Raw genomic sequence first — 138,908 nt, 5'->3', positions numbered from 1 at the left:
CACTGTAAAGTAGTTATATTCGAAAAAAATTTTTAATAAATACACAGAGGGGAGAAAAAAAGCTGATGCTTAGGGTTCAGGCTTCTAATTTAGCACTCCTGTAGGGGTGACTGGGATCCTCTTCAGAGACTAGGAAAACCAACAGACACATCTAGCTTGCTTCAAGTGACCACTATATCTCTGAGACGAGATCATACACGTGTCTGATGCCCGAGCTTTTATGGCTGCTGCCTGAGGGAAGGACCCTTGATCAGCTAATTCTGATAACCAACAGGATTCACAAGCTGACATTCAAACCACAGGACTGTAGCAAGCAGCAAAGGAATTAACCGACTCAGGAGTGCATGTGCACACAGAGCCAGGCCCAAATCAGAGGGAGCAGACAAAATGCCCACCTGGAAGGTGCCTAGATACACATTTTACCAGCCAGTTAACTTACAACCAAGGAGCCAAGAATATACAATTGGGAAATGACGGTCTCTTCAAAAATGGTATTGGGAAAACAACCACCACGTACAAAAGAATGAGGCTGGAAATTACAGAATTTACTATAAATCAAGTAAAGTTTGAAAGATGTAAAGCCATAAAATTCCTGTAAGAAAACGTGATAAGTTCCTTGAAATCAGTCTCAACTAAGATTTTTTTGGATCTGACCGTAGAAAGCAACAAGACTACCAAGTAGGACTATATCAAACCAAAAAGCGTTTGCACAGCAAAGGAAACTGCCAGAAAACTGAAAACAAAATTGGAGAAAACATTTACATTATATATCTGATAAGAGATTAATAGGTAAAACTTGAAGAAATCATACAACTCAATAGCAAAACAATCATTTTAAAATGGGGAGAGTGTCAAACATTTTTCCAAAAAGTATAGCCAACAAGTACATGAAAAAAATATTTCTAATAATCAGGGAAATGGAAATCAAAACCACAGTGAGATAGCATGTCACACCTGTCAGAATGGCTATTATCAGAAAGACAAGAAATTAAAGTGTTGGTGAAGATGTGGAGAAAAGGGAATACTTGGTATGCTGTTAGACTGAATAGGTGCAGCCACTATGGAAAACAGTATGGAGGGTCCTTTAAAAATTAAAAATAGAGTTGACGTATGATCTAGCATATCTGCTTCTGGGTATTTATAGGAAGAAATAAAAAACACTAACTGAAGAAGACACAAATTTATTGCATCATTATTTATAATAGCCAACATATAGAAGCAACTTAAGTGTCTATGATGGATGAATAGATAAAAACTGTGTGTCTTGAATACACACACACACACACACACAATGGAATATTCTTCAGCCATAGAAAATGACATGAAACCTCACCATTTGCAAAAATGGATAGAACTGCAGAACAGTATGCTAAATGACATGTCGGAGAAAACCCAAGACCATGTGATATCACTTATATGTGGAATCTAAAACAACAAAAACTCCCAAATTCACAGATGCAGGGAGCAGATTAGTGGTTGCCAAAGGTACGTGGGGAAGGAGGGATTGGTGAAATGGGGGAAGGAGGTCAAAATGTATAAACTTCAACTTATAAAATAAGTCATAGGGATGTCATATATAGCATAACTGTGACTCCAGTTGTTAGTACTGTTCTGCATAAGTGAAAGTTGCTAACAGTATATCTTAAAAGTTCTCACAAGAAAAAATTTGTAATTACATATGGTGATGGATGTTCACCTGTGATCATTTTGCAATATATACAAAGATCATTATGTTGTGCACTTGAAAACTAATGATATATTCACCTCAAGAAGGCAAAGTGGTCGTCTGAGGAGGCCTTACGAATAGCTGAGAAGAGAGAAACAAAGGGCAAAGGAGAAAGGCAAAGATAAACCCAAGTGAATGCAGAATTCTGAAGAAAAGCAAGGAGAGAGAAAGTCTTCTGAGTGAACAATGCAAAGAAATAGAGGGAAACAACAGAATGAGAAAAGACTAGAGATCTCTTCAAGAAAACGGGAGATACCAAGGAATGTTTCATGCAAAGATGGGCACCATCAAGGACAGAAACAGCAAGGACCTAACAGAAGCAGAAGCAATTAAGAAAAGGTGGCAAGAATACACAGAACTATACAGGAAAGGTCTTAATGAACCAGATGACCATCATCACTCTAGATGTGGTCACTCACCTAGAGCCAAACATCAGGGAGTGTGAAGTCAAGTGGGCCTTAGGAAGTATTACTATGAACAAAGCTAGTGGAGGTGATGGAATTCATGTGGAGCTATTTCAAATCCTAAAAGATGGTGCTGTTAAAGTGTTGCACTCACTATGCCAGCAAATTTGGAAAACTCAGCAGTGCCCACAGGACTGGAAAAGGTCAGTCTTCATTCCAATACAAAAGAAAGGCAAGCCAAAGAATGTTCCAATGACCGTACAACTGCACTCATTTCACATACTAGCAAGGTAATGCTCAAAATCCTTCAAGCTAGGCTTCAACTGTATGTGAACTAAGAACTTCCAGATGTACAAGCTGGATTCAAAAAAAGCAGAGGAACCAGAGATCAAACTGCAAATATCCGTTAGATCATAGAAAAAGCAAGGGATTTTTTTTTTTTAATCAATTTCTTCTTCACTGACTATGACTATGTGGATCACAACAAACTGGAAAATTCTTAAAGAGATGGGAATACTAGACCACCTGACCTGTCTCCTGAGAAACCTGTATGCAGGCCAAGAAGCAACAGTTAAAAACAGACATGGAAAAATGGACTGGCTCAAAATTGGGAAAGGAGTACATCAAGGCTGCATACTGTCACCCTGCTTATTTAACTTATATTCAGAGTACATCATGTGAAATGCTGGACTGGATGAAGCATTAGTTGGAATCAAGATTGCTGGGAGGAATATCAACAACCTCAGACATGCAGATGATACCACCTTAATGGCAGAAAGTGAAGAGGAACCAAAGAGCCTCTTGATGAGAAGTGAAAGAGAAGAGTGAAAAAGCTGGCTTAAATCTCAACATTCAAAAAATGAAGATCATGGCATCCAGTCCCATCACTTCATGGCAAACAGATGGAAAAAAAGTAAAAATGGTGACATTTTATTTTCTTGGGCTCCAGAATCACTGCAGATGGCGACCAGCCACAAAATTAAAAGACGTTTGCTTCTTGGAAGGAAAGCTATGACAATCCTAGACAGTGTATTAAAAAGAAGAGATACCACTTTGCCAACAAAGGTCCATATAGTCAAAGCTATGGTTTTTCCAGTAGTCATGTATGGATATGAGAATGGGACTATAAAGAAGGCTGAGAGCCAAAGAATTGAGGCTTCCGAACTGTGGAGCTGGAGAAGACTCTTGAGAGTCCCTTGGACAGCAAGAAGATCAAACCAGTTAATCCTAAAGGAAATAACCCTGAATATTCATTGGAAGGACTGAAGCTGAAGCTCCAATACTTTGGCAAAGAGCCGACTCACTGGAAAAGACCCTGATGCTGGGAAAGATTGAGGGCAAGATGAAAAGGGGGTGACAGAGAATCAGATGGCTGGATGGCATCACCAACTCAATGGCCATGAGTTTGAGCAAACTCCAGGAGATGGTGAAGGACAGGGCAGCCTGGGGTGCTGCAGTCCATGGGGTTGCAGAGATAACAACACCTCAATTTAAAACAAATAATAGCTGAGAACTTTCCAAGTCTGGGTAGAGAATTATATATCCAAGTATACAAAGCTAATATAACCCTATTAACTCAGTGCAAATAAAACCATATCTAAGACACATTATAATGACCCTGTCAAAAATCAAAAATAAAGAGATAATCCTAACAGCAGCCAAGGGAAAAAGATAATAACCTATAAAGAAATTTCCATCAGGCTCTAAGCAGATTTCTCAACTAAAAGTCTAGGTCAGGAGAGATACAATGACATATTCAAAGTTGAAAGAAAAATAATTGCCAGCCCAAAATTTTCTAGAGCAGAAAAAAAATCTGGCGGAGCTCATCAGCCCTGGATCTGCTTTGCAAGAAATGCTAAAAGTAGTTTTTCCAGCTGAAATGAAATAATGTCAATCAGTAACATGAAAATGTACAAAAGTATACAGCATATGGGTAAAAGTAAACATTCAAACTTAGAAAACTAATTCTGTAGTACGACGATGTGTTAGACACTTAACTACAGTATAAATATCAAAAGAGTATTAAAAATAATTATAGCTATTATAATTTGTTAATGAACACACTATATAAAAAGTAAATAATGCATCAAAAATTTGAAGGCAGAAGATCAAAAAGGTGAAGCTCTTGTAGACAATTAAAGTTTCTATCATCTTAAAATAGACTGTTTTATTTATCAGATGTCTTATGTAACCATCTTAGTAACCACAAGGCAACAGCCTATAGTAAAAGCGTAAAAGATAAAGAAAGGGGAAACAGAATATATGATCATAAAAAATCACCAATTTACAAAAGTAGCCAGAAATGAGGTAAAAACAAACAATGGAGACGTAAAACAAACTGATAATTATTAATAAAACTGCATTAGTTAAGTCCTTACATATCAATAATAACTCTAGATATGTGTGAGTTGAATTCACCAATGAAAACACCCAGAATGGCTGAAGGGATTAAAATCTAGACCCAAATATATACTAGCTACAACAGACTCACTTCAGAGTGAAGGGATGGGAAAAGATATTCCTTACAAGTAGAAACAAAAAGCATGTGGAGGCAACTAATCTTGTACCAAACACAACAGACTTTAAGCCAAAAACACTAATAAGAGACAAAGAAGGTCAATGCATAATGATAAAGGGGCTCAATTCACCAAGATATAGCAGTTATAAATATTCACATAGCCTACATCAAGGCACCCAAATATACACATTATGTGTCCTCAGTTGCTTCAGTCGTGTCCAACTCTGTGCGACGCCATGGAGTGTAGCCCTCTAGGCTGCTCCATGAGGATTCTCCAGGCAAGAATACTGGAGTGGATTGCCATGCCCTCCTCCAGGGAAACTTCCCAACCCAGGGATCGAACCCAAGTCTCTTATGTCCTTTGCATTAGCAGGTGGGCTCCTTACCACTAGCACCACCTGGGAAGCCCTTGCTTTACAGCAAATAATAAATATCTCTGCAGGGAGAAAGAGGCAGTAATAATAGTAGGGAGTTTAGTACCCCACATTCAACACTGGATAGATCACCTAGACCAAAATTCAAAAATGAAATGTTGGACTTAGTGATACATTAGACAAGATGGATTTAGACATTTAGAGAACATTCCATCCAAAACCAGCAGAATACACATTCTTCTCAAGTACACATGGAACATTATTCAAGAATAGCTATATATTAGACCATCAAACAAGTCACCAAATTAAAGAAAACAAATAATATCAAACATCTTTTCTGACAACAATGGTATGAAATTAGAAATCTACTGCAAGAGGAAAACTAGAATATTCACAAATATGTGGAGATAAAACAAAATACCCTTGAGCAACGAATGGGTTGAAGAAGAAATTGAAAAAGAAATAAAAAATAAATTCGAACAAATAAAAATTGGAAATAGATAAAACCAAAACTTACGGGATGCAACAGAAGCAGTTGTAAAAGGGAAGGTTATAGCAGTAAATAAAAGTACCTATAAAAGAAAAAGATTTCAAATAGCCAACCTAACTTTACATCTTAATAAACTATAAAAAAGAAAAAATGAAGTCTCAGGTTAATAAAATGAAGGAAATAATAAATTCAAGTGGAAATCAATGAAATAGAGACTAAAAAAATATTAGGGAAAAAAATGAAACTAAGAGCTTTCTTTTGAAAAGATAAACAAAATAGACAAATGTCTAGGTAGACTACTAATAAAGAAGAGAGGACTCAAAATTAGAAATGAAACGGGAGACAAATTTATAATAGAAATACAAAGTATTATATGGGAATATTATAAACAATACATGGCAACTTAGAGTAGTGGATAAATTTCTAGAAGACTGAATTAGGAATAGAAAATCTGAATAGAAAAATCACAGGTGGTGAGATTGAATCAGTAATCAAAAACAATCCACTATTAAAAGAAAAAAAAAAAAAAAAGCCCAGGAGGAAATGGATTCACCGGTGAATTCCATCAATTGTTTGAAGAATTAACACCAAACTTTCTCAACCTTTCCAAAACACAGAAGAGAAGGAACACATGCAAACTCATCTTATCAGGCCAGCATTACCCTGATACCAAAAACAAACAAGGGCACTACAAGAAAAGAAAACTATAGGCCAATAACCCTGTGGAATATAAAGTCAAAAATAGCAAAATATTAGCAAACTGATTATAACAGTATATTAAGAGGATCATACACCACAACCAAATCAGATTTTTTTCCAGGGATGTAAGGATGGATCCATATCTGCCGATCAGTCAATGTGATACACTTCAGTAACAAAAAGGTAAAAATCCACAGAGGTACAGAAAGCATTTGACAAAATTCAACATCTTTCATTATCAAAACTCACAACAAAATGGCTATAGAGGCAATGTACCTCAACATAGTAAAAGCCATATAGGACAGGCCCACAGCTAGCATCATACTAAAAGGTGAAAGGCTGAAAGCTTTTTCTCTAAGATGAAAAACAAGGCAAGAACGCCCACTCTTTGAACTTTTTATTAAAAACAGTACTGGAAGTCCTAGTCAGAGCAATTAGGCAAAATAAATAAATAAAAGGCATCCAAATCAGAAAATTAAAACTAAAGCTGTATCTACTTACACATGATAGTATATATCAGTTCAGTTCAGTTCAGCGGCTCAGTTGTGTCCGACTCTTTGCGACCCCATGAATCGCAGCACTCCAGGCCTCCCTGTCCATCACCAACTCCCGGAGTTCACTCAGACTCATATGCATCGAGTCAGTGATGTCACCCAGCCATCTGATCCTCTGTCGTCCCCTTCTCCTCCTGCCCCCAATCCCTCCCAGCATCAGGGTATTTTCCAATGAGTCAACTCTTTGCATGAGGTGGCCAAAGTATTGGAGTTTCAGCCTCAGCATCAGTCCTTCCAATGAACACCCAGGACTGGTCTCCTTTAGGATGGACTGGTTGGATCTTCTTGCAGCCCAAGGGACTCGCAAGAGTCTTCTCCAGCACCACAGTTCAAAAGCATCAATTCTTCAGCACTCAGCTTTCTTCACAGTCCAACTCTCACATCCATACATGACCACTGGTAAAACCATAGCCTTGAATAGACGGACCTTTGTTGGCAAAGTAATGTCTCTGATTTTGAATATGCTATCTAGGTTGGTGATAACTTTCTTTCCAAGGAGTAAGCGTCTTTTAATTTCATGGCTGCAGTCACCATCTGCAGTAATCTTGGAGCCCCCCAAAATAAAGTCTGACACTGTTTCCACTGTTTCCCCATCTATTCCCATGAAGTGATGGGACCAGATGCCATGATCTTCGTTTTCTGAATGTTGAGTTTTAAGCCAACTTTTTCACTCTCCTCTTTCACTTTCGTCAAGAGGCTTTTTAGTTCCTCTTCACTTTCTGCCATAAGGGTGGTGTCATCTGCATATCTGAGGTTATTGATATTTCTCTCAGCAATCTTGATTCCAGCTTGTGCTTCCTCCAGCCCAGCGTTTCTCATGATGTACTCTGCATATAAGTTAAATAAGCAAAGTATATATAGATAACCCTAAAGACTCTCCCCCTCAAGAAAAATGTTGTAATAAACAGATTTAGTAAAGTTGTAGGATACAAAATCAGTACACAAAAATCAGTTTCATTTCAACACACTAACAATAAATTATTAGAATGAGAAATTAAGAAAATTATCTGATTTACAATTATATCACAAAGGATACAATACCTAGGGATAAATTTCATTAAGGAAGTGAAAGAGTATACATTGAAAACTATACAATATTGAGAAAAACTGAAGACATGAATAGATGGAAAGATACTCTGTGCTTATGTATTAGAAAAATTATTATTATTAAATATCCATACTACCTAATGCAATAAACAGATTCAATGTAATCCCTAACAAAATTCCAACAGAAATAAAATAATCAGAGGAAAACGACAGGGAAAGCCTAGAGATCTCTTCAAGAAAATTAGATATACCAAGGGAACTTTTCATGCAAAGATGGGCACAATAAAGGACAGAATGGCATGGACCTAACAGAAGCAGAAGATATTAAGAAGAGGTGACAAGAATACACAGAAGAACTGTACAAAAAAGATCTTGATGAGCCAGATCATCATGATGGAGTGATCACTCACCTAGTGCCAGACATCCTGGAATGTGAAGTCAAGTGGGCCTAAGGAAGCATCACTATGAACAAAGCTAGTGGAGGTGATGGAATTCCAGTTGAGTTATTTCAAATCCTAAAAAATGATGCTGTGAAAGTGCTACACTTAATATGCCAGCAAATTTGGAAAACTCAGCAGTGGCCACAGGACTGGAAAAGGTCAGTTTTCATTCCAATCCCAAAGAAAGGCAATGCCAAAGAACGCTCAAACTACCGCACAATTGCACTCATCTCACACGCTAGCAAAGTAATGTTCAAAATTTTCCAAGAAAGGCTTCAACAGTATGTGAACCATGAACTTCCAGGTGTTCAAGCTGGTTTTAGAAAAGGGAGGAACCAGAAATCAAATTGCCAACATCTGTTGGATCATCAAAAAAGCAAGCGAGTTTCAGAAAAACATCTATTTCTGCTTTATTGACTACACCAAAGCCTTTGACTGTGTGGATCACAACAAACTGTGGAAAATTCTTCAAGAAATGGTAATACTAGATCACCTGACCTGCCTCTTGAGAAATCTGTATGCAGGTCAAGAAGCAAAAGTTAGAACTGGACATGGAACAACAGACTGGTTCCAAATAGGAAAAGGAGTACATCAAGGCTGTATATTGTCACCCTGATTATTGAACTTATAATGAGAGATGCTGGAGAAATGCTGGACTGGATGAAGCACAAGCTGGAATCAAGACTACTGGGAGAAATATCAATAACCTCAGATATGCAGATGATACCACCCTTATGGCAGAAAGCGAAGAAGAACTAAAGAGCCTCTTGATGAAAGTGAAAGAGGAGAGTGAAAAAGTTGGCTTAAAACTCAACATTCAGAAGACTAAGATCATGGCATCCAGTCCCATCACTTCATGGCAAACAGATGGAGAAAAAGTAAAAATGGTGACAGATTTTATTTTCTTGAGCTCCAAAATCACTGCGGATGGTGACAGCAGCCGTGAAATTAAAAGACGTTTGCTCCTTGGAAGGAAAGCTATGACAATCCTAGACAGTGTATTAAAAAGAAGAGACACCACTTTGCTGACAAAGGTCCACATAGTCAAAGCTATGGTTTTTCCAATAGTCATGTACGGATATGAGAGTGGAACCATAAAGAAGGCTGAGCGCCAAAGAATTGAGGCTTCTTAACTGTGGTGCTGGAGAAGACTTTTGAGAGTCCCTTAGACGTCAAGGAGATTCAACCAGTCCATCCTAAAGGAAATAACCCTGAATATTCATTGGAAGGACTGAAGCTGAAGCTCCAACACTCTAGCAAAGAGCCAACTCATTAGAAAAGACCTTGATGCTGGGAAAGATTGAAGGCAGGAGGAGAAGAGGGCAACAGATGATGAGATGGTCGGATGGCATCACCGAATCAATGGACATGAGTTTGAGCAAACTCCAGGAGCTGGTGAAGGACAGGGGAGCCTGGCGTGCTGCACTTCCTGGGGCACAAAGAGTTGGACATAACTAAGTGACTGAACCGAAATGAACTGAAAATTTTGTATGGAATGACAAATGGCAGAGTAGAAGGATATGCGCTCATCTTCTGTGAACTCCAAAATTACAACTCACTGCTGAACAACCATCGACAGAAGAATGTTGGATCCCACCAAAAAAAGATAGCCCACATTCAGGGGCAAAGGAGAAGCCCCAGCAAGATGGTAGGAGGGGAGAAATCACATTTAGAATCAAATCCCATACACACCAAAGACGCTTGGAGGGCTCAAACAAAACCTTGTGGACACCAGGAGACCCCACAAAAACTGAGCCAGACGTCCCTTTGAGTATTTGAATGTCTCCTGTAGAGGTACGCGTCAGCAGTGGCCTGCCGTAAGGGCAGGGGCTCTGGATGCAGCAGTCCTGAGTGTGGCATAAGTCCTCTTGGAGGAGGTCGCCATTAACCCTACCACAGAGCCACCAAGCAGATGACCCATAAACTGAAGAACAGTTATACCAAATAAATTCTCATACTGTTAAGAAAGTTCTAGGACCCACAACAGATTTCCCAACTTGAGGATCTGGCAAAGGGACTGAGAACCCCCAGGGAAATTGACTTTGAAGACCCCGAATAGCTAAAGAAATTTTGAGGAACAGCAAAGCTGGAGGACTCATACTTCCTGATTTCAAATTATATTTCAGAGCTATAGTAATTAAAACAATACAGTATTGGCAATAAAAACAAACAGATCAAAGAACTAGAATACAGAGCTCACAGATAAATTCACTCATATGTAAATCATTTTATTTACAACAAAGGCACCAAATAAATAACATTGGGATATCTGGGTTGTTGTTGTTTTAGTTTCTAAGTCATGTCCAACTCTTTGCAATCCCATAGACTGCAATCCACCAGGGTCCTCTGTCCATAAGATTTCCCAAGAAATCTGCAAAAGAATGAAAACGGGCCCCTATCCTATACCACACAGACAAATCAACTCAAAATGGATTAAAGACTTGAACTTAAGACCTCAAACTGTAAAACTCTTAGACAAAAACATAGGGTGTAGAGTCCTTGACATTGGTCTTGGCAATTTTTTGGATTTGACTCCAAAAGCAAAGGCAACAAAAGCAAAAATAAGTAGGATTACAAAGTAAAAAGCTTCTGCACAAAGGAAACCATCAAAAAAATGAAACGGTAACCTACAGAATTGGAGAAAATATTTGTAAATCATCTGTTTGATAAGAAGTTAATATTCAAATTATACAAAGAAGTCATACAACTTCAAAGCAAAAAAGAAAAAATAGAAACCACAATGAAATATCACCTCGCACTAGCTAGAATGGCTATCACCAAAGAATAAGCCAAGATATGGATTGCAGCCATGAAATTGAAAGATCCTTACTCCTTGGAAGGAAAATTATGAGCAACCTAGACAGCGACTCGATGGACATGAGTTTGAGTGAACTCTGGGAGTTGGTGATGGACAGGGAGGCCTGGTGTACTGCAATTCATGGGGTCGCAAAGAGCCGGACATGACTGAGCGGCTGAACTGAACTGAGACAGCATATTAAAAAGCAGAGACATTACTTTGTCAGCAAAGATCCATCTAGTCAAGGCTATGGTTTTTCTAGTAGTCATGTATGGATGTGAGAGTTGGACTATAAAGAAAGCTGAGCACAGAAGAATTGATACTTTGAACTGTGGTGTTGGAGAAGACTCTTTAGAGTCCCTTGGACTGCAAGTAGATCCAACCAGTCCATCCTAAAGCAGATCAGTCCTGGGTGTTCATTGGAAGGACTGATGTTGAAGCTGAAACTCCAATACTTTGGCCACCTGATGCAAAGAGCTGACTCATTTGAAAAGACCCTGATTCTGGGAAAGATTGAGGGCAGGAGGAGAAGGGGATGACAGAGGATGAGATGGCTGGATGGAATCACCTACTCAATGGACATGAGTTTGGCTAGGCTCCAGGAGTTGGTGATGGACAGGGAGGTCTGGTGTGCTGCAGTTCATGGGGTCACAGAGTCAGACATGACTGAGCAACTGAACTGAACTGAACTGATGGAAACCTCTTCAGTGTTTTTCAACAATAACAAAAAAAACGGGGGAAAAAAATGTGAATATACAAAGTAAATACAAATGTATGTAAATATACATCACACACAATGAAATATTATTCAATCATAACGAGGAAATCCTGCTATTTACTACAACATAGATGGACCTTGAGGACATTATACTAAGTGAAGTAAGTCAGAGAAAGACACATACTGTATGATATCACTGACATGTGGAATCTAGGAAAGCTGAACTCATAGAAGCAGAGTAGAATGGTAGGACCACAGGCTGAGAGGTGGGGGAAAAGGGGAGTTGTTGATCAGAGAATAAACCAGTTATGAGATGAGTCTGGGAATCTAATGTATATGATGGTGATTATCATTAATAATATTTTATTATATCCTTGAAAGTTGCTGAGAGTATAGATATTAAATATCCTCCCTACAAAAAAAGAAATGGTAACTACGTGAAGAGAGAGCGGAACTAGTGAATACCATATTGGTAATAATTTTGTAATAGATAGGTGTATTGATCAACATGCTGTGCTTTTTGTACAATGTTAAGTGAAAGTGAAGTGAAGTCGCTCAGTCGTGTCCGACTCTTAGCGACCTCATGGACTCCAGCCTACCAGGCTCCTCCATCCATGGGATTTTCCAGGCAAGAGTATTGGAGTGGGGTGCCATTACCTTCTCCTCTGTACAATGTTATATATCAATATAATCTCAATAAATTTAGAGGAAAAAATGAATGAAATGAAAGAATGATCACTATAGTTAATTGGCAAAACTTTCCCACTTTCTTGAAAGAAATTGCAGATTTTAATACACTTTCTTTTAAGGATCTTTTCCCAAAAATATTAAACCATACAATGCTAAATAATTGAAAAATAATTATAAATTCTTAGAAGTTAGAATAAGTCACCTGTGATCATCCTAACCTAAAAGCAAGTAAACATTCCTATCATTTAGAAAAATGCTGTTAAATTTCTAAGGTGGCATGACCTACTGGTTAGTATAACACAATTCAATAAATACCATTATATATGTCTTCAACCATAACATGTCTCTTGAAACCATGAAAAAAAATGAGAAAACATAACATTAGACTCCCTGGTAGAAAAACTACTGACTTCACAATCAGACACAGTTGAATTTAAAACCCCAGCTCTGTCACTTTACCTTTCTACACAGAAGAACTGTACGAAAAAGATCTCAGTGCCTGTATGAAAAAGATCTCAATGACTGGGATAATCATGACGATGTAATCTCTCACTCAGAGCCAGACGTTCTGAAGTGTGAAGTCAAGTGGACCTTAGGAAGCACTGCTGCCCATAAAGCTAGTGTAGGTGATGAATTCCAGCAGAGCTATTTAAAAATTCCTAAAAGATGATGCTATTAAAGTGCTACACTCAATTGTCAGCAAATTTGAAAAACCCAGCAGAGGACACAAGATTGGAAAAGGTCAATCCTCATCCCAGTTCCCAAGAAGGGAGTACTAAAGAATGTTCAATTCTTTAGTACAATTGCACTTCTCTCCCATGTGAGTAAGGTTATGCTCAAAATGCGCCAAGCTAGGCTTCAGCACTACAGGAACCGAGAACTTCCAGATGTTCAAGATGGATTTAGAAAAGGCAGAGGAACCAGAGATCAAATTGCTAGAGATCAAATTTCTCACTGGATCATAGAGAAAGCAAGGGAATTCCAGAAAAACATTTACCTCTGTTTCATTGACTATGCTAAAGCCTTTGACTGTGTAGATTGTAACAAACTGTGGAAAACTCTTAAAGAGATGGGAATACCAGACCACCTTACCTGTCTCCTGAGAAACCTGTATGCAGGTCAAGAAGCAACAGTTAGAACCCTGTATGGAACAACTGACTCATTCAGGACTGAGAAGGGGGTAAGACAAGGCTGTTCATTGTCACTCTGTTTATTTAACTGAAATGCAGAGCGCATTATGTGAAGTGCCAGACTGGATGAGTTACAAGCTGGAATCAAGACTGCCAGGAGAAATATCAGCAACCTCAGCTATGTGGGTGATACCACCCTGACTGCAGAAAAAGAAGAAGAGCTAAAGAGCCTCTTGATGAGGGTGAAAGAGGAGAGTGAAAAAGCCGGCTTGAAACTCAATATTAAAAAACTAAGATCATGGCATCCGGTCCCATCACTTTATGGCAAATGGAAGGGGAAAAGGTGGAAGCAGTGACGGATTTCCTCTTCTTGGGCACTAAAATCATTGTGGATGGTGACTGCAGCCATGAAATTAGAAGACAATTACTTCTTGCCAGGAAAGCTATGATAAACCTAGACAGTGTGTTAAAAACAAAGATATCACTTTGCTGACAAAGGTCCATATAGTTAAGGCTATGGTCTTTCCAGTAGTCATGTACAGATGTGAGAGCTGGACAATAAGGAAAGCAGAGTGCCGAAGAATTGAAGCTTTCAAACTATGGTGCTATAGAAGACATTTCCGAGTCCCTTGGAAAGCAAGGAAATCAAACCAATCTTAAGGGAAACCAACCCTGAATATTCTTTGGAAGGACTGATGCTGAAAGCTTTGCCGATACTTTGGCCACATAATGCAAAGAGCCAACTCATTGGAAAAGACCCTGATGCTGGGAAAGATTGAAGGAAGAAGGAGAAGAGGGCAACAGAAGATGAGAAGGTTGGATGGCATCATTGATGCAATGGACATGAACTTGAGCAGACTCCAGGAGATGGTGAGGGACAGGGAAACCTGGCGTGCTGCTGTCCATGGAGTCGAGAAGAATAGGACACAACTTGGCGACTGAACAACTGTCACTTACTGCTAATATGCCTTAAGCAAACCTCTTCTTTTCTCTGAACCTCAGTTTCCTCATCTTTAAGGTTGGGTAGCAAGATCCACCTCATGGGGTTTGTGAGAATCAAATAACATACTCTATGAACACAATAAGCATCAAGCCAGACCAACAGCTGGTACCTAGAAAGTATCGGGAAGTATGTAACTACCTGCGTCAAAACATTTTTCTTTTTTCACTATATACACATTATCACACCCACACAAAAAATTCATTTCTACAAGTCTCTAAGTCTCTTCTATAAAAGTAATTTATGGCTTCCCTGGTGGTAAAGAATCTGCCTGCAATGCGTGAGACTCTGGTTTGATCCCTGGGTCTGGAAGATCCCCTGGAGAAGAAAATGGCAACCACTCCAGTATTCTTGTCTGGAGAATTCCTTGGACAGAGGAGCCTAGTGGGCTACAGTCTGTGGGGTCGCAAAGAGTTGGACACGACTGAGCAACTCACACTTTCACTTTCATAAATGTAATTTAAGAATTTATCACTTCAGGAAAACAAATACTGTATTGCCGGGGTCCAGCCCCGGCTGATCCAGGGTATTCGAAGCGGGGACGGCGTCGGCGACCTATTTATTTATAAATATTTATCAAAGATTTAAAGAGTAATAGAATGAGGATAGCTCAGTGAGGAAATTCAGTGGAGAAAAGAGGCTGAATAAAATTCCAAAGCAGAGTATAACGTCACCTACGAAGGCCGCAGGTGTCCTCCCGTTCTCCCGTAGGAGAGGAGACACTAAGGCCTCCCCGGTCAGATCTTAGAAGCCCAGGCAAAATTAGTAGGCTTGACGAGCTTCCCCGCCTCAGAGGAAAAATTCAGCCAGAAGGTGAAAGAAAGAATGACATGGGGAGACCAAATTTCAGTGAACAAGGCCCGCACTTTATTTTTCAAAGTAGTTTTTATACCTTAAGTTATGCATAGAGGATAATGGGGGAAGGGGTAGAGTCATGCAGCAAGCCAGGCTTTTTTCCTGTAAACTTATCATATGCAAAAGTTCAGGTGATAGACATCATCTTCTGGCCAGGAGGCCTGTTAACATTTTAAGAAACTTATCTTTCTCTAAAGGTGATTATTCCAAAGTCAGGCGCCAGCCTTCCAAAAAGCATTGGACAAAGCTGCATTTTACATTTCTATACACCCATTATATCAATCAATACACTGCCAAGGACACAGTAGGTAAGGAGTATGGAGACTTAGCAGCAAACATTGGCCCAACAAGTGAAAAACCCTTCACCAATACAATTTCTAATCAATCTTTTAACTACTCAAAGGAATCTGTGTTTAGGCAGTTTAGAACATCTCCTGCCTCTCACAGTTGGGAGGCTCTGAACAATCACATGTGGCCGGAAAAACCCATTCAGGCAGGCTAGAGGATTTCCAAAGGAGTTTGTAGGTTGAAACACTGTCACACCCAGGAATTATTAACTGGAGCTGTAAGCTAACTCTCTTTTCAGAGAGAGGTAGTGGGGGACAGCCCCCCGTAAAGTCAGAGGTGTAGGTGAAAGCACAAAGCAGAAAGTAGGCAGACTCTGGTTTTCGGGGTAGATGCTCGAGAATTTCCAGGGGGACTCCTGAGGCTCGATCCCGCCTTTGCGTATGCCGAGCCTCCTTCCTCATGACCTTTGTCATGGGCGGAATTCCTCACGCTGGCTCCCGGCAGTGATAGAATTCCAGTTGAGCTATTTCAGATCCTGAAAGATGATGCTGTGGAAAGTGCTGCACTCAATATGCAATATGCACTCAATATGCAATATGCCGGCTCCCGGCACTGTATATTAATGCATATATGTGGAATCTAGAAAAATGACATAGACGATCTTATTTGCAAAGCAGGAAGAGACACAGATGTAGAGAACAAATATGGACACCAAGGGTGTGGGGGATGAACTGGGAGACTGGAATTGACATATATACACTTACCACATATAAAATAGATAACCAATAAGAATCTACTGTATAGCACAGGGAACTCTACTCAGTGCTTGGTGGGGTCTAAATGGGAAGGAAATCCAAAAAAGAGGAAATAAATATTTATGTATGGCTGATTCATACTATACTTTGCTGTACAGCAGAAACTGACACAGCAGTGTAAAGCAACTATGTGTGTGTGTTCGTCACTCAGTCGTGTCCAACCCTCTGCAACCTCATGAACTGTAGTTTGCCAGGCTCCTCTGTCCATGGAATTCTCCAGGCAAGAACACTGGAGTGGGGAGCCATTCCCTTCTCCAGGGGATCTTCTCAACCTAGGGGTTGAACCCAGGTCTCCCACATTGCAGGCAGATTCTTTACCAACTGAGCCACCAGGGAAGCCCAAAAAGCAACTATACTCCAATTTAAAAAAGACGAAGAAGAAGAATTTATCATTTATAAAACCTGGAGGACAAAGACATACATAGACAACCAGCCTTGCTCCATAAATACGGGAAGCGACCCCTGGATGTGACCTCCCAGGTGGAGCTGAGGGCCCTGGGCATTTGGAGGTGACTGGAGCCACTTACTTTGACTACCTTCTGGTCCTGCCTTGTCGTCTTGCTTTCATGCTGTTTCCTCTAAACATTTACATTTTTTTTCAACTAGTGAGTCAACATAGGAATTTAAAATGGTGGGGGGCTCTTATTCCAAGAACACGCTTCCAGGAGCCTCTGCTTCCTGTTCAGCATTCTTCCCAGTTTTCTCCCAGCCATGCATTGTCAGGAGGGTACGTGCTTAGGCACGTCCGGCAGGTAATGGAAACGAGTGACAAGGTCGGGTGTGCAGCAAGACAGCAGGGGGAGGATCGTGGTGAACTGGACAAAGAGAAGTGGGAGGGGTGGGTGGTGTCTGTTAAAATCTCATCAACTGCTGGTTCAGAAAACAGGACCCAGTGATGCCACATTTAGAGGTTTATCAAGAGAGGCCATGAATCCAGATTTTCTTGAACACTGATTTTTAAATGTGATATATGATTCAAAATTGCTTCCAACATCATGCAGATCCAGCCCCAGCTGTGTGGCTTCTGTTGCGTGGAGTATAAAAGCTGGAAGGAAAGCAAGGCTTCCAGGATTGTTTTCTCTGCCACCGCTTCAAAGACCACAGGCTGGCTGCTTCCTCTTTAAATAACACTGTCTTCATTTCTCCCAGGGCCTTTATTTGATTCTCCAAGCCCAGCAGGAGAATTCTTACTTGACTTTATGCTTCAGCTCAGGGCCTCTACGACCTTGTATGATAACCACTGTATAACCATTTTATAAGCATAAACCTAACAGAAACATCTTCTTAGAAGCAGGGCTAGAAAAAAATTACACACAGAGACAAAAGTCTCACCCTCTCAAATTTCCAAAAGCCTAACAATGCAGTGTTCCTCAGATGTTATGAATGCAAGAGGCATGTGGGAGATTGTGAATCTATAGGCTTGAAATCTGGCCCAGGAATCTGCATTTTTAACAAGCATTCCTGTGGTTCTAAGGCAGGCAATTCCCAGATGATATTTTCAGATACCACAAGTTAGCCCCAGCCTTAGAGCTGCCATGTCAAACACCCGGCCAGCATCTGGAGCCCCAACTGGAAGGAGGAAGAGCCCTCCCGGTGGTCAGTTATTATTTATGCTCTAGGACTAATTAGTTCTCAAATGGCCAACAGCTGTGCAGTGGGAAATTCCCACACAATTCAGAGATGGAATGAGGCTGTCCAAGTTGAGCAGACTGATACAGTGTTATTTCCACAGGGCATCTGGCCAAAGGGGTTCTCAAGTCCCACTCTAATTATCCCAGTTGCTGGCAGTCTCCTACACAGTAGGAAAATAAACAAGAGAACCAACTCATGGATGGATAATAATCATGTAAATAGCAATCATCTGAACATTGATAGGTGTACTAAGTCAAGTCAGAAACACAAATGTCATATGATGTAATTCATACAAAGCACCTAATTTAATGATATAAATGAACTTATTTACAAAACAGAAATAGACTCACAAATTTCAAATTTATAATTACCAAAGGGGAAACACTTTGAGGAAGGAGGAATAAATTAGGAGCTTGGAATAAACATACACTACTATATGTAAAATAGATAACCAACAAGAACAGGGATCTCAAGGCAATATTCTGTAATAAACTATTAGGGGAAAAGGATCTAAAAAAGAATAAATATATGTATCTGTATAACTGAATCACTCTGCTGTACACCTGAAACTAATACAATATTGTAAATCAACTATACTCCAACACGTTTTTTTAATTGATAGTTTCTCTTTATTGAGAGAGTTTGGTTGAGCTGAGGGTATGAGATTGGAATAAGAGAAAGGTGAATTGAGTAACAGCTCTGTCTCTAACTAGAAACCAACCATGGGACTGCCTTCACTTCTCTACATCTTGGTTCTCTACTGCAAAAACTAGTCAAGGATCCTATGAGGATTAAATAATACAATGCAAGCAAAGCATTTACAGTGCTTGGCCTGCGGTCACTGCTCTTTATCTATCAGCTATTATGCAGGGTACATCATGAAAAACGCTGGGCTGGATGAAGCACAAGCTGGAATCAAGATCACTGGGAGAAATATCAATAACCCCAGATATGCAGATGATACCACCCTTATGGCAGAAAGTGAAGGAGAACTAAAGAGCCTCTTAATGAAAGTGAAAGAGGAGAGTGAAAAAGCTGGCTTAAAGCTCAACATTCAGAAAACTAAGATTATGGCATCCAGTCCCATCACTTCATGGAAAATAGAGGGGGAAACAGTGGCTGACTTTATTTGGGGGAGCTCCAAAATCACCACAGATGGTGATTGCAGCCATGAAATTAAAAGATGCTTACTCCTTGGAAGGAAAGTTATGACCAACCTAGAAAGCATATTAAAAAGCAGAGACATTACTTTGTCAACAAAGGTCCATCTAGTCAAGGCTATGGTTTTTCCAGTAGTCATGTATGGATGTGAGAGTTGGACTATAACGAAAGCTGAGCACAGAAGAACTGTTACTTTCAAACTGTGGTGCTGGAGAAGACTCTTGAGAGTTCCTTGAACTGCAAGGAGATCCAACCAGTCCATCCTAAAGGAGATCAATCCTGGGTGTTCACTGGAAGGACTGATGTTGAAGCTGAAACTCCAATACTTTGGCCATCTGATGTGAAGAGCTGACTCATTTGAAAAGACCCTGATGCTGGGAAAGATTGAGGGCGGGAGAAGGGGACGACAGAGGATGAGATGGTTGGATGGCATCACTGACTAAATGGACATGAGTTTGGGTAAACTCCCAGAGTTGGTGATGGACAGGGAGGCCTGGCATGCTGCAGTCCATGGGGTCACAAAGAGTCAGACATGACTGAGCAACTGAACTAAGTTGAACTGAAGGTTAAACCTTGATCTACAAGTCAATTTCACAGAAGGTAAGGGAATACCATGTAGTTAGGGATGATGTCTGGGAGTAACTATTTCGAGTTTAATAAACTTGAAAGTTTGGGGGAATTTCAACATTTAATGTTTTTCCTGATGAGATTCTGGGGCAAAAACAACTTTCCACAAACCCTGACATAGTCAATGGCTTCCAAAAACATAAACTAAAGGATAAAATTAACGAAGAGGGAGGTTTTCAACTTGACACACATTTATTAAACACCGGACACTGTTAATACCACAAAAACATAGTCCTTGCGATGACATCTTCAAAGATTTCAAGGAGGCAGTGAGCAGCATTTGAACCAGACCTTGAAGAATGAGTGTGATTTCATTTGGCAGGTAGAATACAGATGATAAATAGAAGGGCAGGGCAAGGAATTCCCTGATGGTCCAGTGGCTAAGACTCCACATTCCCAATGCAGAAGGCCCAGGTTTGATCCCTGGTCAGGCAACTAGACCTCACATGCCACAACTAAGAGTTTTGCATGCTGTGACTAAAGGTCCTACGTGGCTCAACTGAGACCTGGCCTAGATAGATAGATTTTAAAATATAGACAGATACCTATTGCACACATAATACATAATTGCATAAAAAAGAAGGGGAACATCCTAGATGAGCCAATGACAAATAATCTGCCTGCCAACACAGGGAAAACAGGTTCAATTCCTAGTCCAGGAAGATCCCACGTGTCGTGGGGCAACTAAGCCCATGCACCACAACTACTGAAGCCCGCGCCCTAGAGCCCACGCTTCCCCCCAAAAAGAAGCCACTGCATGAGAAGCCTGTGCACTGCAACTGGAGAGTAGCCCCCGCTCGCTGCATCTAGAGCAAGCCTATGGGCAGCAACAAAGAGCCAGCACAGCCAAAAATAAATGCAATTTTTTAAAAAGAAGAAGGGCGTGGAGGTAAAAAAGCAGGATTGATTTCAAGGTCAAATGTAAGGAAGCAAAGTCTCGGTAGCAGACAGTGGGCAGGATTAACTCTCGGGCTACTCAATCTTGCTGGACTTTGTAGAGAGTCTAGGCTCAAAGGACCACCTGGCATTTCTCCTTCCTTCAGTACTGCTGCTGCTGCTGCTGCTAAGTCGCTTCAGTCGTGTCCGACTCTGTGCAACCCCATAGACGGCAGCCCACCAGGCTCCCCCGTCCCTGGGATTCTCCAGGCAAGAACACTGGAGTGGGTTGCCATTTCCTTCTCCGATGCATGAAAGTGAAAAGTGAAAGGGAAGTCGCTCAGTCATGTCTGATTCTTAGTGACCCCATGGACTGCAGCCCACCAGGCTCCTCTGTCCATGGGATTTTCCAGGCAAGAGTACTGGAGTGGGGTGCCATTGCCTTCTCCATCCTTCAGTACAGTCTTCTCCATATCCCTATATTTAACAACAAATAGGGCTTCTCAACAGACCTTTCTGCTTCTAAATCAGGTCATGTGGGATCTTCATACCTCGACAAACCAGATAGAAAAGAGAAAGTTGAAAAACATTTCCAGACAAGAGTAAGTCTGCTTGTCGAGTACGACCATTTTTTTAAGTCCACCTCATTCCATTGTTTACAAGGGAACCCGACTGCCAGGAAAACTGAGCCGCCCCTGCAGCCTCCCGTGTCTCACACTCTGAGAGCCTGGACATGTAAGAAGTGCTCTGGACCCTGGGAAATCACTTAGGAGGAGAAAGAGCTAAATGCTTCCAGTATCTTCAGACTTCTTCCTGGGTTGCTGACAGAGGCATTTGTGGCCAGGAATACTGGCAAAAAGGGTAGGCCAAGGGAAGAAGGTAAAGAGAAGCCATCTTCGATTCCAGTTTTCCTGGAATGTTTTTGTCAATGGCCCTTGTCTTGATCCTAAGCCAAACTTCAGGGCAGAATGACTTTACAATGGCCCAAAAGTCACAAATGTTTAAGGCCTTAGGCAAAATCAGTTTTGCTCTTAAGAGAATCACAAAATGATGATGATAATAATAACAAAAGAACAATTTATTGCCCGCTTTATAATAAAAATAAGTCATATCCGACTCTTGCGATCCCACAGACTGTAGCCCACCAGCCTCCTCTGTCCTTGAGATTTCCCAGGCAAGAACACTGGAGTGGGTTGCCATTTCCTTCTCCAGGGGATCTTCTCAACCCAGAGATTAAACCCAGGTCTCCTGTGCTGCAGGCAGTCTTCTGCTTTGCAGGTGGCTTCTTTACCAATTGAACCACCAGGAAAGCCCTATTAATAATAATAATAATACATTTATCATGTGTAGAACTTGTCCAACATTTGTTAGGAGTCAGGCTCTATATTAAGCATGTCCCCTGCATTATCTCACTTAATCCTAACATCTGAGATAAATAATAGTATTATGAGATAAATAATCATCTCCATGATAATAACAACAGTATTGCTATTAATTGTAAGAACAGATATAGAAACTTAGCGTGACCTAGACTACAATGGTCAGTGAAGATTTCATTTGTTTCTTTACGCTTCATGACTTGACGATAGTTAGGTGAGGTCACAAAACAAGCTTTCACCCATGGGCTTTGTGCAGAAATGAAGCATAGTTCTTCAGAACTGAGGAAGTGAAAAACTCATTTGCACTTTCTTCTCCCAGTCCTGTTCCTCTCTTCCCCTGAGCTAAGGGATGAAGGGGGGTGGGAGTGTGTTACAGAAGCTACTAGCTGGTGGAACCTCCATCAAGCTGGTCCCTGAGTTACTAGGGAGAGTAGAGGCTGCTCATACACTTGGGATAAATATACACCAGGAGCAAGGGATAAGCCTTTGTTGTGTTAAGCCACTGAGATTTTACTGCTAATTTATTAACAGCTGTATAATCTAACCTTTCCTGATAATACACTAAGAAATTTAGTAACTTACCCTAAATACCAGATCTAAGTAAGTGATGGAGTTAGCACTAGAAACAAAATCTTCTGGTTCCCAAGCAAGTTTCTGCTGTACAAATTCCAATCTGACTGTCATAGTTTCTACTGCTCCATTCACCATGTGTGTGGCAATGACTCCAAAAACCTATCCATAAAAGACCCAGCCCAGATGGGATATCTCATAAAGCAGCTAATAGATTAGCTCTGACAGGGCAGGCTAGTTAGAGGCACATGTGAAGACTGAATTCCCAGGCAGGCCCTGCACGTGACAAAGCCAAACTATCATTAAAAGCAGATACAAACAGAGGGATTGCCAAATAGCCTCACAAGGTCACACGAATTTATTATAGTCCAAGGTCTGACCCTCATATTACCCAATTTGGTCAACAGACCCAAAGCAGTTTCATTGCTCTAGGTTCAACTTGGAGTATCCAACTCATAGAAGATTTGAACCAGAAATCCAGTTTGTCATTTTATACTCAGTAATATGATTATCACATGGTCAATTATGATTTTGCTGGCCTGACAACAATGATTTTGTTGGCACATTTGCTCTTTTGACCACTTGGTTCATCTTTGAAATATATTCCTGACCTGGCTTCTGGGGTATTTCACATTCACTCTCTTGCTGTTTATTTTTTCCACTTCACTAGAAGCTCATTCCCAGATTTCTTTGTTAATTCTTCCTCATCTCCCTGTCCTTAGCATTGGAATACCTCATGGCTCAGTCCTTGAAAGTCTTTTTCATTTGTGCACATTCCCTTGGTAATTTTTTCCAGTCTCATGGCTTTAAATAGCACCCACATGCTGATGATGCTGAACCCTATACCTCTAGCTGACTTCAATCTTTAGCTCTTGGCTGCCCGCTTGACCTCTCCCCTGAGATATCTACTGAACATCTCATATTTAACATGTCCAGAGCTGGCCTTCTGAGCTTCACCTACAAACAAGTTCCTCCTGCAACTTCACCATCCAAGTCAATGGAACTACCATTTCCTCAAACCCGCAACCTTGGGGTCCCTCCTTGACTCCTTAATCTCTCATACATCCTCCATCATACTCTCCAACAAATCCTGCTCTTTTGTTTTCAAAATATAGCCAGAATTCAACCACTTTTACCACCTTTATGGCTATCCTCCAAGTGTCCATTTTCTCTTCCCCTGGATCATCCCTCCCAACTGGTTTCCCTTGCACCTTAGCCAACTCCCCCACATCAAACTGTCCTCAAGGCAGAAGCCAGAGTGATCCTGTTAAAACCTCCACCAGATGGATGACGACTCGGTTCGATACCTTCCAATGGCTTCCTATGTCACTCAGAGTAAACGCCAGTCACCATAGGCACTGGTCCCAGGTAACTTCACTCTCATCCATTACCTCCCTGATCATATTTCCTACTTCCTTTCTCCTTGTTCACTGCACTCCAGTCAGTCAGGCTTCCTTGTTACGCCTGGACCGAGTCAGGCCCATCATACTCCAGGAATATTATGCTGGTAACTTTCTTTGTCTGGAATGGCTTCCCCTCAGATGACCACATGGTTTGCTGCCTCACTGTCCTCAGAAATGAAGGCTTGATTCAGTAGGGATGGATCACTTCTGCTCCACGTGGTATCATCTTTGTTCACTCCTGTTTTCATGCTCAACTGGTGGTCAATGACCTCAATGGTTCACTGTTTGTAGAGAAATGGGTATAACCAGGCCATGCCATTCATAATCTAGCACATTAACCAGGCTTAACAGGGTTCTCAAGAGCAGTAGGTGAAGGTAAGCCCCAATGCCCACATGTTTCAAGCTTCTGTTTTGTATTATTGTCCAACTGGCCAGAACAAATCAAACCACCAAGCCCAGAGTCAGTGCAGGAGGGAACTACTTAACCAGTATGGATTACTGGTGCTAGTGGTGAAGAGATGTGGGTTCAATCCCTGGGTCAGGAAGATCCCCTGAAGGAGAGCATAACAACCCACCCCAGTATTCTTGCCTGGAGAATCCCATGGACAGAGAAGCCTGGCGGGTTAATCCAGATGGTCACAGAGTCAGACATGACTGAAGTGACTTAGCATGCATGCATGCTAGACTTTTTTAAAAGAATCTAACATGGTGTTAGATTAAAACAAAAAGCCCTGTAGTTGGGAACACCTGTACTATAAATCTTTTCTTCAAAGTAATTTTTTAATTATAAGGGTTACTACAGAGGAAGGGACTTCTTTCCTGTATAATTCTGTAGGGAAAAATTTATTAAAAGTTGCTTTAATTCTATAGCGCTTATATACTATTTTTATTGTCCTAGAATCCCAAGAACCATTCTTTTCTTCTCCCTGTCGATGGTTCTGGTGAGGTTGTTAGTGCCATATCCTAATCCCTTCCCCCAACCCCATGACCAATCAAATGCCTTCCCTGGGAATGATATATGGATCTGCAGTTGGAGGGGGTGGGCAGGAGAGAGAAAGCCCTTTGTCTGCTGGAGGATGTGAATCTGGAGCTTAAAGTCAGTAGCCATATTTCCCAGCACATAAGGGAAACCCATCTATAGAATGAAACATCAAAAAAAAAAAAAAATTCATTGAATTCTGGTTCTAGTTTGTGAGTCCAGGTTCCGACAGTAATCCCTCCTATCCTGCTTTACCCTTTCTGATACATGAACCAATAAATTCCCTTTTTCATAAGCTATGTGCATGCATGCTCAGTCATGTCCGACTCTTTGCGATCCTATGGACTGTAACCCATCAGGCTCCTCTGTCCATGGAATTTTCCAGGCAAGACTACTGGAACAGGTTGCCATACCCTCCTCCAGGGGATCTTCCTGACTCAGGGATCAAACCCACGTCTCTTGTGTCTCCTGCACTGGCATACAAAGTCTTTACTACTGGGAATTCCTTCCTTAAGCTGAGTTGATTTTCCATCATTTGCCACCAAGAGCTCTAATGTGAAACCCTGGGATGACTTTTCAATAAGCTCATCTTCTCATTCAGCCCCATCACCGTCTTCAGCTGTCAACTCTTGAAATGCTTCAAAACTTCACTAGAGAAAGTGCTGTCAGGAAGTGGGGCATGGAGGAGGAAGGAAAGGGAGCCTGAAGGAAATGAATGGACCACTGGGATAAGGAAATAGACAGGATGAAAAATTACCACTCAGAATGGCCTGACACAAGAAAAAGGAGACAGATAAATGGAAGACGCTTGGCAGCCAAGAAAGCAAATGACGGGATAAGAAAGATGACATTGAATACGAGGAACAGTATTACCTGAGAGGCTCATAGGAGTCAGAGCCCTGAACAATGGCTTTAGGGTTGTCAGTGGTTGCTTTTTGGAAAAATATACTTAGGATCGTTAAGAGAAAGAAAAAAAGAGTGATGAGCAAGTCACTGTACAGAACATTAAAATAAAAAATGAGTTAAGAGGAGAATTACTTCTTGATAGCAGCACAGCCTTGTTACTTTAAAATTTTGGTATTCTATCAAAAATCCATTAAGATGATACAGGCTTATCCTTACACAGAAGTTATATTATAAACAGCCAGCCCAGAGGATCATATTGTAAAGTATAATCTAGGGCAATTACGTTCCAACCCTCTGTTCCCTTTGGCATATAACTAAATTCCTTTTCAAGCTGCCTATCTTGTTTTCTAACACCACCCTAATTTTTTTCTCCACAACATTTACATTTGTTTGACCAAGTTTCCCATAATCTCACTAGCCTCTCACTCATCAACCAACCAGGTTCAGACCAAATTTTTACTTTTAACACAACAGGCTTCATGCCACCCCAAGCCACTTTTATGATGATGCTCACATAATGTTAATACTCTGCCAAACTTATCTTCAGTATGAATACTATTAACTGATTTTTTTAAATATTATTTTTTATTCCATCATTCCTCTCTTTTAAAATTTTATTTGTTTTTAAATACTTTTGATCACTCCATGTAGCATGCAGGATCTCAGTTCCCCAACCAGGGGTCAAATCCACGCCCCCTGCAGTAGAAGTGAAGAACCCTTTTTTATAATTTTTATTTATTTTTGGCTGCACTGGGTCTTCACTGCTGCATGGGCTTTTCTCTAGTTGTGGTGAGCAGGGGTTACTCTCTAGTTGCGGTGCAAGGGCTTCTCACTGTGGTGGCTTCTCTTGTGGAACACAGGCTCTAGGGCACAGGCTCAGTAGTTGCAGCGTGTGGGCTCAGAAGTCGTGGCACACAGGCTTAGTTACTCCGAGGCACGTGGGATCATACCAGACCAGGGATCGAACCCATGTCTCCTGCATTGGCAGGTGGACTGTCTACAGCTGAGCCACCAGGGAAGCCCTGAAGTGCGGAGTCTTAAGCACTGGACTGCCAGAGAAGTCCCTATTAAGTGACCTTTTTTTTTAAACAATGTTTTAGTAGAGAGGAAGGGGTCTTGACAGTCTATGGGGAACATAACACACAGCAGCTATTAACAACCCCTGACCCACTTTAAGTACAGAATCTCTGCTTAGGCTATCTGTAGTATACACACCTGAGCATGAAATAAAACCACATACACAAAATTGCTTTGGAAAGTAACTCCAAATGAAATGTCATAATTATTCATTATATTCCCTACTTTTATTTGTTTACTAGGCATAGCTTGTTCCCAGAAGCCTCCATATGGCAGTTCCCGGCAGGTACCCCCAGAAGCTGGAGCTAGGTCCCTCCACCCTACTCGCCTGGTATTAACCCCACCCTATATGCTGGTTCAAGCCTCAGGAGACCTGACCAGACCAAAGTCTTCATTCAATGAAACATTAACAAAATTGACCATTGTTGTTCATTCGCCAAGTTGTATCTGACTCTTCGTAACTCAATGGATTGCAGCATGCCAGGCTTCCCTGTCCCTCACCATCTTCTGGAGTTTGCCCAAGTTCATGTCCATTGAATCAGCGACACCATCCAACCATCTCATCCTCTGTCACCCTCTTCTCCTTCTGCCTTCAATCTTTCCCAATCCTGGGGCCCACACCTGAAGATTCTGACTCAATGGGTCTGTCTGTGGCACAGCCCAGAGTCATGTATTTTTAAAAATCTTCCAGAATGTTTACAATGGGCATCCAGATTTGGGAACAACTGTCTCCATAAGGAATCACACACTCAAATTCCTACATGACTCAGGCAATTAAGGCTAAAAGTAAACAAATTTCTCTAGGCCTAGATTTCACTTTCCCACTTTTGAGATATGAGTTTAAGAGTTGTTTTCCATTTCTCTTTTAATTCTACTATAAGAAAAATAGAACAAAGAGAATAATAAATGACAACTGATATTCAGCCTCAATGTCAGGATTCTACAGGGAGTGGTGGGGGCTGTGGCAATCTAGGTAATTCACATACCATCTAAAAGAAACCTCACTACTCAGCTGTAGTTCATTATTGCCTTGCAGTATTGTATACCCTACATACAAACCTTTTAGTTCATCCAGAGAGGGAAAAATTCAGGAACCTGGATTTTGATGTGAAATTTACAAATTTCTAAATGTTAGGAATGCATATGAATTCTTTTAAAACGTTGTCTGAAAGAAACAAAACCTCAGTGCAGAACACAAACAGCCAACAAATCACAAGCCTGAGCATTTACTTCTTCCTACAGTAGAAAGCTTCCCAGGTGGCGCAGTTGGTAAAGAATCTGCCTGCCAATGCAGGAGACATGGGTTTGATCCCTGGATCAGGAAGATCCCCTGGAGGAGGAAATGGCAATCCACTCCAAGTATTCTTGCCTGGGAAGTCCCAAGGACAGAGGAGTCTGGTGGGCTGCAGTCCATGGGGTGGCAAAGAATCAGACAGGACTGAGCATGCACATACATTGACAGCAGAAAGTACAGGGCAGTGAAACTGGCATTGCCTCTGGAGTCAGAAGTCCAAGGTTACCTTCCAGCCAGTGCTTTTATAGAGATAGTCTTAAACCTATCAGGGCTCAGACATCTCCTCTGTCATATGGGAGCAAGAAAACTTGATGGACACAATTGCTCTGAGGGCAAATAAAATCATAATTAAGAAAGCACTTCAGGACTTCCCTGGTGGTGCAGTGGGTAGGAATCCACCTGCCAATGCAGGGGACACAAGTTCAATCCTTGGTCCTGGAAGATTCCACATCCCATGGAGCAACTAAGTCCATGTGCCACGACTACTGAAGCCTGCTCTCTAGAGCCTGCATGTTGCAACTATTGAAGTCTGCACACCTAAAGCCTGTGTTCCGCAATGAGAGAAGCCACCGCAATGAGAAGCCCATGTACCACACTGAAGAGTAGCCCTCACGCACTGCAACTAGAGAAAGCCTGCATGCAGCAATGAGGACCCAGCACAGCCAAAAAAATAAATAAATAATTTTTTTAAAAAAGCACTTCAGACATTATAAAATGTTAGTTCTCATTACTACAGTTAAAACAGAAGATCGAGTTGCATGCGGTAAAACGTTCTTTGGTAGCAGAGACTGGAAAGTCTTAATATCGGGTTGATCTTTAAGTAAGGGGGTTCTGGATCAGACAGTTTTGTGTTTAAAAAAAAAAAATGACAAGACCAGAGACTTCAGCTCAGCACAGCCTTTGCTTTCGGCCTGCTTTTGATTCCATTCTCTTCTTCTCGGACGGTGAAAGCTGATAGCTGGGCCTGGCGGAGCCTGCAAGTCTTGGATGCTGGAATCCTCCAGCCCCTTGGCACCATCACCCCTTGCCACAGCTGGAGGGGATGTGGACAGAGAAGAAGCCATTTGGGAGGGCAGAAGCGAGTCAGACGATAGAGGCCTTGGGCCCTGAATGCAGTGGATTCAGACAGGATGGAATTGGTGCTGGTGAAATGAGAAGAGGCCCTAAGCCCAGAATGTCAGCTTTAAAGATATTTCACTGATATGAGAAGTCATCTTGGCACCAGCTCATAAGTTAAGAAGAGAGGCAAATTTGTCAACAGCCAAGGCTTGCAGAGCAGTTTCAGGCCCTCAGACCTAGTAAACGCCGCTCCTGGTGGAAGCTGTCAAGTCAGACAGATAAACTGCTGGACTCCTGTAGTTTATTGAGCCTGAAATGACTGTACAAGGTCAGATCCTCTCAGAGTTAAGTTACATCCTCAAATCTTCTGGCTGAGGAGGAGCTGGAAAAGAAAAGCTAGGAGCTGCCTTATTGCTATCTTGTCTCTTCTTGGGGTGGGTGACTCCAGCCTGGAATTTAACCAAACAGGCACTCCTAAATTGTATTATGCCAAGAACATATTTTACTATCTACTGAAGCCTATGGGCCATTTTTCAGGATAATGTCTGCAAATGCTCAAGACAAAACATATGAACACAAAGAAAACAAATTATGTTCAAATATAAATTACCAAAATATTTAAAATATTTGTGATATAGTAATAGTGCTTACTTGTTAAATAAATAAGAACATCTAGCAATAAATCTATAAACTACCACAATATGGGGCTTCCCTGGTGGCTCAGTGGTAAAGAATCCACCTGCCATTGCAGGAGATGAGGTTTCGATTCCTGAGTTGGGAAGATCCCCTGGAGAAGGACATGGCAACCTGCTCCAGTGTTCTTGCCTGGGAAATCCCATGAACAGAGAAGCCTGGCATGCTGCAATCCATGGGGTCACAAAGAGTCAGATACTACTCAGCAACTAAACAACAAGTAGTAAAGAGCATGTTGATACACCTGTAGTAACTGTATTATGAGATGAAAATCTGTGTGAGGTCTATTGTTGATGAAATGATAAATATTGCTAACACTTCTAAGGTTTGTTGCCAACATTTATAATAGAAAAAAATTCTATATTTCAATTAGAAGTTATTGAAGATGTAATCTTTTTGCCTTCCAATTTCCTAGTGATCTGAGGGATCACTTAGGGATCTAAGCATTCAAATTAAAAGCCCTGTGATAAGGTGACAGAAACATTCAGTTGAGCCACCCACCTTCTCAGCAGACAAGCAAATGAATGTATCTCTTCAAATCCCTTACTTGGGAAACTACAAGTTTATGTTAACCATTGCTCATAATATTTGAAAAAAATAAAAAAAGTAGATCTCATCTAAATGTATACACCATATTTATTTTTCTATAAACTAAACTTCAAAATCAAGACTCTATACAACCAAGTTGGTAAGAAACCGCATATCATTCTTGGTGTTTCTACCCAACCAGCTTGGGAATCTTTCGTGATTCCAAGTTCTTCCTCAGTCTCACATCATTCAGGAGGGGCTCTCTGTGTTGATCATCTGTCCACACAAGCTACCCATATGATATCCACTGTTCCTCTCTGATGGCTTCTTCAGGTTCAGTGGTTCTCTGTTGCTTGAGACATAGAAACTTTTCTTTATAAGTCTGCTGAAGCTTTTTCTTGCTAAAAGGTATCATTAGCTATTTCTCTCTAGAGCCATCAACCTTCCCATGGTTGGTCATAGCCGATTTCCTCCAAGGCTGTAAAGTCCAGAATAGACTCCATTTTTTTTGGTCACGCCACATGACATGCAGGATCTTAGTTCCTTGACCAGCGATTGAACCTGTGCTCCCTGCAATGGAAGCATGAAGTCTTAACCACGGGACTGTCCCCAGACTCCCTTCTTAAGTGGGAAAAAGGAAGGAAGGAACTACAGTAGAAGGGAAAGTTAATATTTAAAAATATTATCCAGCTACATATTTCTAAAATTCCACTTTGGAATCAACTTCAGAAAAATGTATGCATTTGATATAAAAGCCAATCTCTTAACTACACAAAAACATTGTGATTTAATCAAAATTGTCATTATTCAATTTGCTGTCCTACCTTATTCATCAGATTTTATTCCAAATAATTTTAGGCTATTGGCAAATATAACATCCATTCTCAGTAGGCAAAGAATTTCAACTCTGAGGATATTAAAAATATGCATGAGGACCAGAAGTCCTTTCTAATATGACTCAAAATCCCAATGTAATAAAAGAAAACATGAGTAAATTTTACCTCATAAAAATGAAAACCATATGCATGGGATTAAAAAAAACACCATAAACAAAGTGAAAATATACACAAGATACTGGAACAGGTTTACAACAAGAGGGGGCTGATCACCATGTCTAAAAAACTCGAAGAATTGAAGACAGGAAAATGCCAACTCCTCAATGGGGAAAAAAAGTCAAATAACAGGAACATACAGAAAGGCAAATGACCCTTAAATATAATACAAGATTTTCAATCTCACACATAAGAAGAAGAAAGCAAATGAAAACCCCACTGAGGGATATCACCTTCTAGCCAATAAGGAACACTGGAGTGTACAGCCATTCCCTTCCCCAGAGGGTCTTCCTGACCCAGGGATCAAACCCAGATCTCCTGCATTGCAGGCACATTCTTTACTGTCTGAGCCACTAGGGAAGTCCATATTTATAATGGAATATTACTCAGCCATAAACAGAACAAAATTTTGCCATTTGCAACAACATGGATGGACCTGGTAGATATTATGCTTGATGAAATAAGTCAGAGAAGCACAAATACTTTATGTTATCACTTATATGTGGAATCCAAAAAGACGAAAGGAATGAATATAACAAAACAGAAACGGATTTGCAAATACAGAGAACTAACCAGTGGCTACTGATGGGGAGAGGAAAGGGGTGAAAATAGAAAAGGAAATAATTAGGAGCAGAAAATCATGAACTACTCCAGAGAAAAATAAGAGAGAAAACATTAACAACAAAAATATAGACCAATATCTCTCATAATCATACATGCAAAAATTCTCAATGAAATGTTAGCAAATTAAATCTAGTAGCATATAAAAAACTATAGCACACAATTACCAAGTGGGGTTTAATCTCAGAAACTCAAGGTTGTTTCAATATTTGAAAAATCAATGTCATTCACCATTTTAACAGACTAAAATCAAAATGTCATATCATTTCAGTAACTACTGAAAAGGCTTTTATTTAACAAAATCCAAAATCTATTCCTGATAAAAATTCTCAGCAAACTAAGAACAGAAGAAAATGTCCTCCACCTAATAAAGGGCATGTATAAAAAATTTATAGCTACATTCATAGGGGATGACTGTGTAAAAAAGTCCCCAAAATACATATTAAAATGCTTTGATAAAGTTATAGGAAACAACATCAATACACAAAAATTATTTATATTTTTATGTGTGAGCAACATATAATCAGAAAATTTAAATTTTTAAATATCTTTGACAATAGCATTTAAAAATATGAAAAATTAGTGACATATTTGGCAAAAGGTAGGTAATACCTGTGTGCTGAAAACTATAAAACATTGCTAAGAGAATTTTTTATTTTTTAAAAATTTGTATTGGAGTATAAATTTAAAGAAGACATAACAAATGGAGAAATATACTGTGTTCTTGCATCAGAAGACTTCTCATTGTTAAAATATCAATTCTTTCCCAAATTGATATATAAGTTCCATGTACTCCCAATCAAAAGACCAACAGGATATGGAAATACAAAGAATTGAGTATGGCTGAAACAAGTTTGCAAATGAATTAAAATGTTAAAGAATATACACTTTTTAATTTCAAAAATGTGTGTGTTCAGTCCTCAGTCGTGTCTGACTCTTTGCAGCCCCATGGACTATAGCCTGCCAGGCTCCTCTGACCATGGGATTTTTCAGGCAAGGATACTGGAATGGGGTGCCTTTTCCTTCGCCAGGGGATCGTCCCAACCCAGAGATCAAAACCCTGAGTCTTGTGTCTCCTGCATTGGCAGATAGATTCTGAGAATCCCTCAAAGATATTGCAAAGCTACAGTAATCATTACAATGTTATACTGGATCCAGTTAGACAAATCAAGAGAATGGAACACAGAATACAGAAATAGACCAACAAACACATATAAGTTTAGATTTTTGAAAAAAGTACAAGAACAGTGCAATGGGAAATGGATAATCTTTTTAATAAATGGTGTTGGAGTAATTGGGAAGCCATTTGAGGAAAAAAATGAACCTCAACACCATAACAAAAATTAACTTGAAATGAATCCTAGACCTCAATACAACTGAAACTATGAAACCATAAAAAGAAAACACAGGAGAAAACTGTAATGATCTTGGGTTTGGCAAAGGTATCTTAAAAACAAAAAGCATGAATTATAAAATAAAAAAATCAACAAACAACTTCATCAATATCATAAACTTTTGCTCTTCAAGACTTGTTAAAGTGAAAAGTCAAATCATAGACTAGGAGAAGATACTTTATATATACACACATAGAAATCGATTTGTAAACAGAATATACAAGAAGCACAACTCTACAGTAAGACAAGAAATCCAGTTAAAAAGAGACAAAAGACTTAAATAGTAATCTACCAGAGAAGAGAGATTTGGAGAACAAATAATGCCATGAAAAACTGCTCAAGATAATTCCTCACTAGGAAAGCACAAATGAAAACCACAATGACATGTTGCAACATATAACTTCTGCTGCTGTTTAGTTGCTCAGTCATGTCCAACTCCTTGTGACCCCTTGAACTGTAGCCCGCCAGGCTCCTTTGTCCATGGGATTTCCCAGGCAAGAATACTGGAGTAGGCTGTCATTTCCTTTTCCAGATCAGGGATTGAACCCATGTCTCCTGCACTGAAGATTTTTTACCACTGAGCCACCAGGGAAACCTCTGAAAGTTTGGCAGTTTCTTAAAAACTTGGATATTTACCTACTATATAACCAAGTTCAATCCCAGGTGTTTACCCAAGAAAAATAAAAGTATAGGTCAATCTATAGACTTATACACAAATGCCCATAAAAGTTAATTAACAATGAAAAAAACTCTAATGTCCATTAGCAGGTGACTGGATCAACAAATTGTGTTATATCTATGCAGCATAACACTATTCAACAGTTAAGAAGGTTCAACTATAAATACACATGATGACATCAATGAATCTAAAAGCATTCAGTTCAGTTCAGTCGCTCAGTCGTGTCTGACTCTTTGCGACCCCATGAATCACAGCACGTCAGGCCTCCCTGTCCATCACCAACTCCCGGAATTCACTCAGACTCACGTCCATCGAGTCAGTGATGCCATCCAGCCATCTCATCCTCTGTTGTCCCCTTCTCCTCCTGCCCCCAATCCCTCCCAGCATCAGAGTCTTTTCCAAGGAGTCAACTCTTCGCATGAGGTGGCCAAAGTATTGGAGTTTCAGCTTTAGCATCATTCCTTCCAAAGAAATCCCAGGGCTGATCTCCTTCAGAATGGACTGGTTGGATCTCCTTGCAGTCCAAGGGACTCTCAAGAGTCTTCTCCAACACCACAGTTCAAAAGCATCAATTCTTTGGCGCTCAGCCTTCTTCACAGTCCAACTCTCACATCCATACATGACCACAGGAAAAACCATAGCCTTGACTAGACGGACCTTTGTTGGCAAAGTAATGTCTCTGCTTTTGAATATGCTCTCTAGGTTGGTCATAACTTTCCTTTCAAGGAGTAAGTGTCTTTTAATTTCATGGCTGCAGTCACCATCTGCAGTGATTTTGGAGCCCAGAAAAATAAAGTCTGACACTGTTTCCACTGTTTCCCCATCTATTTCCCATGAAGTGATGGGACCAGATGCCATGATCTTCGTTTCTGAATGTTGAGTTTTAAGCCAACTTTTTCACTCTCTGCTTTCACCTTCAAGAGGCCTTTTAGTTCCTCTTCACTTAGGTGAAGTGAAAGGCACAAAACGGAACGCACTACGTAAGTTAGTTTCTATAAAACTTGAAAAAAAAAAAGGTAAACAACTTGCAGTGACAAAAAAGCAGGAAAGCGGCCGCCTCACCTGACTGGGGGATAGGCAAGGATAGATTGCAAAGGTCCACAGGACAATTTTTGTTGTGATGGAAATTTTTTGTATCTTTATTTTGGCAATAGTTTCACAGGTGTGCATATTTGTCATAATTCATCAAAATGTATAAATTTGATTTATTGTATGTAAATTATACCTTAATAAAGTTAATTCTAAAAAAGAAGAGATGTAGCAAACAAAGAAAAATCATTTTAAAACTGAAAAGCAAAAGTTGAAAAACACTGAGCTCTTTTTATCAAAATATAAACTTGCTGAATACAACTGTCAAAATGCCAATATATTTTAGATAAATCATAACATTGTGATTTGGAGGAGAAAAGATTCCCCAAGGTGACTATTTTGAGGACAAAACTATTGGAACATTTTTAAACTATGTGGACACATTTATAGTCTACTCACTTTTTTAGGCATGTGCTTCTGTGAGTGGGTGAGTTCAAACACAATAATCAACCATCAGATCCACCACAGAATCAGACCTTAGAATCTTAATACCTGATCTTATCCATTGAAGTTCAAGGGTAATAAAGAGTCTGACTCCGTTTTTGATATTTGACTGCTGACAGTTTTCAAGCCCTACCACTTCCTTTTCCCCTCCTGCTGTACATCTGGGAAAACTGATAAGAAAGCCCACATGTGGCATCCTTTGCTGCCAGCAGGCAGTTCAAACCACACAAGCCTTGACCCACACACAGGGACCCTCATCCCACTCACCCCCTAACCACCATGAAACTACATATCAGTCTCTTCTCTTTGCTCTTTCAAGTCTTTTTTTTTTCTCCTTTACTGGACCAGCTTGGGAACCAGTCCTGATCTCCCTAGAAAGCATCATTATGTGAGCAATAAATCATTTCATATTCTCCTGGTGCATGTGCAGTGGCCTCAGTTTCAACATCTGAACCAAATTTAGTGGGGTGAAGGTTGGGAGAGTATAGCTTGTCTATGCAGAGTGATGACAACAATGAGCTATAGCTGATTTACTATTGCTAGTTGCAAGGGGTTAGCGGGGAGACACCAGTGTGACTGGCAGGCAGTTCCAAGAATGGTCCCCAGAGATCCTCACCTCTTTTGATTATTATTTATTTATTTGGCTGTGCTGGGTCTTAGTTGAGACATGCAGGATATTTAGCTGCAGCATGTGGGATCTAGTTACCTGATCAGTGTTCAAACCTGGGCCCCCAGTGTAGAGAGTATGAAGTCTTAGCCACTGGACCCCCAGGGAAGCCCCACTCACCTCTTGATATTCAAGTTTCTCCCTCTACTTGAATGTGGGATGTACCTAGTGACTTATTTCTAATGAATAGAATATGGCAAAAGTGATGAGATGTCACTTCTAAGATTAAGTTACAAAAAGACTGACTTCTTTCTTGCCTCTCTTGCTGAGGAAGCCAGCTACCAGGTTTGAGCTGCCCCATGGAGGACTCAATATGGAAGTTGATGCTCCTCCAGGAGAGCTTTCAGATGAGACTGCAGCTCAAGCCAGGACTCCTTTGCAGCCTTGTGAGAAGCCTTAAGCCAAAGCCACCAACTAATCTGTTCCCAGACTCTTGACACAGTAACTATGAGATAATAAATGTTTGTTACTTTAAGCATCTAAATTTGGGGGTAATTTTGATATTCAGCAATAACTAATACAAAGAGTGAGTTCCTGAGTAGGAGAATTCCTGAAAAACAGAAATGATTGCCAATAAGAAAAGAATGAGAAAAAATTAGTGTCTCAGAGAATATTGGGAAGACAAAGAAAGTGTGCAAAAGCAAATTTTGAGTAATAAATTAGAAGCAGATGTTAGACTGACTAGAACAATATAGTTGGTGATGTTAGTTAGAGCAGCATCTGATTGCCACAAGTAACCAGGAATCACAAGTGACTTCCTGGTCTAAGAAAGTCAGTGACTACATACATCACTTTGGGAGGGAAGATGTCCTTTTTTTCCAACTGTCTTGAACCTTTGGTTGATCCTATAGGAACATGAAGGCATGAAGCAATTGCTTTGTTCCAATAAAAGTAGTCAATGAAAACAGCCTACGTCAGTGCTCTTTTATCAAACAAGACCTCCTTTTCCTGACAGTGTCACAGAGAGAAATTTCACACTAATTATATCCCAGTCTTGACTACCTGTCATTGTTACTGACTGCCTACAAGAAATGAATGTGCTAAATGAGGTGAAGTTTGGTCCCCTGTTCCCTGTTTCAGTAGTGGCAAACCATCATTTTATCTGACATCATTTTTTAAATCAGAGTTTTCTTAAGTATCATCTGTAGAGACCTTCATCCTGCTATTATCCTGAGAAAATCAAGGGAGGGCATGCAATAGGGTCTTTGTCAATTTCTCTGTACTTCAAATCTCTCTGCATTATTACCAGCCATCACCTCCTCTTGCCTTTTTCAGAAGCAGTGGCAGTCTTCCACCTTCTCAGAGGTTGGCCCCTTCACTGGCTCTCTGAACCAGTTCCTGTCTCCCTTTGCTGAGTCATCAATCACCTCCACTCACATCTTCCTTCCTCTTGGTCTGTAAATCTTTCCACCCACAGACACCTTCTTCTACCACTGATACCCCTTCCAGCTACCATTCTGTATCTACTTCTTGACTTCTTTTTTTTTTTAAGACAAGTATATAGTTTGCAATTAATACAAGTTCCAGAACGTAAAAGTCTTAATAAACTGTAAATTTTCTATGGCTATAACAAAAGGAAGTGGGACACAGGCCTGTATAAAATATGACTGATTATAGCGAAAGAAAGAGTTACTATGACCACGACTGGTCCCTATGAAATGTCTGGTCCAAGTTTTAAGTTCTTCGGTGTTCTGGTATTCGCAGCAAGTTTCCAAATGTCCCATTGTTCAGGCCCACTCTGTTTATCGAAGACGATCCTAGGATGAGGTAGGGCTAATCCACCGTCAAGCCACTCAAGAAGTCCTTTGTCATAGTAATGTTCCATCGTAGTGTCAGTGACTTCCATATCACACACAGTGTTGTTAATATCATCTGAGCCATCAGATAACCACATACCATGGAGTCCCCAATCAACAATTGTATGATTAGCCACAAACATTGATTTTTTTGATTTGGCTTGACATTTGTCCCAATGAACAGGAGTATAAGTAAAGTTTTTATAAGTAAACCCTTTGTATAATATTTTTTTATTTTTTCCTAACTCTTTCCCTAAAGTCTCAGTAGTATAAACATGGTTTACAGACAAAGAAAGGGCAGTAAATAATCCAAGCAATGTCCGAAATTCTTCTTTTGGAGGCAGGCCGAAAGCCCAAGTTTGTCGGTTGGTGTTTATGCATAATTTCTCTGGGCCCAGGCACAACGGAAAGACTTCATAGCCTAAAGAAATGTTAATTAGTTTTCCTTCCTCCCCAGGGTGTGAAGGGAGGGGGCATATGTATAGAGTCATTAGTTGAAACGATTGGTCCTCTCTCTGTCCATTCGACCACCTGTAACAGAGGGGGTTTGGGTATTAGTCCGAGCTCTAGCAGGGGTGGGTGGGGGGGAGGTACAGGCCAAAAGACTGAGCATTGCCAGGAGAATGTATTCAGGACTCCGAGGCAATCCCTGTTGAGAGACCAAATTTTCAGCTCGATTAGTAAGGGTTCTTATTTGTCCCCAAGTGGGGAGATCATAGGGGTGATGCTGCCGAGGGTGGTGCTTTCTGGAGATCTTTAGAGTGGACATAGCCCATACTGGAATTTCTTCTTCCTGGGGTTCTTGTTGTTTCATCTCCATTTTGAATGTCGGGGGGCCCCTTGGGTCGAATTGGCCTCAATAGGCCCTGGGGTCACTCTGTCCGAATCTGCCTATGTGTACCAAGCCCCACACTGGGCGCCACCTGTTGAGGTCCTTTAATGGACCAGAACCTGGTGGTCCGGAGTCGACCAATAAGAAGGTAAAGGAGAGAGAAAGAGGCTGATATTCCTTGGCTTATGCAGAAAGCCAATAAAGCCCCTGCACAGGGCTTGCTCTGTTCACAAAGGCCTCAGGAGTCCTTTCGATGGGGTGAAGGCGCAGAGCGCCTTCTAGAGAGGGTCTTAGAAGCCCGGGCAGGAAAGTGAACACAGAGGACCTCTGTGCTCCAAAGAAATAGCCTGAGAGAGAGAGACAGAGAGAAAGAGAAAGAAAGCAAGACATGGGGACCAAAGTTCTGATGAAGCAAAGGGTGACTTCTTATGCATTCTTTAGCCTAGAGAAATCTGTTTTATATACCTACCATTTACTATACTGTATTCAAAAGCACCACTGCAAGCAGAATTACAGCAGGATGGATCCTGAAGAGTGGCCAGTTCCGATGAACTTACAGACATGCCCATGATTCAGTCATTTTCATTCAGTGCAGAGTTATTCGCTGCCTACTGTGTGCCAGGCACTGTTCCATATTTACTAGTAATTCATAAATGTGTCAGGAATAAGTGTCAGGGACACAGCAGTAAAGAAAGAAGATAGAAACCTCTGCCCTCTTGGAGCTTATGTTTCTAATGTAGGAGGATAAACCAAAAAGGAAAACAAACTAACAATTAAACAAGTATAAAGTACGGCAGCATTGAGAAATGCTATGGTAAAAATAAAACAGGGAGGGGCCTACTCATTGCAATGGAAGTGGGAGAAATAGTGAGGCAGGATTTTATAGAGATGCTTTAGGGCACAATAGTTAGGGGAGAAGATTCTGGAGCCAAAGGACATAAGCTATTATTCTCCTTCTCCCATTTTCTAGCTGTGTTCTTGGCGAAGTCATTCAACCTCTTGGTACCTTAGTTTCCTCATCTGTGAAATGGGAAGGATGTTAGAGCCTACCACAAAGAGCTGTTATAAGGACTAAATGAGTGTGTGTGTGTGTGTGTGTGTGTGTGTATGTGTTAGTTGCTCAGTCGTGTCCAGCTCTTTGAGACCTCATGGACTATAGCCCACCACACTCCTCAGTCCATGGGATTTCTCCAGGCAAGAATACTGGAGTGGGTTGCCATTTCCTTCCCCAGGGAATCTTCTCAGCCCAGGGATTAAACCTGGGTCTCCTGCATTGCAGGCAGATTCTTTACCATCTGAGCCACCAGGGAAGCCCCTAAATGAGCTCACCATATATTGAATATTTAGAACACTGCCTGAGTTCCCTGTAAGGGCTCAAAAAAATTTTAACTACTAACCCTATTATTCATTCAATAAATGTTTACTTAGCACTCATTAACCTGCTAGATGCTATGAAGTATATTAAAATAATGAGATGCATTCCTGATCTCTCAAGAAATAATGTATGTGGACATACACAAAAGCACAATACAGGGTGGTTTAAACCCTCCACTCTTTCAGAGGGAGACGCCAGCTCATATCGCCACTCTTTACATAATATCAAGGTACTCTGAAAGTATCTTCTCATCCAGGATGTCTCCTGTCCTTCACCACAATCACGACAGATACCACTGCCCTCATTACACCTGCTGGGGAATAGCAACACATAGGTATCCATTGAATCTTTATCTGACAACACAATGACTCAGCCTGGAGATAGAGTTGAGGTCAAGTGGAAAGTGCACTGGCTCATAGTATGACCTTTTACGCAGCACAAGACTGCAGTTAAATCAAGAACTATAAAGTTAACTGTGTGACCTTGGACCAATTATTTCACCTAGAAGAGCCTCAGTTTTCTCATAGGCAAGATGAAGACAATCAATTCTAGCCTCATCAATCTCATGCAAGGATGAAATGAGATGTATATGAAGCACTCTGCAAATCCTTCAGTCCTTAACAAGCACCCAGAAGAATGGTAGCTTTAAAAGAAAACAAGACAAAACCACACATTTCTCTCTTGATTCTGTGAGCTTGTACTGTATGAAGCCTCAAGTCACCTTCAAATTCATAAGATGACACCATGAATATGTCAATGTGTTCAAAAATGAAATACAGGAACTATACATGAGTCCATGAGAATTCACTTCCTCTCAAACCAAAAATTTTGTGGACCTGTCTGCTTGTAATATGGAGTACCAAAGGACCATATTTTAAAATATGGATGTAAGGGATCTTTTTTTTTTTTTCAGATCTGCATTTAAACTATGCTAACCAATGATTTTGAACATAAATAATAGCATTTTACTCAAAATATGTTTTCCAAATGGTACTAGTGACCAAGAACCTGCCTTCCAATGCAGAGATGTAAGAGACATGGGTTCGATCCCTGGGTCAGGAAGATCCCCTGGAGGAGGGCACAGCTACGGACTCCAGTATTCTTGCCTGGAAAATCCCATGAACAGAGGAGCCTGGCGGGTACAGTCCATAGGGTCGCACAATTGTGTCCCACTGTGTCCAACTGAGTTGGACACAATTGCAGCAACTTAGCACACACTGAAAATATAAATTCTTGAAAAGTTTTGTGTAAATTGGGTTTTCTAGATCACCTTAAAGCTTCAAGAAAAGCTTTTAATGTAAAGAATCTCTGGAGTGAATCCTTTCAGAAAAGCCATGGATTGCTGCTAGATTGACTCAGTTTATCTGTTTTGTCTCTCTCTTTTTTTTTTTTTTTTTTTTTTGCTGTGTAGATTTTCAAATATCCAGGAGTAAGACAGCACACGTGAGACTTGGGTGGATACCAGGTTTCTTTATCTGGAGAAAATGACATGAGAGACTGCTAAAGGTTGGGTATGTCTTCATGAGAAAAACATGTGTTTCGATGCTAAGCTTAGAGAACTCAACTTCCACAAACTTAGGAAAGCTGTTCATAGCAGACTTTTGGGCTGGAATAGGTCCCAAGTCTGCTTTGAGATGATAAACAATGATCTGGGATGGCACAAATTTCTGACTTCAGCGCCCTAGAAATAAGCTATATCAATAACTTGCTCCTAAGTTCCTTCAAGAGTCCTAGCTTGCAATCAAAAAAGACAGTGTGATTAGTAATATTTCACACTTGTATCAAACAGCCTGTGATCTTTGTGCTTCAGAGAAAGCTTTGTGAAAGATGGCAACATCCATCTTAACACTCAGCAGCATGTGCAGAACTTAACTGAAAGCCACAATGAAAAATGAGACCTGATATTTACCAAGTTCCTGCAGGACATGAAGGTGATGATGTGGAAATGGATAAGCTGAACACACACAGGCCATGTGTATTCAAAGTATATTCTCCTCTAAGAGGCTTACACGGTTCAGCTAAACATGGTTGAGGCAATTGCCATTTGAAACCTTTTCTAGATCATAGTCTTATAATGTTTTGCAACCTGCTAAATTGGATCTTTTGTGTCAAGGCTTCTACAAGCAGGTTTAAATCCCTGAAAGAAGAGGATGAGGAGGAGAGACAACATGATGGACAGGACGGCTGGGAGAAGAGCTAAAGGGAGAAGTGGGATCATTCTCCTGCACACTGAGGGAAGGACACCTGCTAGGTCCCAGCGCATCCTCCTGTGTGGCACTGGACTAAGGCTCTCAGAAATCCAAGGCAGCTCTTGCTGTTGGAATAATGAGACCCTTCCAGCCAGTGTCCTACTAGAAATGACTGGCCGCTCTGGTCACTGGCTGCCTGAGCAACAGCCTGGATTATATCCATGGGCATTAGAGCTAGGTAGTCCTGGTTCCCCTACTCACTAGCTGTGGGACATGGGGCAGGTTGCTCACCATCTCTCACCTCTGTGTCTTTATACTTAACACTGGATCATGACACTGTCTAAACTCAGGGCCTCGAGACTCTGCTGTGCAACTGAAGGATGGAATGCATGCACAGCTGTGGCACAGAGCATGGGCTCTGCATGTCAGCAACAGGCACACACGCCGTTCAAGCAGCATCAGGGACTCTGAGAGGAGCTGCTTCATGGAGCTGTTCTTGGCACGATAATAAAATGCAAGTCATAGAGTACTTACTATGTACCAGGCAGGCCATCATGTTCTAAGTGAATTACCAGAGGTTTTTCACAATACCACTACGAAGCAACTATAGTTGTGATAATCATTTAATAGAGGCAGGGAGATTCGGGGATGAAGTAGTTCTATTCGTTGCCCCAGGTCAGCCTGCAAGTGAGGCATGGAGACAGGGTCTGTGCCCAGGTGGTGTGGTTCCAGATCCTAGGAACATAACTTCACACCGTACTGCTGGAGTAACATGTCATTAAAAATAAAGTGATATTGGCTACCCTGGTGGTAAAGAATCTGCCTGCCAATGCAGGAGACACAGGTTCAGTCCCTGATCGGGGAAGATCCCACATGCTGCGGAGCAACTAACCCCGTGTGCCACAACCACTGAAGCCTGCATGCCCTGGAACCCGTGCCCTGAAACGAGAGCCGTCACTGCAGAAAGAAGCCTGTGCATCACAACCAGAGAGAAGCCCCAGCAGCAAGGAAGACCCAGCAGAGCCAAAAATAAACAAATAAATAAAGTTATTTTAGAAAAGTAAACAAAGTGATATCTCACAGGAAAGGATTTCAAAAGTAGTGGCTGGCACTAACTGGGCAGGGGCTTTAGCTCAGTGTAGAAGGAGTTTAAAGACCAGGTGTCTGGGTTAGACCTGTTTCTAAGTTAAATTTGGGAATAGTTTAAAGTGAGTACATAGAATATCAAATGTAAAACTAGATTATTAAACGGTAGGAAACCCCATGAAGTAATGCAATTTCAATTTTAAGAAGCAACGTTTAAGTGTTTACCTACCTGTAATTTTGTACATTATCTGTATTTTCATGGAAAAAATCTGGAAATCTTAATGTGGTTATCTCTGTATGGTGCTGTGTTGATTCTTTGTTATGCTTCTCTGAAATTTCCTTTTTTTGTTGTTAATAATGAACATGTATTACTTTTGAAATTAGAAAGCCACAACAAATATTTTTAAATGAGAAAAAATAAAGTGGTATCTATAAACACATGCAGTGGTCACTTAAACAAGCGGGGTCAGTATTGGTTAGGTCATATATATACATACAGGTATATATACTTGAAAAAAAGTGAAAGTTGTGTCTGACTCTTTGCAACCCATGGACTGTAGCCCACCAGGCTCCTTTGTCCATGGGATTCTCCTGGCAAGAATACCGGAGTGGGGAGCCATTCCCTTCTCCAGTGGATATTCCCAACCCAGGTCTTCTATGTCAAAACTATCTTCTGAGCCTAAAAGGACTTGCACAAGTCAACTAGGTGTCTGCCCGCACCATGGACAGTGATGACTTCTTCAAACAACAACCTGAAAATTAGCAAAGGCACATACAGGGTAATTTCCTATGGTCTCTTTATGATACCATCAAGTATCCACAACTTAAGTCACTGAAACCAGACACCTAGGGTTCACTAAATTCGCCCCTAATACTCCTGAATGAAGTCTCCAGCAAACATTCTAAGGTCTACAGATTTTACAGCCAAGATTTCTCTTGAATCCATCCCTTATTCTCTGTTCTTAACCCCACTGTTTTTAGTTCAAGCACTTATCCAATTTCCATTTGGATAACTAACCTAACCTTTCTTTGTGACAACATTCTTGCCCACTTCAGTCCCAAAGAAATCCATTTTTCTCGTTGCTACTGAAAAATCATTCTAACGTATAAGTCTCACAATGTTGAGCCTCTACATCTAAAGAATGAAGTCTAAACTCCTTTTTAAGGTACATAAATCCCTTTCTGATCTGATCTTTTCATCTCTTCCCACTCCCCTCAGATGTAACCACACATGCATTGACAGATGCTGCTTCCTCTGATTGGAAAGCCCTCTCTCTCCCATCCACCCTCTCCCATAGCTTCTACCTCCATAGCCTTCATTTGCAAAGACCCTCCTCAATCATTGCTGTTTAGTCATTCAGTCATATCTGATTCTTTGCGACCCCATGGACTGTAGCCCGCCAGGCTCCTCTGTCCGTGGAATTTCCCAGGCAAGAATACTGGAGTGGGTTGCCATTTCCTTTCCAGGGGATCTTCCTGACTCATGGATCAAATCTGAGTCTCCTGCATTGCAGGTGGATTCTTTACCACCAAACCACCCAGGAAGCCCTACTCAACCATTAAGGCTTAGCTTAAACATCACCTGCTCTAGGAAGTCTTCCATGATTTCCCCAAGGAAAGTTAGCTGCCATCACCTCTATGACTGTAACTGCCAAAACATAATTCTTCCCCTAACACTAGCGTATGAGCTCTCAATGGCAAGCGCTCTGTGTACACAATATAGTCTCAGCTCTACAACTGTCTCTGGCATGTTGGAAGAGCTCAACAAGTAGTTACCATGTTATTACAGGCCTGTCATATTAGAGTCGAGTTGTCGGTTGACGAGTCAGCCTCCTCCACAGAAATGTGAGCTCCCAGGGTCAAAGACCATCCTTACTACCTCAACTCCAGCACCTCTGGCAGCATCAGTGTCTGGCAAAAATAAGTGAGTACTTAATGTTTATTGAACAAATCAATGCACAGGCCAATAGATGAATAAACCACACAGGCCTCCAGGATCCCCTTTCCTGTCAGCATAACCTAAAATTATGTTAAGTGGTATGTCTAGAGGCCTAGCGGTTTCTCTAGTATATCTACTAGTGTTTAGGGGGGGTTCTCACCAGAAACAAATCAAGTTCTGTCGGAAGATGCTGTCACAAAACAAACCAGACTCCGAGAGACCAAAAGGTACATTGGTTGTCTTTGTCATGAATATAAATAAAAATGTTTATAAGTGAAATCTAAATTTTAACTTGAAAAAAAATACAGCTCCTTTAGGATGTCTACCCAGGTGTACTTATTCATCAAAAGGAACTTGAAAACGCTGTGATTTGAAGTATGGTCTACAAAGGACAAAAGTCCCATTCAGGTGAGGGTTTATAGAAAAAACTAATTTCACAACAGCTCTTGAGAATGTTCAAGACGTGCAAGAGCGTTCATTTGTTCCATCATCTCCCTGTGATGTGGATGTTAGGATCGTCATCACTGCAGACGAAAAAATGAAGACTCAGAGTTTCAGGTTACAGAATAAATTCCTGGTATAGCAGAGCTTGGGTTCTATAATATATAGGGTGTCAGTGGACCAAATAAATTCAGCTATGTCATCCAAACTCCAGAGTTACAGGTTGTTGGATAGGAAAGTTGCCCTAAGCTGGGACCTCATTTCCTGAAAGAGGTCTTAGAACATCTTGCCTTAACATCTGAGCTCACTGTGGGGACAAGTGAGTTGTTCAATGCCTGTTACTTCATTGAGCACCTACTGTGTACATGAAGCACCTACAGTGCCCACCCCATGGTATGATTTCTATAATCCGAGGAGGGCATAAATGGCCCTGAAAGGCATGGATGCTGCACCAAAGAATGTGAAAAATTCCTGGTAACAGATTGCTTGTCAGGCAAAGACAAACCTGAGGGAGTATTTAAGGATAAAGGAGATTTTAAAAATTAGAAAAACAAGGGTATGTTGATGGTATATTATTAAATGTAAAACTTGGTAACAAATCTGTGAGTATAATCTTCTTATATACACATATACTATACAAACACAGACATGTACACATGCATAATGACAGGAATGGAAATGTGCACACCAAAACATAACCACTGCTTTCTCTGTATAGTGAGACAACATCATTTCATGGGCAGACGAACCCATAATACCATTTTTGAAACAGTGAGCTATGAGATCAGTTTAGTAGGTCTCCACCAGTATTTCTTAAATAAAATGCAATGAAAAACAAACAAACAAAAAAAAAAAAACAAGATAAATGTATAGAAGCTTTGTTTTGCTAATGCACATATGGGTGTATGTCGCATATTACACTGTGATAAAGATTGTTTTTTACTCCAGGCTGCTGTCAAAATATTTGAAAACCACCACTTGAAGGGATAGTTATCAAGGACCTACTATATAACACATGGAACTCTGCGCAGTGTTATGTGGCAGCCTGGATGGGAGCGGAGTTTGGGGAGAATGGATACATGTATATGTGTGGCTAAGTCCCTTTGCTGTTCACCTGTACCCGTCACAACATTGTTAATCAGCCACGTGAAAGTGTGTTAGTTGTTTCAGTCATGTCCGACTCTTTGCAATCCCCCAATACAAAATAAAAAGGTTTTAAAATAACAAAAAATTACAGTTATTGTGAAATTCAATTTATAGAGGTTCAGAGATCTTAAGTAATCCACCCAAAGCCACATGGTTAGTAAGTGGCAGAATCCATTTTTATCAATACACACAACATACCTTAATTTCTTGGAGAGGGCAAGCCTCATGATGAATAAATAAAAGATGCCTGCAGAAAGATGATATAAATGTTTTAATAATTACTACTTTTTAATAACACTAGTCGAATGAAAGTATTGCTTCCTAATTTTATTGTTGAGACTGAACATTTTCCAGATGCACTGATTTATTAACTGTCATAACCCTAGCCACAGTTTGAACTCCAGCTAAAATTTTCTTTTCACTTTCATCACTTCTAAGCTTGGTTGGAACTCCTATGCTGCGGGTTTGTTTTGTTTTGATTTCTTTCTTTTGTTATTCCAGGCACATCCTTTCTCCACGAGGAACCACAGGCCCCCCTCCCAGGCTCCCCCCACCTTCCTGCGAGGTGCAAGGTGCAACCCACCCCCCACCCCCAGGCTAAGCCCACCAGCCCAGGGCACAGCTGCCTGTCTTGGCAGACCCTAGTGGCAGAGCGGCTGAGTGCACACATTTGCACACAAGTGCTGCACCTGGACAAACAGGACTCAAACCCTTCAAGTCCAAGGGCAATATTTCTCCACTGGATCATCTTACTGACTACAACCTCAGCACTCTCACTGAGAAATTCTTTCCCAATCCAGGGTCTGTAAAACCCCAGGAATGCTTCTCCTTAGCAAGTGACACTTCAGAGTGGTTTTGACAACTTGGAAATACCACTAAAGTGATAGTTTAATGATTTTATGGGTTTTTCTTCCTGAACCTCCTCTGTTTCTTCAAGACCCACAGATTCTCTCTTTTTTTAAACTGTGGCAAAGTAGAGCCCTGGTCTTGTCCAAAAAACTCTTCCGCCTAATAAAAAATTGATCAAGCACAAGTACCTAAACCCACAAATTTGGAGGAAAACCCTCTACAGACGACCCCACCCATACTCATGAAACCAAGGAGGTTTCCACTTAAGGGTCGGCATTACTTGTGGGGGTGGGCTGGGAAAGTATCTTTGAATGAGGAGATATGGGGCCACGGGAGACCAAGTCTGGGAGGAGAACTCCCTCTACTTGAGTTGAACCTACTTCCCAGGGCTACTGGGGAAAAGCAAGGGAGGAGGCAGAGACTGGTCCATCTTACCTTCTCCAAGGGGACATGGGCTTTGATTAAGGAGGGATAGGTCTGGCTACATACATTTTGGGGACACTGCAAAAAAATGGGTTCCTTGTTAAAAAAATTAATAAGAACTTCAAGATGGTGACCATAGCACATTAAACCAAACAGGGGACCCGGGGGGAACTGTCCATACAGGTCACATGCCCTGAGGAGGAGGTTTACATTTTTAGTGCTCATGGCGCTTGGACACTGAGGCACTAAATAAAATGAATCTTCCATCTAATCTACTCCCTGCTACCGTGTATGCACATTTTTTACATGGATGCGCTGGTTACCGTGTTACAATAGGTTGTATAACTAACATTTAAATAGAATTTACATCTACTGTATAGCTCAGGGAATCTATGCTGTGGTGACCTAAATGGGAAGGAAATCCAAAAAAGAGGGGATATGTGTATACATGTAGCTGATTCATTTTGTTGTACAGTAGAAACTAATACAACATTGTAATTATACCACAACAAAAAAATTTTAATAAAACAAATAGAATTTGCTATATACTAGGCCTTGGATTAGTTATTTATATGCATTATCTTGCTTAAAGTTGACAAAAACCCTGCTGCTGCTAAGTTGCTTCAGTAGTGTCCAACTCTGTGCGACCCTAGAGACGGCAGCCCACCAGGCTCCACCGTCCCTAGGATTCTCCCTCAGTCAGTCAGTTCAGTTCAGTCACTTAGTCGTGTCCGACTCTTTGCGACCCCATGAATCGCAGCACGCCAGGCCTCCCTGTCCATTACCAACTCCCGGAGTTCACCCAGACTCACATACATCGAGTCAGTGATGCCATCCAGCCATCTCATCCTCTGTCATCCCCTTTTCCTCCTGCCCCCAATCCCTTCCAGCATCAGAGTCTTCTCCAATGAGTCAACTCTTCTCATGAGGTGGCCAAAATACTGGAGTTTCAGCTTTAGCATCATTCCTTCCAAAGAAATCCCAGGACTGATCTCCTTCAGAATGGACTGGTTGGATCTCCTTACAGTCCAAGGGACTCTCAAGAGTCTTCTCCAACACCACAGTTCAAAAGCTTCAATTCTTCGGCGCTCAGCCTTCTTCACAGTCCAACCCTCACATCCATACATGACCACAGGAAAAACCATAGCCTTGACTAGACGGATCTTTGTTGGCAAAGTAATATCTCTGCTTTTGAATATGCTCTCTAGGTTGGTCATAACTTTCCTTCCAAGGAGTAAGCGTCTTTTAATTTCATGGCTGCAGTCACCATCTGCAGTGATTTTGGAGCCCAAAAAAATAAAGTCTGACACTGTTTTCACTGTTTACCCATCTATTTCCCATGAAGTGATGGGACCAGATGCCATGATCTTTGTTTTCTGAATGTTGAGCTTTAAGCCAACTTTTTCACTCTCCACTCTCACTTTCATCAAGAGGCTTTTTAGTTCCTCTTCACTTTCTGCCATAAGGGTGGTATCATCTGCATATCTGAGGTTATTGATATTTCTCCCAGCAATCTTGATTCCAGCTTGTGCTTCTTCCAGCCCAGCGTTTCTCATGATGTACTCTGCATATAAGTTAAATAAGCAGGGTGACAATATACAGCCTTGACGTACTCCTTTTCCTATTTGAAACCAGTTTGTTGTTCCATGTCCAGTTCTAACTGTTGCTTCCTGACCTGCATACAGATTTCTCAATAGGCAGGTCAGGTGGTCTGGTATTCCCATCTCTTGAAGAATTTTCCACAGTTTATTGTGATCTGCACAATCAAAGGCTTTGGCATAGTCAATAAAGCAGAAATAGATGTTTTTCTGGAACTCTCTTGCTTTTTCCATGATCCCGCGGATGTTGGCAATTTGATCTCTGGTTCCTCTGCCTTTTCTAAAACCCATGGAAAAGAAATGCAAAAAACCAAAATGGCTGTCTGGGGAGGCCTTACAAATAGCTGTGAAAAGAAGAGAAGCAAAAAGCAAAGGAGAAAAGGAAAGATATAAACATCTGAATGCAGGGTTCCAAAGAATAGCAAGGAGAGATAAGAAAGCCTTCCTCAGCAATTAATGCAAAGAAATAGAGGAAAACAACAGAATGGGAAGACTAGAGATCTCTTCAAGAAAATTAGAGATACCAAGGGAACTTTTAATGCAAAGATGGGCACAATAAAGGACAGAAATGGTATGGACCTAACAGAAGCAGAAGATATTAAGAAGAGATGGCAAGAATACACAGAAGAACTGTACAAAAAAGATCTTTACGACCCAGATAATCACAATGGTGTGATCACTGACCTAGAGCCAGACATCCTGGAATGTGAAGTCAAATGGGCCTTAGAAAGCATCACTATGAACAAAGCTAGTGGAGGTGATGGAATTCCAGTTGAGCTATTTCAAATCCTGAAAGATGATGCTGTCAAAGTGCTGCATTCAATATGCCAGCAAATTTGGAAAACTCAGCAGTGGCCCCAGAACTGGAAAAGGTCAGTTTTCATTCCAATCCCAAAGAAAGGCAATGCCAAAGAATGCTCAAACTACCGCACAATTGCACTCATCTCACACGCTAGTAAAATAATGCTCAAAATTCTCCAAGCCAGGCTTCAACAATATGTGAACCGTGAACTTCCTGATGTTCAAGCTGGTTTTAGAAAAGGCAGAGGGGATTCTCCCTAGGAGGTAACAATTACGGTCATTCCCATTTTGCAGATAAGGAAACTTAGGCTTAGGGGACAATCATTTGTTTGCTGAAGATTATGTACTAGAAAGTGGCGTTTAGTTTGTATGCCTTTGGTGTGGGAGAGGCAAGAGAGGCACTTGCCAAGGGAGAAAAATTCAAGGGGATGTGAAAAAAACTCAAAAAACTCAAGATAACTACTACTTTAATACAATCTTTTAAAATTCTGATTTTCAGATCCCTATAGATTGATATGCAATCATAAGAAATAACATTCTTGGTACTCTTTGTCTAGTTTTTTCCAATGGTAACATCTTACAAAACTATGGAAAATATAATTAGGTGATAGATATTAAAACAGTAAAGACACCATTTTCTTTCACACAAGGATCCCTCATGTTGCCCCATATTTCCTCCTCTTGCCCCACCTCCAGTCCCATCCCACCTGTGATCTAAAACATCCCCATGCTTCATCTCCTGTTGGGAGAATTAGAATGAAAATAGGGCGGAATCCACTGAGCATCCTATGTTGCTAGAAAGGCTGGTCTCATCGTCAAGTCCATTCAGTATGTCTTTGTTTGTCTAAGCCAATCATGAGGACCTGTTTTCTTTGCTACTGGTGTAGACATGACACATGATGACATTTGGACCAGTAGAATGTAAGAACTGATGTCTGGAACAAGTGGCCATCTTGTTGTTACTCTGAAAGTTGCTCAATCGTGTCTGACTCTTTGGGACCCCATGGACTATACAGTCCAGGGAATTCTCCAGGCCTGAATACTAAAGTGGATAGCCATTCCCTTCTCCAGGGGGATCTTCCCAACCCAGGGATAGAAACCAGGTCTCCTGCATTGCAGGCAGATTCTTTACCAGCTGAGCCACCAGGGAAGCCCAAGAATACTGGAGTGGGTAGCCTATTCCTTCTCCAGCAAATCTTCCCGACCCAGGAATCAAAACAGGGTGTCCTACATTGCAGGCAGACTCTTTACCAGTAGAGCCACCAGGGAAGCCCAAGAATACTGGAGTGGGTAGCCTATCGCTTCTCCAGCAGATCTTCCCAACCCAGGAATCGAACCTAGGTCTGCATTACTCTAAATACAAAGCCAACACAAAGGAAGGCAGAATGAAAAAAACAGAGACAAAGCCCAGACATGCAGTGGCTAGAGCAGCCCTCCCTCTGAACAGCTGTTAAGGTTAGAGGCTCAAGGCCCCTATTACTTAATCTGGTTGGACTGTGAGTTTTCTGTTACCTTATCTCCAGAGCTCCAGTGCTAAATCGCTTCAGTTGTGTTCAACTCTTTGCAACCCTGTGGACTATAGCCTGCCAGGCTCCTCTGTCCTTGGAATTCTCCAGGCCAGAATACTGGAGTGGGTTGCCATGCCCTTCTCCAGGGAATCTTCCAAACCCAGGGATCAAACCTGTATCTCTTACATCTACCTGTATTGGCAAGCAAGTTCTTTACCACTAGTGCCACCTGGGAAGCCCTGTTACCTTATCTGATAGATCCTAATATCCTCTCTAGGCTTTGGACCCAGGCACAGAAGGTTCTGTATCTTGACTCTGTGACAATACAGCTTTACCAGATGCCAAAGTCCACATTGCCCCACTAACCCATGTATGTGTTACCAAATTTTTTTGTGTGACTGTGCCATGAAACATGGGATCTTAGTTCCCCAACCAGGGATCAAACCTGTACCTCCTGCATCACTGCATTGGGAGCATGGGGTTTTAATACTGGAGTACCAGGGAAGTCCCATGTTACCAATTATTTATTATATTTTGGGATCATTTTTAAATCATTCTGCAAATTCCTGTAGTTTTCTTTTTTAGGTATTATTCAAAACTGGACATTTCCTGGCTAGCAAGAGTTTGTAAACACACTTCTTAACAGGAGAAGAGTCACAGCAGTCCCAGATGCCGGTGTCCGTAGGTGGTGTGTGTAGAATAGGAAAAAGCTCATGGGTAATCCATAAAATGATACTACATCACCCTTGACTACCCATTGTTTTTACTTTAGTAACAAACATACAGGAGGATGACTTGGCTGATGCTCTGGGGTAAGCCAGGCAGGGGCAGAGCCCAGACCAGAAGGACCCAAGATTTACTTGACAAGGCCATATTTTCCAGGGGTGCTTTAGACAAATTTTGGATGCCACAGCTGCAGATCTTGGCTGTTCTAGTTTAGTTTCCCGTGAGGTCAGAAACCATTGTGCAGCGGTAATGACCAGTTGGTATAAGTGTGATTCCCAATGCCTGTGGGGCTGCTTGTTTTCATTGTCTCTCTGGTCCATCCTCACAGCTACAAAACTTGATTGCCAGGCAGTCAACACAGGCTTTGTCAACATCCACCAAAACAGAAGCACAGAAATAAGTTATGATAACAGTGCTTCTCAAATATCCATGGGCATGCAAACCACCTGGACTATTGTTAAAAGGCAGATTATAAGGCTGGTCTCATCTCATAATCTATAACCAGCCTTTCTAGAAACATAGGACGCTCATTATGTCCTGAGTGGGGCCTGAGTTCTGAATTTCTAACAAGCACCCAAACGATACTGATGCTATTGGTCCATAAGCCATTCTAAATAGCAAGGACCTCTACTACCAGGACCTGCAGTTGAATTCCCTGAGATTAAATTCAGACTTTAATGAGACTGGGAGTTTGCTTTCTGTTAGGGAATTTGCACTGGCCAGGCTAGACAGAGGGCTTGTGGTAATCCAGCCCCCCTCTAGTGGATGAAATCATGACATGGGAAAAATAGCAGGCTTCAATGAAAGAGCATTTAAGGGCTTCTGAAGCCCTGCTGAAACCCACAGAGCCTGGTTGTTCAACCCTTCACACTTCAGACTGCCAGAGTCAACTTTGTCTCTTTGTTTCCACCAACTAGAGTTGGCTTTCTATTACTTACAATCAAAGTTCCTAACAAAAATTATAATATAATGGCTAAAAAAAATTATGACATAACCCCATGGAAGAATAATGCTGCTATCAAAAATCATTCTTTCAAAAAACTATATTAAGATGAATAATATAAGATTAAGTGAAAAAGCATAAAACTGAGGGAGTTCCCTGGTGGGCCAGTGGTTAAGACTTTGCCTTCCAATGCAGGGGGTGCAGGTTCAATCCCTGGTTGGGGAGCCAAGACTCCACATGCCTCCCAGCCAAATAACCAGAAAATAAAAAAACAGAAGCAACAGTGTAACAAATGCAGTAAAAACTTTAAAAAATGATTTAAAAAAAAAAAACATAATACCAATGTAGATATACAGAATAATCTGAACTGTATAAATTTTTGAAGAATACTAAAAGTCAATCTGGAAACACATAAACAGCAGTTATGGTAGGCTGAATAATGGGGTTCCTGAATATGACCTAATTCCCAGAACTAGTGAATGTTACCTTATTTGGCAAAGCGGGCTTGCCAATGTGATCAAAGATCATGAAGGGAAAAGACTATCCTGGAGTGCTGGAGTCAGCTTAATATAACCACACTGGTCCTTGTAAGAGGGAGGCAGGGTCAGGGTCAGAGGAGACGACACGACGACAGAAGCAAAATCAGAGTGATGTACTTTCAAGAGAGAGGAAAAAAATTACAAGCCAAGGAAACTGGTCACAGAAATTGGAAAAAGCGAGGAAATATGTTGCCTTCAGAACCCCTAAGATGGAACCACTCCTGCCAACACCTTAACTTAAGCCCAATGAAAGTGATTTCAGATGTCTGACCTCCAAAACTGTAAGATATCATCCATGTGATCATGTTACAGCAGCAATAGAAAACAAATATAGTGGTTGTCTCTGTACTTTCCTTTGATCAATATCTTACTTAAAAAAAAAACAAATTAATTTTAGAGAAGGATTAAGTACAACTTGCTATAAGAGGTGATATTAATCATTATTTTTACATTTTAACATAGCTTGGTTCCTGTTGTTTTCTAGGACTGTAGAATGTAATCAGATTGAAGTCTTATTTCAATATATATTTCAGGAGAATCTTCTCTGCACTAACAGAATCCTGACCCCATCATCTCCTAGAAGAATTCCTGACTTCTGTTAATATCCAACAAGTGACTTAAAATGCATTCACAAGGGGCTTCCCTGGTGATCTAGTGTTTAAGACTCTGCCTGTCAATGAAGGGGACATGGGTTCAATCCCTGGTCCAGGAAGATCCCACATGCCACAAAGCAACTAAGTCCGTGCCACAGCTACTAAGCCTGTGCATTAGAAACCATGCTTCACAACAAGAGAAGCCACCGCAACGAGAAGCCCTTGCACCATAACAAAGAGCAGCCCTGACTGGTGATAAGTAGAGAAAGCCCAGGTGCAGCAATGAATATCCAGAGCAGTCAAAAAATAAATACATCTTTTAGCAGTGGCTCAGACGGTAAAGCATCTTACTTACAATGCGGGAGACCTGGGTTCAATCCCTGGATCCGGAAGATCCCCTGGAGAAGGAAATGGCAACCCACTCCAGCACTCTTGCCTGGAAAATCCCATGGACAGAGGAGCGTGGTGGACTACAGTTCACGGGGTCGAAAAGAATCGGACATGACTGAGCGACTTCCCTTTCACTTTCACTTTTTAAAATATGCACTCACAAGACTGACACCTGATAAAACCCAAAAGGCCCACTGACATATTCAAATCACAAAGCACATCAAAGGCAAACTCATAATGCCATATGGAATTCTCCACTCTCCTCTCAGTGACTCTGGGTTCACATATAGGACCACCACCATCACCACCAATGTGGCATGACTGCTACATGCCTGGAAGCATCTAGTATAATTGACCAAAGACATATCAATACATTTTTAGAGAGTGATATAATTAACAGCACCGTGCAAAGTCATTAGAGCTTAAAATTGATCAAGGGTTCATCATATAACTTATGATTTTGTTATCATTCACATTTTGCTCCATTAGGTTTTTGTTCCAACTCTGTGTATCATAATACACACACAATTTTCAAAAATCACACATCGCAAAATTTTGAGTGAGGAAGAATTTTTCAGTGAATTTCATGCAGACACTTTCTGATTGTCTGAGTGACATATACTAGTGTCTCAGAAGATGATAGTTCTTCAGAATATAGCTCTGATTCAGATGAAGTGAATATGAGACCAACAAAAAAACCTTAGTGATTGATTCTGGTATGGAAAGTGAAAATTAAACTCATGCTGTTGGAGAGTGCTCCTCTGCTTCTAGAGATGAGTGGATTGAAGACAACGTTTCACAAAAAATTGGAAGACTTTACAGGTGTGTCACGTGTAACTATTGAATATAATAACCTACAAAGTGTTAGTGAAATAACAATTAATTTGGGGCCAACCAAAATTAAAATTGCCAGCCATCAGCATTAATTTCTGCAAAAATACCCCAGTCAATAATAAGTTAAAGGTCTTGAAACTCTGCACACGGCTCTTGAAACCAGCTGAAGAGTCCTGGTCTAACATTCTCAACCTCAGGCCAGGATCACTTGCCCCTCTTTTGAACCCTCATAGTCTTCTGTGCATATGTTCTGTTGTACTTAATCTGCTGCTAAGTCACTTCAGTCATGTCCAACTCTGTGCGACCCCATGGACATCAGCCCACCAGGCTCCCCCGTCCCTGGGATTCTCCAGGGAAGAACACTGGAGTGGGTTGCCATTTCCTTCTCCAGTGCATGAAAGTGAAAAGTGAAAGTGAAGTCGCTCAGTCGTGTGCGACTCTCAGCAGCCCCGTGGACTGCAGCCCACCAGGCTCCTCCATCCATGGGATTTTCCAGGCAAGAGTACTGGAATGGAGTGCCATTGCCTTCTCCTGTACTTAATCTACCTTATCATAATTATCTGTTTATCCATCCACCTCCCCAGTTGGACTTTGATTTCCTCTAGGGTGTGGTCTATGTCTTACACCTTTTTGATTTCCCAACCTAAGTGCCTGGTGTAGATAGAGCATTGAATCAGCATTGAATAGCAAAGAGTCGGACACAACTGAAGCGATTTAGCAGCAGCAGCAATAATGTCTATTGAATTAAATTAAATTAAATCCTAGCCTTAACAACTGAGGCTCTGAACTCTTAACCAAGATGATAAGAATTCAATTTTCTTGATTCTATTAACATAGAATAGAAAGAACTTGCTAAAGTGGAACTACATGACATCCTGACCAACTCTCCTCCAGGCCTTGGATAAACATGAGATGCCTTCTAGAGGAAACCTGACAGTCTGTCTAAGGTGAGTTTAGATTTCAAAGGGTAAAATCCAGACCGTGCCCTGGATGTCCAAATGAACTCATGATGAATGAGAGCTCCATCAAGTCCCTTAGTCTGTCTTTTCCAGGACTGATTCAAGCCAGGCCAATACTGGTTATGCATGAAAACTTCCTCCTCAAGATGCTTTGCAGAATTTGGGTACCAAAAAACATCCCAAATTCTTAGTCCCTTAGTATCTTCTCCAGAGGAAACTAAAGTAGCCGGCTAGAGTTCCTTCAGCATGCCATAGTATATAAGCATTTTGGCTTTGGGATAATACTGATTTGGATTTAAATCCCAGCTATAACTTTCAGTACCCAAGAGACATGGGTCATTTTATTTATCTGAACTTCGATTCCTTCATTTAGAAAATGATGATAAAATACCTATCCACAGAGATTGTTGTGTATTTACATAAATTGTGTCAGTTCAGTTCAGTCGATCAGTAGTGTCTGACTCTTTGTGATCCCATGGACTGCAGCACGCCAGGCTTCCCTGTCCATCACCAACTCCCGGAGCCTACTCAAACTCATGTTCATCCCGTCGGTGATGCCATCCAACCATCTCAGGAATTCCTGCACATAGCAAGTACTCAAGAAGTAATAGTTGCTATTGTCATGAATAATGACTATTATCCCACACAAGAGGCTCGAGAGAAAGGTCTGATCCAACATATACCCAACGGCCCCTAATTTTTATGAAGGGTACATAGAGGTTTATTACTTCTTCTACATTTTTTTTCTTATTTTTCTTACATTGAAGTACAGTTAATTTACAATGCTGTGTTAGTTTCTGGTGTACACCAAAGCAATTCAGATATATATAAATATGCATGAGTATATCTATATATGCTTTTTCATGTTTTTCCATTATAGTATATTATAGGATATTGAATATAGTTCCCTGTGCTATACAGTATGACCTTGCTTTTATCTATTTTATTTTTAACTTTATTTTATATTGAAGATTCAAGTATAGCCAATTAACAATGCTGTGATAGTTTCAAGTGCACAGCAAAGCAACTCAGCCACACAAACACATGTATCCATTCTTCCCCAATTCCCCTTCCATCTAGGCTGCCACATAACATTCAGCAGAGTTCCCTGTGCTATACAGTAGGTCATTGTTAGTTATCCATTTTGAATTCTCCAGAGGATCTTTCCGACCCAGGGATCGAACCCAAGTCTCCTGCACTGCAGGTGAATTCTTTACTGTCTGAACCACCGGGAAGCCCCTTGAATACAGAGAACTGCTCCCAAATTTGGAAGACCCATCTCCCCAGGTATTTTTTTCTCCCACATAGCCCCATCTAGTGGTGAGACCTTAAGTAAAAATGATTTCATCTTGGTCCATAGAATGTCCACCATCAAAAAGAGAAGACTCATTCCTAATAGTCCAATAATCCTAATATTCACATTTGGATTCACCTTACGCATATCCACGCATTTCCTCCCCTTCTTTGGAAACTAAACCATGATTGACCTCTTTCCTCTAGCTATTCCTTTCCAAAGTTTACTAACATTTTAGGAATAACGTCTCAAAAACACTACACTCGAGAAACTTCTATTTCTCTACTCAGCCATAAAAAAGAATGAAACAATGCCATCTGTGGCCACATGGATGCAACGAGATTTTATCATGCGAACTGAAATAAGTTAGAAAGAAAAAGACAAATAGCACATGATATCACCTATATGTGGAATCTAAAATATGACACAAATGAACCTATCTACAAGATAGCAACAGACTCACAGACATACAGAAGTAACTTGTGGTTGTTGTGGGGAAGGTGAAAGGGAGAGGTTTGGACTGGCAGCTGGAGTTGGTAGACGCAAACTATTACATTTAGAATGAATAAACAACGTCCTACTGTATAGCACAGGGAACTCTACCAATCTCCTGGGATAAACCATAATGGAAAAGAACACAAAAAGAATGTATGTATAAAAATAAAATTAGAAAAATTTTAAGTAACTTATATTTCTAACCAAGATAAAATAACAGCAACTAGTACTCTTTCATCTGAAATAACTGAAAAACAGGATAATATATATGAAACAATTGCTTTCAAGTCATTGTACATTGGCAACAAAGGACTATGTTCCCTGAGAGCTGGAAGAAAAAATTTCCTATAACTGCCATGGCTTTCTGTCTGGAGACACTTTCTAGGCTCCAGGGTATAAAAAAGGAACCTAGGAAGAACTCAGCAAACCTTCTGGAAGGAGGAGATGAATTAGGGAGTCCAGAGACTAGAATTCAGAGGACAGAGAACCAGAGATGAATGAGAAGCAGAGAACAAGCTTCAGAGATCGGCAGAAGACGTTCCTTGAGTCTTCAACTAACGATCAGCACGTGTATGTAAATAAACTACCAAGGGCAGGAAAAGAACCATCTGAAAGCATTACAGGGAAGAACACTTGGAATTCAAACAGGGCTAAAATATAGTTCCTACCAGCCAGAACAGAGAATATAATAATTTACAGGGTACTGTGCTGATACTTAAAACAGATCTGTCTCAATAGTGGGACAGAATTCGCCTTAGACTAAATATTGCTCTGGTCTTACCTAACAATGCTTAAAAAACATACTTAAAAGGATTAAATTTCTTCCAAGGAACTCAACTGTATTTTAAAAATACTTCTAGCAATACAAAAATATCTAGTCATTCAACAAGATCTAACAGTCAGTATATGGAATCCAATTTAAAAAATTCTAAGCCTGCAAAGCAGCAGGAAATACAACCCATGACAAGAAGAAAAAGAAATCAATGGAAACAGGCCCCAAAGGACACAGATATAGAATTAGTAGAGAGGGGCATTAAAACAGTTAATAGAATATATCCCATTATTTTAAGAGCTAGAGGGAAGATGAAGCATGTTTAGTAGAGATAGGGAAAAGAATTTTAAAGAACCCAATCAAACATCTAGAAGTGTAAACTATAATGTCTGAAATGAAAAATCAGACAAGCAACTGAATGGGATTCAGGAAGTAAATTAGGGAATTCTCTGGTGGTCCGGTGGTTAGGACTCTATGCTTCCACCACAGGGGGCACTGGTTCTATCCCTGGTTGGAATGGAAACTAAGATCCCATAAGATCCCCCATGTTGTGTGGTGTGGCCAAAAAAAAAAAAAAAAAGGCATTAAGTAGAGATAAACAGAAAAGAAGACAGAAGATCACATGCTGAAAACAAGGCAAAGCCAGGAGAATATAGATCAAAATATTTTAACTCTCGGAAAACAATGTGACTTGAAGAGAATTAGGAGACAAACCACAAATTGGGAGAAAATCTTCCCAAAAATCATATCTAACAACAGACTAAATATTACACTAAATATACAAAGAACTCTTAAAAATCAATGGTAAGAAAATAAGCAACCCAATTTAAAAATGGGCCAAAGATCTTGACAAACATCTCACTGAAGAAGATAAACAGATGGCAAATAAGCATATGAAATGATGCTTATCATCATATAGCATCAAGGAGACACAGATTAAAACAACAGGGAGGTACCACTATACACCTATTCAGTTCAGTTGCTCAGTCGTGTCCAACTCTTTATGACCCCATGAACCGCAGCACGCCAGGCCTCCCTGTCCATCACCAACTCCCGGAGTCCACCCAAACCCATGTCCATTGAGTCGATCATGGCATCCAACCATCTCATCCTCTGTTGTCCCCTTCTCCTCCTGCCCTCAATCTCTCCCAGCATCAGGGTCTTTTCCAATGAGTCAACTCTTCACATGAGGTGGCCAAAGTACTGGAGTTTCAGCTTCAACATCAGTCCTTCCAATGAACACCCAGGTCTGATCTGCTTTAGGATGGACTGGTTGGATCTCCTTGCAGTCCAGGGGACTCTCAAGAGTCTTCTCCAACACCACAGTTCAAAAGTATCAATTCTTTGGTGCTCAGCTTTCTTCACAGTCCAACTCTCACATCCATACATGACCACTGGAAAAACTATAGCCTTGACTAGACGGACCTTTGTTGACAAAGTAATGTCTCTGCTTTTGAATATGCTGTCTAGGTTGGTCATAACTTTCCTTCCAAGGAGTAAGGAAATTTTAATTTCATGTCTGCAATCACCATCTGCAGTGATTTTTGGAGCCCCAAAAAATAAAGTCAGTGCTAAAAATAAGCAAAGTGGGACTTCCCTGATGGTCCAGTGGCTAAAACTCTGTGGTCCCAATGCAGGGGGCCTGGGCTGGATCCCTCGTTAGGGAAATAGAGCTCACATGTCTCAACTACAAGTTCACATGCCACAGCTAGAGATGCCCTGCATGCCAGAGCAAAGACCAAAGATCCTGTATGCCCCAACCAAGACCTGCTGCAGCCAAATAAATAAATATTTTTAAAAATAAATAAACTATTAAGCTAGGAAAAGACATGGAGGAACCTTAAGTGCCTATTTCTAAGTGAAAGAAGCCAATCTGGAAAAGCTACATCCTGGATGATTCCAACTATTTGATATTCTGGAAAAGGCAAAACTATGGAGACAATAAAAAGATCAGTGGTTGCAGTGGGTACAGGGAGATGAATAGGCAGAGCACAGAGGACTTTTAGGGCAGTGAAAATACTGTATATGATAGTTTAGGCATACCTAGTTTTATTGCACTTCACTTCATAGTGCTTCACACATATTATTTCTGGATGTGTCTGGAGAGTATTTTCAGAAAAGATTAGCATTTTAGCCAGTAGACTGAGTAAAGAAGATGTCACCAATGGCAATGTTGTTGCTGTTCAGTCACTGAGTCGCGTCCAGCTCTTTGCAACCCCAAGAATGGCAGCATGCCAGGCTTCCCTGTCCTTCACTATCTCCCAGAGTTTGCTCAAACTCATGTGGATTGAATTTGTGATGCCATCCATCCAGCTCATCCTCTGTCACCCCCTTCTCCTCTTGCCTTAATCTTTCCCAGAATCAGAGTCTTTTCTAATGAGTTGGCTCTTTGCATCAGGTGGCCAAAGTATTGGAGCTTCAGCTTCAGCATCAGCCATTCCAATGAAATCTTTCCAATGATGCCTTTCCATGGGGATGTGTGTGTGCTAATTAGTCATGTCCAACTCTTTGTGACCCCATGGACTGTAGCCCACCAGGCTCCTCTGTCCATGGAATTCTCCAGGCAAGAATACTGGAGTGGGTTGCCATTCCCTTCTGAGGATCTTCCCAACCCAGGGATCGAGCCTGGGTCTCCTGCATTGCAGGTAGATTCTTCACCATCTGAGCCACCAGGGGATGGGCATCACCTAATTCCTTCAGGGCCCAAATAGAACAAAAATGTGAAGGAAGGGTGAATTCCCTTTCTTCTTGAACTGAAATATCTATCTTCTCTTGTCCTCAGACATTGAAGCCTTTAGACTCTAAGACTTCAACCAGCAGCCTCCAGGTTCTTAGGCTTTTGGACAAGACTGAACTATACCACCAGCTTTCCTGGTTCCCCAGCTCACAGAGGCAGATTGTGGGACTTTTTGCATCCATAACTACAGTAGTCAATTCCTTTAATAAATCTCTTCTTATATGTATTTTATTGGTTCTGTTTCTCTAGAGAACCCAGACTAGTATATTATGGATATAGAAGACTTGAACAAGACTATCAACCAACTTGACCCAACTGATATTTATAGAGCTCTCGACCTAACAACAGCTGAAAACATCTTTTCAAATGCTCATGGAGTATTTACAGAAACAGATCACATTCTGTTCCATATAACAAGTCTCAATAAATTTAAAAACTTTCAAAATACACAAAGTATGCTCTCTAAATACAACAGAATTAAATTAGAAATCCATTAAAAATGATATCAAGAAAATCTCCAAATATTTAGAAACGAAAAAATTTGGAAAGCAAACAATATATTCTAACCCAACCAAGTGGGAAATTACAAAGTGCTTTGAGATAACAGAAAATGAAAAACACCATGTCAAAATTTATGGCATACAATCAAAAAAGAACTTAGAAATGTATAGCATTAAACATCTATGCAGGCATATCTTATTTTATTGCACTTCACTTTTTGTGCTTCACAGATGTGGGTTTTTTTGTTTTTTTTTTTTTTTTTAACAAACTGAAGCTTTCTGGCAGCCTTGTGTTGAAGTCTATTGGCACCAATTTTTCCTAAAGAATTTTCTCACTTGTCTCTGTGTCATGTTTTGGTAAGTCTTGAAATATTTCAAGCTTTTTCATTATATTTGTTATGGTGATCTTCAATATTACTATTGTAATTGCTTTGGAGTGCCACAAACCACCCCATATAAGACCACAAATTTAATGGATAAATGTGCAAGTTCTGACTCCTCTACCCACCAGTCGGTCAATCCTGTTTTTCTCCCTCTCCTCAGGTTTCCCTATTCCAGAAGAAATAACAATACTGAAATTAGCTAATTAAAAACCCTACAATACCCTCTGAGTGTTCACGGAAAAGAAGAGTCACATGTCTCTTACTTTAAATCAAAACCTAGAAATGATAATGCTTAGTGAGGAAGGCAAGTCAAAAGCTGAGACAGGCCAAAAGCTAGGTCTTCTGCACAGTGAGCCCAGTTATAAAGTTATGAACACAAAAGGAAAAGTTCTTGAAGAGGATTAAAAGTGCTACTCCAGTGAACACACCAACTGTAAGAAAGTGAGACAGCCTTATTGCTGATAGGGAGAAAGTTTTAGTGGTCTGGAAAAATCAAATCAGCCACAACATTCCCTTTAACCAAAGCCTAATCCAGAGCAAAGCCCTGACTTTCTTCACATCTATGAAGGCTCAGCATGGTGAGGAAGCTGCAGAAGAAAAGTTTGAAGCTAACAGAGGTTCATAAGGAAAGAAGTCATTTCCATAACATAAAGTGCAAGGTGAGGAAACAAGTGCTTATATAGAAGCTGCAACAGGGTATTCAGAAGATCCAGTGGAGATCATGAATGAAGGTGGTCACACTAGGCAGCAGGCTTCCCAGGTGGGGCCGTGGTGAACAATCTGTCTGCCGATGCAGGGGACATGGGTTCAATCTCTGGGTTGGGAAGATCCCCTGGAGTAGAAAGTGGCAACCCACTCCAGTATTCTTGCCTGGGAAATCCACTGGACAGAGGAGACTGGTGGGCTACAGCCCAAGGAGTCACAGAGAGTCGGACATGACTGAGTGACTGAGTATGAGCACAAGCATTAGACAACAGATTTTAAATGTAGATAAAACAGCCTTACATTGGGGAAAAATGCCATCCAGGGGCTTCATACCTAAAGAAAAGTCAGTGTCTGGCTTCAAATGTCCACAGGATAAGCTGACTCTCTACCTAGAGGCTACTGTAGCTAGTGACCTTAAGTTGAAGTCAATGCTCATTTACCATTCCAAAATGGCAAAATTCTTAGGGTCCTTAAGAATGATCTGTCCGGGGAGGAGCCAAGATGGCGGAGGAGTAGGACGGGGAGAACACTTTCTCCCCCACAAATTCATCAAAAGAGCATTTAAACGTCGAGTAAATTCCACAAAACAACTTCTGAATGCCGGCAGAGGACATCAGGCACCCAGAAAAGCAACCCAACTCTTCGAAAGGAGGTAGGAAAAAATATAAAAGACAAAAAAAGAGACAAAAGAGGGAGGGACGGAGTTCCGTCCCGGGAAGGGAATCTTAAAAAGAGAGAAGTTTCCAAACACCAGGAAACCTTCTCACGGCCGAATCTGTGCCAAGCTTGGGAAGCACAGAGGGCAACATAAAAGGGAGAAAAAAAATAAATAAACAATTAAAAATCGCAGATTGTGAGCCCTACGGTAACTCCCCCAGCGGAGAAGCAGCGCAGACGCCTGCACACGGCATTAGCAAGCGGGGGCTGGGCAGGGAAGTGCGGCGCGGGCTGTGTCCCTTAGAGTAAGAATCGGCCCGAATGTCCTGAGCGCTATCTGAGCGAAATAATTTGGGCTAGCAAACCAGACTGTGGGATATCTACCAAGCGAAAAGCCAGCCCTAACCTAAGACACCGCCAGGCCCGCGCACAGAACAAAGGACTGAACAGAGATAGCCGGTTGCAGACCTTCCCCCTCTGGTGACAGGCAGCCAGAGCCATAAGGGGGCAATCGCAGCCCAAGAGAGACACTATCTATAAAACTGTAAGCAGGCTTCTTTGCTAACTAAAACTTCTTGGGGGTCTGGACGGTCAACAGCTGCCTGAGAAGGTGCGCCGGTTTTACACCCAGATAACCGAGTGGCGGGGAGGCGATAAGTCGCAGCATTGGCGCCCGCCAAACACATCACCTGAGCTGCTCGGATCTGGGAAGAGCACAAAACGCAGGCCCAACCGAGTCTGCGCCTCTGAGGACTACCCGAGTGCCTGAACCTGAGCGGCTTGGACCTGGGAGCTCAGCCCAGGGCCGGCCTCTGATTGTTCCCGGCGGAACAACCTAGAGCCCGAGCAGTGTGGGCAGGGAGGCTACACGTGTCATGAGCGGGGGCAGACCCAGTGTGGCTGAGGCACTGCGAGCGCACGCCAGTGTTATTTGTTTGCAGCATCCCTCCCTCCCTCCCCACAGCGCGGCTGAACAAGTGAGCCTAAATAAAATAAAAAAAATAGTGTCCTCCACCGTCCCCTTTGTGTGAGGGCGGGAACCAGACACTGAAGAGACCAGCAAACAGAAGAAGCTATAACAGAGGGAAACGCCTTGGAAGCTACAGGCCATAGATTAAAACCCTGTGGTTACTACGGACTACATAGGAAGGGGCCTATAGATCTTGAGAAATATAAGTCAGACCAAGGAACTAGCCAAAAATGAACTGAACCCACAATACTCACAACAAAACCAGAGAAAGACCTAGATATATTTTTACTATTTTTACGATCAATCTTTCTTTCTTTCTTTTTTTTTTTAATTAAAAAAAATTTTTAAGTCCTCTATTGTCCTTTAATTTTCACTTTTATAACTATTACTTTGCAAAAAAAAAAAAAAAAAAACCCTATTTTTTTTTCTTCTTCAGCAAACTTCATATATATATTTTATAATTTTTTGACTGTGTTTTGTTTTGTTTTTTTCTTTTTCTTCTTTTCTTTAACATTGTATTTTTGAAATACCAAACTCTACTCTAGATTTTTAATTTTAGCCTTTTGGTATATGTTATCAATTTTGTACATATAGTTTTTTTTTTATAATTTCTGTGACTTTTTTTTTCTTTTTTTCCCCTCTCTGTTTCTTTCTCTTCTTCTTTTATATAACATCATATATCTGCAATTCCAAACTCTACTCAAGATTTTTAATTTATGCTTTTTGGTATTTGTTATCAATTTTGTACCTGTATTTTCTTTATAATTTTTGCGACATTGTTTTTGTTGGTTTGTTTGTTTTCTCTCTTTATTTTTCTTCTTCTTTTTTTTTTAACATTGTATTTTTGAAATTCCAAAATCTACTCTAGATTTTTAATTTTGGCTTTTTGGTATTAGTTATCAATTTTGTACCTGTAGTTTCTTTATAATTTTCGCAACCTTGTTTGTTTTTCTTTGTTCGTTTTTTCTCTCTTTCTTTTCCTTCTTCTTTTCATTAACATCGCATTTTTGAAATTCCAAACTCTACTCTAGATTTTTAATTTTTGCTTTTATGTATTTGTTACCAATTTTGTACCTTTAAAAACCCAATCTTCAGGACCCATTTTTCACTAGGGAGCGAGATTACTGGCTTGACTGCTCTCTCTCCCTTTGGACTCTCCGTTTTCTCCACCAGGTCGCCTGTATCTCCTCCCTAACCCCTCTCTACTCTACCCAACTCTGTGAATTTCTGTGTGTTCCAGACGGTGGAGAACACTTAGGGAACTGATTACTGGCTGGATCTGTCTCCCTCCTTTTCATTTCCCCCTTTTATCCTTCTGGCCACCTCTGTCTCCTGCCTCTTTCTTCTCTTCTCTGTATAACTCCGTGAACATCTCTGAGCGGTCCAGTTGTGGCGTGCACATAAGGAAGTGACTACTGGCTAGCCCACTCTCTCCACTATTGATTCCACCTCATCTCATTTGGGTCACCTCTAACTCCCTCCTCCCACTTCTCTTCTCCATGTAATGCTGTGAACCTCTCTGAGTGACCCTCACAGTAGAGAAACTTTTCATCTTTAATGTAGATGTTTTATCAATGGTGCTGTATAGAAGGAGAAGTTTTGAAACTACTGTAAAAATAAGACCGATAACTGGAAGTAGGAGGCTTAAGTCCAAATCCTGACTCCAGGGAACTCCTGACTCCAAGGAACATTAATTGACAGGAGCTCATCAAACGCCTCCATACCAACACTGAAACCAAGCACCACACAAGGGCCAACAAGTTCCAGGGCAAGACATACCAAGCAAATTCTCCAGCAACAAAGGAACACAGCCCTGAGCTTCAAGATACAGGCTGCCCAAAGTCACCCCAAAACCATAGACATCTCATAACTAATTACTGGACATTTTATTACACTCCAGAGAGAAGAAATACAGCTCCATCCACCAGAACATCGACACAAGCTTCCCTAACCAGGAAACCTTGACAAGCCACCTGTACAAACCCACACACAGTGAGGAAACGCCACAATAAAGAGAACTCCACAAACTGCCAGAATACAGAAAGGACACCCCAAACTCAGCAATTTAAACAAGATGAAGAGACAGAGGAATAGCCAGCAGATAAAGGAACAGGATAAATGCCCACCAAACCAAACAAAAGAGGAAGAGATAGGGAATCTACGTGATAAAGAATTCTGAATAATGATAGTGAAATTGATCCAAAATCTTGAAATTAAAATGGAATCACAGATAAATAGCCTGGAGGCAAGGACTGAGAAGATGCAAGAAAGGTTTAACAAGGACTTAGAAGAAATAAAAAAGAGTCAATATATAATGAATAATGCAATAAGTGAAATTAAAAACACTCTGGAGGCAACAAATAGTAGAATAACAGAGGCAGAAGATAGGATTAGTGAATTAGAAGATAGAATGGTAGAAATAAATGAATCAGAGAGGATAAAAGAAAAACGAATTAAAAGAAATGAGGACAATCTCAGAGATCTCCAGGACAATATTAAACGCTACAACATTCGAATCATAGGGGTCCCAGAAGAAGAAGACAAAAAGAAAGACCATGAGAAACTACTTGAGGAGATAATAGTTGAAAACTTCCCTAAAATGGGGAAGGAAATAATCACCCAAGTCCAAGAAACCCAGAGAGTCCCAAACAGGATAAACCCAAGGCAAAACACCCCAAGACACATATTCATCAAATTAACAAAGATCAAACACAAAGAACAAATATTAAAAGCAGCAAGGGAAAAACAACAAATAACACACAAGGGAATACCCATAAGGATAACAGCTGATCTTTCAATAGAAACTCTTCAAGCCAGGAGGGAATGGCAAGACATACTTAAAATGATGAAAGAAAATAACCTACAGCCCAGATTATTGTACCCAGCAAGGATCTCATTCAAGTATGAAGGAGAAATCAAAAGCTTTTCAGACAAGCAAAAGCTGAGAGAATTCTGCACCACCAAACCAGCTCTCCAACAAATACTAAAGGATATTCTCTAGACAGGAAACACAAAAACGGTGTATAAATTCAAACCCAAAACAATAAAGTAATGGCAACGGGATCATACTTATCAGTAATTACCTTAAACGTAAATGGGTTGAATGCCCCAACCAAAAGACAAAGACTGGCTGAATGGATACAAAAACAAGATCCCTACATATGTTGTCTACAAGAGACCCACCTCAAAACAGGGGACACATACAGACTGAAAGTGAAGGGCTGGAAAAAGATTTTCCATGCAAATAGGGACCAAAAGAAAGCAGGAGTAGCAATACTCATATCAGATAAAATAGACTTTAAAACAAAGACTGTGAAAAGAGACAAAGATGGTCACTACATAATGATCAAAGGATCAATCCAAGAAGAAGATATAACAATTATAAATATATATGCACCCAACATGGGAGCACCGCAGTATGTAAGACAAATGCTAACAAGTATGAAAGGAGAAATTAATAACACAATAATAGTGGGAGACTTTAATACCCCACTCACACCTATGGATAGATCAACTAAACAGAAAATTAACAAGGAAACACAAACTTTAAATGATACAATAGACCAGTTAGACCTAATTGATATCTATAGGACATTTCATCCCAAAACAATGAATTTCACCTTTTTCTCAAGCACACATGGAACCTTCTCAAGGATAGATCACATCCTGGGCCATAAAGCTAGCCTTGGTAAATTCAAAAAAATAGAAATCATTCCAAGCATCTTTTCTGACCACAATGCAGTAAGATTAGATCTCAATTACAAGAGAAAAACTATTAAAAATTCCAACATATGGAGGCTGAACAACACGCTGCTGAATAACCAACAAATCACAGAAGAAATCAAAAAAGAAATCAAAATTTGCATAGAAACGAATGAAAATGAAAACACAACAACCCAAAACCTGTGGGACACGGTAAAAGCAGTCCTAAGGGGAAAGTTCATAGCAATACAGGCACACCTCAAGAAACAAGAAAAAAGTCAAATAAATAACCTAACTCTACACCTAAAGCAACTAGAAAAGGAAGAAATGAAGAACCCCAGGGTTAGTAGAAGGAAAGAAATCTTAAAACTTAGAGCAGAAATAAATGCAAAAGAAACAAAAGAGATGATAGCAAAAATCAACAAAACCAAAAGCTGGTTTTTTGAAATGATAAATAAAATTGACAAACCATTAGCCAGACTCATCAAGAAACAAAGGGAGAAAAATCAAATCAATAAAATTAGAAATGAAAATGGAGAGATCACAACAGACAACACAGAAATACAAAGGATCATAAGAGAGTACTATCAACAATTATATGCCAATAAAATGGACAACGTGGAAGAAATGGACAGATTCTTAGAAAAGTACAACTTTCCAAAACTCGATCAGGAAGAAATAGAAAATCTTAACAGACCCATCACAAGCACAGAAATTGAAACTGTAATCAAAAATCTTCCAGCAAACAAAAGCCCAGGTCCAGATGGTTTCACAGCTGAATTCTACCAAAAATTTAAAGACGAGCTAACACCTATCCTGCTCAAACTCTTCCAGAAAATTGCAGAGGATGGTAAACTTCCAAACTCATTCTATGAGGCCACCATCACCCTAATACCAAAACCTGAAAAAGATCCCACAAAAAAAGAAAACTACAGGCCAATATCACTGATGAACATAGATGCAAAAATCCTTAACAAAATTCTAGCAATCAGAATCCAACAACACATTAAAAAGATCATACACCATGACCAAGTGGGCTTTATCCCAGGGATGCAAGGATTCTTCGATATCCGCAAATCAATCAATGTAATACACCACATTAACAAATTGAAAAATAAAAACCATATGATTATCTCCATAGATGCAGAGAAAGCCTTTGACAAAATTCAACATCCATTTATGATCAAAACTCTCCAGAAAGCAGGAATAGAAGGAACATACCTCAACATAATCAAAGCTATATATGACAAACCCACAGCAAACATTATCCTCAATGGTGAAAAATTGAAAGCATTTCCTCTAAAGTCAGGAACAAGACAAGGGTGCCCACTTTCACCATTACTATTCAACATAGTTTTGGAAGGTTTGGCCACAGCAATCAGAGCAGAAAAAGAAATAAAAGGAATCCAAATTGGAAAAGAAGAAGTAAAGCTCTCACTGTTTGCAGATGACATGATCCTCTACATAGAAAACCCTAAGGACTCCACCAGAAAATTACTAGAACTAATCAATGACTATAGTAAAGTTGCAGGATATAAAATCAACACACAGAAATCCCTTGCATTCCTATACACTAATAATGAGAAAACAGAAAGAGAAATTAAGGAAACAATTCCATTCACCATTGCAACGGAAAGAATAAAATACTTAGGAATATGTCTACCTAAAGAAACTAAAGACCTGTATGTAGAAAACTATAAAACACTGGTGAAAGAAATCAAAGAGAACACTAACAGATGGAGAAATATACCATGTTCATGGATTGGAAGAATCAATATAGTGAAAATGAGTATACTACCCAAAGCAATCTATAGATTCAATGCAATCCCTATCAAGCTACCAACAGCATTCTTCACAGAGCTAGAACAAATAATTTCACAATTTGTATGGAAATACAAAAAACCTCGAATAGCCAAAGCGATCTTGAGAAAGAAGAATGGAACTGCAGGAATCAACCTACCTGACTTCAGGCTCTACTACAAAGCCACAGTTATCAAGACAGTATGGTACTGGCACAAAGACAGAAATATAGATCAATGGAACAAAATAGAAAGCCCAGAGATAAATCCACGCACATATGGACACCTTATCTTTGACAAAGGAGGCAAGAATATACAATGGATTAAAGACAATCTCTTTAACAAGTGGTGCTGGGAAATCTGGTCAACCACTTGTAAAAGAATGAAACTAGAACACTTTCTAACACCATACACAAAAATAAACTCAAAATGGATTAAAGATCTAAACGTAAGACCAGAAACTATAAAACTCCTAGAGGAGAATATAGGCAAAACACTCTCTGACATATATCACAGCAGGATCCTCAATGACCCACCTCTCAGAATATTGGAAATAAAAGCAAAAATAAACAAATGGGACCTAATTAACTTTAAAAGCTTCTGCACATCAAAGGAAACTATTAGCAAGGTGAAAAGACAGCCCTCAGAATGGGAGAAGATAATAGCAAATGAAGCAACTGACAAACAACTAATCTCGAGAATATACAAGCAACTCCTACAGCTCAACTCCAGAAAAATAAATGACCCAATCAAAAAATGGGCCAAAGAACTAAATAGACATTTCTCCAAAGAAGACATACAGATGGCTAACAAACACATGAAAAGATGCTCAACATCATTCATTATCAGAGAAATGCAAATCAAAACCACTATGAGGTACCATTTCACGCCAGTCAGAATGGCTGCGATCCAAAAGTCTACAAGTAATAAATGCTGGAGAGGGTGTGGAGAAAAGGGAACCCTCTTACACTGTTGGTGGGAATGCAAACTAGTACAGCCACTATGGAGAACAGTGTGGAGATTCCTTAAAAAACTGGAAATAGAACTGCCTTATGATCCAGCAATCCCACTGCTGGGCATACACACTGAGGAAACCAGAAGGGAAAGAGACACGTGTACCCCAATGTTCATCGCAGCACTGTTTATAATAGCCAGGACATGGAAGCAACCTAGATGTCCATCAGCAGATGAATGGATAAGAAAGCAGTGGTACATATACACAATGGAGTATTACTCAGCCATTAAAAAGAATACATTTGAATCAGTTCTAATGAGGTGGATGAAACTGGAGCCTATTATACAGAGTGAAGTAAGCCAGAAAGAAAAACACCAGTACAGTATACTAATGCATATATATGGAATTTAGAAAGATGGTAACAATAACCCTGTGTACGAGACAGCAAAAGAGACACTGATGTATAGAACAGTCTTATGGACTCTGTGAGAGAGGGAGAGGGTGGGAAGATTTGGGAGAATGGCATTGAAACATGTAAAATATCATGTGTGAAACGAGTTGCCAGTCCAGGTTCGATGCACGATACTGGATGCTTGGGGCTGGTGCACTGGGACGACCCAGAGGGATGGAATGGGGAGGGAGGAGGGAGGAGGGTTCAGGATGGGGAACACATGTATACCTGTGGTGGATTCATTTTGATATTTGGCAAAACTAATACAATTATGTAAAGTTTAAAAATAAAATAAAAAGAAAAAAAAAACAAGAAAAAATAGAATGATCTGTCTGCTCTGCCTATATGCTATAAATGGAACAAAGCCTGGATGACAGTACATCGCTTTACAACATGGTTTACTGCATATTTTAAGCCCACTGCTGATACCTACTGCTCAGAAAAAAAGATTTCTTTCAAAATATTATTGTTCATTGACAGCATTTCTGGTCACCCAAGAGCTCTGAGGGAGATGGATAATGAGATTAATGTTGTTTTCATGCCTGCTAATAAACATCCTTTCTGCATCCCATTAGGTCTTCATAGAACCATTCAGCTTCAGTTTCTTCAGCGTTACTGGTTGGGGCATAGACTTGGATTACTGTGATATTGAATGGTTTGCCTTGGAAACGAACAGAGATCATTCTGTCGTTTTTGAGATTGCATCCAAGTACTGCATTTCGGACTCTTTTGTTGACCATAATGGCTACTCCATTTCTTCTGAAGGATTCCTGCCCACAGTAGTAGATATAATGGTCATCTGAGTTAAATTCACCCATTCCAGTCCATTTCAGTTCGCTGATTTCTAGAATGTCGACAGTCAGTCTTGCCATCTCTTGTTTGACCACTTCCAATTTGCCTTGATTCATGGACCTGACATTCCAGGCTCCTATGCAATATTGCTCTTCCCAGCATCGGACCTTGCTTCTATCACCAGTCACATCCACAGCTGGGTATTCTTTTTGCTTTGGCTCCATCCCTTCATTCTTCCTGGAGTTATTTCTCCACTGACCTCCAATAGCATATTGGGCACCTACTGACTTGGGGAGTTTCTCTTTCAGTATCCTATCATTTTGCCTTTTCATACTGTTTATGGGGTTCTCAAGGCAAGAATACTGAAGTGGTTTGCCATTCCCTTCTCCAGTGGACCACATTCTGTCAGAAGTGGGAAAAGCAAAAGTAGGAAGTCAAGAAACACCTGGAGTAACAGGCAATTTGGCCTTGGAATACAGAATGAAGCAGGGGAAAGACTAATAGAGTTTTGCCAAGAAAATGCACTGTTCATAACAAACACCCTCTTCCAACAACACAAAAGAAGACTCTATACATGGACATCACCAGATGGTCAACACCGAAATCAGATTGATTATATTCTTTGAAGCCAAAGATGGAGAAGCTCTATACAGTCAGCAAAAACAAGACCAGGAGCTGACTGTGGCTCAGACCATGAACTCCTTATTGCCAAATTCAGACTGAAATTGAAGTAGGGAAGACCACTAGACCATTCAGGTATGACCTAAATCAAATCCTTTATGATATGATTATACAGTGGAAGTGAGAAATAGATTTAAGGGCCTAGATCTGATAGATAGAGTGCCTGATGAACTATGGAATGAGGTTCATAACATTGTACAGGAGACAGGGATCAAGACCATCCCCATGGAAAAGAAATGCAAAAAAGCAAAATGGCTGTCTGGGGAGGCCTTACAAATAGCTGTGAAAAGAAGAGAAGCAAAAAGCAAAGGAGAAAAGGAAAGATATAAACATCTGAATGCGGAGTTCCAAAGAAGAGCAAGAAGAGATAAGAAAGCCTTCTTCAGCGATCAATGAAAAGAAATAGAGGAAAACAACAGAATGGGAAAGACTAGAGATCTCTTCAAGAAAATCAGAGATACCAAAGGAACACTTCATGCAAAGATGGGCTCGATAAAGGACAGAAATGGTATGGACCTAACAGAAGCAGAAGATATTAAGAAGAGGTGGCAAGAATACACAGAAGAACTGTACAAAAAAGAGCTTCACGACCCAGATAATCACGATGGTGTGATCACTGACCTAGAGCCAGACATCCTGGAATGTGAAGTCAAGTAGGCCTTAGAAAGCATCACTATGAACAAAGCTAGTGGAGGTGATAGAATTCCAGTTGAGCTATTTCAAATCCTGAAAGATGATGCTGCGAAAGTGCTGCACTCAATATGCCAGCAAATTTGGAAAACTCAGCAGTGGCCGCAGGACTGGAAAAGGTCAGTTTTCATTCCAATCCCAAAGAAAGGCAATGCCAACGAATGCTCAAACTACCGCACAATTGCACTCATCTCACATGCTAGTAAAGTAATGCTCAAAATTCTCCAAGCCAGGCTTCAGCAATATGTGAACCGTGAACTTCCTGATGTTCAAGCTGGTTTTAGAAAAGGCAGAGGAACCAGAGATCAAATTGCCAACATCCGCTGGATCATGGAAAAAGCAGGAGGGTTCCAGAAAAACATCTATTTCTGCTTTATTGACTATGCCAAAGCCTTTGACTGTGTGGATCACAATAAACTGTGGACAATTCTGAAAGAGATGGGAATACCAGACCACCTGACCTTGCCTCTTGAGAAACCTATATGCAGGTCAGGAAGCCACAGTTAGAACTGGACATGGAACAACAGACTGGTTCCAAATAGGAAAAGGAGTACGTCAAGGCTGTATATTGTCACCCTGCTTATTTAACTTCTATGCAGAGTACATCATGAGAAACTCTGGACTGGAAGAAGCACAAGCTGGAATCAAGATTGCCAGGAGAAATATCACTAACCTCAGATATGCAGATGACACCACCCTTATGGCAGAAAGTGAAGAGGAACTAAAAAGCCTCTTGATGAAAGTGAAAGAGGAGAGTGAAAAAGTTGGCTTAAAGCTCAACATTCAGAAAATGAAGATCATGGCATCCAGGTCCCATCACTTCATGGGAAATAGATGGGAGACAGTGGAAACAGTGTCAGACTTTATTTTTCTGGGCTCCAAAATCACTTCAGATGGTGACTGCAGCCATGAAATTAAAAGACGCTTACTCCTTGGAAGGAAAGTTATGACCAACCTAGGTAGCATATTCAAAAGCAGAGACATTACTTTGCCAACCAAGGTCCATCTAGTGAAGGCTATGGTTTTTCCTGTGGTCATGTATGGATGTGAGAGTTGGACTGTGAAGAAGGCTGAGCGCCGAAGAATTGATGCTTTTGAACTGTGGTGTTGGAGAAGACTCTTGAGAGTCCCTTGGACTGCAAGGAGATCCAGCCAGTCCATTCTGAAGAAGATTAGCCCTGGGATTTCTTTGCAAGGAATGATGCTAAAGCTGAAACTCCAGTACTTTGGCCATTTCATGCGAAGAGTTGTCTCATTGGAAAAGACTCTGATGCTGGGAGGGACTGGGGGCAAGAGGAGAAGGGGACGACAGAGGATGAGATGGCTGGATGGCAATACTGAGTCGATGGACATGAGTCTCAGTGAACTCCAGGAGTTGGTGATGGACAGGGAGGCCTGGTGTGCTGCAGTTCATGGGGTTGCAAAGAGTCGGACACGACTGAGCGACTGATCTGATTTGATCTGATCTGCATCCCATAGACCAAGGGGTTATTAAGACTTTCAAGTCTTATTATTTAAGAGATACAGTTTGTAAAGCTATCACTACCATAGACAATGAATACTCTGATGGATCTGGGAACAGTAAACTGAAAATTTTCTAGAAAGGATTCACCACTCTAGATGCCATTAAGAACATTTGGGATTCATGGGAAGAGGTCAAAACATCGACATTAATAAGAATTTGGAAGAAGTTGATTCTAACTTTCATGGTTGACTTTGAGGGGCTCAAGACTTCAGTGGAAGAAGTACTTACAGATGTGGTAGAACTAACAAGACAACTAGAATTAGAAGTAGAGCCTGAAGATGTGACTGAATTGCTGGAATTTCGTAATAGTTACTGAACTGCTGCAATCTCATGATAAAACTTTAATGGATGAGGAGTTGCTTCTTAAGAGTGAGCAAAAGAGTGGCTTCTTAAGATGGACTCTACTCCTGTCAAAGAAGTAGAAGACTGTTGAAATGATGACAAAAGGATTTAGAATATTATGTAATCTTAGTTGATAAAGCAGTGGTAGGGTTTGAGAGGACTGATTCCAATTTTGAAAGAAGTTCCACTGTGGGTAAAATGCTATTATACAGCATGGCATGCTAGTGAGAAATTGTGCATTCAAATTTTTAGATTCCACAAAGCTGGAGGCATCACACGTCCTAATTTCCAACAATAATACAAAGTTACAGTAGTCAACACAGTATGGGACTAGCATAAAAACAGACATATAGACCAAGAGAACAGAATTAAGAGCCTAGACATAAACCCCCATATATATAATCAAATACTGTTAGACAAGGGAGCAAATCATCCTCAACAGGGAAAGGACACTCTTCTCAATAAGCAGTGCTGAGAAAACTGGATAGCCACATGCAGAAAATGAAATTCAGCTCTTATCTTATACCACTCATACAAATGAACTTGAAATGGATTAAAGACTTAAGCATAAGACCAGAAATCATATAACTTGTAAAAGAAAACATAGGAAAGAAGCTCCTTCCCATTGGTCTTGTGAATGGCTTTTCAGAAAGGGCACCAAAAGCACAAGAAACAAAAGCATAAATAAATAAGTGGCATTATGTCAAGTTAAAAAGTTTCTGCACATCAAAAAAAAAATGGCAACCCACAGAATGGGAGAAAATATTAGCAAACCATATACCTCATAATGGATTAATATTCAAAATATATAAAGAACTCACATATAACTTAATAACAAAAAATGAGTGATTAGATTTAAAATGGAAAAAGAAATTGAACAGATATTTTCCAAAGAAGACATCTAAATGACCAAGAGGTACATGAAGTACTCAACATCACTAATCATCAAGGAAATGCAAATCAAAACCACAATGAGAGAGCACCTCACTAATGTCAGAAGAGCGATCACCAAAAAGACAAGAGACAAGTATTGGGAAGGGTGTGGAGAAAAAGGGAATTCTAGTAAAGGGAATCTCATCCTCTGTTGGAGAAGGGGATGACAGAGTATGAGATGGTTGGATGGCATCACTGACTTGATGGATATGAGCAAGCTCTGGGAGTTGGTGGTGGACAGGGAAGCCTGGCATGCTGCAGTCCATGGGGTCACAAAGAGTCAGACATGACTGAGCGACTGAACTGACTGACTATGCTGTTTGTGGAAATGAATATAGCTATAGCCAGTATGGAAAACAGCAGAGAGGTTCCTCAAAAACTTAAAAATAGAACTCCCATAAAATATAACCCAGCAATTATACTTATAAATCCAAAAACTAAAACAGGATATCAATGAGATATCTACCCTCTCATGTCCACTGCAGCATTAGTCACAATAGCCAACGTATGGAAACAGCCTGAGTGTCCATCAGCAATTAGGGAGATGTGATAGTTCAGTTCAGTCGCTCAGTCGTGTCTGACTATTTGCGACCCCATGAACCACAGCATGCCAGGCCTCCCTGTCCATCACCAACTCCCGGAGTTCACTCAAACTCATGTCCATCGAGTTGGTGATGCCATCCAGCCATCTCCTCCTCTGTCGTCCCCTTTTCCTCCTGCCCCTAATCCCTCCCACCATCAGAGTCTTTTCCAATGAGTCAACTCTTCGCATGAAGTGGCCAAAGTACTGGAGTTTCAGCTTTAGCATCATTCCTTCCAAAGAACACCCAGGACTGATTTCCTTTAGAATGGACTGGTTGGATCTCCTTGTAGTCCAACGGACTCTCAAGAGTCTTCTCCAACACCACAGTTCAAAAGCATCAATTCTTCAGCGCTCAGCTTTCTTCACAGTCCAACTCTCACATCCATACATGACCACTGGAAAAACCATAGCCTTGATTAGACGGACCTTGGTTGGCAAAGTAATGTCTCTGCTTTTCAATATGCTATCTAGGTTGGTCATAACTTTTCTTACAAGGAGTAAGCGTCTTTTAATTTCATGGCTGCAGTCACCATCTGAAGTGATTTTGGAGCCCAGAAAAATAAAGTCTGACACTGTTTCCCCATCTATTTCCCATGAAGTGATGGGACTGGATGCCATGATCTTCATTTTCTGAATGTTGAGCTTTAAGCCAACTTTTTCACTCTCCTCTTTCACTTTCATCAAGAGGCTTTTTAGTTCCTCTTCACTTTCTGCCATAAGGGTGGTGTCATCTGCATATCTGAGGTTATTGATATTTCTCCTGGCAATCTTGATTCCAGCTTGTGCTTCTTCCAGTCCAGAGTTTCTCATGATGTACTCTGCATAGAAGTTAAATAAGCAGGGTGACAATATACAGCCTTGACGTACTCCTTTTCCTATTTGGAACCAGTCTGTTGTTCCATGTCCAGTTCTAACTGTGGCTTCCTGACCTGCATATAGGTTTCTCAAGAGGCAGGTCAGGTGGTCTGGTATTCCCATCTCTTTCAGAATTGCCCACAGTTTATTGTGATCCACACAGTCAAAGGCTTTGGCATAGTCAATAAAGCAGAAATAGATGTTTTTCTGGAACCCTCCTGCTTTTTCCATGATCCAGCGGATGTTGGCAATTTGATCTCTGGTTCCTCTGCCTTTTCTAAAACCAGCTTGAACATCAGGAAGTTCACGGTTCACATATTGCTGAAGCCTGGCTTGGAGAATTTTGAGCATTACTTTACTAGCATGTGAGATGAGTGCAATTGTGGGGTAGTTTGAGCATTCTTTGGCGTTGCCTTTCTTTGGGATTGGAATGAAAACTGACCTTTTCCAGTCCTGCGGCCACTGCTGAGTTTTCCAAATTTGCTGGCATATTGAATGCAGCACTTTGACAGCATCATCTTTCAGGATTTGAAATAGCTCAACTGGAATTCTCTCATCTCCACTAGCTTTGTTCGTAGTGATGCTTTCTAAGGCCTACTTGACTTCACATTCCAGGATGCCTGGCTCTAGGTCAGTGATCACACCATCGTGATTATCTGGGTCATGAAGATCTTTTTTGTACAGTTCTTCTGTGTATTCTTGCCATCTCTTCTTAGTATCCTCTGCTTCTGTTAGGTCCATACCATTTCTGTCCTTTATCGAGCCCATCTTTGCATGAAATGTTCCCTTGGTATCTCTAATCTTCTTGAAGAGATCTCTAGTCTTCCCCATTCTGTTGTTTTCCTCTATTTCTTTGCATTGATCACTGAAGAAGGCTTTCTTATCTCTTCTTGCTATTCTTTGGAACTTTGCATTCAGATGCTTATATCTTTCCTTTTCTCCTTTGCTTTTCGCTTCTCTTCACAGCTATTTGTAAGGCCTCCCCAGACAGCCATTTTACTTTTTTGCATTTCTTTTCCATGGGGATGGTCTTGATCCCTGTCTCCTGTACAATGTCACAAACCTCATTCCATAATTCATCAGGCACTCTACCTATCAGATCTCGTCCCTTAAATCTATTTCTCACTTCCATTGTATAATCATAAGGGATTTGATTTAGGTCATACCTGAATGGTCTAGTGGTTTTCCTTACTTTCTTCAATTTAAGTCTGGATTTGGCAATAAGGAGTCCATGGTCTGAGCCACAGTCAGCTCCTAGTCTTGTTTTTGGTGATTCACAGTCACCTAGGGTGCTTATTAAAAAAATCATACTTTCTTGCCACACACACAAAAAAAGGCTTTTACTTGGTTGGTTTGAGTGGGGCCAGGAATCTGCATGCTAAGCAGGTGATGGTCCAGCTAAGCTGATGCTGCTGGTCCATGAACCCCATTCGAGAAACACACATTGGTCCCATTGGAGTCAAGTCAGAACAGGAGTTATCCTGCTATAATGGTGATGCTCAAGCTTAATGAAGTGTGAATGAAGAAAAGAGTGGCCCAGCTCTTGTTATGATCCCATCCTGTGACTTCATGGGGAAGGGCCTGAAAATACTCAGAAAATTATCACTAAAGGGCAGTTAATCTTGAGCAAATACTGAGTATGTAAGCTAGGAAAGTGTTAAGTCTCTTAGATCTTGGCTTAATTCTAGAAAGTCCTTAGAGATGATTTAATGAAAGACCAGGGGCATGAAACCAAGGCTACTGGACCCTGATCATAACTGTCAAGGCTCTAGTGTGAGCAACATAAATCTATTTGGCCTACATTTAGTAGTTTATGCTATTAATACATTCATTTATTCATTCAGTTAGCCAACATGCCTACTTTAGAATGAAGCTTCAAGAAGACTTTTTCTACCAGAGTACACTTAATTTAAATAGGGCAATCAGCTTTTATAAAGGCTCAACACTATATATACCAGCGTCAAGAAAGACTGGTACTTCCTTATGTCACTGATTTAAGAAACATTTATTGAATACCTCTTTGTCTCTGGCATATATCTGTTTTTTCACTTTTTTTTTAAATTGGAGGATAATTACAATGTTGTGTTGGTTTATGCTGTACAACAAAGTGAATCAGCTATATGTATACATATATCCCCTCTCACTTAAATCTCTCTCCCCACCCCCATCGCACTCTCTTGATCATCACAGAGCACTAAGCTGAATTCTCTGTGCTATACAACATCTTCTCACTCAATAGTATTTTACACATGAAAGTGAAATTGAAAGCCACCCAGTTGTGTCCGAATCTTTGAGACCCCATGGACTATACATACAGTCCATGGAATTCTCCAGGCCAGGATGCTGGAGTAGCCTTTATCCTTCTCCAGGGGATCTTCGCAACCCAGGGATTGAACCCAGGTCTCCCACATCGCAGGCAGATTCTTTACCAGCTAAACCACCAGGGAAGCCCAAGAAAACTACTGGAGTGGGTAGCCTATCCCTTCTCCAGTGGATCTTGCTGACCCAGGAATTGAACCTGGGTCTCATGCATTGCGGGAGGATTCTTTACCAACTGAGCTACCAGGAAAGTCCATTTTACACATGACAGTGTACATATCTCAATGCTACTCAGTCTTCAAATATTGCTTTCCCTGTCAAGCCTTTCTGAAAGCCTTCAGGTTGAATGAATCTTTAAAATTTATAAATTTACTTTCTTATTTATAGGTATACCTTGGCTTGTGCCCCCTGAAAAAAATTTAGATATTATATATTATATAATCAAAGAATCTTATGGCTGAAAGGAATTTTACTATAACACTAGTCTCAATGTAATAAAATTTACTCGTTATGTGTCTGTTCCCCAGACAGATCACAAACTTTAGAAAAGGTGGCTATATCTCACTCACTGAATCCTAGCACATAAGGTACTGAGTAAATGAATACTCAGGAGCAACTCCACATGAATGCTGTACAAGGTCACAAACCTCCCTCCATAGTTCTTCAGGCATAGTTCTCCAGGCACTCTATCAGATCTAATCCCTTAAATATATTTGTTACTTCCCTTGTAAGGGATTTGATATAGGTAATACCTGAATGGTCTAGTGGTTTTCCCTACTTTCTTCAATTTAAGTCTGAATTTGGCAATAAGGAGTTCATGATCTGAGCCACAGTCAGCTCCTGGTCTTATTTTTGCTGACTGTATAGAGCTTCTCCATCTTTGCCTGCAAAGAACATAATCAGTCTGATTTTGGTATCGACCATCTGGTGATGTCCATGTGTAGAGTCTTCTCTCATGTTGTTGGAAGAAGGTGTTTGCTATGACCAGTGTGTTCTCTTGGCAAAACTCTATTAGCCTTTGCCCTGCTTCATTCTGTATTCCAAGGCCAAATTTGCCTGTTACTCCAGGTATCTCTTGATTTCCTACTTTTGCATTCCAGTCCCCTATAATGAAATGGACATCTTTTTTGGGTGTTAGTTCTAAAAGGTCTTATAGGTCTTCATAGAACCGTTTAACTTCAGCTTCTTCAGCATTACTGGTCAGGGCATAGACTTGGATTACTGTGATATTGAATGGTTTTCCTTGGAAATGAACAGAGATCATTCTGTTGTTTTTGAGATTGCATCCAAGCACTGCATTTTGGACTCTTGTTGACTATGATGGTTACTCCATTTCTTCTAAGGGATTCTTGCCCACATTGGTAAATATAATGGTCATCTACGTTAAATTCACCCATTCCAGTCCATTTTAGTTCACTGATTCCTAAAATGTCAGTGTTCACTCTTACCATCCCCTTTTACCACTTCCAATTTGCCTTGATTCATGGACCTAACTCCAGGTTCCTATGCAATATTGCTCTTTACAGCACTAGACTTTACTTAGATCACCAGCAACATTCACAACTGGGTGTTGGTTTTCCTTTGGCTCTGTCTCTTCATTCTTTCTGGAGTTCTGACCTGGGGAGTTCATCCTTCAGTGTCCTATCTTTTTGCATTTTCATACTGTTCATGGTGTTCTCAAGGCAAGAATACTGAAGTGCTTTGCCATTCCCTTCTCCAGTGGACCACTTTTTGCCAGAACTCTCCACCATGACCTGTCCATCTTGGGTGGCCCTACACGGCATGGCTCATAGTTTCATTGAATTAGACAAGGCTGTGGGCCATGTGATCAGATTGGTTAGTTTTCTGTGATTGTGGTTTTCAGTCTGGCTGCCCTCTGATGGAGAAGGATAAGAGGCTTATGAATCTTCCTGATGGGAGAGACTGACTGAGAGGGAAACTGGGTCTTGTTCTGTTGGGCGGGGCCATGCTCAGTAAATCTTTAATCCAATTTTCTGTTGAAGCAGGGCTGTGTTCCCTCCAGTGTTATTTGACCTGAGGCCAAACTATGGTGGAGGTAATGAAGATAATGGCGACCTCCTTCAAAATGTCCCATGCATGCACTGCTACATTCAGTGCCCCCAACCCTGCAGCAGGCCACTGCTGACCCCCACCTCTGCCAGAGACTCCTGGACACTCACAGGCAAGTCTGGGTCAGTCTCTTGTGGGATCACTGCTCTTTTCTCCTGGGTCCTGATACACACAAGGTTCTATTTGTGCCCTCCAAGAGTCTGTTTCCCCAGTCCCGTGTAAGTTCTGGTGGCTCTATGGTGGGGTTAACGGTGACGTCCTCCAAGAGGACTTATGCCATACCCAGGTCTACTGCACCCAGAGCCCCTGCCCCAGAAGCAGTCCACTGCTGGCCCATACCACCTCAGGAGATACCCAAACACAGTTCTATCTCAGTCTCTGTGGGGTCTTTGGGTCTCTGGCACAAGGTATGTTTGAGCCCTCTGAGTATCTCTGGTGGGTAGGGGGTTTGATTCTAAATGCAGTTTCACCCCTTCTGCCATCTTGCTGGGGCTTCTCCTTTGCCCTTGGAAGTGGGATAGCTGGTTAAACATTATTCTGGGTGTGTCTGTAAGAGTATTTCTGGATGAGATCAACAATTGAATTAGGAGATTAAGTAAAGCCGATTGCCCACCCCAACTTGGAGAAGGGGGCGAGGATGAGATGGTGAAGGACAGGGAAGCCTGGCATGCTGCAGTTCATGTGGTTACAAAGACTGGGACATGAGTTAGCGACTGAATGACAACAACATGGAGTAAGGGAGAAATCATGTTGACTATTTTCTAGCTGAGATACAGGCCACCTCCTGACTTCAACTGAAACTATACCACTGGCTTTCCTTGACTCCAGCTTGCAGATAGCAGGTCAAGGGACTTCTCAGACTCCATAATTATGTGAACCAATTCCTTATAAATAATTTTTTCTTCTTTCTCTCTTTCTCTAATCACCTATTGGTTTCTCTGGAGAACTCTAGTATACTCATTTTCTTTATCTGCAGAACAGGGAAAATAAAAGCCATATATTTCAGAACTGTGCTAAATAGTGCATATGTTCTTGTTGTTTTTCAGTCACAAATCACTTTAGTATTCTTGCAGTGAGAACCCCATGGACAGTATGAAAAGGCATAGAGATATGAAGCTGGAAGATGAGCTGCCCAGGTCTGTAGGTGTCCAGTATGCTACTGAGGAAGAGCAGAGAAATAGCTCCAGAAAGAATAAAGAGGCTGAGCCAAAGCAGAAATAAGTCCCAGCTGTGGATGTGTCTGGTGGTGAAAGTAAACTCCAATAAATACTGTATTTGATTTAATTCTTTAACCTCAATAAGATATAGGTACTATTGATATGATTATCCCCTGCATACTCAAAAGTTCTTGCTTCCTCATGGCACTGATGTCTCTTGGGGTAATATTCCCCCACCCAGCAAAGAACCAATTTTTTTGCATCTCAGTCAAATTTCAAGGGGAGATAATCTAATGGGTCCAAATTAATGACTGGTCCTTGTTGGGCAAAATTCTCAGAAAAGTTTATTCTATCAATTGACCTACAGATTGGTTTGTTTGATCATATTCCCATCCTTGGCCTATTCAAGGAATTTTGTTCAGGGAAAACTGGGGGAGGGAGAGGCAGGAGGAACCTTAAGTTAACACAGTATCAATTTGTATTTAAGAACCACCTTTGGAATGGTAGAGGCAAGACTCCCTGGGATTACAAAGAGGCTATGGACCTGGCATGCTTGCTGAGGTTGGACCTGTATTGAGTTTCTTTAGAGACTAGGGCAGAAAAGGAACCTTATACCAGGGTGTCCTCTTTCAGTTCAGTTCAATTGCTCAGTTATGTCTGACTCTTTGCGACCCCATGAACCGCAGCATGCCAGGCATCCCTGTCCATCACCAACTCCCGGAGTTCACTCAGACTCACGTCCATCGAGTCAGTGATGCCATCCAGTCATCTCATCCTCTGTCATCCCCTTCTCCTCCTCCCTCAATCTTTCCCAGCATCAGGGCCTTTTCAAATGAATCAGCTCTTCCCATCAGGTGGCCAAAATATTGGAGTTTCAGCTTCAACATCAGTCCTTCCAATGAACATCCAGGACTGATCTCCTTTAGGATGGACTGGTTGGATCTCCTTGCAGTCCAAGGGACTCTCAAGAGTCTTCTCCAACACCACAGTTCAAAAGCATCTATTCATTGGCACTCAGCTTTCTTTATAGTCCAACTCTCACATCCATACATGACCTCCTATCACTTGTTTATTGCTGAATTTCAAGCCTTAGATCTGTGCCTGGCAACTGCCAAGCATCCAGATAACATATATTAAATAAGTAAATAAATCCAACAACTCAAGGTCTTCCTAAGAGAGGCAGCTCCAGAGATCAATAGCCAAGAACCAGTCTTTCTATGGCTGTATGATCAAGAGAGAAACTCACACCTCGAAAAACATGTCAGTAGATGCTTTTGTCATTGGCAGATTTTCAGATCTTTCCTTTAGGCATGCATGCGTGCATGCTAAGTCACTTCAGTGGTATCTGACTCTTTGTGATGCTGTGGACCATAGCCCACCAGGCTCCCCTCTCCATGGGATTCTCCTGGCATGAATGTTGGCGTGGGTTGCCAGGCCCTCCTCAAGGGGAATCTTTCTGTTCCAGGGATTGAACCCATGTCTCTTATGTCTTCTAACTGGCAAGCAGATTCTTTACCACTAATGCCACCTGGGAAGCCCAAGAAGATGGTCACACCCAGCTGGGTACTGAGGGTACAATTTTATTTTTGTATGTGTGCTCAGTTGCGTTCAACTCTTTGACCTTATGGATTGTAGCCAGCTAGGCTTCTCTTTCCATGGCATTTTCCAGGCAAGAATACTGGAGTGGGTTGCCATTTCCTCCTCCAGGGTTTCTTCCAGACCCAGGGATCAGACCTGTGTCTCCTGTAGCTCCTGAGGCTCCTATGCTGGCAGGCAGCCAATGAGGTTTTACCATTGAGCCACCAGGGAAGCACCTCTCTAGGAATGGAATAACAAAATCATGGAGATTATTGATGAGGGGACCTCTAGAGGAGGCTGAAGCTCCTCTAGGGGCCAAAAGAAGTATTCTCTGGAGAAGGAAATGGCAACCCACTCCAGTAATCCTGCCTGGGAAATCCCATGGACAGAGGAGCCTGGTGAGCTACAGTCCATAGGGTTGCAAAAGAGTCAGACACGACTTAGTAACTAAACAAACAGCTTCCAGTGCTGCCATTCCCTGGACCTGGAATGCCTTTCTCTCTCTCTCTGTTGACTCTGTACCTACCTCCTCTGCGCAGAGTTGGCTGTTCCTGACCTTTGCTGCCTGCATTGCTCATTGCACCCCTGGCTGACATCATTATCTGTGTGTGTGCACAGCTGCACGCAAGGAAAAAGATTTTACTGTGCTGTCAGCTGAGCTGGGGTACCTTCCCACCTGCAGAATAAAATGATTATGTCCTACAAATGAACACATCTATGAAACAGAAACAGGCTCACAGACAAAGAATAGACTTGGGGTTGCCAAGGGACAGGAGAGCTTGGGAGGGAAGGATGAGAGTTTGGGGTTAGCAGATACAAACTATTAAATGGAAAATGGATAAGCAACAAGGTTCTACTTATGCACAGCACAAAGAACTATATTCAATATCCTGTGATAAACCATAATGGAAAAGTATATGCATATATATATATATATGAGTCACTTTGCTGTGGTCATGTATGGATGTGAGAGTTGAACTATAAAGAAAGCTGAGCACCGAAGAATTGATGCTTTTGAACTGTGGGGTTGGAGAAGACTCTTGAGAGTCCCTTGGACTGCAAGGAGATCCAACCAGTCCATCCTAAGGGAGATCAGTCCTGGGTGTTCATTGGTAGGACTGATTTTGAAGCTGAAACTTCAATACTTTGGCCATCTGAAAAGCTTTCTCAATGGAAAACACCCTGATGCTGGGAAAGATTGAGGGTAGGAGGAGAAGGAGATGACAGAGGATGAGACGGTTGGATGGCATCACTGACTCGATGGACATGGATTTGGTTGGACTCCAGAAGTTGGTGATGGACAGAGAGGCCTGGCATGCTGCAGTTCCTGGGGTCGCAAAGAGTCGGATACGACTGAGCGACTGAACTGAACACTTTGCTGTACACCAGAAATTAACACAGTACTGTAAATCAGCCATATTTCAATGAAAATTTTTTTTAAAAAATATTCTCAAAAAGGCACCACTGACACTGCAAGCAAATTTCTTGAAGAAAAAAAAGCTAATGTTTTAAAACATAGCAACATCACCATAACAACAGAGTAGCAGGTTTAACAACGCTCCTTTAACAGCCATCCAGCAAAATAAAGTATCTTTTATACACCAGGTTCTGTGTAAAGTACAGGGTATTTGGATGAAGTTGCGAATGGGGAAATATGTAGAAAAAGGAACCCTTATACACTGTTGGTGGGAATGCAAACTGGTAAAGCATTATGGAAAACGGTACAGATGGTCATGGAAAATTAAAAACACAATTACCCCATGATATGGCAATCCCACTTTGGGATATAGATCCAGAGGAAATGAAATCAGTACCTCAAAGTGATACCTGAACTCCCATGTTCACTGCAGCATTATTCACAATAGCCAAGATATGGAACAACCAAAGCATTCATTGACAGATGAGTGGGAAAAGAAAATATGATGTGTATATAACATAGAAATATCATTCATCATTCAGCCTCCAAAAAAACAAAAAAGAAATTCTGTTATTTGTGACAACAGAAATGAACCTCGAGGACGTTATGCTAAGGAAAATAAGTCCCACACTTAGAGACAAGTACTACCTAGTACCACTTACATACAGAATCTAAAACAGCCAAATTCAGGACTTCACTGGCAGTCCAGGGGTTAAGAATTCACCTGCCAGCGCAGGGGACCTGGGTTTCATCCATGGTCTGGGAAGACCCCACACGCCTGGAAGCAGGAAAGCCAGTGCACCACAACTACTGAGCCCGAGCTCTGGAGCCCACAGGCCGCAACTACTGAGCCCTGCACCTAGAGCCGTGCTCCGCAAGAGAAGCCACCGCAGTGAGGAATCCGGGCACTGCAACTCGAGTGTGCTCTCCACTTGCTGCAACTAGAGAAAAACCTGTGTGCAATGAAGACCCAGCATAGCCAAAAAATAAAAACAAATAAAAACTTTTAAAAATAGTCAAATTCATAGAAGCAGAGAGGGGGAGAGGAAAATGAGGAGGTTATTAGTCACAAGGTACAAAGTTTCAGTTATATGGGGTAAATAAATTGTTGTTGTTCAATTGCTCAGTTGTGTCTGAATCTTTGCGACCCCATGGACTGCAGCACACCAGGCTTCCCTTTCCTTCACTATTTCCCATAGTTTGTTCAAACTCATGTGCATGGAGTCCATAATGCCATCCAACTGTCTCATCCTCTGTCGCCCCCTTCTTCTCTTGCTCTCAATCTTTCCCAGCATCAGGGTCTTTTCCAATGAATCAGCTCTTCACATCAGGTGGCCAAGTACTGGCCTCAGCATTGGTCCTTCCAATGCATATTCACAGTTGATTTCCTTTAGGACTGACTAATGTACAGCCTGGTGATATTATCAACTCATAGTACTGTAGTGTATACTTGAAATTTCCAAAACAGATCTTAGTTGTTGTCATATACAAAAACTGTTAACTACATAAGGTAATGGATGTGTTAATAAGCTTGATTGTGGTGATTATCTCAAGAGCACAGGATATAAAAACATTACACTGCAGGCAGGGTGACAGCATTGGGGCAGCATAAGACATTCCTCCTTTAGTCGCCCCTTTCCAACAAGGAATTGGACATCCATCCATGAACCACAGAGCCTAGAACAGAGCTATGAGATCCAGCAACATTTGCCCAGGGAACCAGGAGGGGTCTCACTCAGCTATGCTATGCTAAGTCACTTCAGTCCTGTCAGACTCTTGGCAGCCCTGTGGATCATGGCCCACGAGGCTCCTCTGTCCATGGGATTCTTCAGGCAAGAATACTGGAGTGGGTTCCTGTATCTGGTAACAAGCAGCCAGACCTCATTACAGGGTGAACAGCTGAGCAGCAAACCTGTCTCAACCCCTGACTTGCAGTCAGGAAAAAGCCTGGAGAGGGCTGAACAGGGCAGAAACCCACAGTCAAGAGAGACGTTTTATTAACATAAATAGAAATGTATCATATTTAAATTATTAATGACATCATTCAAGATGCTCCTATTCTTTTTTCTGTACTTGATAGAATATTCTCAGAGAAATATTAATATGCCTCAGAGAAACGTTAAATTTTTAATAAAAATATTTTTTCTCTTTTCCCTTATATTTCTTCTGATATTTGCTTTATGTATCTCTGTTTCTTTGTTGTTAGGTATCTAATGGTTTATGATGTCCTATCTTCTTTGTGAATTGTACCTTTTATCATTAAAAATATTCATCTTTGTTTCATTTAAAAATAAACACATAAATTTAATTTTAAAAAAGGCAGACATATTAGTCCAGTGTACCTGAGGAAAGATTCCAGTACCTCATCTGAGGGAAAAAAGTGTTTGAATGCAGCCAAGACAGTAAGAACCTGACCAGCACCAGTCTCCCCACCCCAAACACCACGTGGGGGTTACCTATCAGAAAGAAGTGAACCCCCTGCAGGAAGAGAAGAGAGTGGTGAGTGAGAACGCAGCTATCCCAGGGGTGCAAGACGCAGCTAAAGAAACCTGTTTCTCTCCAGAGGCATCAAGAGGACTGAGGTGGGACCTCCATGTCTCTGAGGAGACAGGAGATCAGCAAAGCGACAAGTAAGACTGTCAAGGGGCATTAAAGCGAACACAGTCAGCAGGAAGCCCACCCACAAGCCTCTGGGAATCGCACAGTCAGAGAGCTCCCTACCAAGTCCTCTGTCCATGGGGATTCTCCGGGCAAGAACACTGGAGTGGGTTGCCATGCCCTCCTCCAGGGGATCTTCCCCACCCAGGAATCAAACCCACATTTCTTATGTCTGCTGCATTGGCAGATTTTTTTTTTTTTTACCACTAGTGCCACCCAGGAAGCCACCAAGTCCCCAGGCACCCCCAACACCTAGAGTGCTAAACCCACACCCCTCTACCTCCCTCCACTCTGCAGCTGGCTCCCTGCACGCTTCCAAGAGGAAGCTCTGCAGATGGTGAATGTGCTTAGAAAACAGGCAAGGAGTTGTGGGCAAGGGGGAAATTATAGCTCGAGCTTTTAGAAAACAAGAGAGGTTTCCAGGAGCCAGCATAGTGAGTTGTTAAGAACCAGAGAAGAAATAAGAGTTTAAGAATTCCGCCACAAGAGGGAGCAAGATGAATAGAACAGGTAGTACCCACACAAAGGCAGAGAAAACCCCAGAAAATACTAGCACCAGGGAGCTGAAAACCTATCTGAAGGTAACTAGCACAGATTTAAAGACGTGTCTGCTTCTTCAAATGCAAAAGCAGCAATGCAAAACTATAAGGAACATAAAGTTTCAAACAAATATGTTATCACCAAAAGATAAATATAATCCTCTAATAACAGAGCTCAACACACGCAATTTTGTAGTGTGATTGATAAAGAATTCAAAATAGCTGTTCTGAAGAAACTCAATGAGCTACCAAAAGAAAAATATAACCCAACTCAGACAATTCAATGAAATTACATACACATATGTGCAAAAACATAGGTTCAAAATGAGATATTTACCAGAAATAGAAAACATAAAAGAGAACCAAACAGAAATTCTAGAGCTGAAGAAGTTAATAAATGAAATGGAAAATGCAATAGAGAACATCTGCAGTGGAGCAGAGCATCCAGAAGACAGAACAAGTGAGGTAGAGGACAGGAATTTTGAAATAACCCAGTTATAAGAAATAAAGAATAACCCAGTTATAGGGAATAAAGAAAAAGAATGGAAAAAAGAGAAGAAGGCATTCATGATCTATGGGACAACACTGAAGAACAAATATTAGAATAATCAGAGTCCAGGGACTTCCCTTGTGGTGCAGTGGATAAGAATCTGCCTGCCAATGCAGGGGACATGGGTTCAGTCCCTAGACCAGGAAGATTCTACAAGCTGCAGAGCAACTAAGCCCACGCGTCACTACTACTGAACCCATGTGCTGCAACTGTTGAAGCTCATGCCTCTAGAGACTGTGTTTCACAAGAGAAGCCACCACGATGAGAAACCCACACACCGCAACTAGAGAGTAGCCCCTCCTCTCTACAACTAGAGAAAAGCCCATGTAGCAGCAAAGACCACAGTGCAGCCAAAAATAAATAGAATAATCAAGGTCCAGAAGGAGAAGAGAGGAAGAAGGGGACAGATTTAAAGAAACAGCGGCAAAGAACTTCCCACACTTGGGGAGAGAACTAGACATCCAGGAGAGAGTGGAATGATACATTCTTAATGTTCTAATAAAAAAACTGCCAGCCAAGAATACTCTATCTGGCAAAGTTATCCTTCATATATGGAGAAGTACAAACTTTCCTAGGCAAACAAAAGCTGAGGGAGTTAATCACCACCAGACCTGTAAGAAATGTTGAAAGGAGCTCAAGTTGAAATGAAATGACATAAAAACATACAAAAGTATATAATATACTGGTAAAGGTAAATATAAAGTCAAACTTAGAAAACTAATTCTGTAATTGCATGGGATGTTAACCACTTAGCTACAGTAAAAAAGTCAAAGGAAAAGAATACTAAAAATAATTATAGCTACTATAATTACAACTAATACCAATATTGGAGAAGGCAATGGCACCCCACTCCAGTACTCTTGCCTGGAAAATCCCATGGATGGAGGAGCCTGGTAGACTGCAGTCCATGGGGTCGCTAGGAGTCAGACACGACTGTATAACTTTCAAGTAGACAACCTGAGCGACTTCACTTTCACTTTTCACTTTCATGCATTGGAGAAGGAAATGGCAAGCCACTCCAGTGTTCTTGCCTGGAGAATCCCAGGGACGGGGGAGCCTGGTGGGCTGCCGTCTGTGGGGTTGCACAGAGTCGGACACGACTGAAGTGACTTAGCAGCAGCAGCAGCAATACCAATATTAAAAGAGGCATAATTATAATACCAAAATTGACATAAAAAAATAAAATGAAGGAGTAAAAGTTTGAAACTTCTGTAAACAAAGTTGCTATCAGCTTAAAATAGACTTTTATCTATGAGATGTCTTATGTAAGCCTCATAGTAACCACATGGAATAATCCTAGAGTTGATGCACAAAAGATAAAAGAGGAAACAGCACATCACCATGGAAAATCACCAGTTAACAAAGGTATTCAGCTTTGTAAGTGGAGATTTCCATTAATCAAGCCTAAATTGTGAATGTTTTTGTTAAACTCCACACACACATTGCAGACCTAATCTTCTTTATAATTTCTTTGCATTTTCCAAAAAGTTTCCAAGAATCAGACTATTAAGATATTTCCAGTGTTCAATTTCTAACATATAGCTCAGCGCAAATGATAAAGCTTTTCAAAGAAATAAAAGATTGAGAAAAAGAAAAAAAGCCAAAGCTATGTAGAAACAGAGAGGGGAGAATGGAAATACAAAACAACCAGAGGCATTAGCAAGTCCTTACATGTCAATAACAGCTTCAAACAGAAATAGGCTGACTTTACTAATCAAAAAGCACCGACTGGGTGGATGGATTTTTTTAAAACTCAACTGTATGCTTCATGGGGTTTCCCAGGTGGCTTAGTGATAAAGAATATGCCTGCCAATGCAGGAGACGCAGGTTTGATCCCTGGATCAGGAAGATCCCCTGGAGGAGGAAATGGCAACCCACTTCAGTATTCTTGCTGGGATAATCCCATGGACAGAGAAACCTGCCAGGCTACAATCCATGGCGTCACAAAGAGTTGGACATGACTGAGCATGCGCATATATGTTTCACACAAGAGATTCACTTCAGCTCACAGAGTCTCAGAGTAAAGGGATGTACAAATAGACTTCATGCAAGTGGAAACCAAAAGAAAGCAGGGGTAGCTGTATTTAAATCAGACAACATAGACTATAAGCCAAAAAATAGAAGAGACAGAGAAGGTCAATACATAATGATAAAGGAGCCAATTAATTAAGAAGAACGAGCAATTATAGACACCCAACATTGAAGCACCAAAATAGATTTAAGCAAACACTAACAGATCTCAGGGGAAAAATAGACAGGAATAGTGGGGAACTTCAATACCTCACTCTCAACAATGAACAGATCATGCTGACAGAAAGCAAACAAGGAAATGTTGAATTTGAACCATACATTAGACTAAATGGGCCAACCAGACATTTATGGAAATTCCGTCTCATGGAAGCAGAATACGCACTATTCTCTAGTGCACACGGAAAAAGCCCCAGGATATGATATAAAGTAAGTTATAGCAAAGTTAAGACTGAAATCATACCAAGTATCTTTTCTGACCACAACAGTATAAAAATAGAAATAAGTAACAAGAGGAAACCTGAAAAATCTACAAAAATGTGGAAATTAAGCACTATACTGTTGAACAACCCCTGAGTCAAAAAGAAATCAAAGGAAAATAAAAAACTGTCTCAAAACAAAAGTGGAAACAGAATATCCCAAAACTTACAGGATGCTGCAAAAATGTTCTGGACGTTTATAGCAGTAAATGTATATATTAAGAAAATCAGAATTTTAAACAATCTAACTTTACACCGTAAACCAGAAAAAGAAAAAAAAAAGTCCAAAGTAAGCCAAAGGAAGAAAACAATATCTGAGCAGAAATAAATGAAATAGAATCCAGAAGACAATTTTTTAAAAAAATCAACAAAAACAGCTGGGATTTAAAAAAAAAAAAAATGGACAAAACTTTACCTACTCTAAGATTCAAAATCAGAAACAAAAGAGGAGACATAACAACTGATACTACACAAATACAAAGGACCATAATGAACTACTGTGGACAACTAAAGGCCTAGTGAAATGAATAAATTTCTAGAAACAAACAACTTATAAAGACTAAATCATGTAACCTTACAATATCTAGTAAGGAGATTAAATCTGTGATCAAAATCTCCCAATACAGAAAACCCCATGATCAGAGGGTTTCTTGTGAATTAATGACAATCATTCACAATCTCTTTCTAAAAAAAAAACAAACAAACAAACAAAAGAGAAGGGAGCACTCCAAACTCATTTTAGAAGGTCAGCACTATCAAAGTGAGATAATGACATCACAGGAAAAGAAAACTATAGGCTAAAATCTCTGATGAATATACTATCAAAGAAAAATTAATCAGTCAACCTTGAAAGATATGAAAAAATATTTTAGCCAAATTGAGGATTATAATGCAGGAACAGCCTCTCAGAAAGTTCTGAGAACTCTTCTGTCCATTAAAAGTCCGAGCACAGTCAGGCATGTTTTTTCAGACAGTGGGCTGCACATTAAATGCTACTGACAGTTTTCGCAAGTACAAAGTGATGGGTCATGTGACCCCTTAGGAGATGAAAAAGGACTTATCTTTTAAGGAGTTGCCTTGGTGATGCTACGAAAATGCTGCTCTTTATGGTTGAGCAGTTATTTCTGCTGATGTGGAGGTTTGGTTGATACATGATGCAGATACCCAATGCATAATGAAAGGGAGAGAGGAGACCAATGGGCAGAGAAATTTTATGTTTAAATTTTTCTTGCCATAAAATATAAATTTTGTTTCACAATCGATACAATAATCCTCAACAAAATATTATCAAACTGAATCCAACACCACATTAAAAAGATTATACATCATGACCAAGGAGGATTTATCCATGGAATGAAAATGAGTCAACATACACAAATAAAAAAATGTGATACACACATTAATAGAATGGAAGATGAAAACTAAATGAATATCTCAAAATATGTATAAAATGCATTTGACAAAACACAACATCCTTTTATAATTAAAAACACTCAACAAATTAGACACATAAGGCACATACCACAGCATCATAAAGGCACATATGACAAGCCCACAGATCACATCACACTTGACAGTGAAAGGTCGAAAATCTTTCAGATCAGAAAGACAGCAAAGGTGCCCACTCTCACCACTCTTATTCAACGTAGCACTTGAAGTCATACCTAGAACAATTAGACAAAATAAAGACATAAAAGGCATCCAAATCAGAAAGAAATAAATAATATTATTATTTGCAGGTGGTATAATCTTATATACAAAAACCCTAAAAACCCAACCCAAAAAACAGTTGGAAGTTAATAAATTTGGTAAATTTGCAGCATATAAACTCAACATTCAGAAATCAGTTGCTGAACACTAATAATGAAACATCTGAAAAAGGAAATAAAACTTTCCATTCACAACTGCATGGAAAACAATAAAATCCTTAGGAATAACTTTAATCAAAGAAGTGAAAGTTTTGTACAATGGAAATGAAGCTGTTTTTTTTGGGGGGGGGGCGCTGCTCTAGGTCTTCGTTGCTGTGCAGCTAGAGGGTTTTCTCTAGCTGCAGTGAGCGGGGACTACTCTTTGATGCAGTGTGCGGGCTTCTCATTGCAGTGACTTCTTTTGTTGCAGAGCATGGGCTCTAGACACACAGGCTTCAGTAGTTGCGGTTTGAGAGCTGGAGTTGCTCTGCTGCATGTGGGATCTTCCTGGACCAGGAATCAAACCTGTGTCCCCTGCACTGGCAGGTGCATTCTTAACCACTGGACTACCAGGGAAGTCCAGAAACTAAGATTTTGATTAAAGAAACAGAAGATACAAATAACCAATGATCAGAATCAGAGGAATGAATACTGTTCAAATGTCCATACAACCCAAAGCCATCTACAGAATCAGTGCAATCTGTGTTAAAGTTCCAATAGCATGTTTCACAGATACAGAAAAAACAATCCTAAAATATATATGGAAACACAGAAGACCCCAGATAGCCAATTCAATCATGAAGAAGAAAAACAAGGACTTCCCTGATGGTACAGTGGATAAGAATCCACCTACCAGTGCAAGGGGGTACGGGTTTGATCCCTGGTGCAGGAAGATTCCACACATCATGGAGCAACTGAGCCTGTGAGCCAAAACCACTGAACCCATTCACTGCAACTACTGAAGGTCGTGCGCCTGGAACCTGTGCTTCGCAACAAGAAAAGCCTCAATGAGAAGCCAGGCACTGCAACTAGGGGGTAATCCCCACTTACCACAACTAGAGAAAGCCCATGCACAACAACGAAGACCCAGCATTTTTCAATTTCAATTAATTGAAAAATAAAGCTGGAGGCTCACATTTCCTGATTTCAAACTATGTTATTGCGATGCTAAGCTACAGTAATAAAAAAAGCACAACACTGGCTAATAAACAGACACATAGATTAATGTAACAGAGTCAAGAACACAGAAATCAACCCCTTTACACTCAACTAACATTTGACAAAGAAGCTAAGAGTGGGGAAAGGATAATCTCTTCAATAACTGTTGAAAAAACTGGATAACCACATGCAGAAAAATGAAATCTGACCCCCAACTCACAAAATTAACTCAAAATGGATTAAAGACACAAAGACCCGATACTGTAAAGCATGTGGAAGAAAACATAGGAAAGGAGCTCCTTGACATTGGTCTTGGCAGTGATCTTTTTAAGATATAACACAAAAGCAAAAGCAACACAAGCATAAATTAGTAAACGTATATATCAAACTAAAAAACTTCTGCACAGTAGGACAAACCACCAAAAAATGAAAAAGCAATGCACAAAATGGAAGAAAATATTTGCAAATCATATCACAGCAGAGGTTAAGATCCAAAATATGTAAATAATTCATACAACTTAGCAAAAATAATCTGACTTTAAAATTGGCAAAGGAAACAGACATTTTCCCAAAGACAATATCCAAAGGGCCATGAGGTACATAAAAACGTGCTCAACATCACTAATTATCAAAGAAATGCAAATCAAAACCACAATGAGACATCACTTCACACCTGTTAGAACGGCTATCATCACAAAGACAAAAGATAAGGAACGTGTTGAGCAAGGGTGTGGAGAAAAGGGAACCCTTGTGTACCATTGATGAAAATGCAAATTGGTTCAGTCACAGTGGAAAACATCATGGAGGTTCCTCAAAAAATTAAAATTAGAACTACCATATGATCCAGAAATTTCACTTATGAAAATATACTCAAAGAAAATGAGAACAGGGTATCAAACAGTTATCTGCAACCCCATGTTCAGTGCAGCATTATTCATAATTGCCAAAATACACAAACAAACTAAGCATAAGTCAATAGATGAATGGTTGAGGGAGAGAAGAAGCACATATTAATATTCTATACACAGACGTACACACACAGTTGACTTTTAAACAACGTGAGGGTTTAGAGGCATTGATGCACTACCTTCCCGGTCAAAAATCCATGCATAACTTTACAGTCATCCCTCCACAAACACAATTCTGCATCTACAAATTCAACCAATTACAGATTGAGTAGTACTGTAGTATAATTTATTGAAGAAAATCCTTGTATCAGTGGGCCCATGTAGCGCAATCCATCTTGTCCAAGGGTCAGCTATGCACAGAATATTATTCAGCCACAAGAAAGAGGAAGTTCCATTTGCGACAACATGGACAGACCCTGAAAACATTATGCTAAGGGAAATAAATAAGACAGAGTAGACAAATACAATATGATATCACTTATATGTGGAACTTAAAAAAACCAAATTAATACAGGCAGAGAATAGAATGGTATTACCAGGGGTTGGAGATGTGGGAACCAGGAGATGTGGGTCAATAGATACAAACTTCCAGTTAGAAGGTAAGTTCTAGAGAGCTAACGCAGAGCATTGTGATAATAGATAATAATAATGCATTATATAACTAAAATTTCCCATATTACATAATCATTTCTAATATTAAGACCACACTAATATTAAGACACGTGTACCCCAATGTTTATCGCAGCACTGTTTATAATAGCCAGAATGTGGAAGCAACCTAGATGTCCATCAGCAGATGAATGGATAAGAAAGCTGTGGTACATATACACAATGGAGTATTACTCAGCCATTAAAAAGAATACATTTGAGTCAGTTCTAATGAGGTGGATGAAACTGGAGCCTATTATACAGAGTGAAGTAAGCCAGAAAGAAAAACACCAGTACAGTATACTAATGCATATATATGGAATTTAGAAAGATGGTAACAATAACCGTGTATATGAGACAGCAAAAGAGACACTGATGTATAGAACAGTCTTTTGGGCTCTGTGGGAGAGGGAGAGGGTGGGATGATTTGGGAGAATGGCATTGAAACATGTATAATATCATGTATGAAACGAGTCACCAGTCCAAGTGCGATGCACAATACTGGATGCTTGGGGCTGGTGCAATGGGATGACCCAGAGGGATGGTATGGGGAGGGAGGAGGGAGGAGGGTTCAGGATGGGAAACACATGTATACCTGTGGCGGATTCATTTCGATATTTGGCAAAACCAATATTGTAAAGTTTAAAAAATTAAAAAAAAAAAAAAAAAACAACACCACACTAGAGGTCCTTCGGAGAAGGCAATGGCAACCCACTCCAGTACTCTTGCCTGGAAAATCCCATGGATGGAGGAGCCTGGTAGGCTGCAGTCCATGGGGTCGCTAAGAGTCAGACATGACTGAGCGACTTCACTTTGACTTTTCACTTTCATGCACTGGAGGAGGAAATGGCAACCCACTCCAGTGTTCTTGCCTGGAGAATCCCAGAGACGACGGGGCCTGGTGGGCTGCCATCTATGGGGTCGCACAGAGTTGGACATGACTGAAGCGACTTAGCAGCAGCAGCAGCAGCAGAGGTCCTTATTTTGGGGTTTTTTAAAAAATACCTACATGTTTAAAATTCTTTGCAATAGAGTTTCTAAAAAGGACTGGGAAGAAAGTGAATTTAAACTTCTTTTCTAGAATGCAATCCTACAGAAAAGCAAATGCATTCATCATTATACTGCACCCCCCAAATTATACACGTCCTGTAAGGACGTGTATAATTTTACCAAGGGACTGAAGCCAAATGAAGGAAATAAGAATGAACAGCAGTGAGTGAAGGTAACTTCCAAAGTTCTTAATTTCAATGGTGAGTATGATCTTCACATGATTATAATAATACAAGACTCAATTGATCATACTGAGGGTTGATAGTAAGTTATACTATATTTTTATACAAACTTAGATGAGAATTAAAGAATTAAATAATCCAAGTGACAATTTAATAAATTCTAATGTACAGATATCAGTGCACAGAGGTGATTTCTTCTATGCTCCATCTCAAAACTGCAGATTCTGGAAGCCACCAAGTATAGAACACTTACCTGAGAGTAAAACCAAAACAAAGAAAAGCATAAGTGAAAGATGGAATCAGAGAGTGGTCTGAATAAAATCAAGTACCTGGAGCCAGATGAGACAAGCTAAACATACCCCTGAACTTTTTAGTTGTGTGACCTGATAAACTGTCTTTTAAACGGGAGTTTTCTGGTACTTGTAACCATAAGTATCCTGCCTAGTGTAACTTCCATTTTTCACCAGTTCTTAGTCTGTGGATTAGGAGAAGGGGGTGGCAGGGTATAAGATGGTTAGATAGCATCACCAACTCAATGGACATGAAGCTGAACAAACTCCGGGAGATAGTGGAGGACAGGGAAGCCTGGAGAGCTGCAGTCCATGGGGTCCCAAGGAGTCGGACATGACTTAACAACTGAACAACAAAGTCTGTGGACAGTTTCTCTTCCAGGACCATCACCCTACACCTATTCTTTTTTGACAGAAATACACAATATGACTAAGATAATGGCATGCTCCAAAAGCACATGGCTTCATTTCCTATCCCCCAAGGGAATAGAATGTATTTATACCGTCATGAGATTTCATAAGACTGAGATTCATTCAGGTTGTCCTAACTCAGTCACTGAAATTCTTTCAATCGTTCAGATTAAAAACTTCAGAATGGGAGAAAATAATAGTAAATGAAGCAACTGACAAACAACTAATCTCAAAAATATACAAGCAACTCCTGCAGCTTAATTCCAGAAAAATAAATGACCCAATCAAAAACTGGGCCAAAGAACTAAATAGACATTTCTCCAAAGAAGACATACAGATGGCTAACAAACACATGAAAAGATGCTCAACATCACTCATTATCAGAGAAATGCAAATCAAAACCACAATGAGGTACCATTTCACGCCAGTCAGAATGGCTACGATCCAAAAGTCTACAAGCAATAAATGCTGGAGAGGGTGTGGAGAAAAGGGAACCCTCTTACACTGTTGGTAGGAATGCAAACTAGTACAGCCACTATGGAGAACAGTGTGGAGATCAGATGAATGGATAAGAAAGCTGTGGTACATATACACAATGGAGTATTACTCAGCCATTAAAAAGAATACATTTGAATCAGTTCTAATGAGGTGGATGAAACTGGAGCCTATTATACAGAGTGAAGTAAGCCAGAAAGAAAAACACCAGTACAGTATACTAACGCATATATATGGAATTTAGAAAGATGGTAACAATAACCGTGTATACGAGACAGCAAAAGAGACACTGATGTATAGAACAGTCTTTTGGACTCTGTGGGAGAGGGAGAGGGTGGGATGATTTGGGAGAATGGCATTGAAACATGTATAATATCATGTATGAAACGAGTCACCAGTCTAAGTGCGATGCACGATACTGGATGCTTGGGGCTGGTGCACTGGGACGACCCAGAGGGATGGTATGGGGAGGGAGGAGGGAGGAGGGTTCAGGATGGGAAACACATGTATACCTGTGGCGGATTCATTTCGATATTTGGCAAAACCAATATTGTAAAGTTTAAAAATAAAATAAAATTTAAAAAAAAAAAACAAAAAAACAACACCACACTAGAGGTCCTTCGGAGAAGGCAATGGCAACCCACTCCAGTACTCTTGCCTGGAAAATCCCATGGATGGAGGAGCCTGGTAGGCTGCAGTCCATGGGGTCGCTAAGAGTCAGACACGACTGAGCGACTCCACTTTGACTTTTCACTTTCATGCACTGGAGGAGGAAATGGCAACCCACTCCAGTGTTCTTGCCTGGAGAATCCCAGAGACGACGGGGCCTGGTGGGCTGCCATCTATGGGGTCGCACAGAGTTGGACATGACTGAAGCGACTTAGCAGCAGCAGCAGCAGCAGAGGTCCTTATTTTGGGGTTTTTAAAAAAATACCTACATGTTTAAAATTCTTTGCAATAGAGTTTCTAAAAAGGACTGGGAAGAAAGTGAATTTAAACTTCTTTTCTAGAATGCAATCCTACAGAAAAGCAAATGCATTCATCATTATACTGCACCCCCCAAATTATACACGTCCTGTAAGGACGTGTATAATTTTACCAAGGGACTGAAGCCAAATGAAGGAAATAAGAATGAACAGCAGTGAGTGAAGGTAACTTCCAAAGTTCTTAATTTCAATGGTGAGTATGATCTTCACATGATTATAATAATACAAGACTCAATTGATCATACTGAGGGTTGATAGTAAGTTATACTATATTTTTATACAAACTTAGATGAGAATTAAAGAATTAAATAATCCAAGTGACAATTTAATAAATTCTAATGTACAGATATCAGTGCACAGAGGTGATTTCTTCTATGCTCCATCTCAAAACTGCAGATTCTGGAAGCCACCAAGTATAGAACACTTACCTGAGAGTAAAACCAAAACAAAGAAAAGCATAAGTGAAAGATGGAATCAGAGAGTGGTCTGAATAAAATCAAGTACCTGGAGCCAGATGAGACAAGCTAAACATACCCCTGAACTTTTTAGTTGTGTGACCTGATAAACTGTCTTTTAAACGGGAGTTTTCTGTTACTTGTAACCATAAGTATCCTGCCTAGTGTAACTTTCATTTTTCACCAGTTCTAAGTCTGTGGATTAGGAGAAGGGGGTGGCAGGGTATAAGATGGTTAGATAGCATCACCAACTCAATGGACATGAAGCTGAACAAACTCCGGGAGATGGTGGAGGACAGGGAAGCCTGGAGAGCTGCAGTCCATGGGGTCCCAAGGAGTCGGACATGACTTAACAACTGAACAACAAAGTCTGTGGACAGTTTCTCTTCCAGGACCATCACCCTACACCTATTCTTTTTTGACAGAAATACACAATATGACTAAGATAATGGTATGCTCCAAAAGCACATGGCTTCATTTCCTATCCCCCAAGGGAATAGAATGTATTTATACCGTCATGAGATTTCATAAGACTGAGATTCATTCAGGTTGTCCTAACTCAGTCACTGAAATTCTTTCAATCGTTCAGATTAAAAACTTCAGAATGGGAGAAAATAATAGTAAATGAAGCAACTGACAAACAACTAATCTCAAAAATATACAAGCAACTCCTGCAGCTTAATTCCAGAAAAATAAACGACCCAATCAAAAACTGGGCCAAAGAACTAAATAGACATTTCTCCAAAGACGACATACAGATGGCTAACAAACACATGAAAAGATGCTCAACATCACTCATTATCAGAGAAATGCAAATCAAAACCACTATGAGGTACCATTTCACGCCAGTCAGAATGGCTACGATCCAAAAGTCTACAAGCAATAAATGCTGGAGAGGGTGTGGAGAAAAGGGAACCCTCTTACACTGTTGGTAGGAATGCAAACTAGTACAGCCACTATGGAGAACAGTGTGGAGATCAGATGAATGGATAAGAAAGCAGTGGTACATATACACAATGGAGTATTACTCAGCCATTAAAAAGAATACATTTGAATCAGTTCTAATGAGGTGGATGAAACTGGAGCCTATTATACAGAGTGAAGTAAGCCAGAAAGAAAAACACCAATACAGTATACTAATGCATATATATGGAATTTAGAAAGATGGTAACAATAACCGTGTATACGAGACAGCAAAAAAGACACTGATGTATAGAACAGTCTTTTGGACTCTGTGGGAGAGGGAGAGGGTGGGATGATTTGGGAGAATGGCATTGAAACATGTATAATATCATATGTGAAACAAGTCACCAGTCCAGGTTCGATGCATGATACTGGATGCTTGGGGCTGGTGCACGGGGACGACCCAGAAGGATGGTATGGGGAGGGAGGAGGGAGGAGGGTTCAGGATGGGGAACACATGTATACCTGTGGTGGATTCATTTTGATATATGGCAAAACCAATACAATATTGTAAAGTTAAAAAATAAAATTAAAACAAAAAAAAAATAAATAAAATGGAAAAAAAAAAAAACCTGGAAATAGAACTGCCTTATGATCCAGCAATCCCACTGCTGGGCATACACACTGAGGAAACCAGAATTGAAAGAGACACGTGTACCCCAATGTTCATCACAGCACTGTTTATAATAGCCAGGACATGGAAGCAACCTAAATGTCCATCAGCAGATGAATGGATAAGAAAGCTGTGGTACATATACACAATGGAGTATTACTCAGCCATTAAAAAGAATACATTTGAATCAGTTCTAATGAGATGGATGAAACTGGAGCCTATTATACAGAGTGAAGTAAGCCAGAAAGAAAAACACCAATACAGTATACTAACGCATATATATGAAATTTAGAAAGATGGTAACGATAACCCTGTATGCAAGGCAGCAAAAGAGACACAGATGTATAGAAGAGTCTTTTGGACTCTGTGGGAAAGGGAGAGGGTGGGATGATTTGGGAGAATGGAATTGAAACATGTATAATATCATATATGAAATGAATCTCCAGTCCAAGTTCGATGCATGATACAGGTTGCTTGGGGCTGGTGCACTGGGATGACGCAGAGGGATGGTACGGGGAGGGAGGAGGGAGGGGGGTTCAGGATGGGGAACACGTGTACACCCGTGGCGGATTCATGTTGATGTATGGCAAAACCAATACAATATTGTAAAATAATTAACCTCCAATTAAAATAAATAAGTTTATATTAAAAAAAAGACTTGATGGAGAGAACCCTGCTTCCCAAGATAAAGTAAAAATATCCTGAAAGTAGATTTTAAAGTCTCTGTGTTACTTTTAGTCATTGTTTTGCTACCCATGGTTAGGTGGTCTGTAAACATTGTTGTTATAAGAGTTAACGAGAGAGTCCTGGCTGGAACTGTCAGCTTATTGATCTGTTTGGATGAGATCTTCCATGATATGAATATCTGGAGAAGAGACAAGGTTCAGGGACTGAGTCCCGGGACACTCCAGCCTTTATGATTGTCAGCTACAAATTGGCACTTGCCGTGGGTGCTTGCCATCTACCTCTACAAGGATTTAATCATGTGCTGCTGCAGCTGCTGACCTTCAACACCCACTGGAGGAGTTCAAGGTGAAGAGCAGAAATGAGGCACTCTGTGCTCTCGGAAAACTGGCAGCACAGGTCTTCAGTTTGTTAGATATTCTCAGGAGCTGATATTATGAGCCCAATTCTTGTATTTCCTCATATCTACAAAAGCACTAGAATCCTTCATTGTGACAACTGTTTCTTGTGACTAGCAGAAGCTTCATGAAACCAGCAGAAACTTTCTAAAAAATAAATATGCCAGATTGCACGTACTCCTTTATCAAAATCACATGTATGCTGTCCTTCCCCACTACTCTTTGGAGTCGTTTCTTAGACCTAGCTGTCTCTCTGGCTGCAGCCCTCATTTTGCCCCCAATAAACCTTAACTTGAAACTTAAAAAAAAATAAATAAAAACTTTGGAGGTGTCTTTGCCTCCCTCTTTCTCTCACCTTACATCAGCCCTTCAGCAAATTGTTAGCTCTTCTTCAAAATATATCCAAAATCTTACCACCTTTAACTTACTGCAACCTACATCTTCTCAGGATCTTCCAGTATCTTCTCAAATGCCCTCCCATCTTCCATTTTGTATTGCTAGGGTTGTTTTTCCACACAATTTCCAGAGAGAACCTTTTAATGTACAGTTACGTCATTTTATTGCACGCATGCTTAGTTGCTTCAGTCATGTCTGACTCTTTGTGACCGTATGGACTGCAGCCAGCCACGCCCTCTGTCCATGGATTTCCTAGGCAAGAATACTGGAGTGGGTTGCCAGGCCCTCCTCCAGGGGATCTTCTCTACCCAGGATTGAACCTGTGTCTCCTGCGTCTCCTGCATTGCAGGCAGATTCTTTACCAATGAGCCACCAGGGAAGCCCACATCATTTTATTATTCTATCCTAAAATTCCTAAGGGCTTCCTATCCCCCTTAGTTCACCCATGTGGCTTCATTTTTAATAAGATTAATACATTTTGAATTCCATTAGTAAATTAATGATTAAATGAATAAACTTCACTTCTGCTAATTAGAAGTTTTATAGGCAAACCAAATGGCCTACTCTGCTGAACTGAAATTCAGTTCAGTTCAGTTCAGTCACTCAATCATGTCTGACTCTTTGCAACCCCATGAATCGCAGCACGCCAGGCCTCCCTGTCCATCACCAACTCCCGTAGTTCACTCAAACTCATGTCCATCAAGTCTGTGATGCCATCCAGCCATCTCATCCTCTGTTGTCTCCTTTTCCTCCTGCCCCCAATTCCTTCCAGCATCAGAGTCTTTTCCAATGAGTCAACTCTTCGCATGAGGTGGCCAAAGTACTGGAGTTTCAGCTTTAGCATCATTCCTTCCAAAGAACACCTAGGACTGATCTCCTTGCAGTCCAATGGGACTCTCAAGAGTCTTCTCCAACACTACAGTTCAGAAGCATCAATTCTTCAGCGCTCAGCTTTCTTCACAGTCCAACTCTCACATCCATACATGACCACTGGAAAAGCCATAGTGTGACCTCTAAATAGATGGTAGATATAAACAAGATGCATAAACTTGCAACTGATGGTTATTATGGATGCTAAGGAAAAGGGAAAAAATTGCAATATGAACAAGAATGCTCAATAGTAATTGGATTTGGACTTAGTACAGGGTCATAAAGTAATACCACAAAGACATCAGATGAGTTCTTTAATGACTTCAAAGAACCTTGGACATTTTGAAGAATTTTGTTGCTGGAAATAGGGGAACTAATAATTGAAAAAGTTTCCAAAGGAGCCACAGAAGATGGTTATCGGTAAAGCACTGGTTTGTCTGCCTTTTTTTCTTGTTGACAACAGTGTGTCCACTACACACAACAGGACGAGTGCTTAGGTGGTAGGGATTCAGTAGTGACCAGAATAGAGAAAATCTCTGGACTTTAGAGTTCACAGACTGTAAATTCAAAAAAAAAGTATTATAATGAGATTGCATACTTTAATGGAAATATATCCAATGGACACTGCTGGATATTGAAAGGAACAATCAACTCTTTTAAGGGGATGGATGGTCATAGGAGGGTTGGTCTTGAAGGATTTTAGAAGAGACCCTTAGGAAAATTCACTATAATGGACCTGGGACACCTCCTTATCATCATCATCACCAACAACATCAAAATTTTCCCTTCTACTGGCAAGTAGATGTGATTGAGAGACCACAACTTGTGTCATCTCTTGTAATTCCCTACCATCACCATCACTACAAGTACCTTTCAGACAATGTAAGTTAGTGGTTAAGACCACAGGTCCTACTTTCAGATCCTGATTTCATCGCGTGCTAGCTCAAAGAACCTGGGAAAGACGCTGAAGTGAAGTATCTAACTCTAAAGGCTGACACACTCTTTTTAAAGGATAAGCTGTATATCTGGAGGGAGAAGAACTTGTAATTCCCATCAATCCTCTGCTTGAGGCCCTTTGGTTAAAAAATCTTGCTTGCTTACTCATTTGAAATACGTATTTCCATGAATCAGAGTGCCTGACATCTTACATACAGATAGGCTGATGAAAGTTGAGACTGACAATCTCTATGGACCTATCGTTTATGTACCAGGAAAGGCACTAAAACTAGTTCAAACCCCCAAAATCACCATCACCAGGAGTGCCTTAGAAAGTGCGTGACTTAGTGATTGTTCCACAGACTCTACATTCAAATCCTGGCTCACCACTTACCAGCTGAGAGACCGAGAGCCACTCACTCAACCTCTCTGCTAAGTTTTCTCATGTGTAAAAATGAGGACCTTCTCCACAGACTGGTAAGGATTAAACAAGATAACAGACATAAAGTACTTAAGCCACTGCAAACCAACATTGCAAAAAATTCAACTGATATTGTTAACAATTATTTGATGGAACGACTGCCTGGTCCGCTGAACTGAGGTTTCACTGTAGAGTGAATCAGCCCCTGCCCTGTACCTACTTCCATCATAAAGAACTTTATTAGCTGGGACAGGAAAGGATAAATGACATTGCAATGTCTCACTTTCTGGCAAAGAGGGGATTGCTTGGCTTGGTATGGAATAAAGGGAAGGCGAATCCCTTAACTTGTAATTGCAGTCAAAAGAATCAAAGTACGACCTAGTACAAAGAGATGTGACATTTTTATTTTTGGCAGATCCCCAAACAGGATACTCTTTTAGGATGCCTGTCCACCTTTCTCTAACACCATCCTATTTCACGCACATCTACACAGGATGGAATGCAAGCCCCAGTGCATTTTAAGCTTCATAGACACTGGAGAGTATGGTCCATGCAGCACGCATAAAACCTATAAGAGCAACTAGTACATGATATTCTCAGTCAACATTTGTTTAATGAGAGCATTGAACATTTCCCTTCTACTCAGCTGATTGGATCAAGACTGAATTATTTCAGACCCTGGGGCCAATTAGATTCGCTCTTGCAAAAACTCAATTCAGGTTCTGGAGAATATGGATATTTTTTAATTGGAGTATAATTGCTTTACCATGTTGTGCTAGTTTCTACTGTGCAACAACGTGAATCAGCTATATGTATACATACATCCCCCCCTCTTGAGCCTCCCTCCTACCCCCACCCACCCCACCTCTCTAGGTCATCACAGAGAACTGAGCTGAGTTCCCTATGCTATATAGCAGCCTCCCACTAGCTGTATATTTTACATATGGTAGTTAAATATGTCAGTGCTGAATATAGATTTATGAGCAGTCTGTCCTGGCTTTATAATGTGGTATCAACTCTGAGGTTAAGGACATCAGTGAATGGAGGAGGAGAAAGGCAAGCTTGGGAAGAGGCAAGTGGTCATCTGGGAAGTGAAAAAAGCAAAGCAAATGTACAGATAAAATCCAGAGACAAGAGCCCTTAAAACCCTAGAAAGACACAGAGCTGGAGGGAGTAGCTATGTTGGATTTATATTTCTGATCCAATTCCTAGCTCCTGGTCTTCATAAAGCTGAGCTTCACACCCTTCCCTAGGTATGGGGACATATTACTGTCTCCTCCATTGAATCCACCCTTGTTTTCATCATTTTGGACTAGTTTCAGTTTGCATAGGGGGCTTCCTGGTGGCTCAGATGGTAAAGAATCTGTCTGCAATGTAGGAGATCCAGGTTCAATTCCTGAGTTTGGAAGCTCTGGAGAAGGGAATGGCTACCTGCTCCAGTATTCTTGCAGGGAAAATCCCATGGACAGAGGAGCCTGGTGGGCTGCAGTCCATGGGGTCGCTAAGAGTCGGACACAACAGAGCAACTTCACTTGCACTTTTCACTTTAATGCATTGGAAAAGGAAATGGCAACCCACTCCAGTGTTCTTGCCTGGAGAATCTCAGGGATGGGGTTGCCTGGTGGGCTGCCATTTATGGGCTTGCACAGAGTTGGACACAACTGAAGTGACTTAGCAGCAGCAGCCAGTAATTCTTGCCTAGAGAATTACATGGACAGAGGACCCTGGTGGGCTACAGTCCATGGGGTCACAAAGAATCTGTACAATCAAATCCCTAAAACAACAGTAATTTGCCAAGGTGTGCAAAGAATGATGCAAATGACACTGTCTCAAAGCCAGGAACATTTAGTAACTTTCAAATGAAATATTATAATAGCGCAGGTGCCTACATCTAATTTACATAATGAGGTAAATGTTTCCTTAGATTCATCACCTCTGCCTTTCTAAAGACTTCAAAAAAAGCTTTTTATAGATTTTCAGAGCTTTTTTCCTCCCTGATATCTAAACTATCTGAATAAAGGTGAATTTAAAAAAACGTTCTGACAGAAGTGAAATGTAATATTTAGAACTTCCAATTAATTTAAATAATTTAAAATTTTTTATTCAGGGGACTGAGTAACTATTTTCAGAATAGATATGATTTTTCTTATGAGCACAGTTACTCGCCGGGTTTTTACTTCCTGCTTGGCCTACAGTGGCTCTCCAGTTTTTCTGAGTAAAATCCAGAATGCTCCCAATATTCTATGAGGTCTGTCTTCCCTTGTCATAAGAACACTCTCCCATGACCTTTCTTTCTGCCTTCAGTCAATCAGTGTCTCTCCCTCCTTCCCTCTTCCCTCCTCCATTTTCCCACCTGAACTTACCACACAGCCTCACACCTCAGAGCCTCTGCACCAGCTGCACCCCCTGTCTAGATCACCCCTGCCTTAGACATCTAGAAGTCTTGCTTCCTTCATCTCCTTCAAATTTCTGCTTAAATGCCATCTCACAGCAGTCCAACCATCCCATTTAAAATTACAATCTCTCCTACATTCTCAATCCACCTAGTTTTTTGTAGCACTTATCAACTTCTTGGAGACGGGGAAGGCCACCCACTCCAGTATTCTGGAGTTCAGTATTCTGGAATTCATGGAGAATTCCATGGACTGTATAGTCCATGGGGCCGCAAAGAGACGTGACTGAGTGACTTTCACTTTCTATCAGCCTCTACTATATTATATAACTCATTTGTTAAATATGTTTATCGTTCCTCTTCTGTCTCCACCGTCCCCAAAAGAATTTAAATCCCATAGACTTAGAAATCTTTGCTTTTTTTCTGTTTCCCAAGCACCTGTATAGGAGGTGGTCAATGAATAGCTGTCTGTTGAATGAATGAATATCAAAAGGAGACACCAGGACTTTCCTGGTGGTCCAGTAGTTGAGAATCCGCTTGCCAATGCAGAGGACATGAGTTTGATCCCTGGTCAAGGAAGATTCCACAAGCCTCAGGGCAACCAAGCCCTGTGCCACAACTACTAAAGTCTGAGCGCTGTAGAGCCTGTGCTCCACAAGAGAAGCCACCACAATGAGAAGCCAGCTCACCACAACTACAGAGTGGGCCCCGCTCCCTGCAACCAGAGAAAACCCATGCACAGCAACACAGACACAGAACATCCAAAAGTAAGAGTTAAAAAAATTGTTTTTAAATAAGTAAAATAAAATTCTACTTTTTAAAAATACGGAGACATCCGCTTCAGGCTTGGACAATCCTGTACTAATGTACTCAGGGTATGCGGGAGCCTCCTCACACCAGTCTGCACCTCTTTCCAGCTCCTCCTCTGGTTACATCATGCTGGTAGTTGGGAATCAGTGATGGTCGAAGTATTTACATCATAGAACTGGCAAGGTTTACAAATCAGGGCCTTTTTTTTTTTTTTTCCTTCATCCTTAGGAGAGCTGGATGGTAAACAATTACCAGCACACCGCCTCGGCCTAACATTGTGAAAAATATCATGAGAATTGCTAAGTTTTAGCTGTGAGAATTGATCAATTAGAACTTATCTCATCTGGCCTGCTTTGCTCCTCAGACACTAAATACCACTGAACACAAACACCATACTCTTGTCAGGGTTGGTGTGACGGTTATGTATCTGTTATCACTACCAAGAAGAGCAGTGGATTAAACATGGTCACACTCTAACAATGTATGTGATCTACTGCTCAATCTATATTGAGGACACAAATAAAAATGTGTAGAGTCTCCATTCGAATAATTCCTCAGTTTAACTCTTTTGCAGAATTTAACAGCACAACCATCAACTTGATATTAGATTTTAGTTTAGTTGAAATGTTCGACAAGCCCCAAGCACTGTGATAAGAAATGAAGACACTAAGGCTAATAAAACATGTCTCTTGTCCTCAAGGTGCCCAGTCTATGGAGAGAAAAATACAGATAATGCTAAGATACTTCAAGATATAGACACACACAAATAATCAAAATGATTCGTTCTTGTTGTCACCTGCAATTTTTTCATTTTTCCAAAAAAATTAAAAAATCAATATAATATCATAAAACACAAGCCTAGGGATGAAAATTTTGATATAATGCAAATGGTCACTGGATCCTGCCTTTGGTTCATCTCCTGACAGGGGTCAGGCTAACATTCATATCTTCTGGAGTTGATGGAGGAATGAAGGGGAAGAAAAAGTAAGGAAGGACCAAGAAGTGGAACCACCCCAACGCACGTGGCAAGGAGGCAGAAGATGGATCATAATGACTCTGGCACCATATTTTAGAATCAGATCAAAGGAAGCAAGCATCGACTAACCAGGAGACTTCCGGAAACTGAGCTGAATGCAGAGACCCAGAATTAGAGTGACCCTGTACTCCAGCTTGTTCAGGATTATCCTGGTTTACATCTGTTGCCCTAGTATTGGTCTGGTTCAGCATTTGTATGAGATTAAAGTCAATCAGCTTAGATAATAAATAATCGTTCTGAGAAATATTAAGACAAAGCAGACATAGGCCATTGGGTGGTGCCAGATGAAACAGCACTCCTAGAACACCCAAGCCAGTTAGCCCAGTTGTCTCTTTAACTTTGCAGCAACATGATACTATATCAATCCAAAACTCCATCTACTGTGGAAAGCTGGAATATATAATGGAGGCCATCTGCTGTCTTTTATCTTCTCCTGATACTAACACCTCTCTTCTCTATGTGAAATATGTCCACACACACCTACGGTGACCCAGCCTCAGAAGTAGCACTCAACAGCATCCCCAGTTCTAGGTCTTTTCTCCATAAGCCTAAAAGTGCTGGACCATTTTTCTGGCCTTGTCTGGAGACCCTGCCTCAGATGAAGCCAATAAAAAGATATGAGACAGGACGCCAGGGCATGAAACAGTAAGCTGGTGGTGATGGATTTACTACAGAAGTAAGGCTGGAGCAGATGATGATATAGCTTTTAATCTTTATTTTTTTCCAAAAATGAACCTTATCCAAGATTCTACATTTTTCTCACAACTTTATTCTGAAGAAGGTACTACATAGCTCTCAGAATTGACCCACTCATTTCTATGGCTGCTGCCTCTCATTTCAGACCCCCATCATCTCTCAGCTGGACTTTTGCAATAATCTCCTTAATGGTCTATCCATCACCACTGTCCACCCCACTACCTCTTACCCTACACTCCTCAGAGTTACCAATGTGATTTATTCAAAATTCAGATACAGCTCTTCCTTGACTTATGATGGAGTTACATCCTGATAAACACATAGTAAACTGAAAATATCTTTAAGTACAAAGTACACTTAATAGAAAACCATACTCAATATTTTGTGCTAACTTATAAGGGAAAAAAAATCTGAAAAGGAATATATATATGTATATGACTGAGTTGGGCTTCCTAGTGGTGTTGCTAGTGGTAAAGAACCTGCCTGCCAATGCAGGAGACATAAGAGACACAGGTTCTATTCCTGGGTAGGGAAGATCCCTTGGAGAAAATGGCAAGCTACTCCAGCATTCTTGCCTGGAGAATCCCATTGACAGCAGAGCCTGGCAGACTATCCATGGGGTCACAAAGAGTTGGACACAACTGAGCAAAATCAATGAAGATAGTGGTTGCAGCCATGAAATTAAAAGATGCTTACTCCTTGGAACGAAAGTTATGACCAACCTAGATAGCATATTCAAAAGCAGAGACATTACTTTGCCAACAAAGGTCCATCTAGTCAAGGCTATGGTTTTTCCTGTGGTCATGTATGGATATGAGAGTTGGACTGTGAAGAAAGCTGAGTGCCGAAGAATTGATGATTTTGAACTGTGGTGTTGGAAAAGACTCTTGAGAGTCCCTTGGACTGCAAGGAGATCCAACCAGTCTATCCTAAAGGAGATCAGTCCTGGGTGTTCTTTGGAAGGACTGATACTAAAGCTGAAACTCCAATACTTTGGCCACCTCATGCAAAGAGTTGACTCATTGGAAAAGACCCTGATGCTGGGAGGGATTGGGGGCAGGTGGAGAAGGGAATGACAGAGAATGAGATGGCTGGATGGCATCACTGACTCGATAGACGTGAGTTTGAGTGAACTCCGGTAGTTGTTGATGGACAGGGAAGCCTGGCGTGCTGCGATTCATGGGGTCGCAAAGAGTCGGACACGACTGAGCGACTGAACTGAACTGAGCGACTAACACAACAACATCTAAACCTTCCAAACATCATAGTTTGGTCTGCTGCTGCTGCTGCTAAGTCGCTTCAGTTGTGTCCCACTCTGTGTGACCCCAAAGACGGCAGCCCATCAGGCTCCCCCGTCCCTGGGATTCTCCAGGCAAGAACATTGGAGTGGGTCACCATTTCCTTCTCCAATGCATGAAAGTGAAAAGGGAAAGTGAAGTCACTCAGTCGTGTCTGACTCTTCGCGACCCCATGGGCTGCAGCCCACCAGGCTCCTCCGTCCATGGGATTTTCCAGGCAAAAGTACTAGTTTGGCCTAGTTGACCTTAAATGTGCTCAGAACACTTACATTAGCCTACAGTTGGAGAAAATCATCTAACAAAGCCTATTTTATAATAAAATGTTTAATATCTCTTGTAACTTACTGAGTATTCTACTGAAAGTGAAAAACAGAATGGTCATATGGGTCCAGAATGATTATATGGATACAGAGTGGTTTTAAGTGTGTAGGTTGTTCACCCCTGTGATCACATAGATGACTGGGGGCTTCTGCTCAACACCACTGCCCAGCATCATAAGGGAATGTGCCTGCTTAGTCGCTCAGTTGTGTCCAACTCTTTGCAATCCCATGGACTGTAGCCCACCAGGCTCCTCTGTCCATTGGGATTCAGGCAAGAATAGAGGAGTGGGTTGTCATACCTTCCTCCAGGGGATCTTCTCAACCCATGGATTGAACCCATGGCAGGTGGATTCTTTACCGCCTGAGCCACCAGGGAAGCCTATCATAATGCATACTGCTTGCCTTGGAAAAGATCAAAGTATGGTCTCCATGGAATATGAATTGCTTCCCAGGTGGCTCAGTGGTAAAGAATCTGCCTGCCAATACAGGAGATAGGGGTTTGATCCCTGGGTTGGGAAGAACCCCTGGAGAAGGAAATAGCAACACACTCCTGTACTCTTGCCTGGAGAATCCCATGGACAGAGGAGCCTGGCGATCTCCATGGGGTCTCAAAAGAGTCAGACACAACTGAGCGACTAAACACCAACAAAGTGTATTGGGTTGAACCATCATAAGTTGGGGGTCATCTGTTAATACCACTCTCCACACTGGCTCTCCATGCCTGTCAGAGCATGGAGGTGAAACTCTGCAGGGACTCACAGAGCTGCCTCCTGTCTGTCTTCCCAAATGTACCAGCCTCTTTTGTAATCACACCCCGTCTGTTCTCCAAACTCCAAACCCACACAACTGCCCACTCTGAAGCCTTCATACTTACATGCCCTGCTCAACTACTCCAGCTACACAGAACACTCACTCCTCTCTCTTGTCTCAGTTGTAGAACTACCCCTTCATGTAAACCACGTGACCTCCAAGGCCCCAGAGGCGGAATTTAACACGTCTGTCCGCTTGTCACACCTTATTGCCTTACTTGTCACTGTGTCTTTCTCTAGGGTTAGACCTAAACCTTTTGAGGGTAAGTCTCTCCCTGGGACTAACTTTCTTGCTATACCCCCTTTGCCTCCTCAGCCCACCCTCACACCTCTTATCTCCACTCAGGGGGATGTATTTCTTCACACCATGGGGTCCTCAGCTCTTCCTCAGGGAAATCTTTGGTTCTCATGTTTAGTTAAGGGTAGGTGATAATGAGAGCAAAGCACTATTATCTTGAATCTGTGAGAGAGCTATTATTAATCTATTCTTTTACCAGAACAGAACAATTACTCTTACAGAATTTTCTCATATCATTTCCACAGCTCCAGGATATGCCATTTTACATTATGAAAACAATTCCTTTTGGCCCTTCAATACCCAATGGACTATAACCTGAGTCACTATTAAACAATGCTGAGAGAGAAGCACTTTCCCAAATGGGTTTATCTGTTTCACAGTGAACAATTACAGATATGAGGCTAAAATAAAACATGCAAAAGTAATTAATTATTTGAAGCTAGAGTTAATTCTAGGTTATAAATGAATCTTTTATTATAAAAATAATTGACTTTCTTTTTTTTTTTCTTTTTGGTCGTGCCTGGCTTGTGGGATCTTAGTTCCCCAATCAGGGATTCAACGTGGCAGTGAAAGTGCAGAGTTCTAAGCACTCGACTGCCAGTGAATTCCCACTATTTTCTTAGTGAAAAATAGCTTCAAACACCACTTTAAAATCAATCAGCTTTTCTTCCTGAGTTCAGACACTACTTTAAAATCAATCAGCTTTTCTTCCTGAGTTCATCAAATTTGCATTGTTTATTTTTTGATGGAAGAAACATAATTTTTCACAGACATAGAAAACAAACTTATGCTTACCAAAGGGGGTCGTGTGGTGGGGGATAAAATGGAAATGTGAGATTAACTGATACATACCACTATATATAAAACAAACAGCAAGGACCTACTGTATAGCACAGAGAACTATTTGAATACATCATAATAATCTATAAGGAAGATTCAGAAAAATAATCTATGTAACTGAGTCTCTGTGCTATATACCTGAAACTAACATGATATTGTAAATCAACTATGCTTCAATTAAAACAAAAAGATGTAAAAAAGAATTTTTTTGGTCACGTTTGCTGATATATAATTTATATACTGTAAAATTTATATTTAGGTGTACAGTTCTATGAAAGATGACAAAAAATACAATTTTGAAGAATCAAGAATATCTCCCTTATTCCAGAATGTTCCCTTATGCTCTTTACCATCATTCTTCTCTCTCAACCCCTATCAACCACTAATCAGTTTCTCTCCCTATAATTCTGTCTTTTGCAGAATGTCACATAAATGAAATCACATAGTTTGTAGCTTTTTTATTTTTATTTTTTAACTCGGCATAATTATTCTGAGATGTATTCATCTTACTGCATGAATTACTTCAGTAATTCATTTCTTTTTGCTGCTGAGTAGTATTCCATTGTATGGCTGTAACTGAATTTCTTCATCCATTCTCCTACAGATAGACGCTTTGTTTTCAGTACATTTTAGTGACTGTGAATAAAGATGCGGTAAGTATTTGCACAAAACACAGGTTTTTGTGTGGACATATGCCTCAATTTCTCCTTGATTAATACTTAAGAGTGGAATTACTGGGTCTCACAGTAAGTGACTGTTTCCAAGCAACAGCCAACTGTTTTCCAACATCGTTGGACCATTCTGCACTTCCCCCAGCAGTCTACCAGAGTTCCCGTTGTTCTATATCCTTGCCACCATTTGTTTGTTTTTTCAGTTTCATCATTTTAATAGGTGCATAGTGATACCACGTTGTGGTTTTGAATTTTATTAGTTTCAATCCCTTGATTTGAATACTGTTAGAGTCATTGAGTCAAGTCTAGTGATTGAGAGAGAATACTGCCTTTCATACAAAAAATTCTCAGTCTGTTGTGACTGTGGGACCAGAAAGAACTTACAGTGCCAAACATGTGCACCACTGAATTTTAAAAAACATTTTTTATTCTTATTATTAAGAATAGCTATTCTTTTTCCATAAAGAATAACCGTTTCACAGCATGTAAAAAATTTACAGTAAAAGCAACAAATATTTATCGCACCAAGGCAACGGCACCCGCACTCCAGTACTCTTGCCTGGAAAATCCCATGGACGGAGGAGCCTGGTAGGCTACAGTCCATGGGGTCGCTAAGAGTCGGACAGGACTGAGCGACTTCACTTTCACTTTTCACTTTCATGCATTGGAGAAGGAAATGGCAACCCACTCCAGTGTTCTTGCCTGGAGAATCCCAGGAACGGGGGAGCCTGGTAGGCTACCGTCTATGGGGTCACACAGAGTCGGACACGACTGAAGTGACTTAGCATAGCATAGCATACTATACTCTGAATAAGGCTATATGCAGAAATCATTGTCTTGTTCCCAATATCCATTCTTCTCTTCCTCCTTAGTAATAGATGCTCTGATTTAGCTGGGTATATGGCTAAGTAGAATAAAGGTTATGTTTTCAGTCTCCCTTGGAACCAACAGTGGCCACATGATGAAGTGTCATGTGACAACTACTTGGAACCTCCCTTAAGTGACAGTTGGCCTGTGCCCTTTGTCCCCTTTGTCTTGTCCCTTCCTCCTACCAGATACAGAGCTAAAAAAGCCACCTTAATCCACCTTAATCCATGAGTTAACCCTGACAATGAGGCCATGCACCAAGGACCAACAAGATAGAAGCAGGGAATTCCCTGGCAGTCCAGTGGTTAGGACTCCACACTTACACTTCCTGGGGCCCAGCTTCAGTCCCTGATGGGGGAACTAATATTCTCACAGGCCACACAGCCTAAAAAAACAAGCAACCTGAGTTCCTGAGAATTTTTCCAACTTTTGGACTTTTAGATGAAAAAAAATTCTATCTTGTTGTGGCAGAATGAACAACTACCCCTAATTCTTTGCTCCCCCCTATACCCCCATCCTTTTCATGGCCTTGTCATGGGCAACGTGTCTTGACCCTTTGACTGCAGGCTCAACCATGTGACTTCTTCGTGAGTAGAAACAACAGGGGCTGATTCTGAGACCAGGCCTTATGGGGCCTGCTTGCTGCTTGGTGTCTCTTATTTTACCAGAAGAACAACCCTGGTTAGCCTGGCCCCCACCCCAACCCAAGGAGGAAGGAGGCCATCCCAATCAAACCACAGACCTCAGAGAGTGGCAGAGTTGCCTCAGCTGCCAAACCTGAGAACAATCCCATCAACTTCAGCCTAGGTCAAGTTAAAACACAGACAACAACTGTAGAGGATTACTGATTTAAGCCAGTGAGTTAAGCATGGCTTGTTATTTAGGAATACCTACCTGATTGATACACCTGGGCTTCCTATGTGGCTCAGTGGTAAAGAATCTGCCTGCCAAGGAGACTCAGTTTGATCCCTGGGTCAGGAAGATTCTCTGGAGAAGGAAACAGCACCCCCACTCCAGTATTCTTGCCTGGGAAACCCCCTGGACAGAGGAGCCTGGTGGGCTCCAGTCCACTGGGTCACAAAAGAGTCAGACACGACTTGGCAACTCAACAATAACAGCTGATACACTCATTCAAGACACTGTCATTTTTACCTATTATTCAGAGCCAAAGCAAATCCTAATTAATTTAGATAAAAAGGAGTATAAGATAAAGTCCCAAGTCTCTCAGGAGTGTGCAACCAAAAAGGAAAATAGGCAATCTCTATCAAAATACCAATGACAGTTTTCACAGAACTAGAACAAATTATCTGCAGAATTTGTATGGAAACACAAAAGACTCCAAATTGCCAATCTTGAGAAAGAACAGAAATGGACATATCATACTTCCTGACTTCAGACTATACTACAAAGCTATGGTTTTGTGGCACAAAAACAGACATGATCAATAGAACAGAATAGAGAACCCAGAAATAAGTCCACACACTTATAGTCAACTAATCTACAACAGAGGAGGCAAGAATATACCCTGGTGAAAACACTATCTCTTCAATAAGTGGTGCTGGGAGAACTGGACAGCTAACTGCAAAAAGTATGAAATGAGAACATTCCCTGACACCTTATACAAAAACAGACTCAAAATGTATTAAAAACCTAAATGTAAGACCTGAAACTACGAAAAAAAAAACCTCCCAGAATGAAACATAGGCAGAACACTTTTTGAAAAACTATAGCAGTATTTATCTTCTAAGGCAAAGGAAACAAAAGCAAAAACAAATGAGACTTAGTTACACTTAAAAGCTTTTGCACAGCAAAATCCATCAACAAAATGAAAAGATAGCCTACTCAATGGGAGAAATATTTACAAATGATAATATAACTTACAAATGATATAATCTTTGTGTTACACTGATGATTAGTGATGTTGAGTAACTTTTCATGTGTCTGTTGGCCACTTATATGTCTTCTTTGGAAAAAATGCCTATTCAGATCTTTTGCCCATTTTAAAATCAAGTTTGTTTGTTTTTTATAGAATTTTGTGAGCTGTTCATACATTTTGGATATAAACAAGGTTGACTATGGTTCCAGCCAATCAGATATCTCCTATTTTTCTCTTCCTCATTTCTTACTTTTTACCCTATAAAGTTTTTGCTTTCCACCCCATTTTGCGGCTTTCCAAAGGAGACTTTGTGAGGTGTTAAAATTTGTTTGTATCACCTAAAATATTTTCTTTAATCATTTAACGCCAGAAACATAAAGCACAAAGATTATAGTTCCTAATTAAATTGAACATCCCCAATTAGCAATGTGCTGCTGCTACTGCTAAGTCACTTCAGTCGTGTCCGACTCTGTGCGACCCCACAGACAGCAGCCCACCAGGCTCCGCCATCCCTGGGACTCTCCAGGCAAGAACACTGGAGTGGGTTGCCATTTCCTTCTCCAATGCATGAAAGTGAAAAGTGAAAGTGAAGTCCCTCAGTTGTGTCCGACTCTTAGTGACCCCATGGACTGCAGCCTACTAGGCTCCTCCATCCATGGGATTTTCCAGGCAAGAGCAATGTGCTACTTTAATAAAAATAATTAATGCTGCTGCTGCTGCTGCTAAGTCGCTTCAGTCGTGTCTGACTCTGTGAGACCCCATAGACCGCAGCCCACCAGGCTCCGCCGTCCCTGGGATTCTCCAGGCAAGAACACTGGAGTGGGTTGCCATTTCCTTCTCCAATGCATGAAAGTAAAAAGTGAAAGCAAAGTCACTCAGTTGTGTCCAACTCTCAGCAACCCCATGAACTGCAGCCTACCAGGCTCCTCCACCCATTGGATTTTCCAGGCAAGAGTACTGGAGTGGGGTGCCATTGCCTTCTCTGAAAAATAATTCATATAATTCACTAAAAACTTATTATGGGCCAGACACTAACTGAAAAACACTTCTGCCAGCATCATTTTTGTTTCATACTCAAAAACAAATGCCATAATTCCACACCCCCTCCATATTTGTAGGGAAGAGCCATGTTTTTAACTAACGTTCATTCCTCTTAGTTTGGAACCACCACCACTTTCCTTGAAAGACCCACTTCTCCCTTATACTTACTCCTTGGGGTGTCTCTGGCTCTAGCCTCGGACTCTGGTTCCTTGGTCATACATTTAAAATTTCGGTGGCGGTCCCAGATTCCTGGTAGTGCCTTCTGTCCTGGTTTGGCGTTCTCTTGTCATCTAATGCATGGTTCCTACATTAGCCAGCATAAGGATCCCCTGGAAGACTTGTTAAAACCCAAGTTCCTAGACCCCGCCCCCAAAGATTCTGATTGGTAAGTTCTGGCTTTCAATTTGCATTAGTGCAAGCTCCCAGCTGATGCTGATGCTGCTGTGGCCTTAGGAACTGAGCTTGTTAACCATATACTAAGGCCCAGAAACTATCTTATTTACAACCCCCATTTACCCAAATGGCACCCCACTCCCGTATTCTTGCCTGGAGAATTCCATGGACACAGGAACTTGGTGGGCCACAGTCCATGGGGTCGCAGAGAGTGGACACGACTGAATGACTAACACATACGCTCATGGAAACAAAACAAAACAAAACAAAACACTGGGGCTGACAGTTACCCCATTTTATTGGACCTGGAACTGCCTGACTCCCAAACTCAAGTTCTTTTCTATGCTGGGTTCTCAATCTGATGGCACATTAGAAACACATAAGGAACATTTAATTTACACAAATCTCATCAGACTAAAGGAATCTAGGTCTCTCGGGTGGGTTTGGGCATTTATTCATTGTTTTTACTATTCCCCATGATTCTGATGCATGTAAGACTACGAGCCACTGTCTCACAGCATTGTTTTCATATATACCTATTTCTTTTTTAAATTAGTATTTATTGGAGTATAGTTGCTTTATAAATGCTTCCACTGTACAGCAAGTGAGTCAGCCATATATTTACATATATCCTTTCCCTTTTGGACTTTTCTATTCAGGTCACAGCAATGCATTAAGCAGAGGTCCCTGTGCTATACAATAGGTTCTCATTAGTTATCTATTTTATGTAGTATAACTATATATTTTATATAGTACTGATAACATGGTATCAGTGCTATGTATGTGTCAATCCCAATCTCCCAATTCCTCCCACCTGTGTGGCAGTCCTAACACAGGTTGGAAAAGAATTTTCAGACACAGAGTATTGCAGAAAGGATTGAGTTTATTATGAACAAAGAGCAGAAATAATGTGGGCACTGCTAGTGCAGTGGGCTGACACCTCCTGACAGGCCAGGGAGAGTCGATGTTTTTCCTGGATTCCTTGAGGCTACCAATTTTTATAGCCTCAAGCCAAAGAAAATTGCTGCTGGCAGGTTGGCATTACGTGATTGGTTATGGTAATAGGGTGAGTACCAGGATGAGAATTTTTGCCTAATTTGGGGTCAGGAAGCTGGCTGGTAAGGATAGGGGAGGGGGTGGAGCGGCAGGGGGGTGGTATTTTGAGCAACAGTTACAAAGGGGTTCATTCAGTTCCAGAGGTGGGCTCCTCTGGAGCCCTCTGGTTTGTTCTTGGCTCCATGTCTGTGGCCTTGGTGCAGGACTCCGTATCACCACCATCCTTTTCCCCTTGGTATCCATATATTTGTTCTCTATGTCTAGAAAAATACTAAAGGTGATCTTACTTGCAAAGCAGAAATGAGAGACACAATCATGTATACCTATTTCTGAATTCCCTTTTCCGTTTTACCAGTGTCACTTTCTTCTCCTTTTGTTACCTCTCCAAAGTCACCCCCAAAATTTCAGATGGTCTGGAGTGTGTTTAGCCAGAGCACGGTAGGGACCAGGTACATGATGACAGGACATTACATCCAGAGACTAAAATGCTTTCTCACTGCAGAGAGAAATAATGAGGAATGGTATGAAACTGTCTTTTCAGAATGTCAGAGCATAGTGTGTATCAGCGCAAAGGATAATGACACAGCTGGAAGGACACTGAATCAGACAGCACTGCTGAATGTGGTTAGATGAATGTTTCCTTATAATAGGCTTTTCTTTTGGTTGACAGAGATGGAAAGGAAAGATAGTGTATCTCTGTCCTCTGGGAAGTACTGATGACCTCTGAGAAACGGAGCTCCAGAATTGATGGAGGGGCCCCATGGGTAGTCATGCACTACAACCACACTTGTTCTAACAAAGAATGTGTCTTATGTGCAACGAAGTGGACACTCTCAATACCCACAATATGTACCCATTGTCATTTTACCACAATCAGAATAATTCATAACACAGTGAAGAGAGAAGTAGTCAATAATTTTAGAAGCATATGAAATAAACAACTTTTCAGTTAGGATACATGGTATTTTGCCAATCAAACGTATTTCTAAGTATTTCTTCCCTTTCACCAAAATATAAGATTCTTTTTTTCTAACGACTGGTTATTTCCAAATAGCAAAGTGCTCGAGGAATGAAGTCTGGAGCTATGTATGTGCTATGTGCTGTGCTATGCTGAGTCACTCAGTCACATCCGACTCTTGCAACCCCATGGACTGGCGCACCAGGCTCCTCTGTCCATGGGGATTCTCCAGGCAAGACTGCTGGAGTGGGTTGCCATGCCCTCCTCATGTATGTGCTACATTGGCAAGCAAATTTAAATGGTCCCTATTTTGTCACACAATAAAGAAACAGTGTGATACTGACAGTCATGAGTTAGGAAGGCTAGAGACCCTGGAATACAGGTGATAATAATAGAGTTCATTCCATCCAGTTTGATTCATTCATTCATTCATTCACTCACTCACTCACTCATTCAACATTTACTAAGGACCTAGGTGCCAGAAATGACATCAAGCACTACTGGAAAACAAGGGTAAAATAAAAGCCGTTGTCTGTGAACTTTAATCAAAGAAAAGCCTAGTGATAACTCTAAGTGTGTAAAGGTACTGTTTGAAGAAACGATGAGACATACAAACCCTAGTAGTTCTCTGGTGGGATAGTGGACAAGAATCCACCTGTCAGCGCAGAAGATACGGGTACGACCCCTGATCCGGGAAGATTCCACATGTCAAGGGCCAGTAAAGCTTGTGTGCCACACAAATACTGAGCCACACAAATACTGAGCCACACAAATACCGCACAAATACTGAGCCCGCAGTCTAGAGCCATCAGGCTGCAACTCCTGAGCCCACGTGCTGCAATTGCTGAAGCCTGTGTGCCTAGAGTCTGTGCTCTACAGCAAGAGAAACCACTGCAATGAGAAGTCTGTGCACTCCAACGAAGGGTAGCCCCCCACTCGCAACTAGAGAAAGCCTGCGTGTAGAAACAAAGACCCAGTGCAACCAAAAATTAACTTACTTTTAAAAAAACACTGAATTATTCTAATCAGGGATGCTACCTACCTGCCCAGATGTCTGGGATCGCCATCATTCTAACAGGCACAAACATGGAGAGCATATGCTAACAATAAATATGACTCTTCTAAACATCCATGCGATTCCCAGATAATTTCCTTTCATGCCCTGCTCTTCCTGAATACAGAAAACTTTCTAAGTGCCAGTATGGACATTGTTACATCATACAGCTAAACAGCACCATGCTCATATTGCTCACCATGTAAAATACTGGCATTTGCTAATTCAGTTTTGGAGATTTCATTATCTAGGGATTATCATTTTCACATCAAGTTAAACAAAATATCATTGTACAATAGTTATAGAAAATGATGATCATTTGGAAGATGTACCTTTTCAGGATTTACTACCTGTGGAAAGGTTTAGATAATTTGTAACTTTTTGACAACTGAAAGGAACAGATGGTATTTTTCTGACTGCATCAGGGAGTGGCTAATGAGCATGAGCAAACTGGCAGAGAGCCACTTCAGATTCATTTCTAGGACAAAAAGAAATGAAATATTACCACCCAAAGAGCTTGTTGGTAATTTTTTTTCCTTTAAAGAAACTGGAAACAATTCATACATTTTTTTTTCTTCTTCTTCAGCTGCTCCTTTAAAATATTCAGAGCACAGAAATATATTTTGTTCAATCCACTTGGTTGTACGACTAATTCATGAATAAAAAGTATGTATTGTACACCTGTTGTTTAGTCGCTGAGTTGTCTTCAACTCTTCTACAACCCCATGGACTATAGCCCACCAGGCTCCTCTGTCCATGGGCTTTTCCAGGTCAGAATACTGTAGTGGGTTGCCATTTCCTACTCCAGGGGATCTCCCTGAACTGGGGATTGAACTTGAGTCTTCTGCATTGGCAGGTGGATTCTTTATCAGAGTCATTGTATGGTAAAGAATGTACCATTCTATGTACCACTGGGAAGTCCCCTGTATACTTTTGTGCAATACTTTTTAACAGTTTTACTGAGATATAATTCACATAACACAATTCACCCATTTAAAGTGTACAGATTCAAGGATTTAATATGCCCACAATGTTGTACATCTAATCACCATAATCAACTGTAGAATATTTCATTACTCCAAAATCCTGTACCCCTTGCCTCCATCCTCTCACCTTTTCTAGCCCCTAGGTATCCACTTTGCCTCTATAGATTTGCCCATTTTTAACATTTCATATAAATGGAATAATACACTATATGATCCTTTGTGACTGGTTTCTTTCACTTAGCGTATTTCCAGATTCATTCATGTTGTAGTATGCATAGGTATTTCTTTTTATTGCCAAATAAATTATATGGAGATATATATATATATATATATCACATTTATCCATTATCAGTTAATGGACATTTGGGTTGTCTTCACTTTTTGGTATTATGAATAATCCTGCTATGAATTTTTATGTTCAAGTTTTGTGTGGGCACATGCTTTCATTTCTCTTGGGGATATACCTGGGAAAGAATTGCTGGATAAAACGATAATGCTGTTTAAGCATTTGAGGGATTGCCAAAGCAGCTGCACCATTTTATACTCTCACGAGCAATGTATGTGGGTTCCAATTTCTCCACATCCTTAACAACACTTGTTATTTCCTGTCTATGTGATTATAACCCATCCTAGTGAACGTGAAATGGTATCTGATTTCCATTTGTCTTTTCACTTTCACAATAATTTTATTTGGGCTATTTTTATATGGGAGAAAAAGGTTGTGAAAACTTCTCATTATCTTTAAAGATTATCCTCATATTCAGATGTGATTTTTTTGCCTGATCCCTCCTCACCTCTCTTTATAATAGTATCCCATTTTTTCTTTGAGGAAGACTAAACCTTATCCAATCTCAGTCTATACAATTTGAGAAGAGCTGACCCCTTCACCTCTAGCTCCAGAATGAACACCTGAATCAGGCCTGGCTAACTGGAACCCTTAGACTGGGGACTAGCTGGGAGAGAAAAACAACACCAGTCATGTGAAAGAGATAATTTAATACAAACACATATTAATCAGGTATCAAGTTGTTAACCAGGACACTAAACAGTAGAAGAGAACCCTAAAAATTCTGGAGGTAGCAACTGCAGGAACCAACTTCTGCCCTTAAAGCAAAGGGATAGAGGGAAGAGGTTAGAATTATTAAAACAGGACTTCCCTGGTGGCCCACTGGATAAGAATCCATCTGCCAATGCTGACTGGGGACATGAGTCTGGGAAGATTCCACGTGCCTCAGAGCAACTAAGCCTGTTCATCACAACTGCTGAAGCTCTCGCACTCTAGAGCCCACATGCTGCAACTACCGAAGCTCGCGCTCCTAGAGCCCGAGCTCCATGAGAGAAGCCACCGCAACGAGATGCCCACACATCTCAACAGAGAGTAGCCCCCGCTCGCCACAACTGGAGAAGGCCCACACAAAAGCAGCAAAGACCCAGCACAACCAAAAATAATTTTAAGAAATTTTAAAGATTATTAAAACAGAACACGGAGAAGGAGCCCTTGGAGCTGAAATAGATGAGAAGGCAAACTCCAGTGTCTCTCAGCTCAGAATGGGCTCCAGCCAGCTAGTGCCGGCTTTCTGGTGGGGGTAAGGGGTGCAGGCAAAAGACCTGTTCTACAAGTGTTATAATTAGATTAGGGACTGCTGGCAAGAAACTGCAGCAGAGTGAAGAAGTGGCACTCTCAAGAACCCCAGACACTCAAGGAGTCTATAGTAAGTTCACAGGAAGCAGCACAACCTTTCTTCTTCCATGCTCCTTCCAGGTCCTGCCTTAGTGCCCCTCCTTGGCAGAATCTAAGAGAAAACTGCCACCAGAGAACTGTGGTTTGCAAAGCTCCAGCGCCACAATATAGAGTACATAAAGGTGGACTTGGAGCTGACTCACCTTTGGCTACCCAGGATTCATATGCACCCTTCTTTACACTTTAAATTTTCATACAATAATTCAACAACTCCCAGTTGTATGATGCAACTATCCTTCATACAAAAGAAGTTATTCTCACACTTCACAAAATCAGAAGATGCAAAATACTAATGGTCATTGTAGCTACACAGGCTATGCTAATAACCCCTTAATTTCAATCTCAGTCCCAGCTGAAATTGTTACCAAAAGATTAAATGGTAAAGTTAATCTCAAATAAGAAAAACTTGTAGTGGGTGGGAGAGCGAGGACTGGGAGTTTGGGGTTAATAGATGGAAACTATCACATATAGAAAGGATAACCAACAAGGACCTAATGTATAGCAGACGGAACTATAGTCAATATCCTGGGATAAACCATAATGGAAAAGAATATTAAAAAAGAATGTATATATGTGTAAAACTGAGTCACTGCTGTACAGAAGAAATGAATACAACATTGTAAATCAACTGTACTTCAATAAAAAATAAATTTAAAAAACATGTAAAAATTAATTAGGAAAAGATAGTATATATGTGTGAATGTATGATTCTTTTATATATATATTGTACATTTATACATAATGTATATGCACATATATTTATATAACATTTATATAATGTATGCTACTGCTAAGTCACTTCAGTCGTGTCCGACTCTGAGCGACCCCATGGACTGCAGCATACTAGGCTCCTTCGTCCATGGGATTTTCCAGGCAAGAGTTATATAATGTACATGTGTATGCATATTATATATACATATACACATAGTTATTGGGCTTCCCTGGTGGTTCAGATGGTAAAGAATCTACCTGCAATGTAGATCTGGGTTCGATCCTGGGTTGGGAAGATCCCCTGGAAGAGGGCATAGCAACCCACTCCAGTATTCTTGCCTGGAGAATCCCCATGGACAGAGGAGCCTGGTAGGCCGGCTACAGAGTCAGATACGACTGAGCAACTAAGCACATATAGCTCTAGATACATATACACATAACAAGAAAGAAAATACTCATAGCTGTTAGAGGCACAATTTATGTAACTGGTCACAAGGTCATATTTGATATTTTAAACTTCCATTATTATATTAGTTGTTTTGCTACATAACAAACTATTGCAAAATTTATTTGCTTACAGCAGCAAACGTGTATCTCACATAGTTTCCATGGGTTAAGAACTCATGAGTGACTTAACTGAGTGGTCCTGTCTCACATGAAATCAGCCAAGATGTTAGCTGAGGGCTTCCCTGATGGCTCAGTGTTAAAGAATCTGCCTGCCAAAAAAGGAGACACGGGTTCAGTCCCTGATTTGGGAAGACCCCACATGCCGTGAAGCAACTAAGCCCACGTGCACCACAACTACTGAGCCTGCGCGCTCTAGTGCCTGTGCTCGGTCACGAGAGAAGCCACTGCAATGAGAAGCCCGCGTGCAACGATCAAAACCCAGTGCAGCCAAACAAAAATAAGTGTTTAAAAAAAGAAGCCCCCAAATGACCTGGCGGCAGTCTCATCTTCCAAATTAATGAATTATTGTTCTTCCCTTGGTAGAAGCATTTCTCCTTTGGGAACTAGACTCCCCCAAGCCAGCAAAGCTCAAAGTTTGAGGGCAAGTAAAAATTCTGAGTGGGTTATAAAACATAATAGTAAGAGGAAGTACTCAGACTTCCATTCTTTAATTTCTGTACCCATATATTCTAGCTATGGAAGTGACACACCATATGTGACCTCTGGTTCAAATCTTATACTGTGTCTTAAGATATTCTTCTAAGAGAATATCCATCCTTTCAAGGTGTTGTCTCCAAAATAGCATTACTTACATAATGACATATTAGAGCAAGACCATTTAATACCACAAATTCCTTGATCAGAAGCAGTGTTGACAGAATACCACGTTGGCAAATAAGGCATTTTGTTAAGTGATACTGACATAAGCATAATGGGAAAGAAAAGAAGATTCAATATAGAATAGGCTCTATTCCATTAAGGATAAATTTCTACTCCATCCATGATGGAAAGGATCCAGTGTAATCAACCTGCCACCAGGTAGCTATGACTGGTTCCTTTTAGAAATGGCTGTAGCGCTTTGAAAATATAGGGAATATAGAATCTGAAGTCTGGCAAACTTCAGAGAATGCAAAAGCACATGTATTTTATCCCCAACAACACAAGTTGCTATCCTGTAAAGAGGTTCTTAACATTTTCTTTTCCAAACCACAAAATGGACTATATGTGCATACTCCTACGGCCCACCACTTCCTTCTCTAATTTGTACAGAGAAATAAAGCAACTAGCACTAGCAACGGGTAATATTCACTGAAGAACGAGTACAAAGATATGAGATCCTTTTGTTACATTTAGAGTAAACTTTGCCAAGAAAAAATACATATGACTAATCAAAGTTTTAAAATATTAAATGTTTTATAATGCATTGTACTTTTATATTTTAAAAATTACTATTTTATAAAAATGACTTGACTTTCCCAGCTCACCAACCCACTCCAGTACTCTTGCCTGGAAACTCCCATGGACGGAGGAGCCTGGTAGGCCGCAGTCCATGGGGTCGCTAAGGGTCGGACACGACTGAGCAACCTCACTTTCACTTTTCACTTTCATGCATTGGAGAAGGAAATGGCAACCCACTCCGGAGAATCCCAGGGATGGGGGAGCCTGGTGGGCTGCCATCTATGGGGTCACACAGAGTTGGATACTGTGTGTGCAACTTAGCAGCAATCAAAATTTTAAGATATTAAATGTTTTATAATGCATAGTACTTTTTTATTTTAAAAATTACTATTTTATAAAAATGACTTGACTTTCCCAGCTCACCAGTTCTATTAATAGGCAATCAAACCTTGTTAAAAAGAAAAATACCTAAAATTTATGCATTTGAGAACGTTGAAACAAGTATCATCAGTGTGCATTTCACTTGCTTTATCAGTTTGTCTACATTTAGTAATCTCAACTCTTGTCATTACTGACAAATGTTTTCTCCTCACAAAACTATAGAACTATCTTCACCTTTTTCTAGTACTTTCGCTTTCCTTTTTAAAAAAAATGTTCCCACATAAACAATTTAAAACAGAATCATGAAATGACAACAGAAAACACTCACCTGGCTTGAGAGGTAATACAGCCTATGTGGTGTTCCTGGTGTAAAGCTAAAATTCCACTTTCCATCAAAAAAGCATCTCTAAATTCAACTGAGAATATTTCTATAGGAATAAATTTGAATTGTCTCATATTTTTAAAGTCATTTATTTTAGCCATAAATAAGAACTTATTCATGAAGTACTTCATACATGATCATGATATTATAAGGATACAGACTAAGAACCACTATTTGAAGGTATCACAGACTCTCAAAGTCAGGAACTACTGATTAATCTAAGAACTTTATACTTCAATCTTACAGTGTAAAAACATTTTAATTTTGGCCTGATTGATGATTGAAACAATTTGGGAGGGGCCTAAAAAAGAAAAGTTAGATTATTCAATTCCTAATTGAACTATTTAGACATTTTAAAAACAATATTTAAAGCCAATCTGAGAGAGTATTATTCCAAGAATGGAAGAGAATTCTTGTCATTGAAGTTAACATGTATACCTGAAAGAAAATCATCCTCTCCACTGGACAAATGGAACTCAAAATGAGTAAAGGGATTTTCCCCCCTAGGGTCTTATAAACAATTAGGAATAGAGAATTCTTTATCTTGCTAGATTATTGATACAATAAATATAAGTTTAGACACACTGGTTGAGCCTCAAAAAATGTACCTCCTGCACACTCTATGCTCCACCACATTAGAGGAAACCAAGAAGGAAGAATCTAGGCTACAGAATAGATTCTCTGGATAAGAACAGGAAATACCTAGGTGATAGCTGAGGAATATACCTGGCAGAAAATGTTTCCACATTGGAGGTCAGAGAGCTGGCTCCAGAAGTATCACCAGGGGAAAGAAATTACCTGATATTATGGTTTTTCCAGTAGTCATATATACACATGAGAGCTGGACCATAGAGAAGCTGAGCACCAAAGAACTACACCCGTGGCGGATTCATGTTGATGTATGGCAAAACCAATACAATATTGTAAAGTAATTAGCCTCTAATATAAATAAATAAATTTATATTAAAAAAAAAGATACTTTCTAATCATGGTGCTGGAAAAGACTCCTCAGAGTCCATTGGACTGCAAGGAGATCAAACCAGTCAATCCTAAGGGAAATCAACTCTGAATATTCATTGGAAAGACTGATGCTGAAGTTGAAGCTCCAATAGTTTGGCCACCTGATGAGAAGAGCCAATTCATTGGAAAAGACCCTGACGCTGGGAAAGATCACAGGCAAAAGAAGTGGGAGGCAGAGGGTGAGATGATCAGATAGCATCACGGACTCAGTGAACACCAATTTAAGCAAATTCCAGGAGATAGTGAAGGGCAGAAGAGCCTGGTGTTCCGCAGTCCATGGGGTTGCAAAGAGTCAGACATGACTTAGCAACTGAACAACAACAATCATATAGAAAATTATGAGATCCTTTCCAGAATTATTGAATATGGCAAGATCAAGTCAGATGCTAGAAGAAAATGAGCCCATTATTAACTTCTGAAATAACAAAAAAAGTAATATAAGAAATAAAGTCAACCACAGCATGCAGTAATACCTGGTTCAGTAGTAAATTAAGTTGGTAGTCTTCATAATGAAAATACTGAATTTGGGATGTAAAAATACTGAAATATTAATTTACTAGAAAAATGGTGAAGTAAAATAAGTAAGCAAAATTTTCACTCTTTCCAGTAGAAAGTTAATAAATAATCAGCAGATCAAAAGACAGCAACATATTCATATTATTTGGAAACATAAAGGTAAATTCTACAAACACTATATAAGTTGCAAGAGTAAGTTTCTTCTGTGAACATGAAAGAAGGATGAGAAGGATTACCTCTTTTTTAGTCACAAGCATTTTGGTACTATATTTTTAAACCATCTCCACATAATGTTGGAGGGTGGGGGACAGCACTAAGACAGAAAAAGATTAACAGTTTTACATTAAAAAAAAAAAAAACCCTCTAAGTTCTGTAAGAAAAGTAAACATGATTACACCTAAATACATCCACTGGTTTTTAAAAAATAATTTTATAAAGGCTTGTGGGTCAATATTCATTTATAAAAATAAGTACTTTCACAGTTTCTAAAAGAAATTTATTTTCATATTTGAAAGTCTTTAAAAGTAACCAAAGGACTTATTACCCTTCTGCATTCTGCTTTTCAGCAAGTACTTTTGACGTAGATCTGTTTCGGATTCTTTTTCTTTTCCTTTTCTTTTCCGAGGCAGATGAGTTCATATCCTGTGTTTTTTTCTTTTTCTTCAAACAGCTAAGAGGATTGGGGCCACTTACTTTCTTGCGCTTTTTTCTTCTTCTCTGTTCTGGGTCTTTTACTAAACCCTGTTCCTCTTTGAGTTGCTTGATACTCTGTTTCTCATGCACTGAGACAAGCTGACCGGACTCTACTGCTTTAACAAACGCGATCGTTTTGGGAGAAGGTTTGTCCAAGACTATAGTGTTCTGAATAATAAACATGAGAGGAATTCCAGGCTTTTTCTTTACTTTCATAGACAAATTCTGATCCTATTACAGAGAAAAATAGAATTATTTAGTTCAAATATAATAATTAGATATCTTAAATAGATTTCTAAGAACTTAGAGAGGATTATACTAAAAATAAAAGATCACCGGTTTTACTTTTCAAATCAGTATGTCCCCCTAACGGTAGTATATTTTATGACAAAAGAAGAAAAACATAAAAACTGAGCACAGTTAAGCATCAACAATGTGAACTGGAATTATCAATATTCTATACTGATCAGTATTCTAAGACCACTAATTTTCTAGGACCTCAAAATACAAACTAATGCAAAGGTAAACATGTTAGGTGATATCCATCATTCCTACTCTGATACATGTTTCAAGAATGCTCACAGAGATCGAAAGAATAGAAATAAAGTAGGAACTAGCTGACTCAGATTCTTCACTTAGCTCTGCTTCTAACTGTGTAATTTTAATATTCCACAAGCATATTTAAGGAAATCTGTACGTATGTGAACTTATTAATATTCACCCAGAGAGTCTCTCTTCCCCTGCATCCCAGTCTTTAAAAGCCTGAAAGAGTTCCATACTGGTGGTATGGTCTTAAATAATATGAAACACAACTTTCTGAATATATGTATTCATATGTAAATATGAATACACATGAATATATAAATACATATATACATAAATAGTATGAAATATAGACACATGAAAAAACATGTATAAACATAAAATGTAAAATCTTTGCTCTACTTACTTTCCTTTTAAGAGCCCTAAAACATATCATCATATCTCTATGTCAATAATTTTTTATTTAAAAGGATATTTTAGTAATGAAGAAGAAAACCATTATGCTTAATCCATCTAATTTCTTCTAATGACAAATAGCTCCACATAAAGTATAAACAGAGATGATTAAAATTGACTGATTTTAAAACTTGTGTCACCTGTGTTGCCAGGAAATAATGGTGAGGATTTCCATCTTCCACCATGGAAAGCAGACATTCTGATCCACTCACTGCATTCTTGAAATGGGGACAATTTCGAACCTGGCATTTCTGGGCAATCAGCTTTGCCCCATATAAGTCCTTTCCCAATGTTTCCAACTCTTTTAACACACATCTGGAAAATAAAATGTTATTAGCAGCTCACAATTATAACAGATGCATATCAGTTATTCACATAAAGCAAGTATAAAAAACAATCTCAGTTCTTTTTCAAAAACTACAAGCCATACAGTAACCATGGAAAAATGACCTGGAAATGACCTCAAAAGACCTGGAAAAATGCATACACCAAGTAGAAGGAACTTAATGAAGAGCTGAAACGTACTGAACATTTATCATATGCAGGCAGCATGCTAACTGCTCTTGACATAAATTCTCCCTTATCTCAAAACAGCCCTACAAAGTTGGGCAGCTTCCTTTAAAATTATCCTTATTTTAGAACAGCTCATTCTGGGAGATTTCAAGTAACATGCCCAAATTCAAACAACTAAAAGTTGTTTGTAGAGTGAAATGTGAATCTAAGTAGTTTGACAACAGAAGCCCCAACCGTAGTGCTAAAGGCTTCTGTTTCAAGTACAAATCGATACATCTTTAGAGTATTTTCAGCTCAGACAAGTAAACATTCTCAATTCACCAGCTTGTTTAAAAGCAATCACAACTTTCTTTCACTTTGCATTTTCATATTAAGGTGCCGTTTTTCAAACTGTTACCAATGTGTGTGTGCTCAGGAATTCAGTCATGTCCAACTCTTTGAAACCCCATGGACTATAGCTCACCAGGCTCCTGTGTCCATGGAATTTTCCAGGCAAAAATACTGGAGTGGGTTGCCATTTCCTACTTCAGAGGGTCGTCCTAACCCAGGGATTGAACCTGCGTCTCCTGCATTGGCAGACGATTCTTCACAACTTTACCACCTGGGAAGCCTAATTTCTCATCCACAAATCTGAACCTCTTATGGAGGAGTGAAATATTAGCATTTTAATAAGATCCTCAGGTACTTCCTCTATTCCACTTAAAAATTATGAAAAATAGTGAGTCAAAAGGTTCTTCAACCTGAGCCAACCCTTGCCTGTCTCTACCTTGCCTCAACCCCTTTATCATCCCATTAGTTTATTTGTTTGAAGAGATTTTGCTTTCTACAGTTACCCATTTTGAATGCTATTCTGAATTTCAGGAGTAAATTGGCAAACATTTACTGAATATTTCCCATGGATGGCCTACCATCAGCTCTTCATCATATTCACTATGTCTAAAATCAAACTACTTTCCTGTCTCCAAACTTCTCCAGGGCTTGCTAATGCTTTGAATTTATTATCTTCTCAGATACCTTGTTTAGAAATCCGAAATCCTATTTGATCTTCGCTTTCTCACTCCCACCTCTACCCTGCCCCATAGGTGGATAGTTCTATCTCAGCTTGGTATTTACTTCTGTGACATCTCCTTGTAAAACCCTGGGGTTCCTGCCTTTCCTCTCTCCCATTATTTCTTGACTAGACAACCAAAAAATGGGTTTACCTGTCTTCATTCTCTTGCTTCTCCAACTCACCCCTTGCATAGCTGCAGTTATCTTTTCTAGAAGATATTTATCATGTCTGATAGCATTTACCTCTTGACACACACCAAGAATTAACAGAACAATATGCTTTAAAATAACCTATCAGTAAGGTTAAGGGGGGGTGGGGGAAATAAATGAGTAAGAATAGTCATGTCAATAACTGCAAAAGCTGGGTGGTAGATATTTTGTCATGCTATTCTATTTTTGTGCATGAAATATTCCAGAAGTTCAGAAGCTAAATTCTTTATGGGGAAAAATGCAGCAAAATATAATTTCACCCACTACTTCTCAAACATATGTATATTACAGACTGTATTAAAAATATTAATATTTATGACAGATAGAGCTAAATGGACAAGACTTGTAGACAGAAGAAATCAACTCTGGAGCACAGGCCATCAGGATCTGGCAGTCCTGAAGGAAAAGGGGATCAAAAATTAAGGATATCTATGTCCCATCTGAAGCTCTCTAACTGGATGAAATCTGTATGAAGTTCTGAATACAGAAAGCTGTTTATGGAGTACTATTAGGTGAGAAGGGCAGGCCATTAATATCATATGCAAAGTAAGAGCCCATTCTTATGTGTGTGTGTGCGCAAAGAACTGGATGAATGACAGTAGTAAGTGATTGGTGTGGTCTTATAGTCATTTAAATTTTCTTTTTTCACTTTTTAAAGGAAATATTCTACAAAGGAGAAAAAAAACTAAGTTTATGAATAGTAGTTCTTTGTTATGCAGCCTCTATCTTCTTCCCAGCTTCTTTCCGGAGTATACACTGTGCTCTAACCTCTTTCCCTTGCATTTCACAACTCCACTCCTTCGTTCAGGAGTTCTACAAGGGATCTTTCACTCAAAATATGTCCTTCCCTTCAGAACTGAACTGTGACTGAGCTCAAGTCACTTCCTCTATGAAACCTTCCTTGATTCCACCCTCCCTCTAAACAACCCCACATGGTTTCATCTTACATGTTTCCACACTTTGAGGAAATGGGGAAACTACACTTGGAGTCAAACGTATCAATTAGCGGTTGATTTATGCAACCCACTCCAGTATTCTTGCCTGGAGAATTTCACGGACAGAGGAGCCTGAGAGGATACAGTCCATAGCATTGCCGAGTCGGACAGGACTGAACGACTAACACTTTATGCACTTTGCTGGCCATTCGGTTTGGGAGATCATCCTGTTCATCCAGTTATCCTCTGGCTAGAGCAGTGCCTGGCATATTGTTGGCGCTCAAAAAAGGCAGCTGAATAAACAGAGGACCTTGCACAAAGTTCTTAACATCGAGTCTGGCCTTATCTTTCTGGGAATCGAAGATGTTACACCATGAGGCAGTTGTGAAGCTTGAAAAATTCTTAAACTGGGAAAAGCTTTGCGAACCACCAGCAACCACTTCGAGAAGATAGGTTTTGAGATACCAATAAACGATCCCCAAATACTATACCTCGTCAGACTTCTATAGCAAAATTATAAGTAGTTACGAGCTTTTTTTTTTTAAACAGATGAGTAATTCTAGGCTCAAGAGAGATTAAATAACTTGCCGGAATCACAAAACCGGTAGCACTGGGGTCGGAAGCCAGGTTGGACTGCAAAGGACATGTGCTTGTCCTCCAGACTAACGACAAGCAAATACCCCCATGATACTACCATCTGTCTACACGATAGATACTCGCCCACCCTCCTCCGCGGCCCGGCTGAACGGTCAACTCCTACTGGGCGGGGCGCTTTGCCCCTGCAGGGCTCGCAATGAATGCCTGCGAGCTGCGGCCCGGCTGCTACCGCACCCGCGGGTCCCCCGAGCCTCCACCCGGACCGGCCAGGCCCACCTGGTGGTGCACAGCTGAGTCTCCGCCATGAGGTAGCGGGGCAACTGCTCTCGCAGCTGGATGCGGCCCCGTAGAGCCGCCTGACAGAAAGTGCCGTCCAGCAGTATCTGGTATGGCTCGCGGACTCCAAAATTATTGCGGAAGAAGCCAAGATGCTTCTTCGCATGTTTCTGCCTGGTGATCTTCATGCCTGGCTTCCCGGACCCAGGCCACCCGACCAGGAGGCAGCTTCGAACCAATAAACTAGCCCACGACCGGCAATATCTGTTTGCCCGGAAACAAATACCCTTGGCCCCGGAAGCAAACACCCTATCTGTCGCCCCGATTTACGTCACACCCAGTCGAGCGCGCGCTTCATCGTGGTGCCCGCGCTCTAAGGGGCACGCCCTCGGAGGCGGAGCTTGCGCTTAAGCGGGAAAACAACTAGCTGTGTGATTAGGGGCGAGCATGCGCAGTCAGGTGTCAGACTGAAAATACTACACGCTGGTGGCGCTAGTGGTAAAGAACCCGCCTGCCAATGTAGGTGGATGTTAAGGGACGGCAGTTCAATCCCTGGATCGGGAAGATCCCCTGGAGGAGGGCATGGCAACCCACTTCAGATTCTCAAGAATTTGCCTTGAGAATTCCATGGACAGAGGAGCCTGGTGGTGGGCTACAGTCCATAAGGTCGCGAAGAGTCGATCACGACTGAAGCGATTTGGCGCACGCGCGCGCGCGCGAGCACACACACACACACACACACACACACACACACACCCACACCCCCTTTCGTGTTATTTGGTGCAGCAGCTGAAAAATTGGCGTTATAATAATCAGTGAAAATATTGAGACTTAATATATCCTAGGCACTGTTCTAGATGAGTTACTTTGTATTTCCTCCTTTAATGTTCAGTTCAGTTCAGTCGCTCAGTCGTATCCGACTCTTTGCGACCCCATGAAACGCAGCACACCAGGCCTCCCTGTCCATCACCAATTCCCGGAATTCACCCAAACTCATGTGCATCGAGTCCGTGATGCCATCTAGCCATCTCATCCTCTGTCGTCCTCTTCTCCTCCTGCCCTCAATCTTTCCCAGCATCAGGGTCTTTTACAATGAGTCAACTCTTCCCATGAGGTGGCCAAAGTATTGGAGTTTCAGCCTCAGCATCAGTCCAATGAACATCCAGGACTGGTCTCCTTTAGGATGGACTGGTTGGATCTCCTTGCAGTCCAAGGGACTCTCAAGAGTCTTCTCCAGCACCACAGTTCAAAAGCATCAATTCTTCGGCACTCAGCTTTCTTCACAGTCCAATTCTCACATCCATACATGACCACTGGAAAAACCATAGACTTGACTAGACGGACCTTTGTTGGCAAAGTAACGTCTCTGCTTTTGAATATGCTATCTAGGTTGGTCCTAACTTTCCTTCCAAGGAGTAAGCATCTTGTAATTTCACGGCTGCAATCACCATCTGCTGTGATTTTAGAGCCCCCCAAAATAGTCTGACGCTGTTTCCACTGTTTCCCCATCTATTTCCCATGAAGTGATGAGACCAGATGCCATGATCTTCGTTTTCTGAATGTTGAGCTTTAAGCCAACTTTTTCACTCTCCACTTTCACCTTCATCAAGAGGCTTTTGAGTTCCTCTTCACTTTCTGCCATAAGGGTGGTGTCATCTGCATACTGAGGTTATTGATATTTCTCCCGGCAATCTTGATTCCAGATTGTTCTTCTTCCAGCCCAGTGTTTCTCATGATGTGCTCTGCATATAATTTAAATAAGCAGGGTGACAATATACAGCCTTGACGTACTCCTTTTCCTATTTGGAATCAGTCTGTTGTTCTATGT

The 138,908-nt window shown here is 40.7% G+C and overlaps 2 protein-coding genes across 2 annotated transcripts; both read right to left on the bottom strand.

Annotated features, from left to right (window-relative positions):
• Positions 1–35,635: 35,635 nt before the first annotated feature.
• On the bottom strand, positions 35,636–121,178 carry LOC123329461 (endogenous retrovirus group K member 18 Env polyprotein-like). The gene is made up of 3 exons (XM_044928641.2): positions 120,933–121,178; positions 47,678–47,726; positions 35,636–39,002 (listed from the first exon to the last, which is right to left on the bottom strand). The coding sequence occupies exons 1-3, from the start codon at positions 120,979–120,981 to the stop codon at positions 38,327–38,329; spliced, it is 774 nt and encodes a 257-aa protein (XP_044784576.2). The 5' UTR covers positions 120,982–121,178; the 3' UTR covers positions 35,636–38,326.
• Positions 121,179–132,286: 11,108 nt separating this feature from the next.
• On the bottom strand, positions 132,287–137,370 carry UTP23 (UTP23 small subunit processome component). Its single transcript, XM_006061042.4, has 3 exons — positions 137,081–137,370; positions 133,640–133,814; positions 132,287–132,731 (listed from the first exon to the last, which is right to left on the bottom strand). Exons 1-3 carry the CDS (start codon positions 137,266–137,268, stop codon positions 132,348–132,350), a joined length of 747 nt encoding a protein of 248 aa, XP_006061104.4. The 5' UTR covers positions 137,269–137,370; the 3' UTR covers positions 132,287–132,347.
• Between the last annotated feature and the right edge of the window lie 1,538 nt (positions 137,371–138,908).

The sequence above is a fragment of the Bubalus bubalis genome, chromosome 15, assembly GCF_019923935.1.
Source record: "Bubalus bubalis isolate 160015118507 breed Murrah chromosome 15, NDDB_SH_1, whole genome shotgun sequence".
In the NCBI taxonomy this organism is placed as follows: Eukaryota; Metazoa; Chordata; class Mammalia; order Artiodactyla; family Bovidae; genus Bubalus; species Bubalus bubalis.
The sequence above is the reverse complement of the archived record's forward strand: the minus strand, read 5'-3'. Positions and strand labels throughout refer to the sequence as shown.

Bases quoted from the DNA above. Each gene is read 5' to 3' on its own strand.
- LOC123329461 (XM_044928641.2), bottom strand. From the start codon at position 120,981: ATGACCAAGGAACCAGAGTCCGAGGCTAGAGCCAGAGACACCCCAAGG. The intron at 47,727-120,932 runs GTAAGTATAAGG...ATCTTTCTGCAG, and splicing joins AGCCAGAGACACCCCAAGGA to GCATCTTTTATTTATTCATC. The intron at 39,003-47,677 runs GTATGTTGTGTG...CCTCTGTTACAG, and splicing joins GCCCTCTCCAAGAAATTAAG to GTGGTCGAATGGACAGAGAG.
- UTP23 (XM_006061042.4), bottom strand. From the start codon at position 137,268: ATGAAGATCACCAGGCAGAAACATGCGAAGAAGCATCTTGGCTTCTTC. The intron at 133,815-137,080 runs GTGGGCCTGGCC...TTTATTTTCCAG, and splicing joins ACTCAGCTGTGCACCACCAG to ATGTGTGTTAAAAGAGTTGG. The intron at 132,732-133,639 runs GTGACACAAGTT...TCTCTGTAATAG, and splicing joins ATTATTTCCTGGCAACACAG to GATCAGAATTTGTCTATGAA.